Raw genomic sequence first — 117,145 nt, forward strand, 5'->3', positions numbered from 1 at the left:
GCGTCGTTAAGTTGCTAAAATGCAATTTAAGTTTTTAATGTAAAGAGAGAAAACTTGGGTGGTGGCCCTTTGCATGAAGATACTATCCTTTGTACTTATCTATTCTTCAATAGTAAATAAGTACCCCACTTTGGCCCTTTTTGTCTGGAAACTGCCACTGGTTTTGACCATACAAATTTTTTAGCACATTTTAAAATATCTTATACAGTTATTTCCACTTCAATAATTCTATACCAATCTTACTTTATGTTCAAATGTTTCAGATTTCAAGTTTGACGGCCAATTTGAGCAAAAAGATGGGTTCACTTGTTTAGAATCCGAACACAATTTTACCCTCTTTTTTCTTTAATTTAAAAAGGACTATTATTTTCTTAAAATTTTTTAAAGAAAAAGAAAAAGAAAAACACTTTGGCCCATGTTTTATCATATCATTATGTTTAGGCTTCTTTAGTTATTTTAATTAACCAAAACAGATGCAGTGTATATTGTCCATTCAATTTAATATATATATATATATATATATTGCTTATTTATGTTTGGTAGAGTTGTTGTACTCTACTATTCATTAAAGAGGCCATGCATTCTAAGTACGTGCATTGAATTGAAAATGGAAGTTGTTGTAGTACTTCTTGGAAGCACATTATTTAGTCATTGAATTCTCTTCCAAAAATGTACTGACATTGCCAAATACGATCTTATAGCTTCTATATTAATGATACTATACTACTCAATGTCATCTCACATGTGCATTTTGTTGAAATTTTGTGCTTCTTTTTCCAATTTAACTTCAATCATTTTTCAATGTTCTTTCTTTTTTTTTCCTATACAGTGTGATTAGATTCCATAGAAATATTATATTAGAATATTTATAAGAATAAAAATATTTTTTAAATTTTTTTTAACTCAGTTATATATTTAAAATTTAAATTTAAAATTTTAATTAAATTAGAGAAAACTATTATTTTCTATCGTCTATGTCTACTTAAATCAAGATAAGTGTTGTTTAATTACTTGATAAATGGCAAACTAACTACTACCTGACGAGGTGATTTGTCTTTACTTGCTAAGTGATAAGCTGACTGACATATTCTATGCCAAGTAATTAATGAACAAGATTTTTCTTGACACGTGGTATTTAAATCATCTTCTTTATCAGTTGATTAATTAAACTTATGATGACTGATTATTTATTAAAGTATAAGTACATACATATATATATTATGCCACATAGCCCCAATAGAGAAGTCCTGTGGTTGTTTGGTTAAACCCTGTGGCTCAGCTAACGACAAGCTGTTGCACAGTAAGAGTATGGGACAGGGACAAGGACAAGGAAGACTTTGGCAACACTAGCCGAAGGTCATTAGATTGAAAAACGGTGTCGTCTCTTCTTGTCCTACAATACAAGTCCAGATAGATAGAGGTGGCAGATGCATAACCCCTAGAGTTGCAAAAATTAGTAGGCCCATATTGCAGAAGCTATATATGTACTGATACTGTTTTTCTTGAAGTGACAAGATGGACGTTTTTTGTCTTTCTTTTATCTTCTGAGGCCTGAGATCAGACGAGAATTAAAATCTATAGCATAACCCAAGTACCTGATTTTACTTTTAGAAATTTTAAATTATTAATACCGTATATATTGAAGCCCACTAAATAAAAGCACCACCTCAATTCAATAAAGCAGAGAAAGAAAGATAGAGACATTGTTATAACTACTGGGTTTTTTGCAGAGTCTTCTGAGAAGTCCTATCCACTTGAGAAAATGAAGTTTCTTAGAGTTTTGTCTTTGGTGTAGGTCTTTCTGATCTTTTCTTTTCTTTTGTAAATGCCTCTTGGAATTAATAAGTGTTTATCAACTTTTAAACAAGATCTACAACTGTATTTACTATAACAATAAGTAAATAACGTATCATTTAAATCTTTTATGTAATATATAATTTATTACTAATAAGTATATATCGCTGCTATTTTTCTTAAGTTTTGAGGTGGCCTTGACTCTTGAATAAAGAAAAGGAAAAAAAAAAAAAAAAGAGTAGGAGAGGAGCGTAGGGTATAGTAAAGCAAAAGAAGAGGTCTTTCTCAAACACAGATCCCTATGGAATGCAGGAAGGATGCCCAGCAATGCTTGCTGGAACTCATTCTTTTTGTTTAGTTTAAAGGAACTAGCTTTGTTCTCTTTTGAAATCTTTTCAGAGAGAGAGAGAGAGAAAAAAGAAAATAAAGAGAGAAAGAAAGCACGTATAGATTCAGTTGCAGGAGTTTGGATTTTGTTTAAGATGAGTGGTTATATTTGATCCAATCCATTTCTGCAGCTAAAGAACAAAAGAAAGAAAGAACCAAAAGAAAAAAAAAAAAAAAAAGGGGAAAGAAGTTCCAAGAAATGGAGTAGTGAGTGAAGGCAAAAGAAAAAGAGAAATATATATGCATAGGGTTATGATTAGTTTATTTTTCTCCAATGATTGAGTTGCTTTGCCTCAAGAGAAACTTACCAAAAATCTCTTGTAAGTTAGAATAACATCAATACACAAAAAAGAAATGAAGTTTATCAACAATGATGACAACAACAACAATACAAACTGGTTAGGTTTCTCCCTCTCTCCTAATCACATGAAAATGGAGGTCAATAATCACCAGACACAATCTCCCTCTTCTTCTTCAGTTCCTACTGCAATACCAGCAAGTCTTTTCCACTCTCAGTCACACCTCAGTTACAGCAGTTACTGTGGTGCTGTTGAAGGTGAACATAGTGGGTTTTACTTTCCTTTGCCAGTTATGCCACTCAAGTCTGATGGGTCTCTTTGTATGATGGAAGCTCTTGCAAGGTCACAGCCCCAAGGTTAGCAGCTACACTTGCTTTCTTCACACAATATACTATACTCACTCTTTCTACATTCCTTTCTTTTGGGCTTAATTTTTTGAGTTATGGATAATCCTGTTCTCAAAGTTTTATTTTCTTTTAATGTGAAGCAACAACGGTAACAAATTCAACTCCGAAACTGGAGGACTTCTTTGGTGGTGCAACAATGGGGAACCATCACTATGAAACCAATGATAGAGAAGCTATGGCTCTTAGCTTAGACAGCATGTATTATCATCAGCAGCAGCAGCACCAAGACCATGATCAGGCCAACAACCAAAACTGCCTAAACCATCTTCATCAAAGCTCCAGGCAGCAGCAGCAGCAACAACAACAGCAGATTCAAGCCCAACACTACCCATATTACAGTACTAACTTTAGAAGCTATGAAATGTTAGTAGGAGAGCAAGAGCCCAAAGAATCCCATGTTTCAAGTTGTGATCTTCAACTTCCAACAATTAACGGAGATGATGGGATAAACGGAATTAGAAACTGGGTTTCAAGAAACTACACAAATAATCATGCAATGGAGCAACAGAAGATGATAAGTTGCATGGGTGATAATGGAGGTGAATCTAGTGCTATTAGTGCAATGACATATGGTGATTTGCAGTCTTTGAGCTTGTCAATGAGTCCCGGTTCTCAATCAAGCTGTATTACTGGTTCTCAGCAAATCGCATCCACTGTCACCGAATGTGCTGCAATGGAAACCAAGAAAAGAGGGCCTGATAAGGTGGATCAGAAACCAATTGTTCATAGGAAGTCCATTGATACATTTGGACAAAGAACATCGCAATATAGAGGAGTTACAAGGTTGGTAGCCTTTTTATTTCTGTTTCTTGTTGAACAAAGCTTCTTTTTTCTTCGTTTAGCATGAAGTTTTTCTTTTTCTTAAACAGGCACAGATGGACGGGGAGATATGAAGCCCATTTGTGGGACAATAGTTGTAAGAAAGAAGGTCAAAGCAGAAAAGGGAGACAAGGTTAGCAAACAAAACATATCCTTCTCCAATATTGCTTTTCTATATTACATCATTTTATTTGAAGTCCAATTCTTACTGTATGTATCACTGATTTTGTTCTTTTTTTCTTAATTTGTTTGACATGGTTTGGGATGTCATCACACAAATAATGGTTCTCAGTTTATCTGGGTAAGCAATTCTCCTGTACAATGATCGAGATTTTTATTCTAAGATATCATTTGAAATTTATTGTTTATCAAGTAAATCCAAAATTTGATTTTCAGGAGGTTATGATATGGAAGAAAAAGCTGCAAGAGCTTATGATCTAGCTGCACTCAAGTATTGGGGTCCCTCTACTCATATCAATTTCCCTGTAATGATTTTAACCCTTCCTTTTTTTCCTCCAATAGCACAGGGGGATTTTGCTTTTTAGTTTTTCTATTTGCAATATATCTTACTTTAAAAAAAATTGAATTTGGGTATTCTTGTTTTATTTGCCAGTTGGAAAATTATCAACAAGAACTTGAGGAAATGAAGAACATGACTAGACAAGAATATGTTGCTCATTTGAGAAGGTAAAAATCTTTTGCCTCTCTTTATTGTCCCAAGCTGCATGCTTCACCATTTCTTTCCCCTAAAGAATTTTTTTTTTTTTTTTTGACTTTGAGCTTTCTTCGTTGCAGAAAAAGCAGTGGATTCTCTAGGGGTGCTTCCATGTATAGAGGAGTAACAAGGTCTCGTAAAATCCTACTTTATAATTAGTACATGTATTTAAACCATTATACTTCCATCTTTTGTCAGGAAAATTTATGTGAAATCTATGTTTATGTTTCAATTGTCTTTTTCAGGCATCATCAGCATGGAAGGTGGCAAGCTAGGATCGGAAGGGTTGCCGGAAACAAGGACCTTTATCTAGGAACATTCAGTAAGTTCCTTAAGCAGACTCTGATTCTGCTTACTCAAAGTTGTATGCTTCACATTCTTCAGATGATGCTTATTAGGCATGTTTTTAACAAAAGTAATGAGAACAGTGCGCCTTTGGACTTTTAAAAAAGACAAATCTTTGGGGCGCACTTCGTTTTAACTCTTTTCGGCTACTTTGACACTCTATAGGCACACTCGTGATTAATTCTAAAAGCTTTAGTTAAAGCTATTAACACCTGATTTGCATGATTATGTTAACAAGATTATTATTATTATCGCTGGTTCTAAATTTGAATCATCTCAACCTCAGGCACCCAAGAGGAAGCAGCTGAAGCTTATGACATCGCAGCTATAAAATTTCGGGGTGCTAATGCTGTAACAAATTTTGACATAACAAGGTATGATGTCGAAAGAATCATGGCTAGCAACACACTTCTTGCTGGGGAATTAGCAAGGCGAAACAAGGACACAGGAGCTGGTAACGAGGCTACAGCAATTCACAATCCTTCAATTCATAACAGCACTCCCACACAGGAGAACGCTCAAAGCGAATCAGACTGGAAAATGGCCCTGTACCAATCCTCGCAGCAACTCGATCAAAAAGCATCGAATATTATAGATAATTACAAGACTCAAGCATTCGCATTGGCACCAGAGAATGTGATTGGAATTGATGCCATCAGGTCAGTGCATCAGCAGCAAGACGTGGAAAACTCCGCTAAGATGGGAAATCACTTGTCAAATGCATCTTCATTGGTGACAAGTTTAAGCAGCTCGAGAGAAGGCAGCCCGGATAGAGCTAGCTTGCCAATGCTGTTTGCAATGCCTCCATCAGCAACATCCAAGTTGTACAGTACTAGTCCAAGTAGTAATATGAATTCATGGATCCCAACAGCTCAACTGAGGCCTGCAGTCACCTTGCCTCACATGCCTGTTTTTGCTGCTTGGACAGATGCATAGGCTAGAGTTTTCTTTGTTAAGTTGGATAAGTATTTTGCATGGAGAGAAAATCAAAACATGGGATAGAAAAAGTAAGATTGGTTTTAATGTGGGGTTTTTAAGTGTTTTTTTTTTTTTTTCTTTTTTTCCTCCTTTATTAGTTAGAGGAGAAAATTGGGGTGGGCAAGGGGGGGTTAATGTTAATGGAGGTTGTAGTAGCCTAGTTGACACCTTTTCATGAAGAAGAACCTCAAATTTTCAAACTTTATCCATTTTAGCCTGGCTTCTTATATTATATTATATATGAAGAAAAGATCTTTCAAAAGAAATGGTGGAGGGAAAGCTATTAAAGACAATATGATTGGAGTCTAGGAAATGATTCATGACCCCTCTCCTTAACTCATAATTAGATTCAGCTTTATTTTTTTGGTTCTATCAAGTACACAAACACAGCTGAGATGGTCTCTTGTTTTTATATTATATCTTTTATATATATATAATTATTGCTTTGAGCCTTTGACCATAATCATATATCTGATCGCAGCCCATTATTGTTCTCCATCTACATAACATCATCATTACTTATTTCCTTTTCTTATCTAAGCTTTCTCAAAAGGCAACTTACATTCCATGCCAATAGTTCCTCCCAATAAGAGAAGCAAAAACCGAAAACGATTCTGTAAGACGGTTGCACCATGCGCTCGATCTCAATACAAAAAAGAGACAGAGAGAGAGAGAGGACAGATGGACTGTAATGATGGAAAATGGATTCCCATTACAGGATGTTAACTGGTTTAGGTTTCAATGGCCCATAATCATATACGTGGAATTTGTATTCTTCGTTTGCAATCTTTAAGGTCTGTCTTTCTTTCTAAGCCCACTAACTTCTGGGCATAAAAAGCTATTTAATGTCCTTTTATATGGGATTTTCCATGACTAGTCAAATGATTCACCTCTGAGTTCATAAAAATTTGCTATCATTTGTCCCCTTCTCCACATGTGTGGCCTCAACTTTGTTGTTAAAATCATCATTTGGTTCTACTTTTTTATGGAAAATTCTGTAAAAATTCAGACTCGATGTAGAATTTCTTTTTTTTTTTTAGTAATCTATTTTGTTTCTTAAATGGCTCATTTTTCTATTATGATCAATCTAAAAGATTACATTTATGTATTTCAGTGAATAGAATACTCGAATCAACTCATAAATTATTCTAAGTTGCCACACAAAAAAGATAACAGAAAATCCCCTCGTTCCTTGGCAGCTCCATGGGATTTTTTTATATATTTTTGAAGAAAGCAGCTCACTGGAATTTGTTTGTTCATAATTCATAGAGTCCAATCAAATCTCTATCCTGTTAAATGGAAGACAACGAAGAAAGTGTTTTTTTTTTTTTAAATTTAGTCCCTACACTGTAATAAATATTAGAATTACATGCATACAAAAATATTTTATATTTTAATATTAAATTTTTGTTACGTACTCTATTATTTAAAATTAATAAATATATATCTATTATTTATAATTTAATATATAAATAAAGACATATACTATATTTATATTTTTTATTTTAGAAAATAATAAAAAAAGTGCTAAAAGAAGAATAATACAGTTAAAATAATATTTCCCTACCAATATATAGGAATTTCTTGCCCGAGCTAGGAGTTACTTTTTCGTATTTATTGACTACTATTTATTTCACCATATCTCTCCTTTTCTCTTTCTTTTTTTCCTTAACTGGCGAGCATGGAAGCACTTAATTGCTTTAGATTTTCTAAAGAGAGAGGATTACATTCTTGGCGGGAAATTATTGGTCCAATATAGATCTTCATAACCTTTTATCATACCCTTTGCATTGAATATTTGTGAAACAAAAAATTGATTAGTTCTGAGTGGGCAATTAGCACGAGTTTTTTTTTCTTATTTTTTTAAAAAATTATTTATATTATGTATATACATTAATAAGAAAATGAAATATATATGTACATAAATATTTTATATTAGATGATTCGTACATGTTTAAATAATTTTGATTACCTTAGTAACATATTGTTAAGGAAAAGCTTTGTTTTCCATTTTTTCTGCTGTCTGGGAGTAAGCACACAGCCGCACTTTTTGGCCCGTGAGTTGCTCTACAGCTTGGATAAACATCAAGACTTATGTTTATCATGAAATGTGTTAGATAATTCGACAGTTGTACAAAAGATAAAACAAGCTAAAGTAGAATCTCAACACCCCATGAATATATATATATATATATATTAATTGAACGACCCATGAGTTGGGTTGGGCAAACACATTTTGACATTATTAAGAAGCTTTTTCCGGTATAACAATAGTATTTTTCCTGTTAATTAATGATCATTTTTAGACTTAATGGGTTACCTTTATTCTTTGTATGAGTGGAAGTTCCTTGTACGTAACTATCTTATTAGAAAAGAACTCACCAGGCAATGCAGATATCAGTAGATATGTTCCTGGGTCACAATCACCATTCTTGAGTCTTGAATGAAAAAATAAGAAAAGAAAACCGGGAAATTCTTTTTCCTTCAGAGTTGCCTAACTCGATTCGAACTAGCTAATTTTTCTATCCATTTTTATTGCGACAGTAACATATGTTTGAAGCAGATGAATATAAGTCTCTGAATTGTATTTTCTCTCAGTCGTAATTAAGTTGAGGTTACTGATCATCAGGAATAGAGGTGCATGAAAAAGCAATATAATCTTAAAAAGGGGAAGAGGCCAATCTTCTTGCTCACATGGTAGTCACAGTATTCTTCTCCTTTTTTCTCCATGCAAAAAAAAAGAAGACACAGTTAGGTCAAAAAGGAATAGCAACGACATTACTACTGGTAGTGATGGCTAAAGTTTAATTGTCCTTAATTAGATAAAGGCGTACGGGCTGTTCTTCAAAATATATTTAACGTCATTGTCAAAAGGAAAAATAAAAAAATAAAGCCTAAATGATGATGTCTCTCACACTCATTCCATAATGCTGTTTTCTGCGATAGTTGTAAATTCTAATCTCACCAAATGTGATTTCCATGTATAAGATCTCTTTGCCTAATAAACACCTTTTACCAATCACCAACAATAATTGTGCTCCTATATACCACTGTTCATGCCAATAATATAATATTATATAATATATATTATTTTAAGCAGATTGTAATTGGTTAAATTAGAGCATTCTCAATAATATTTTATATATATATATATATATATATTATTCTATTAAATTATAAATAATTAATTTTTCATTTTAACTTATTTTGAAATGTACGTATTCTAATAATACTATTTATTTTACTCTTTAATTAATAAAAAAATAAAATAAAAATGTGACTCTTTAAAAAAATTAAAAGAAAGAAAATATAGAAATAGAAATAGAAATAATAAAATAATCTTAAAAATATTTTTATTTTATTTTGGGAGTAAAAATGCGGCTCTTAATTCTTTATAAAAAAAATAACGAATTAAGAAATTTTAAAATTTTAATTTTGAATATATTTCTCACAATATGATTTAAGAAATAATCTTATCCAAATAATTAATTTGTCGGTGATGAAACACTTTTTTTTGTTTTATTTTGCTTTAAATGGTTGCTTGCTAACAATTGGAAATTAAGATGTTTTAAAAGAAGAATAACTTGTTATTGTCGTTGACATATATATTGATGTGATTTGGTTCGAACAAGTTCCTGTTTCTCCCAAAAAAACAAAACAGTGAAAAAGTATAAAGAATTGGCATGAAAGTGACTGCTTAAAGTGTTTTTAATTAACTTCGTTAACAATAATACAAACATGAATAGCCAATAGCAAACGAATCCAAGAAGAATGAGGAGGTAATTTGGTAACTCTACTCTTACTTATTCACATTTGCTTCTCCTGTTTTTCTATTTTAATTTATGTCTTATTTTTTATCACTTTTTTTAAATAAATGGTATTGGCTAGTAAAATCTATTTTTTACAAAATAAAATAAAAAATAATTTTTAAATTTTTAAATTTTAAAACGGCTCTGTCTACTTATCAATTATGATCACTCTCTATATAACCATAATAATATTAGACGATCAATACTAAATTAAAAAGAAAAATATATCTACTTCTTGATAACTGCGTTGCATTATAGTTGAATTTGTAAAATAAGAATCACAAGTAAACCTATTAATTAATTAATCTAATAAGGTTTTTGCAGAAATAAAGGTCAAACAAAACTTAGGTTACTTTCCATATTTGTCTGTGCCAGAATTTGATCATTGATTTTATGAACATAGCCATGTAACATTTATAAAATGCACCAACCAACCACACTAATTAATCATATCATTAGAAAAAATAATAATGAGCATGCCACGAATCAACAGCACTAAAGATTTGAGAAGTTAACAAATTAAAGTGAAAAATCCACTTACAAAAAAGAAAAAATGATGGCAGTGACTTCATTGCAGCAATTGATTTCACCATCCTTAGTGACAGTAATGATATGCATTATATAATACGAACCATATATTTTAAAATCCCAAGTCGACATGAACTTCTCAAAACCATAATTGTAAACCGATTTGATCTTTATAAGATTTTTGGTCACCTACCCTCTACTATAATTACCATCATCCCCTTTTGTTAGACTTAAGACAAATCTCAATCCCATTTGTCAAAGTCATCTCCAAAAGAAGCAATAAAAAAGTGGAAATGCATGCATTTCCTGTTTGACATTATTTATCGGCAGCTATTTGGGCCGCAAACTCTTGCGCAAAGCCCAACCATTCTTCTATCTCTAGTTTTTTGAAAAAATATCAAAAATATTCATATTTTTTATTCTTTTATAAAAAATATTTTTTCAAATTTGTTGTATACAAATATCAAAATACGGTTTTTTTAACTTTGATATAAAATACAGTTTTAATTTTTTTTCAGTTTTTCTATAGTTATATTTTGGTATTAATTAAAAAATCAGAAAATAACCAATGCCTTATTTTTAAATAAATTAAAAAAATAATATTTTCTTAGACAATAAATTTATATAGTAAAAACGATATTTTTGGTTAATTTTAAATTTTTTCTAAAAAATATTTAATTTTTTAAAAAAAATTTCAAAAAATTATAATAAGATTAATGAAAAAATAACATTTTTATTGTATAATTTAAAAAATATATATATTCTCCTTAGAATCATTTTTCAGCTTTCAATCTAATATTTTTAATCATTTTTCAGCTTTCAATCTAATATTTTTTTATTAGAAAACTCAATAATCAAGTTAGACTTAGATGATAATTGGGAAAAAAAGTTAGACTGATAGATTTTTGCTAGTCAATAATATAAATTTAGAAAACAAAATTGTCCAATCCAAATATATATCTCAATTTTTACACTAAACTAATAGATAATTAATATACTTAATGAATTTAAAAATAAAATATATACCAATAATTGACACATATATTTATTATATATATATATATATATATATATATTAGATAAAAAAATTAATTTTATATATTTTCTCTTTAGAGTTGACACATGATATTATCTTTCCTATTTAAAATCAAGATTTAAAATATTACTTTATACGTGTTATTTATGTATTCTTTATATGTATATATTTAATGAAGGCAAAAATGATCCAATAATTTAATAGCATTTGATAAAACAAGTAGTGCAAAATGAACGAGACCAATGGCTATTCATTGAACCTGTAGGCACCACCTCCCTGTGCTGAGACTACCAGAGAGAAAAAGCATTGCTCTTATTTTGGAAAAATAAAATAAAAGTAAAATTAGAGGGATCATCCCAAGAAAATAAAATAAAACACAAGAATTTAAAAAAGAAAATTGAAAAATCTAACTAGAAGAGCACGAACATACTAAGCATTAAACAGTAACTTTAGGTAAAGAACTGCCCCACCCAGATATCACTGCTATATGATCTGCCAAGTGAGAAATCCTTAGCAGGGGCTGGGGCAGCCCTCAACTCGTGGACTCCTTTGGAACAATTTAACGCCAAACAATATGCAATATGATTCTTCTCTCTGAATCCATCACAGAGTTGCACTTCCCAGTCAATAGACTTGCTGGCACCTACCTGAAACCAGTCTACCGCAGGTCTAGAGTCCATTTCCTTCCTGATTTCACAGACTCTAAGCAAGCTACAGAGATAAGCTATAGAATGCAGCTAGAGGCTCTGCATGGATAAACTTATCACTGCCCAGTGTTCCCCATAAATCTACCTTTTCAGCTTCTATTACCTTTTCTTACTGTTCCACCTCCACCTGCCATATCCTGTTTGTTCTTTATAACTTTACACTCCACTGGCCCCTCATAACATATATTTATTTTTACCATGTCCTTTCACGGCATCCTATATTACGGCTGTATGGTTTACTATACGGATATTAAAAAAACAATCATCTCATTGCTAGCAGAGAAGATTAGAGGTGCAACTTGGATTGGGTATGAACCATAAACACAAAAAGTCCACAGGTTCAGGACATCTTGGTCATCAAGAAAACCCCAAAGAAAAAAAAAATCAAATAAGCCATCAGCATTAATAAAGGAGATGTGTAGCAGCTCAAAAATCCCTGGGCAATCTTTGCCAAAATTTGGTTTCGAATTTCTATCCTCTCCTCTTTAAGGCTATTGCAGAATCATCCCTGACATTAGACCTGTAGGGGACCTTACTCTACTGGGTAGCCACTAGATTATTAATTTGGTCCTTCTAATACTTTGGGGAACAACTGGGCCATGAATATTGTGGTACATACAAACGTGTATGTAGATCTTGCAGCCGCGAGAATAAGCACCTGCAAATTAAAGTCACTGTACAGCTCATATTGAACATCCAAACAAATTGAATGTTTGGAAATTGGTCAAATATTTGAGGGTGATTATGGAGGTGTGTACATTTTGGACGGCTATATTCCTACGCATGAGAGCACCGTATCATTTTCCAACTTCTCTGTTAAATAAAAAGTTCTTGTTGGAAAAATTCAAATTTGGGTCTAATAGTCAGTTGGAAAAAGGGAACTTGACACAAGTTATCTCGGTTCTCAAGGCTCAATAATACCATATGTTGATGAATGATATTGGGTTCCTGTAAGACACACCTGATTCAGGACAGGACATGGGCCAGGTTAAGATTTATGAATAAACTACACACTAGATTTTTGGGTTTGCAATCAAATCAAGCATTAGGCCTGGAATTGATTATTCATTCCATAAGGTTTTCTCAAGCAAAGAGTTGGACCCTACAAACAACTACTTTCCCCCACTCCAGTTCTTTGACAATTTGGAACTCGCCTTTCTATTCCTTGTAAGTTGCAACATCCACAAGTAGATATCAGACCATCTTGTAAACAGCTGTATTTTGTACTACTATAACTAAATGTTATTCATAAAACATTATGTGGTTCATATTTAGCCTTTCAAACTTAATCTTGAATTGTTAAGCAACTTGGAAAGAAAAACAAAATACTCTTCTTTAACTTTTTTTATTTTATTTTTTTTTCTAAATAGAGTCGGATTTAAGTTTTATATCCATCAATATTTTATATATGTTTGATTATTTTTAAAATATTACATTCAATACATTTTCAGTGCCTCGTATATAACTTTTATAATAAGAGTTATGAAAGTGAGGTGATGCTTTCAATATATGGATAATAATTGATGCATACTTGCCTAAAGCGATCGCCTCATACGAGTTAGAGCTTACAATCAGTAGATCAACCACAATCCTAACTCAATTCACAGTAGAATTTTATTCCAACATAATTTCATAAAAAAATTTAATAATATTTAGTAAATAAAGGACTCTATCTTATTTATGATAATGTCTATCTTCTACGACGAAGAAAGTATATTGCAAACAAACAACTCCACCTCAACATCTATAGATATAGTAATGCGCAGAGTAGAAACTAATGTTATTCCAAGTCTCTTAAGACTTGTATCTTTTACTTTTACTAAAATACTAACTTATATTAACTTGTCTGTCGGATTGGTTTTTCAAGTATCATGCCTAGAGCCATAACGGTTGTTTGTATCAATAATAATAAGAAGAAGAACAAGAACCAAATCATCGAAGAGCCTAACATTGAAAGGAACAAAGGAAGGAAAAGAATGAGGCAATAAACCTTGAGGAAGGGGGGTGGGTGGGGCTGGTGATGTTGTAGAATGATGAGTACCACAAAAGACTCGAGAGGTTAGGGCCTTGTTGGACATATTTCATATAATTCATAAAAGGTATGATGTGTGTGTTTGGATGATTTATAAATCACAATCCAAAGGAAAACCAAAAAGATAGGGTTTGTCCAGCATAATCCCACCAGAGTCCAATTCACACCTGCTCATTGATTTTGATTTTTGAAAGCTTTCCATCAAAGCAAACGTGTGCTTGTCCCACCTGCCTGTCTAACAATACCATGGATAATCTTGTCTTAGGGGCCCTTTTATGATTAAAGTTGGGCTTTTTATTGGATGGTTAGAATGGAATACACAACATTATCTAATGATGAACCCTTTAAATTCTTCTTTTTTCTTTTATTAGCATTGAGTGATGCCAGGGGTGACTGTTTTCCTTTTTCTGGCAGATTTTCTTATCTTTTTTAATCACATATTATGACCCTCTTAGAGATTTGATTTGATATATTATTTCCCTCTTTGTTAAAGGTTTAAGCAAATATTTTCAGTACTTTAAAATTGTTCTCAAAATATATTATTATTTTCTCGTAGTTAATTATGTAATATATTATTGGGTCTTAAATTTTAAAATTGAGACGAAAATATTCTTTTATTATCAACAAAAAGTAGTTAAATGTATCAACATAACAAAATAAACTAATATAAGAATTTATTATGATATTTTAATTTCTATAAATTATTTGTAATTTATTAAGCTATTAAATATTTGGTAAATCTTATTTCATAATTATAATATTTAAATCATGAATAAAGTCACAAATATCGTTTTTATAGATCTTATATATGATATTTAGTATAAGCTTTTTAGTTAAAAAAGTCAAATAATCACATTTGTTAAGTTTTATGAATAGCATTTAATATAATTATTTTTAAATATAATAATTAAATTACCATAAATTTTACATTTATTCTGAATAAATAAAAAAAAAATTCATAAGTAATCCTTTTAAACTTTATAAACTTGATATATAATAAGTTGAATATGACGCAGTAAAATCATAGTAATTCATCTTAAAAAATCTCATAAAAAATTTTAAAAAGTAAATTAATGTTTTATATTATTTAAGTAGACTATTTTAATGAAATGGGCCATATAATATATATGGAACAAAATCTCAAGAGGGTCCAATAAAAAAGTAAAAAATAAAAATTGATTTATCCTTTCTGGCAGTGATGGTAGGAGGAGTGATCACAATTTATTACCACTTCATCGAAAATGGATTCTAATTGATAAGCCAGGCTTTTACATCACATGGGCGTGTGTGAGAGTTATGTATGAAAATTTGTTTACAGGTCCTGAGAGATGCAATATGAACCATTTACCATATCTTTTCAATAACGAATTTAGCATCTCCTTCAAATTAACTCAAACTTGGACAAGCCTTTCTCCTTCACCAAAATCGTAGCCCCTTTCCCTCTCAATGCATGAACTCCAAATAAGAAGGCAACACTCAGCGCAATTTTGAAGGACACTAATTGTTGCATATTTGTCGGAAAATATTACCGGCGAATTTGGTAGAGACATAACTACCTACTTTCTTTATCACTTACTAAAAAATAGTCAACTTCCGTCCGTCCGACTATTTTATCTAATTATAAAAATTATTTTTCAGGCTTTATCCTTTAAGTCTCTTATTATAAACAGAATCAAAGAATACAGCTCCAAAAAAATGTTATTTTTTCATGTTTTAATCAGTTATACATTTGTTTTAGGTGTAGGAATTTTTTTCAAAATAGAATTATAGTCATTTAGTAAATCATATTTTCTTAAGTTGTTTAAACTTTCTACTAGGATTGATATTATGGTTAAAAGGGTATACTTACATCTGTGACATTTTACACCTTTGTGGAATCAACCTTTTATTAATTATTATAATCAAATAATAGTCATATTTTACTCAATTTGAACGTTAAATTTCTGTTAAAACTTATTTATCTTTTTGATATTGATTCGTGTTGATTATTTATAGGCTACACACTACTCTTTGAGTTATCAAACTTGTTTTCTCAAAGACTTAACATTTAGCGTTTCATTCAGTGATTTTCCATAGCTTGGTTTAAGTGCTTATACAGTTTAATAATTAATCCTTTTAAATCTAATGATATAATCTCAAATGTCGAATTTGTATATATCTTTTATTATGTGAATAGAAATTTGAATTGGTGTCTTGTTAATTTAAATGTGGAGATGTAGCAATTCTGAAATTAAATTTGCATTCCTTATAATTTTGGAAAAGAAGAGACAGAAATCTGTGGTTTAGGATAAGTTATCCTTTTTTTTTTTTTAATATTATATGGAAGTCAAATATTCATTTGGCTATAAAATATATGAAATGAAATGAACTTATGATGGGGGTATTGTGATTGCCATTCCAAACACAACATGATTGAATGCACCAACAGTGAGACATATTAATTTGTCTCCTCTAGCTTTTAGTATGTTGTGCCAAATACATTCCTTGATGATTCAATTCTGCCATCACACTAACTATAAATTATTGGTGGCTATAATGGAAAAATAATTTATTATTTGTTTGGTACAAGAATGCTTAATCTTTTTAATTCCGTAATTGGATCGAAATTATGCACTAGAGATATTTTTTTTAAAATTATATACTAGATATTTAATTTTTTACACTCATTATAAAAAATATAATTCATTTAAAAAAAATTAAGTCCAATAGCTCTATTTCTAAAAATGCTTTTATAATTTAAATATTATAAGAATGTTTGAGAGTGAATCTCACCATCAATAATCAATAGAAGTGGAGCAATTTGATGATTTTGTCTTAATAATTTTTAGTAGATTCTTCTTTGCTTTAATGAGTATAGAAACATCCCATAACATATATGTGCTTTATTTGTCAAACACCAATATTCTATTTAATCATAATGCTGTTTTAAAATATTGAGAATGAAATAATATTAAATTATTGCTTCATCATTACATTATTGCCGTCACGCTAAAATCCAATATCATTTCAAAGAACAAGTTTTGACAATTTCATTTACTTCTTGGTTAATTTATTATTTTTCTATTCGTATTGAAATGACAATGATCCTAAAGTGAAGCACAAAAATATAAGTAAGGAGCACATATTTTATTAAAAGTAAAAATAATTATTCAGTTTGATTGTGTTAAGTAAATTGTAATTGATTTGATAAAATTAAAAAATCAAAATGAATAGTTAAATAACCAAAACTTATAAAAATATTAAATAAAAATTTCTAAAGTTTATTAATATACCAACAAAACTTATCGAAATAATAGTCCCTAAATGTGATTCTTGTTGCCGGTGCTCTTTGTACTTTATCCATATTTTTTAAATACTGTCTATTAATATTTTCTAATACAAAAGCTTTTAAAATTTAAGTTAATTGATAATGAGTTTGGGATTTTGGTAGAGTATACTCTACTATTATAAGTCTATTTTTTAATTATAAATTATAAATTAATATTATTTTAAATAATTTATTTATATTATATGAGTTAAAATTTTATAATTATTAAGTACCACTAATTAAATTTTAAAAATAAATAAATAATTTTAATAAATAAAAATAATATATTTAATTGATAGGTAATTAAGTATTGTATATAATTGACTGATTTAGTATTTAATTATATTAATAAAAATAATATTGATATTTATAGGTTTATATGATAGCGTACACCCTATAGTATATTAAAATGACTCATGAGTTTGTTAACATTTTATTTATCAAAATTATTAAAGTAAATTTCATGAAGTGTTTTTATCATTTTTATTCTTTAGATTTAATCTGAATAATTAATTCTTAACCAAATAAGAAGATAAATTTAATATGATCGATGAAAATTAACTATGTATTATTTTGTTTTTCTTTTTAACTTTTGAAGGATGTATCATTTTGTTATATAGTGTAACTATTAAAATGAAATAAAAAAAGTTACAATCCGGTGAGTTAATTATAAGTAAAATATGGGATAACTAAAATTATATGTATAACTTTACACTTTTGAATTTTTTAAATACTATTTTCTTTTAGTAAATAGCAATATGCGTTTACCATCGTTACTGACACGCAAAATTTTATTTTTATAGTAAATATTTTATAATATTTAAAAAAATTATTTATATAGTTCATTTAAAACTGTATTATAGTATTTGGTTTATTTTAGTATATTTTGTTACCATTAAATATATTTTTAAATTTTATTTTAATTATATTTTTATGTATTTTAAATTTTATGTGATATATTTTTATATATTACGGTATATTTTATGTCATTAAAAAATACACTAGTTATTATAAAAAGATGTAATATCATTCAATTCACGAATACCACACATAAAATATATAAAATATAAATAATAAATATATCTAATTTGGCTGATCTCACATTAATATAAATTAAAATCATATTATATTAATATTTTATAGATATATTTTTAGTATATCTTTCAAACGAAATTCTAAGAGATAAATTTATAATACCACAAATTAAAAAAAAATTGATATCTTTTAAATATACTTTTAATTATTTTTTCCGATAGATTTTTTAAAAAAATAAAATGATATAAAATAAAAACTGAATTCACAATTATACAAATTAAGAATAATATCGTTTCAGTATTTTATACATATATTTTTATTTTGATATCTTCTAAATATATTTTTAGTCATTTTTTATTTTGGCAAACTCTAAAATATATATATATATATATATATATATATATAAAGTTCACAGTAATATAAGATTTTAAAGAATTATTCGATATCTTATAGGTGTATTTTTATATATTTTTTTGACGAAATTCTGGAAAAAATTATAATTTTTTTTAAACAAAAACCATAAAAAGACAATTTTTGAAAACCAGATGCACCGTGAAATTTCACCTTTTCTTACTTGAACACTTTCACCTTATACAGGAGAGATGCTTAAGTGAGAAATTTAGGGCTAACTTGATTTTTACATGTTGCTTATATACCACATTCTGATATTGAATTCCAGGTACGGAATTAAATAGTGATTTTCAATACCTTTATATATATATAATTTATAGAATTTGAATTAAATTTATATACAATATTTTAATATATATATTTATATAAAATTGCATATACTAAACTTCTTTTATGTAAATTTCTTAAAAATACCTTTTTTATAAATTAATCTAAGTTTTATAACTTTCCAATAAAATACATAAAAAGTAAAGTGATTATGAATTATAATGATTTAGAATCTACCCATTCTTAAGTTCGCCATGTTACAGCCATGTTGATATCAAGTTTACCACATATATAAATTAATAATATTAAGGGTGTATAATGGAAATTGTTAATAATATAAGTCATATACTGCTTTTTATTAGAAAAATTAAAATATATTTAAAATTTAAAAAGTGCATATTAAAAAAAATTTCCTACTAAAATAATAATGGAATTGATAGATTGAGATTGATGGTATAAATTAGAGTCGGCTGGATTATTATTGATTTTTAAATATATAATAAAGATAGTGATAAAGATCTCAATCTAAAAGTTTGGAACCACATAACCCATTTCATAAACTAATAAGAATTTTGTGGTTTACCGACCAGTTAAGTACAAAAGCTATAAGATAATATAGTAATTGTTATTAGCTAAGTGTATCAAATTTGCCATTAGTAAAGGTCAGTGAGTATAAACATAAGTCACATCTATCTCTATCCCTTAAAATGTAATAATATATATTTGTCAAGTATATACCCACTCAAGCTTTGGTTTGAATAGACAAGAGTTTGGACCAAAGAAGCTATCAGCCAAAGAGATGATATTATGCTGTCTTGAGGGACCAAAATTGGGCTGCAAATTTAGGGTAGTTGAGAGGTGTGAGAAACCACAAAAGCAAATGCCTTCAAAAACTTTAGGGTTAGAGCCCTAATTTGTGGCATAAAAAGATAATAAAAAAATAATTTTATGGGCCCCCTTAGTCCCATTTAGTGGACCTTTAAGCTTGACTCAGTCTGGTATAGTAGTAGAAAGTACCCTTTCTAAGGGTTGAATACAGCCCCAACAGTGTGTTGGTTTGTTGGCACTCATGTCCTGTCTCTTGTTACTTCAGCCATGGAACCTAGCGACTGCTGTCGAGCTCTTTGAGACTGGACCACTAGGTGAAAATGAAGCCCAAACTCAAGTCTATTAAGCAATTCACCATACAATGGATATTTTGGTGGCACTTCCTCTAGCTTGGGTCTCTAATAGTAATCCCTATCTCCATCTTGTTCTGTCGTTGAACTTTTCTTTGGTGGTTTAACGATATTCTTATTTCAACCCAAAAGAAAATATATATTGTAAAACTATGTACTTGTGTTTAATTGAGAAAACTTATTTGCCCACTGGCATACACATATGAGATATTATTAAGAGAAGATTAATTATGTTCTATAATGAGTTTGATGAGAAATGACAGATAGTCATGAAGTCACATAAATACTTTTGCGTGACAACATTTCAACTTAACCCTTCAAAAGTGCTTATAGATATTGAAATTCTTTTGTTCAGGTACGCATTATTATTTATATATTAAAATAATTCACGCATACTAATTAGTTTTAAGTAATTGATAGAATAGCATATATAATTAATAATTTATTTAAAATAAGAGATAATAATATAAATAGCCACTAAATTTTGTACTTAATTTTATTTTGGTCATAGAATTTTAATTTATTTTATTTTAATAATTTTATTTTAGTTTTGGTTGCAATTTAGTCATATTGCCAATAAGAAATTAACATGTCATATTTTTTTTATTTAATTATATTTTTTATTGGTTGTCAAATTTTTTATTTGTGAACTGACTAAATTAAAATAAAATTAAAGTTGGATGATTAAAACAAAATAAATTAAAATTTTATGACTAAAATGAAATTAAATGTAAAATTCAATGATCATTTGTATCATTATCTCTTTAAAATAATTACTAATTAATTATTTATAATAGAAAAATACGCTCATAATGATAGAATATTATAGTAATACTCCGATAAAGCTCATAAATATTTTATATTTTAATATCAAAATATTGATATATATTTAATTATTTAAAATTAATTAATACTTATTAGTTTTTTATCAATATATATACATATATATATATATATATGTAATTCACTTATTTATTATTTATTATGATACATATAATTAGTGTATGTAAAAATTATTGGACGTACACAGCAAAGGACCTGCTATGGTTTTCTTTAACTTTGACTTTAATGCCCATGTCGAAAAGCAATCAAACTAATCAGGATAAACCCCACCATTACCATCAACTTTCTACTCTCTTTCACTTTCTAATTCCCTTCCTATTCATTGTTTGCCATTTTGAAAAATGTTATTTGTCTTTATTTCATTTACCCACTCTTCTTCATCATTATAAAATCTGTTTAGAAAGCATTTTAGAATTTTCAATAAATATATATATATTATATTATATTATTTGAACATCAATAAAATGACAATAACTAATGAAATGAGCATAGCCATCCTCTTTATACGCATAAAGATATGCAGTATGTATAAAAAATGAAAGTAATTAAATAAAAACATCTGAATAAATGTCATTTCATGAGATTTTTTTCAAAGGGTTTAGTCCATTGTATAAAATATGTATTAATACCTTATTTATAACACATAGAGTCATGTTTAAAGAGTCAATTCATAGGAAAAGAAAAATAAAATGAAATTGTCAAATATAATCTAATAGACATGATTACTAGAACTAACATATAATGACTCTCTTAAGCGCGTACGCCTTTTTCCCTGGTCCAAGCGACTTAGGCATGCCAAAAGCATATCTTTTTAAACATAATTAAAGGATTTAGGTTTGCTTTAATACAAGTACAAGATTTATATTAATGTGGAAGAAATTAAATAAAAAAAGAAAAAAGAAAAATTGATTTCATAGCATTATAGTGACAACCCAGAAAGAGGCTGTGACTGTGTTAAGGAATTCTTCTGCCATCAGACATGTGACACTGATAATCCAACAGTGCTTTCTGCCCTCCACAAAAGACTATGCCATTTCTTGGACCCACGCAACAGTGCTACTCAGCCTAATATTTTTATTTTTTTTAAAAGTATGATCAATATTGTAAAAGAACAATTATAATTGCCGCATGCATTTTACTAGAAAAAAAAAATGAGGACGAGCTTTCTTGTGCAATAAAGCTACATAACATTGTATGTAAATCATTGTTTCCCTTTAATTTATATTTTTTTATAATATTTAAATAATTTTTGATATGTGGTTTCGTTTTGCATGTACACGTGTATTGTATATAGATGTTATAATATCATTATTAAATATTATATTAAAATAAAAATTACAAATATTTAAAAAAATATAAAATTTGAGTGTAAGTGTTTATAAATATCAAAATTAAAATATTAAAATAACTCAATAGATAATATTTAAGTTTTTTTGACAAAATTATTATTTAGATTTTAAATATATATCGTAACTTATATATAAAGATCGAGATATATTTTTTTTAATTCAATTGAGAGCTAACAAGTAATGGACTATATAATAGAATAGTTATTTCTTTCCATTAGCCATATGAATATGTGAGAAAGTAATCGAACTCGAAATTTGTTAACCATTACATTCGACTTTACAGTTTTCTATATTTGAATCATGTGATTATTTATTTTATATGTTTTTTTATTTTTTTTTATTTTCTTTTTTATTAGATGAAGACTGTCACATATATATCAATGAAGAGTTATACGAGTTAACAAAATTAACATAAATTAAAGTATGAGAGTAATATATATGTCAACATAAGTGGTCTTCTCAAAAGAGGAAAAGAAAAAAAGTCAAATGTTATTTCCTTGCGCCGAACTTGAATAAATTTGGGTTGTCTTTTTAATCAATTAAATAGAACTTTCGTTAAAATCAGCCAAAAGAAGGGAATAGGTTCTGTATAAAATTTGTGTGGGTTGTTCACAGTTTGGTAATGGAATTAGACAAACAACAAACTTAGCACAAGAAGTTCCGCATCGGCGCAGTATCAACTAATAACCAATTTAGCATAAGATTTTACTCTAAATCTTTTGAATATATGAACCAATAAAGATCAAAAGCATAACTAAAGGATATGATTGTATACTTTGCCTGTCAAAATTTGGCGTCTGCTTTTTTACTGAATCACAATGTTTCATCTCTAATTATTAAGTTTGAAGTATATGGTGTATTTTTATATAGTATTACGTGTTTCCCATTTAAAGGTACGTTATCTTTTAGTATCATACTCTTTCTACTAATGATGTTAAAGTTTTATTATCTTATATTTATATAATATCAAATTTCAATACTCTAATGACTTTCCAATTAATAAAATTAGTATTAATTTTTCAAAAAAAAAAAGTTTTAAAATTAATTTTATAATACTTTGAAGAGTATTACATTAATCGTTTTGCTAATAAATAACTTAAAAAATGACTTACTATTAAAATTAGCTTTTTTTAATATTATGATATAAAATTTATAACGATATTAGTTAAGAGGATGCTGAAATTAAAAAGAAATAAAATTACATACGCTAAAATAAAAAAGAAAGTTAAAAACACTTGCATACCCTAAAATAAAAGAATGCATAATTTTATCCTTTTTTTTATATATATATATCCATAATTTGAGACATTAGTACATTATCAATATATTATTGATATTCGGTAGGAGTTGACAGAAGAATTTACTCAACCCTAAATCGATTATAAAATAAAAATAAAACAAGAAAAATTGATTAATCAAATTGGTGGATTAGTTTTTACTTCAAAAAACTTTTGTTCTTTTAGTTTATTTGAGTTTTAGTATTGAGATTCCACTAATTAATCAAATTTAATTATTTTAAAATTTTTAAGAATATATTGGGGATGTTGTTAGTATTAAAAAAACAAATTTGAAAATTTAATAAATTAATTTTTTTTCTTTTGAGAAGTGTTTTTTTAAAATTTATTTTAAAAATACATTAATTCATCTATTTTTCACAAAAATAATTTTAAAGTTATAAGCTGAATGATTTTTTCTTTATTAAAAAAAAAGATTTTGTTTTTTAGTTAACAAAAGAAAGTGATAATGAGCTGAATGATTTTTTCTAGCTGGCAATGGATGATTTTCTTTTTAACGGTTGGAATTTTTGTTTTCAAAAGTCTTGACCCAAAATCTATCGGCTGATATTTTTCTAGTCACAAACTCACAATTTGGTTAATCAGAATTATATCTTCTCCTAATTCCCAATTTCTACTTCTATCCCTAAACAAATCGAATAAATGCAAGAAATAAAAAGTAGAGATTTTAGCTTTAATCTTATTATTAATGATCACAATTAGACAACACAGTAGAAATAAATAAATAAAAATTATATATTTAAACACTTAAGTTTTGACTATTTAATAATTTTAATATTTTATTTTTAATTTAATTGAATAAAATACTTAAATTATATTTTTTTTATTTTATCTAATAAACACCTAAAAACTATATCTTAAAATAACACCAAAACACATAATGCATACTACATGTGGACTTGTTTAATGAAATTATATATCAATAAGTATTTAAAAATACAAGTTTATACATCTATCAAATTATATTAATATATATTAGAAAGATTGATAGACTGTGATCTATGAATAGATGAAAGTTGTGAAGAAATTGAATATCTAATGTTGTGCAATAAAAAGGCCTCAAATTGTAAGTAATATAATGAAGAAGACGATGAAAATGATGGATAATATAAATATATATAAATAAATGTTATGGAGAAGGAAAGGAGGGCAAGAGGTGAGCGAGGGCAGTGCAAAAGAAGTGAGAGCATTAATAACGGAGTAGATTAAATTTTAGTTTTAGTTTCATTCCTCGTCACGGATATACTGGACACATCTTTAATATTATATTTTTTTTAATATTATAAAAACCTCTGCTTTTTCTTTCCCTTCCCTTTCCTTTTCCTTGAACGGATCAATCAAAATCCTTAACTCGACAACACCAGTCTCCCTGCTTCCTTGTAATTCCAATGTATGTATATAAATTAAATTACTTTTATGCCCCTCTCCCGTACATCCATCCTTCATATTCTGTCTTGTCCCTATCCTGCGCCTCATACGTGCAGGTCACTACCCCACAAGGCCACAACACAACTAAGTCCCTCCCCTTCTCTCTCTTACTTTCATTTTCACCAAACTCCTTCCTTTCTCTCTATCTTGTCATTTCTCGAACCCAAAACCATTTTTAACAATTTTAATTCGAAACCCACCTTAATATATATATATACTCACACACACAAAATAGAAAGCTCAATTCAAGAATCAAGAGCAAGAATTCTTTTCTTTGTATTTGTATATTATGTGTTTGACTTCTTTTTCTTGATTGGAAGTTGTTTTGCTTTCTTTTCTTTTTTGGTGGGATTAATGAAACAAGATTAGTACAGTATCATCCACTCTCTCTCTCTTTTTCTTTGAACCCAAACTTGAGAATTAAAGATATCAGAACCAAGGATTGAAATCTTCTTTCTTTTTTGTTTTGTTTTGTTTTATTTTTGCTTTCTCGTTTCTTGATAAATGGGTGCTTGGCCTCTGCTTGCTTTAATCTTGCTAAGCTTCTTTACTACTCTTTCAACATCAGATCCAAATGATGAAGCATGTTTAACCCATTTAAGTCAATCTTTAAAAGACCCAACTAATTCTCTTCAAAACTGGACTAAACCGAATCTTGCAAACCCATGTTCTGGTTTCAACTCTTATCTTTCCGGTGCTACTTGTAACAATGGTCGAATCTACAAGCTTTCTCTCACAAATCTTTCTCTTCAAGGCTCTATTTCTCCTTATATATCAAACTGTACCAATCTTCAAACTTTAGACCTCTCTTCTAATTCTCTTACCGGTCCTATTCCTGCAGATTTACAGTACTTGGTCAATCTTGCTGTGCTTAATCTTTCTTCTAATAGATTAGAAGGAGAGATCCCTGCACAGGTTGCATACTGTGCTTATTTAAATGTGATTGATTTTCATGATAACTTTCTTTCTGGTCAAATACCACAACAGTTGGGTCTTTTGGTAAGGCTATCAGCTTTTGATGTCAGCAATAACAAGTTATCAGGGCCAATACCTGCTTCATTGGGGAATAGGAGTGGGAATTTGCCAAGATTTAATGCAACTTCTTTTGGAGGAAATAAAGATCTTTATGGATACCCTTTGCCTCCTATGAAGAGTAAAGGTTTATCTGTTTTGGCCATTGTCGGGATTGGTTTGGGAAGTGGGTTTGCCAGTTTGGTACTCAGTTTTACTGGTGTTTGTATTTGGTTGAAGATTACTGAACAGAAGATGGCTCTTGAAGAAGGCAAAATTAGTCAACTTATGCCTGATTATTGAAGCTTTTAATTCATTATGAAGATGGCAGAAAACAGAAGAAAAAAAAACGAAGAAGGTAATTCAAGGTATGTTTAGGTATAATTGAAGATTGATCTTTTTGGGTTTTGTCATTGAGGTGTGGGCTAATGCTATTTTTCTCATATGGGGTTCTTTCAGGCTTTCAGCTAGCAGTTGTATTTTACTGATTTTTGGAGGCTTTTCTTTGTTTTTTTGTTTTTGTTCTTCGCTTCACTTTTTCTTCTTTTTAACCCTTTTTTTTTTTCCTCTTTAAATTTTTTATCATATATCTATAGCATTTCCCCTAAAAAATCAACAGTGTATAAATCAATTCAAACAAGAAATAGTGCAGCTTCTTTCACTTGTCAATCTTAATGGTGTATTGTAACAATCAAGTTAGTGCAATCTCTCTCTTGTATTTTTTTTCCCCTTCTCTAATGTACTGTGGAATTTTGTCTGCATTGAGCTAAAAGATAAAAAAATGAAAAAGAAATCCAATGGTGGGGAACTTTTTATGAGTCCTGAAACTGGGATGCATTTATTAAAAATGCGCTTTTACCAACTTTGGAGAAGAGCTTGTAATGGATATTGGTGCAGTGTGAATGTGGTGGGAGACCAGCCACCATCACATGGACTGCAGATTGTCTGGTTTTATCAAAGCTTTTCTATTTGATTAATTTTTGATGGGCTCTTCCTGCTTTGCTTGGGGTTCATAACTCGGCTTATTCGGCTTATTTGGTTCATGGGTCTAATTGGTACTACTTGGACTCTTCTTCCCTTTTCACCTTCGTTAATTGCCCATGTATAAATAAATAACTATCTATACAAGCACAAAATTTGAACTTCAATCACCCAAGTCACACTTTTTTATTGAAAGAAAAAAAAAAAACTTTAGTTAGGCAAGTCATACTTTTGTTTTTTCTTCATTTATATAAATAAATAAATAAGACTCAAACTTATATTTCGTTTAAAAAATATGCTCATACTGTCATTAAATACACCCAGTAATTATTATTTTTCTCCACTATGTTTCTTATGATTAGTTTATGTGGGTATGTAAGATTAGTTCACATGGTTGAAGTGGCATATATTATTGTAGTATGTGGGTTTGTCACTTGGTTACATTTTCAATGTTCTTAAAGAATTTTACCTTGTACTTGTTTTTCCCACTGGGGCCTATACACCCCCTACACTTTTTAGCCTTGTATTTCTTTTGTTCTTTAGGCTAACTTTGTTTAATTGTGTTTTCATTTTTTCTTTAATGTTGCTTAAACATTTTAGTAATATTAAAATATCACTAAGTTTGTTCCTATTTGAAGCTTTGCATGTGATATTGTGCTTCTTTCATTATCTCAATTTGACTTTTTTCTTTTCAATCTTCACAAATTTGTTAATAATTTAACTCAATTCATATTCTTTACCATCTTACAAATTTATGCAGATATAAGGCAATTGATACTTTTGTTCAAAGTTTCAATATTATTTAAGAATTCTCAATTTTGCTTAAAACCCAAAGATTTTGACTCCAATAATGCAAGATAAATCCTTATGCATATTCTAGCTTTGGTGAGAAGCATCAACTCATGATTTTAAATTCAATTACTTTTTGCCAAGTGCTACACATTGTTTATGTCCCAAGAACTTTTGTTAGTCATGCCAACAAATGGACCCCAATGTTAAGGGTAATGAGTTCAAATCAGGTACAGAAGCTAAGAAATGAGAAATAAATTTTGAAAATGAAAAACAAAAGAAAAGGAGAAAGAAGAGGCAAAAGGAATTTAAAATGCTATTCCAAAGCTGTGGGAGAAATGTTAAGCATGCTTACATGTAGTGATGAAGGTTTGTCTTCAAAGGTAGAGCTAAGCATGCCAAGTTTAACAATGGGTTGGACCCACAAATATAAACTTGGTGTCTATTCAAAAATAATTTCTAAATATCAAACGGCTGTGATTTCTTGAGATAAACTTTCAATCTTACACCGAAAGTAGTAGATGGTCAAATGTGCTTTCATTCCTTACAATTATGGATCCTCTATGAATGGTAGTCATTTCATCATGGGTTGGGCCCCCTTCTCATTTCCTTGCCCCCACTCTCCAGTTTTCAATTATTATTTTGTTGGCTCAAAATATCCCTACAATATTTGTCTATGTTCCCTCAATTTCTTCGACCTATGTAACAAAAATATCGAAAATGTAATAGTTGTTTATAATCGGCAAATTCTTAATTAAAATGGGTCAGCAGACTTTTTCTATTTTTTTCTCTGATTTATCTATAAAATTTATTTGTAATTTTTATTTATTCATAAAATTTATTTGTATTCTTTATAAATGTAAGACTTAAATATTTTTTTAAATAAAAATCAATTCAAAATTATACATAATCAAATTCGTGTATTAGTTTTTAGCTAAACTAAATTCTAATAAAATAGATTAAATTTTTAAATAAATTAATATATTTTATAACGCTAAAATATCTTTTTTAATTTTATATTTTTTTTTAAATAAAATAATTTTCTTAATAAATTCCAAGTAAATATATTGTTAATGTTAAATATGCAAGCAAGAGCTAAGCCAATAGAAATAAAATAAATAATTGAATACTAGGTATTCAATTAAATATAGCGTAAATAGTATTTTAAGTACTGCAATAATGGGAGATTTGCTAGAACCATTATTGACAAACGATATATTAATTTAGGACAATTAATAGTTATTTAAGATTTTTAAACCTTAACCCTTGAAAACAGAAAAGGTTTTTAAACTGTATTGGTGTCTCATTCTTCGTAATAATATTTTAATATAATTCTTTGCCTTTCTTTTTGACCTTGAACAATTTAGATTTATGAATTTAAATCAAACAACTCGCTTTTCAATATGTAATAGTAGAGAAAATACATCTAAAAAATAATTTTCAAATACATAAATCAGATGTAAAGAGAATACGTAGTCAATTTTACTACGATAACTAAAGTGGACTAATGGATTTTATATAAAGTAAATATGAATATCTTTAATTATTTTCATATAAAAATTTCTCTAATACATTTAGCTTAACCAGCAGGAGCATTTACTCTTATCTAGAGTCTAATATGATTTGAATAGTTCAAATTTGATCCGGATTTAACTCGTTTTTTAACTCGCTTAAACTTATTAACAAAATATAATGATCTAAATTTAATCTAATTTTTTAATTCGTTATTTGAATCCAACTTAAAGAAATAGGTATTCAATTCTATATATTTATAAAATTTTATATTCGTTAGAAGTAATATATATATTATTTATAATTATAAAATATGATATGCATATTTTAAGAATTAACTTTATTCATATGGTAATAAAGATAAAATTAAACAAAAATTTTATAAATTAAAATAAAAATTTTGTATTTAATTAGAAAATATTCTTATACATCACATTCACATATAAATTTATAGATTTTATCTTATGAATTAAAATTTGAAAAAAATAGATAGCAAACAAAATCTTCTTTTATAATTTTTTTTAATAGAACAAAATACTATTATTTAGTTCTTTGAAAATATTCTTTTTATCATTTTGGGTCTATTACTTTTTGTGGTTTTCTTTTTATTAGTTTCATTTTTAAGAAAAATTATTTTATTTTATTATTCTTTTTATAAAATAAAAATAAATAAAATATTAAAAATATTAATATTTTAAATAGTTTGAATTTGACTTGAGCTCGAATTGTTTTTCAAATTGTTCGAATTTAAAATATATCGAACTTTAGATATTCTGATCACTAATACAATTCAAACTAGAACAATGATGTTTTCAGATTGGCGCGGCTTGTTTTTATGTCTCTATCAAGTTTGAGCTATTTCCTGTACAGCAGGTGTGTTTTCATTTTTATGACAGTCCCCCCTGTTGTGTAGTCTCTCAGTGAATCAACTAACATAACTAGAACGTGTCTAGTTTAATTAGCCACTGACTGAATGAACTCTTGCTTCGGCTCTTGATTTTTTTGGAGAAAAGGAAAAAAACAAAGAGGAAGTTGTCAATGAATGGATTATTAGTGCTCATGATCCACTAATGGATTAGGCCAGTCCATTTGAGACATGGGCCTAACAAAATTGAGATCTTATAGCTAATGGATCAGGTATTACCGATCTCATAGCTCAATTCAACGGTTTGGGTGAAACCCGACCCAATTATTGGCCATCTTCACTGAATCACTAGTGTACTGTATACACACTCTTCTTCTTTCTGTTAAACCTCTAAAACCTTAATTCCTTCTCAAAACCCTAAATCTAACACAAAATCCATCTCTCTTTCTAAATAAGGAAAATTTATGGCTAATACTGAAGAGAAACCACATGAATCAACACAGGATGATGAAATCAAAGAGGAACTAGAGGAAATAAAAGAAGAAGAAGAAGAAGAAGAAGAAGAAGAATTGAGCTTTGAAGAGCTAGGGTTAGACCCTCGCTTAATTCGAGCCCTAAACAAGAAGGAAATTAGCATTAGAAAGCCAACTCCAATTCAGCGTGTCGCTATTCCTTTAATTTTGGTCAGCCTCTATTTCTCTTTACTTTTTATCAATTTTTTTTGCATTCAATTAGAAAGATTTGTTAATTGTTTTAAAGCTGAGATCTTGAATGGTTTTTATAGGAAGGGAAAGATGTTGTTGCAAGAGCAAAAACAGGTTCAGGAAAGACTTTAGCTTACTTGCTTCCTTTGCTTCAAAAGCTATTCTCTGATTCTGGTTCGAAGAAGAAGCTTGCTCCTTCTGCATTCATTCTTGTTCCAAGCGGAGAGCTGTGTCAGCAGGTCAAAATGCGGTTTATCTTTTTATATGCTCTTTTGGTTCTTATTTGATTAATTGATGTTTTTCTTATAATTATATGGTGTTGTGTTCTTATAGGTTTATAAGGAAGTTTCGGCTCTCATTGATTGGTGTAAAGTTCAATTGAAAGCTGTACAGTTGACAAGCAAAATGTCCGGTTCTGATTTGGTTGGTTGTTCTGCCTTTTTTCTTATTGAATAAGTGATGCTGCATATGATTAAATTGAATATGTTCACTATTACCTGATTATTGTGAGGAATTGCTTGTAGCGGACTGCAATTGCTGGACCTCCTGATATTCTTATTTCGAGTCCTGCTTCTTTAGCTAAATGCTTGTCAGTTGGTTTACTTCAGTCAGCTTCTATAAATGATTCACTTGAAATTCTTGTTCTTGATGAGGTAAGAACCTTTTGCTTGCTTATTATAATTTGTGGTTGACAGCTAGAATTTGGAATCAATATCAGGATATTTTTTTTAACTTAAAGGAACAGCATCCACCTTAACTTGGTTTTATTTGGTAGTCTAAACGACTGTGGTATGTATGACATACTGAATGGCGGTAATGGTTAGTCAAATATAATATTTCCTATGCTACAAACAACCAGGATAGATTTGGGGAATTTTTAGTATCAGCATAATTAAGGCTCTTACTGTTTGATAATTTCTATCCAACGTTGCAATTTTGGAATCATCTGTTTGTCATCTATTGTCTGTGCTTGGGATCATTAATATGTATTCATTTACAGGCAGATCTTCTGTTGTCTTTTGGATATGAAGATGATTTAAGAGCTCTTACAGCTCTTATTCCTAGACGTTGTCAATGTCTTCTTATGTCTGCAACATCAAGGTACATTGTTTAAGGGGCTGAGTATTTCTCTTTGATGTTTTTGTGTTGGTTTAAATATACAGTACCATTTGATTTAACCTTATCCACTGTGTTTTCATGTCTGTGTGTGTTGCATCACAATAATGGGTTGTTATTTGATCTCAAAATTCTTTCCACTAATGCTCCACATAATTAAAATGTCTGTTGTGCAAAAATAAAACCATTCATGGGGGATTTCACTCAAAACCAGTTTTAATTAATAGCATTAAAATATTTCATGCATACTAATTGACCTTTTATTTTGACTTCTGATCTTTGGCAGCGATGATGTTGATAAACTAAAGAAGCTCATGCTGCACAATCCATACATTTTGACTTTGCCAGAAGTAGAAGGTAATAAGGATGAAGCTATCCCCAAAAATGTTCAGCAATTTTGGGTAAGGATTCCCATGGCCTTATTAGGCAATGATTAGATTATGTTCCTGGCTTCTACATAGTTTTATTCTAGTCATGTTTATTTATTTTTGTCCCTCTTTCTTTATCTTGTTTGTCAAAGAAAGGAAAAGTACAACATCCCAATTCCTATATTCTCCTACTCTCCTTTTTCTTTCTCCTCATCTTTTTTTCCTTTCTTAGCATGGTATAGACCTCAATGCATAGCAATTTTTTGTTGAAGAATTGCTGCTTAAGCCTTCCATTTTTCACAACCTTTTGCAACCAAATTTTATTTCTCTCTTTAATACAGAATCAGTTTAAAATGAAAAATAGGTCCCAAATGTAACAATCTATAAGATTTTACATAACGCTAGATTCATATCTATTTGAAATTTATCCTGCATCATTGTATTGCTATTTTGTGTATATTGAGGTCTGTTAATTTTTCTGCAGTCAAGGGTGTTTTGCTTTTTTGTTATGATCTATCTGGATATTTTAATGTTCATTATTTCCCTTTCTTATTGTGTTTCAGATTTCATGCAGTGGTCGTGACAAGTTAGTCCACATTCTCGCTCTTTTGAAGCTGGATCTGGTTCAGAAGAAAGTCCTAATATTTACTAATTCCATTGACATGAGTTTTAGGCTGAGACTGTTTCTGGAAAAGGTATTTTAAATTTGATTACTCTGATAAAGCATCAATGGAATTGTTCCAGAGTATTCTTAGCTTTTATTGTGGCTCACATTCTGAGCTTAGAAGTTGTTCTCTATCAAGATGTTGGAAATAGCCTAGACAAATGATTGAATCTACAATATGAGTTTTTTGAGCATTGTGTAGTTAAAGTGCTATGGTACTACTCGTACTGGACATACTAATCCGTGCCAGAAACGTGTATTATGATGTTAGAAGTTACTAAATGAGTGAATCTTTGAAGATCCTATTAGCTGTGGTTGGTTTTTTCATTGATATTAACATCAAATGGAAGAATTGTTGCTTGATCTGGAAACTGATGCTCACACTGTATTTCTTCTCCTTTCATATCAATTGTATCTCTCTACATATTGGTGTGCGTGTATGATAGAGTTCTTCTTGTTAATTTAGCAATTTGTTGTCACTGCCATTATCCTTTAATTTGACCACTATTATTCAAGTTGATTGATCTGTTAATGCTCACAGGATTAAGTAGTTGAGCTCTCTTTCTTTTTTTTTTTTTCTTTCCTTTGCTTTCCTTCTCATTCTATATCCTTTATCTTTTGACAGTTTGGGATAAAGTCCGCCATCTTAAATGCTGAGTTGCCACAGAATTCTCGCCTTCATATACTTGAGGTACATTTACTTCCCAGGACCATTGAGGACTGCTGGCTTTTAAGTTTTTCCATGTGGATGAGTTTTGTGGCTACATGTTCTGTAAATATTTGAGTAGGAGCTTAACTTGTATCATTTGTTTTCTTCAGGAATTCAATGCTGGACTTTTTGACTATTTAATAGCAACTGACGATAGTGAAACAAAAGAGAAGGAACAAGAACAAGCTGATAGGAACCTTGCCCAGTCAAGAAAGTCTAAAAAGTCTAAGCAAAAGTTGGACTCTGAATTTGGAGTAGTGAGGGGCATTGACTTTAAAAATGTTCACACAGTAAGTTAATGATGGTGAATTTTTTTGGGGTCTATTCATTGCTGCAATTCTGCTGGATGCTATGTTGTAAGTCGAGGGGACATTGATGATTCTACTTTCTAGGTTTTAATGCACATAAGAAAGTTGTTTGTCTAAACTTACAATTTAATTCTATAGATATTGCATGCACTGGAGATTTGCCTTAAAATAGCTTGAAAGAAAGTAATCCTTCTGATTTGCTGGGCAGATTAACAATGTCCTGGGTATATTATCATCTTATTTCTTGAGTGATTTCAAATTTTCAAGTTTATGCAGGTTTCTGATATCCCTTCATCACTGGGACATATTTATGTTTGTTTTTCTGCACAGTAAATTGATATTTGAATTGCGGTTTTGCATTTAATTAGTATGTGTCTCAGTCCTTTCCTTGTCATTTGCCGTTATATTTATTCTTCCACCCCCATTTTGGCAGGTTGTAAATTATGATATGCCTTTGAATGCGGCGGGATATGTGCATCGAATTGGACGTACTGGAAGGGGATACAACAGTGGTTCTTCTGTCTCTTTAGTGAGTTTGTGTGCCCAAATTAACATTTATCGCATGGGTCAAAATACAAGCAGAATCAACTTTTGATGTGTCCATCATTGTGATATATGTACTAGTTGTATATTTATATTAACTTATTTTATTTAGGTCATGCATCCCACTTTTATCATGTATTTCATCAAAACCTTTGGGGAGTTTGTGCCGAGCTCTAAGGACAGCCACTATGAACATTGAGTCTGAGGAAAACTTCTGTTTTCTTGTAGTGTTTTGTAATGCATTTGACAGATTGAAATTTGAATTGCTAATCTTTGCTATTCAGATTTTAATTCGTTTTGGACGCATATGCTCTCAACTTGCATGTCTAGGTGTTTGGTTGATGGAACCATGGAAGGATGATATTTCAAATTTTCTTCTTGTTACATGGCTTTGGAAATTTTTCCCATTCTAATAGTTGATATCTTGGTAGGTTTCTCCAGATGAGATGGAAATTCTTGAAGATGTAAAATCCTTTTTAGGGGATGATGAGAACAAGGATTCAAACATTATTGCTCCTTTTCCTTTACTTACTAAGAATGCGGTGGAGTCTTTACGATATAGAGCAGAGGTAATGTTTAGAATCCCCGACTTATTCGGACAATTTCTTACTAGTTTTCTCCTTTATCAAGAACACATCAATAGCTTTGTTCCTATCGTTTATCATCATTATACTATTAATTATTTATTGATGGTGCATATAAAATTTGGTTCAAGGTACACTTTATCCTATAGTTGTTTACTTGAACTTTTCTCCTCATTTTGTTTATTTAATTCTTTTCTTAATTTGTTGTGTTCTATCTGTCCAACTCTCTTTCAATTTCCTTGTCCTAGTTCAGGATGAAATTTTGATGTGCGGAAACAAATTGAGGGGCGTTATTTGGAGGAGAAATTGTTTAGTCCGGAAATGTCACTGACAGGTTGATTTTGCAGGATGTTGCAAAAAGTGTCACTAAAATTGCTGTCAAGGAAGCACGAGCTCAGGATCTGAGGAATGAAATACTAAATTCTGAGAAGTATGTATATGACGGCTTTACTTTTATCCTCCTTTGGGGTTATTCTTGAAGATGATATCATTACATTTATTTTTTAATTAATAACTGATATTTGCTTTGTTGCCATGTGCCTAATTGTTTTGAAGAAATATTGGTTGCAGTTGAATTCAGGCGTGACTAGTGTGTGTTCTTTTTTCTAATTGGTTTTTCTGGTTCTCTGCTTGTTCTTATTTAGGTTGAAGGCTCATTTTGAGGCTAATCCACGGGACCTAGGTGACGTGATTCATTAGTGTGATTCTTTTTTGATTTCGGATGTAGTCCAAGTATTGGGCTCTGAATTTCCATTGTTAACAGATCTATTGAAGCATGACAAAGTCCTGAGCAAGAACCCCCCTGCTCCTCACCTACGTGATGTGCCCGACTATCTAATGGATGCAACGACTAAAGAGGCAAGCAAAATGGTGAAGCTTGCTAGAGCTGCAATGGGAAAGAATAACCCATCCCGCCGTCAGGGATCCAAGAAAAAATTTAGGAAAAGTAAAGATCCTCTTAAGGCTCTCTCTTTTCAGGTACTTAAGAAAAATACTGAAATCTCTAATTCTCGAAATTTTATCGACTCCAAAAGCCATAAGAGGACGCCCTCGGTAGCGGGCAGAGTTTTGCTAACTAAATAATATGCTTTCATTTAGTCTCAGGCACCGAAGAAATCTGACAAAGGCGGAATGAAGAGGGAGAGAAAAGACGGCGACAGTACTCATAAACACAAAAAGGGAAGAACTGTTTGAGTTTATCATTCGGCCAATTGGCCCTCAAAATTTTGTATCAATTACGTGTTACTATATATAAAAAGATTTCCATTATCTTTTAAATGCCTTAAATTCAAAAGAAAAAGAAAAGAAATAGAAAAAAGTTGGGTCATGTAGATCCTTTGAAGCCAAACTGTCTACTGTCCTGCATACATAGAATTGTGTGTACGCCACTTTAGAATCCTTTGCTTATAGTTTTTATTTTTCTTAAAAATGCATTTCTCGTCACCAAGTTAATATGTACGGTTATATGGATTTTGGAAATATAAAAGCTTGAAATCGTCTTTTTTTTTTTTTTAAAGTTTTATATTAAAATGGTGGTTGCCTCTCTTTGTCAAACCCCTCCGAGATTTAATGGGAAACACACAGTGAAAGGCCTACAAACTTCACAGGTAGAAGTTGGCAGAGAAAAATCTAATCATGGCAGGCGGGCGATGCAATCTACCGTAGTACGGTCCAAGCTGGCACATTTACTTTTATTAATATTTTTTATATATATTAAATTTTTTATTTTAAAAGATTATATTATATAATAATATTTTAATTTATTTTTATTATTTAAATATAAATAAAGAGTCCATTTAATTTTCTATATAGAAAGTCAAATTTTATTATTCATTTTATATTTAATAAATATATTATAAATTTTTATTCGATTGATTTAATTGATATTTGTAATCTTTATTTTTCAAAAAAAATTAAATTATTAGGATCTATTTATTTGTAGAAATTTTTTCTATTTTTAATTTTATAAAAAATTTACAAAATTTGTAAAATATGTTTGCTTTATTATTTTTATTTGAAAACGACTAACTTTCTATATAAATAAAACATAGAAAATATGTTAAACATGTTTTTAAAAAAATTTCAAAGTTTATTTTTTTGAAACTATTTTTTATTTTTATTTAGAAAAAAATACGAGTAAACATAAAGTTCTATTTCTATTTTCATTTGAAAAATTTTCTAGAAAACTGACATAGTTTTTTATAAGTAAATAGGTTTTTAATGTTTATGAAAATAAAAATAAAATATAGAAAAGTATTAGACTTTTTATATGTGAATATTTTTAAGATATTTTCTATTATAAAAATTATACTCTTTAAACTGGAAATGTTATTACTCATAATAATGAATGAATAATATTAAAGCATCCCGAATGGTGCTCTTTATTTTAAAAAGCATATTTTATTTAATAAAGAGTATTTTTTTTTAGTTTAATATTTTTTATTTTTATTCTATTTTAATTAATAAATATTAATGTTTTAATTTTTCTAAGAATAGAAAAAAAATTACTTAGACGGCATGTTGACTCTTAAGAAAGAAGGAAAACCGTCGAAAACAGTCTAACAATACAAACAGAAAAAATTTTTAAAAATAGATATCAATTAATAAAATATAAAATTATATACTATATTAATTACAATGAGAATAGAAAGTGAATTTGGCTCGCCAAATATAGAGAGCGAAAATTTATTATGAATAAATTTTTATAATAATAAAGAAATTTAGTTTTCATGAACAGTGGTTTTGGGCATGTTTAGGAGCCTATCATCCTGGCAGCGTTGGGCCTGAGATAAGATATTCAGTAGGCCAATAGAAATAGTAGGAGCTATTGATAAATAATACAGATTGATGATTATGTCAATTTTCTGGCAGGAACCTAACTTTTTAGTGCCTCAATCTTATTAGGAATCTGAACAGGGCAGGGCACCTAGTGTTAGAAGTCCTTTTCTAATGGCTTCTTCTTCTTTTCTTTTCCTGATGGCTTAAGGATGTATGCCATGTCTGATAAGCTTTTCACGTTTAATGTTCTTTTTAATTTGAAAATTGGAACTGCATGTTTTTTTTTTTTCAGAAATATTATATATAATAATAACAATTGGACTAACAATAAAATACTAAATACAATAAAATGACTGACAAAAAATTTGCAAAATATGAAAATTCACATTTTGATATTTTAATACATATAACTCTAATTCGTGACGTCATATTCCTTTTCTGTTTCAGCTTCACGTTGTTAACAAAATTGCCACACAAATATTCATGTGGTCCAATGTGCCATTTAATGGACGTATTTAAAAATAGACAAATCTTTTTTCATGAATTGCAATGTCTACTTTAGCTTAAAGCTGAGAAACACTATATATTGCAGGGTTACCTAAATTCTTCATATGAGGAGAATTTCAATATATAATATGCATTTTGATAAAACATATAGTTTGGATGTAAAAAGAATAGGCAAAAATTCGTAAAATTTCATCATTAAAATCTACCAAAATGATGGATTGTAAAAGCTCATTAGGAGCATATATATTGCCAAATCCCTCATTTTAATAAATAAGTGGTTTTATCCAATTTTTTTTCTTTATTTTTAAAATTGTCCTTAGATTCTATAGATTTAATCTTATAATAAGTTACAAATTTAAATTTCATGGATTTCAACAAAATTCTCTAAAAGATTTAGGATTCTTAATCTAAAATTCATGAAATTTAAAACTTCAATCAATCTAAATATGATTTGGATGTAATTGTTAGCTGTATATATGTCAACCTTTAGTGCTCGAAACAAAATTTTATGGATGGAATAGTGATATCAAATTGCATTGGCAAGCAAAATTAGGGTTATAAACTAACAGAACTAAATTAAGATTTAATAAACTACTATTGTGTGAAAATTTGAATTGAGCTTGAATATAATAATATAGAAATTGACTGATATTTCAAATTTAACTTAGATTTTAAAATTTTATTATTTTATTTAGTAATATAATTTTAATTGGTTTTAATTAATATTAAATGATTAGTTTTATACAAAAATATATTTACATATTAGTTTATATAAAAGATTACAATTTAGCCCACGAATAATTATACGAGTTAACCAATGAGCTAAGCTAAGTTAATAATTCGAAAATGGACGTTGGAATTGCTTAAAAGTTATGAGTGTTTAATAATGACTAGTTGAAGTAAGTTTTGATGAAATGGAAAGTCCGAAAAGTTGATGAGAATCTTAATTGATTCAAGCGCCAGGGATTATGTTATGTATCGATTCTGCTTTCCTTCTAACAAATACACAACAATTACGTATCCAATTCTTCTAATCTTTTCATACTCAGAAATGTGAACAAACAAAATTGTGAAAAACCAAGGAAATATCCCCCAGATCAGAGAAAAAACAAAACAAAAAAAAGAAAAAGAAAAAGAAATAAATGAGTCCAATCTCAATCCAGCTGCCACCAAGACCACAACTTTACCGGTCATTAATTTCGTCTCTTTCTCTCTCTACCTATAAACAGCCACCTTCTCCTCCTTCATTCTCTCTGACAATCGCAAACTCACCACCACAACCACAGCCACAAGCCACCGTCTCATCAAAAACAAGAACTATTACTAGACTAAGCAACAGCAGCAATAGGGTTAATCTTTTGCAAGCCGAGCAACAACCCCAAGAACCATCTTCCGATCTTTCTTATTCTTCTTCTCCACCGCATTGTGTTAGTGGTGGCTATAATATAAAGCTTATGGAAGTTGGGACTGATAACTACGCTGTTATTATTATTCTTGGGACTTTCTTTGCCTCTCTTTTTGCTTTTGTTTTTCTTTCCATCTTACGTTATAACTTCAAGAACAAGAACAAGGCAAAGATCCATGACGAAACCACATTAAAGACCCAGAATGATAATGTAAGGTTGCCTGATAACGGCTCCGGTAATGACGTCATAATTGTTGGTGCTGGGGTTGCCGGTGCTGCCCTCGCTTATACTCTTGGAAAGGTACAATATATTTATACTTTTTGTCCTTTTCATTCTTTTTACAATTCCTTTGCTGGCAAGTGAAAATATAAAATCAAACTCATTAGTATTAACATTCAAGATAGGTTTTATTTATTATCATTATTAGTGAATTCTTTCACTAGTTTTTTTATTCAAATTTTCTTTTTAAGTTAATTTTTTTGGTTGCGGTTTTTGTGGGATTTTGGAATACTTTATTAGCTTTTTAGCTTGCTTGTTTCCTTTTTTTTTTTTAAAGTGCTAAGAAAGTTCATGCATTTGGAATGGCTTTGTGTTGTCCTGTCGTAATGTTATATCTAATCTCTTAAGAAGGTGAAATGAGATTGTGGATTGTTTAATGACGCAATTTCCACAAAAAGCATGTGTGGGTAGGGCCAAATAATGTGAAATTTGTGGTTTCTTGAGCAAAATTCTGGCTCTATGTTGGCAGATTTATAATTGTTTACTTTAAAAGTTTATAGCTTTTCGGCAAATGTGTTGGTAGATTTAGAAACTCATACCAAATCCATATGCTATGTTCATGTAGTTGAGTAAATTTCAAGCTATCAGATTGACACAGGATATTAAAAAATTAATACTGTACTTGTTTATAATGATCATTAGCATACTGGAAATTGGATGGTTGGCTTGTTAATAAATTTCATAAATCATTTGGACAGATGCAGAAGAGATTATATTATGGCATGTCTGATTTTGACTGTGTTTTGGCTTTTTTATTGATTAAAATGTGAAGCACCACTGAACCAGTCTTTATATATTCAAAAAGAGTTCACCCTGGACTTGGAAATATGCTTTAACTAAAAGGTTGGGCTTTCACTTTCTCATACTAATTGCAGGATGGAAGGAGAGTTCATGTGATAGAAAGGGACTTAACAGAGCCTGACAGAATAGTCGGTGAGCTGCTCCAACCAGGCGGATATCTGAAATTAATTGAATTGGGTCTTGAAGGTATGTAGTGAATTAATTAATAAAAATATTTAAATATTATCCCCATATATATTTTGTTGTAAAATTGTTACATGTGGTGGCCATTTTGATTGCAGATTGTGTGCTGGAAATTGATGCCCAGAGAGTGCTTGGTTATGCTCTCTTCAAGGATGGTAAAAATACTAGATTATCGTATCCCTTGGAAAAATTCCATGCTGATGTTGCAGGGAGGAGCTTCCATAATGGGCGTTTTATTCAGAGGATGAGAGAAAAAGCTGCTAGCCTTCCCAAGTATTTATTCTTTTGCTTTCCTTTATTCTTTTGCTTTCCTTACTGCTAAATTCATTTGCGCAATGTTGATGACTGGGTACCATTTAATGGAGAAACTAATTTCAGAATTGTCCTGATGCATATTCCGTCCATTGTGTTTTCCATTTTCCTCCAGTGTAAAATTAGAGCAAGGAACAGTGACATCCCTACTTGAAGAAAATGGGACTATTAAGGGGGTTCAATACAAAACTAAGGATGGCCAAGAAATCAGAGCTTATGCACCTCTTACAATTGTTTGTGATGGATGCTTCTCAAACTTGCGTCGTTCTCTATGTAATCCTAAGGTGAAGTATCTTATGTCATTATCAAAAATGAGTGCGGTCTTTCTTTGGTTCGAGTACCATATGAGTGAAAAACGAGCAGGAAAATTTGACAATAAGTATGACACCAGTATTTTCGTATATGATTTAACTGCTGGACAGGTAGATGTGCCCTCTTGTTTTGTGGGTTTAGTCCTTGAGAATTGTCAGCTCCCTTTTGCAAATCATGGACATGTTGTTCTGGCAGATCCTTCGCCGATTCTGTTTTATCCAATTAGCAGCACTGAGGTTCGCTGTTTGGTTGATGTGCCGGGACAAAAAGTACCTTCAATTGCTAATGGTGAAATGGCCAAGTATTTGAAGAACGTGGTGGCACCGCAGGTATCTCTCTTTGCCTCTCTCTCTGTGTGACAAGTTGTATGTGCCTATGTCTGCATATGATTTTAAATAAGCAGAACATGATTAAATAGCTATGCTGTTGTTACATTCTTTCTTCCTGAATATGCCCGTTTGCTGGAACACAATATCCTTTACCTGTTTCTCATTTTACTTGGGCTGGATATAACTCTGAATGTTTGTCTATTTCAGATTCCTCCCGTGCTTCATGATGCCTTCATATCCGCAATAGATAAAGGTAATATCAGGACGATGCCAAATAGAAGCATGCCAGCTGATCCCCATCCTACTCCTGGAGCCCTTCTAATGGGTGACGCTTTCAATATGCGCCATCCATTGACTGGTGGCGGGATGACTGTGGCACTGTCAGATATCGTTGTGCTCCGGGATCTTCTTAAGCCACTACGTGACCTTAATGATGCAACTTCCCTGACCAAATATCTTGAATCCTTTTATACATTGCGCAAGGTAAGCATAATTTGGATACTCCATTTAATTGAAGTGTTTGCATACAATTATTTAAAGTTTTCTGAGTTATATGTTCACGTATGCATATCCATGTAAGCTTACATGTGGTACCTATTGCAATGAAATAGCAACATCTTAAATTATACACTCCCTTTGATTTTTACAAGATCCAAGTACAAGCATGGAAACAAAATGGATGAAGTAATGTTACTCTTTAAGCCATTTACAACTCATTGAATGTAATGATTGTTTCTGGCAGCCTGTTGCATCTACGATAAATACTCTGGCAGGTGCATTGTACAAGGTATTCTCTGCTTCTCCTGATCAGGCAAGGAAGGAAATGCGCCAAGCATGCTTCGACTATCTAAGCCTTGGGGGCATATTTTCATCAGGACCTGTGGCTTTACTCTCTGGTCTCAACCCACGTCCACTAAGCTTAGTAATGCATTTCTTTGCTGTTGCAATATATGGTGTTGGTCGCCTGCTTCTTCCATTTCCTTCACCTAAAGCCGTATGGATTGGGGCTAGACTGATATCAGTGCGTATTTCCTATCTTTTGAATTTATTGATCTTCTCCAGTGGAGACGATCTTTTTGTCTTCCCACTTTTTTTTTTGTTGTAAATAAATTTGCTGTTGCATTGTTTGCGAAAAGGTGTAATCGAGCACTTTTCTCTCTTTAGTAATCGACTTCCTTCTTTTGCAGAGTGCATCCGGTATTATTTTCCCCATTATCAAAGCGGAGGGAGTGAGGCAAATGTTCTTTCCTGCTACTATTCCTGCAATATACAGACCTCCTCCTGTTAAAGATACAGCAGATGATGAACAAAAGTCAAGGTAGCTTGAGTTGTCATAGTCAAGATCAAACCTGCTTACATTTGCAAGTTCCGAGGATGTCAAATGTACACACTGTATCTATTGAGAAAATGTGGGACTGATGTTAATTTCTGGTCAGTAGATACAGTTGTTTAATTGTATACATTATTATTCTCTTAGAACTGAAGATTGTAAGTAGACCTTTGGACTTTCTTGATCTATGATTATGAAATTTTTTGTAGTCCGGTAAATATCATCTGAAACGAAACCCCGAATATGCCGAAGGAGCTACTAATCATGTCGGGTGAACCTTGACAATTGCTGACAGGCATGCTCAGAGTCTGCAAAAAAGCTAGGCCAGTTACTAAACAATGGGCGTCTTAAAAATTTCTGGATTGGCCCAAATTAATATGATTTTCATATACTTGTTACAATATTCTTCTATCCGCATGATTGATGAAAATTACTGGAAACAAGTAGCACATATGACAGTCCTTCCCTTTCATATAGAAAAATTGAACCCGCTTCAACTGTCATTAGTGACTAAATCCTACTCAATAATTTGATCTCAGCTCCAAGACGCTAACTCTTCATGCAAATTGCCAAATTCAGTTCCTAGGTCAAGACTCGATAGATGTTGCGTTCAACAAAAGGAGGTGATAAGCACACTGTTGCCTTCTAAGCCCGTTCACCTAACGTGGAATCAAAGACTTTGACTGTTGACTGTTTACTGTTGACAGTGAAGGAGATAATGATTCCATAAAAGATGGAAATGATTGTGCTAATGACATGTCAGCAGAAAAGTAGGGGGGCAGCTGGCCAGTGATGACTGATGATACCATTCATGTTGATGTTACAGGATGACTTAAGTAGGAGGTTGGGAAGGTTTATCACAGGGTTAATATCCTACAACATGTTTCACAATTTATATCCACATGTTAAATTATTTTTATCCATTTTTTAATTTATTTTTCTTGGAACAAGAAGATTCATTGACATCATACGTATCCTGTCAGGCATCTCCAGTATTTCATTATCTAACATAGTTTTTAATAGCTTTTTGTTTTAAGCAGTAAAATATACCACTATAAAACAATTATGTTAATGCCTACTCAACCTTAATATGTGCTGAGCTTAGCACTTTATGATAATCATTTCTTGGATTAGTTATATAGAAATGATGGTGATGCAATATTAAACATATATATATATATATATATATATATTAACAGAAGCCAGTGTCATTGAAGATGAGTTCAGCCTTGATATTTTCCCACTAAAGCAGATAGGAATTGAAGAATGACAAGGTGATTTGCTCTAAAACAGATGATCATACTAAATGGAATATGATTGGAATGCAATAATAACTTAATTTAAAAAAAAAAAAAAAGAATTGTTAGAACATGCAATGATAATTAAATGTTAAAGGTCAAACACTTGTCTAGAATATGAACATTTCTTTTGTTTACTAAGGTTGGACTATTATGCAATCTGCTTTTTATATTCCCTCATTATATACTCTATAGCTCTGCTACGCCTGCAATGTATCTTTCATGAAAAATTAACATCACCGCATCAAATATGTATTGTTAACTTACAAGTTCATAGGAACCTCTGGCATTCCAGTTGATTGAGGAATGATAGTTTCCCGCTTCCACAAAGTCCGGCCTAGGTGTAAATTTGTACCAATATGTGATCTTGCCAATTCCGAAATATTTCTAGAGTGGATGTTCTCCTCATAAGCTCCTTTCCTTATACCAATCAAGCAATTTCTCAGCATAGCATTTCTTGCTTTTCAACAGATCACACACATTAACAGCTTGTAACTAGTTATTTCCAGAGCTAGATAACTGCTGCAATGGCTCTAACAGTCATTCATAAAATAAACTAGCCCAGAGCGAATCACTTGGCATACCAGTAGTCATCACGCCCTAATTTTATCATTTCAGGGAAGAGATAGTAAAATCACTGCCATCCAGCCTACATTTCAACCTGGAGGCATTTGGTTTTATGAGCTGATCCAACTGTACCCAGGTTGCTTCACCGTCCTAGTGCTATCAATCAATTTCCTCGTATTAGCTGCTTCTTCCCATTGACCAGCAGCTGCATACATATTCGATAAATGCACATAAACTGATGGATTATCCTGTTCCGTTTCAAGGAGAAACTCACTGATTAATTTTCCTAGCTTTAAATTACCATGCGCTGCGCAAGCACTCAATAGTGACCAGTAGATGTTGGGATGAGCTTCAAAATGTTCACTGTTCATTAATCTTTCAACTTCATCAAAATACCCAGCACGACCTAAAAGGTCAACAATACAAGAGAAGTGATCAACTCCAGGAACAACACCATATTTATCAACCATAGAATTAAAAATCCGAATGCCATCATCAATTAGACCTGCATGGCTGCAAGCGGAAAGAACTATTTTAAAGGTGGCATCATCTGGTTGGACCTCAGACGAGTGTTGCATTGCCTCAAACTGGTATATAGCTTCATTTCCTTTCCCATGCTGTGCGTAAGCAGATATCAAGGCATTCCATGAGACTGTATCTTTTTTGGCCAATGCAGTAAATACCCTTGAAGACCAGTCTATAAGTCCACATTTAGCATAAAAAGTTATAAGGCCATTGCCTAAAGAAACTTCTGAACTGAACCCAGATCTCATAATATAACCATGAACCTGTTTCCCTTGTCCTAAAGCTGGAATGCTAGCACAAATACTTAGAATAATGTTGAGGGTATACTCATTTGACTTGAATTCTGACATCTGCAGCTCAGAGAATTTCTCTAAGCCTAGCAATGGGAGCCCATTTAACAGAAAACCAGAAATAATAGAATTCCAGGAGATCAAATCCCTAAAAGACATATCAGAGAATATTTGATAGGACTGCTCCATATTCCCATGCTTGGAATATGCAGAAGCCAATGCATTAGAAACCTGTATATTTGAAATGAGACTGTTTCTAAATACAAGGGCATGGATCATCTCCACTGTTTCTAGGAGCTCTGAGCTGGCCAACAAGCTTCCAAAAGTAAACTCATCTGGTTCAGTACCTGTTCTCCTCATTTCCAAGTAGGCTAAAATTGCTAATCTACCAAAATTTCCTTGAGTATAGCTGGATATCATAGTATTCCATGAGACAGGATCTTTCCTTTCCAGCCTCTCAAAAACCTTGCGAGCTGCATGCAAATCTTTACAACTAGAATACATAGTTATTGTTGCATTGCTTAAAGAAGTACTAGCTTCAAAACCCATCTTTATAGCTTGGGCATGGAATTGATACCCAATTTCTGCATGTAAACACGAGCTCATTAAACTCACAAAAGTCAACTCATTAGGCCTAAGACAACTCCCTAGCATCTTTCTGCATATTATCAAAGCCTCTTCAATTCTCCCAACACTAACCAAACCATCAATCATCACATTGTAAGTAATCTGATCACGCACTGAATCTTCAGCTTCTTCAAACACCAAGTAACCATCCAAAACATTTTCACAGTTAAAATACATGGTAATTAAAGCATTAATAACAGAAGGTTCAACCAACGATCCAGATTTAATCACTAACGAATGCACCTGCATCCCAAAATTCACCATCACCAATTTACACCCACTTAAAACACTCGCTAAACTATAATTATCATGTCTAACTCCCGATCTACACATATCTCTAAAATAATTTAGCCCAATCTCTTCATTCCCACTCTCCATACACCCTGTAATCATCGCATTCCAAACCACGACATCCCTCTGTGGCATTACATCAAACAACACGCATGCGTAATCAACGTGACCCAATTTAGCACAAGCAGATACTAACGTTGCATAAGAATATACATCTGGGTTTTCAGTTTCACCGAAAACCCACTTCACCGAGTCAATTTCTTTCGCTTTGGCATATAATGAGAGGAGGGTGTTTGCAACATGAGTGTAGGTTTTGAGGCTTGATTTAATGGCGTAGGCGTGGAGCTTGTTGCCAAAAGTGGTATCGCATAGATTTGCACAGGCAGTGAGTGTTGTAGAGAGAGTGTAATGGTCTGGTTTGAGGTAGTAGTAAAGTGAGCGGATTTTGTCGAACAGATGGAGTGCATCTTTGTACTGGGTTGAGTGAGTTAGTTTTGCTAGTTGTCGATTAAGTTTGAGGAGTTGTTGCTGTTGTTCATGTAGGTTTTTGGCGGTTGCTTCGGTTAAGGTAGTTACAGGCCTTGCACAAAATGGGAACTTTCTCATAAGTCGGCGCTGTTTGTTAAAAGCAGGCCGGAAACAGACCTGATCATATCTCTGTCCGGACTTGCTTCTTCCACAAGGCCTGGTCCTAAAAAGGTTCTTCCTTCTTTCTTTTTTTCTATTAATTCACTTTATATAACTTTTTAATTTAATATTTTACTACTTATTTAATAAATTAAATTATTTTTATATTTTTTCTCTTAATAATTTTAAATAAAATAAATTTATTTATTAATAATCAACTTTAAAAATATTTTACTATATTTTTAATAATTTCAAATAAAAAATTACTTTATAAAGAAATTACAAAAATAAAATTATTGTTATTCATAATATTAAATATTTCTAAACTAAAACTAAAATACTAATTTTAAATTATAATATATTTTATATAAAAATATTTATCATTTATTAGTAGATAAATTTATTTTATCTTTAATTATTAAAAATATAAAATTAGTGCAAAATTCACATTTTATCTCAAAATCGGATAATTTATATCAAATCTCAACTCTACAAATCAAATTATTTATTTAGTTAATTCAATTGAGAGATAGAAAAAAATATAATTTGATTTCTAGACTTTATATTAAATATTAAACTAAAAAATTAAATAAAGAATTAAATACTTTTAATTTATAGTTCAGAATAAAATAATTCAAATTTGAACTATTTTATAAATAAGTCCATAATTTTTATTTAAAAATTAAATAAATCTAAATTTTTTAAAATTATAAGCATATTTATCATATTTTTCTTTAAATAATTTAATAAGATAAAATAAAATCTACCATTTTATTATAACTTTCTCTTTTTTAAATAAAAATATTTTAATTATCTGCTATTTATATATATATATAATATTATTATTATTTTATTTTATTTTTATATAATAAATATAATAAATTTTAAAATATCAAATAATAAATTAATCTAATTTAACTTGTTTTCTTTCCTAATTAGTCATATTAAATATATTCTTAATATGAATAAATTATTAAAAAGTGACCGTTTTAATAGAACAGAGAAAATAATCTTCAACCATTTTTTAAATTTTTTACTAACATATTTTTCTACTTCGTTGAAAAGATTAAAATTAATAATCGTTGTCTCTAATTCAATACTAATATTGATTTTGCCAAATCACAATTGGTGCTGTTATCATTAATTTCAATTGTTTAATTAGAATTTAACATAAATTTTCATTAAAATTTAGATCTATTTTAATTTTAGTATAAATATTATTAGTCTAATTACTTAAAATAATTAGAATTATACTCATTTAATTTAAAGTATAAGTTTGAAATTATTTTTAATATTATATAAAATATTTTCTTTATTAAAATAAAATAATTTTATATATTTTAACTTATTTGAATTTTGATGTCTAATAAAATATAATCAAATAATTTCTTTACCTTATTAAAATAAAATTCTCTAGATAAATATCTGAATTTCATTAGCTTTTATTTATCCTTTTTTATTTTAACATATTTATAAATTTATCATAGTTAATTGTTTATTATTTCAATAAAATATGAAAATCTCAAAATTCAGTTATCTAAATGTAATTTGCTTTTCACTATTTTTATTTCTTTTAAGGGTCCGTTTCCCTCTCCTTTCTACCACTGCTCTAATATTTCCTGCCTCTTTCTCCGCCGTCGCTTGCGACAACCCCCTCTTCACGTCGCCAGAATAATTTTTCTTCTTCTTCCTCTTTGTCTTCGTCTTCTTCTTCTTTTTCGCAGACTATTTGAATCTCTTATATACCCGTTGGATACATAGGGACAGCTTTGGCTTGTGAGCTTTAAAGGATCATTCACTGCTAACTCACTTCTTGATTTATACCTTCTTGTTTCTCAAAATTCGCATCAAGGTTACTTCTTTCTTTTCTTGAAAAACGCAAAGCTTGCTTCTTTTTCTTAAGTTTCTTATGGATTTTATTTGATTCGTTGAAAAGTTTTAACTTTTAATTTTCTTAACAGCTCTATGTAAGAGGAATGATATAATTGTTGTGGGTTTGATTTGAGAGCAGTTGCAGTGGCACGCCTAAGCAGTAGAGAAATGCAAAGACTTTCTTCAAAAACAATCTCTCTTCTTAACAAACATTGCTGCCGTTTTAATCTCATTCATGTACAACTCTACCAAAAAGGTCAAGAACCCATTGACAGAAACCCTCTGTCTAACAATCTAAGAAATGGGTTTGGTGTTGTTTGTCTCAAAACTCAAGAAAATAATACTTCAGACAGAGACAACAGCAGCAGCAAGGTTGATGAGTTTGCTAAAGATGTTGAAAAAGTATATAGAATCCTCAGAAACTTCCATTCTAGAGTTCCAAAGTTAGAGCTTGCCTTGCAAGAATCTGGTGTTACAATGCGAGCAGGATTAACTGAACGTGTATTAAATCGTTGCGGTGATGCTGGGAATTTGGGGTATAGGTTCTTTGTGTGGGCATCAAAGCAGCCTGGTTATAGGCATAGTTATGAGAATTATAAGGCCATGGTTAAGATTTTTAGTAAAATGAGACAATTTGGTGCTGTTTGGGCTTTATTAGAGGAAATGAGGAAAGATAACAGTGTGTTGATAACAAGTGAATTGTTTATTGTTTTGATTAGGAGGTTTGCTTCCGCTAGATTAGTTGAGAAGGCAATTGAAGTATTAGATGAGATGCCAAAGTATGGATGTGAACCTGATGAGTATGTGTTTGGTTGTTTATTGGATGCATTGTGTAAGAATGGCAGTGTTAAACAAGCTGCTTCTCTTTTTGAGGATATGAGAGTGAGGTTTAGTCCGAGCTTGAAGCATTTTACTTCTTTGTTGTATGGTTGGTGTAGAGAAGGGAAACTAATTGAGGCTAAACATGTGTTGGTACAAATGCGAGAAGCAGGATTTGAGCCGGATATTGTTGTGTTTAACAATCTGTTAAGTGCCTATTCGATGGCTGGAAAAATGACTGATGCTTTTGATTTGTTGAAGGAGATGGTGAGGAAGGGGTGTGAGCCTAATGCGAACTCGTATACTATTATGATCCAGGCATTTTGTTCACAGGAGAAAATGGATGAAGCAATGAGGGTTTTTGTTGAGATGGAAAGGACTGGTTGTGAGGCAGATGTTGTGACATATACTGCATTGATAAGTGGCTTTTGTAAGTGGGGTAAGATTAATAGAGGATATCAGATTTTAGATGCTATGAAACAGAAAGGGCATATGCCTAATCAATTGACTTACTTGCGCATATTGCTGGCCCATGAAAAGAAGGAGGAGTTAGAAGAGTGTTTAGAATTGATAGAGAGTATGCGGATGGTTGGTTGTGTTCCTGATCTTAGTATTTACAATGTAGTAATTAGGCTGGCTTGCAAGCTGGGGGAGGTGAAACAGGGTGTTCAAATTTGGAATGAAATGGAAGCAAGCGACTTTAGTCCAGAGCTTGATACTTTTGTTATTATGATTCATGGGTTTCTTGGGCAGGGATGTTTAGTTGAGGCTTGCGAGTATTTCAAGGAAATGATTGGGAGAGGCCTTTTAACTACTCCTCAATATGGTATCCTGAAGGAGTTATTAAATGCTCTGCTGAGAGGCGAGAAGCTTGGAATGGCTAAAGATGTTTGGAGTTGCATTGTGACAAAAGGATGTGAGCTCAATGCAGACGCCTGGACAATTTGGATTCATTCACTGTTCTCAAATGGGCATGTGAAAGAGGCTTGTTCTTACTGTTTGGACATGATGGAAGCAGATATAATGCCAAAGCCAGAAACTTTCGCAAAGCTAATGCGTGGTTTAAGAAAATTGTTCAACAGAGAGTTTGCAGCAGAGATCACAGAGAAGGTGAGAAAGATGGCTGCAGATAGACAGACCACTTTCAAAATGTATAAACGAAGAGGGGAGAGGGATTTGAAAGAAAAGGCTAAGGCAAGAAAGGATGGGAGAAAGAGGAGGGCTCGTAGACGCCAGTGGGGTGGGGTCCGTAATAGAGCCAGCATTTAGTTTCAGTAATGGGTTGTAGATGAGCTAGACTCTTCGGGTGAGATTGGATTCTAGCCACTGTTTGCGCTTGAGCTTTTTTTTTTTTGGCTCATTGAAGATGGACATGCTTCATTTATCAAGTATTCTTCTTTACTTATCTTACACCTTGGTTTGTGATCTTTTTTTCTAAAAAATTCTCTTTAGGCTTTCAAATAATATGGTGCTTTCTCAATCTCCTAGATTTGTTATATTCTCAAATGGATACTAACAAACTAATAGTAGAGTAGCATGGTTATGCATGCATTTTAGATTAAAGACTTCCATTTCTCGGTTGATTGACCCTCTTCTCATTTTTCATTTACATTCTAGACAGCAACATAGTTAAGCAGCAGGGAGGAGCTCTGGTATCCTCTTAGAAGAAATAAGATGTTGGCGAGCATCCCATACAAGACCAGGTCACCGGGGTTTAAGTGTCAAGTGGATATTTTATATGGCTAAGGTATTGAGTTTCTGCTTCTGAACTCTGAATTGTTGCTGTTATCCCACGCAAATGAAATTTGTAAGTTGAATTCGATTAAGGTATTCCTTGGATACTGTCTCTGATAAAAATTCTAAATTTTTTATTTATGCCTTCTGCTGCTACTTGCTCTAATGGCATTACTGGAGTTGCTGCCCCTGCCTTCGTTTGTGCTGTATTACTGTAAGTACAAGACATAGCATTTAAACAGATGTATGTGCAAAAAGCAAAGAGCAACTTGGTATAAAAGTAAAGATAAAAGTGAAATAAACACTACTTCAACTTGGTTTCTAACAAGGGTGAGCAACCGAACCGCCCCAAATAAACTGACAATTCGGTTTCAGTTTTAATGTTTTTGAATAAAAGGTTGAACGAAATATTTAATTAACCATTAGTTTGGTTAACCAAAAGTTTAATGTTTTGACCATAATCGGTCAATTGAGTAAAAAAAGAATAGAAAAACAAAAATGGGTTTGATTCACTGGTATTTTAGTTAATTGTATTAACAATTATCAAATTCCTAACTTTAGTCTTGGAGCTAGAATTCGAACAATTTCGCATCCATAATCTTAACATTGATTAATTGTCAAATAAAACTAATCACAACAAGTAATCAATAAAAGACCTAATCGAATGATTTAGGGTTTCGGCTTTTTACAATTCCTCCTGTCTGTAACAAATTAAAAAAAATAAAATCAGCCAATTGTTCATCGAGTTTGAGTGGTAGAGAAAAAAAAAGGAAATAAAATCAATCACAAACACACGACCAATAAAAAGCCTAACCTAACTGAATTATTTAGACTAAGTTTTGGTTTCCTATAATTCTTCCTCTCTGTCTCCTTTCCCTAAGCAACTAGTCGTTGGTCGACTTCGAGTGGTAGAGGAAATACAGAAATACAGAAATCTTAAAATTAAAAAAAAAATGAACAAAACCTGTTAAACGCATCAACTAAAGTGGAAAAAATTACCAATATATATATATATATATATATATATATATATATATATATATATATATTAAGTTCTGTTTATCTTTCTCGAGCTATTAATGAATAAGAAGGAGCTTGGACCACTTTACTATTAGTTTCTTGTATTGGGCAGTTTGATTTTTCTTTTTTCCACTCAGTTAATGACAAAATGAGGTCTATTCAATAAAAGGACGTAATTGTTGACATAATCAAACGTAATTACGTTTAGGTTCTATTTTCAAATAAGAGGGACGTGAATGTAAGTAGGGTCAAAGCTCCATAGGGAAAAAGTAATTTGTTCTTACAATAATAATTTAGCTTGTATCATATCTATCTCAACGTAGTCGAGTTGTGCTCCATCTGCTCATGTATTCCTCCTGTTTACATTCTTAAGCGATGAATTGGAATTTGGGATTTACCCAGCCCATTATGATATTTGAATTAAAGGTGAATTTGCCTTCTAAACTTAGCTTCAATAGTTAAATATATTTAATTTAATTTTTTTTTTCCAGCAAATAGCCTTTTGAATGTTAAGAGTTAAATATATCTAATTTAAATTTTTTTAGCAAATAACTTTCTAAATTTATATTCAAATATCACATACATTTAATTTATATTTTTTAAAAGTAGAATAAAACTAGATTTAAAATTTTTATTGAATCATAAAAATTAAAAATGATATTTATTTTATTAATTTACCGATATAATATCTAATGACGCGTTATACAAGAGTGTGTTTAGCAAAGTTTAAAATTCGGAGGATCGTCAATATAATAAATATTATTTTAAATTTTGATAATTCAATTAAAATCTAAAAATATAATGTTGTTTCACTTTTTAGAAAAATTTAAATTAGATTATTTTACCTTTGGATATAAATTCGGATGACTATTTATTACAAATTATAAATTAGATGTATTTGACTATTGGATATAAATTCAGTGGATTATTTATTGAAAAGGTTTAAATTGAGTGTATTTAACCTTTGCACATAAGTTCAAGAGGTAAATTTACTCTTTGTCCAATGATATCTTGATTAAATAATAATATTATTAATAATTATTTAAATTTGTATATTAAATTGATGATAGCTAAGAATTTTGTCAATATTGAAAAGTTAAGACCAGAGTAAATTTTGTCAAGGAATAATAATATTATTAATAATTATTTAATTAGTCATTATAACACTAATTTTCCAAAAAAATAAAATTAGTGAGAATCTGTAGACCTCAATGACAAAACGTAAAGGATTAGTCCAAAGAAGGACAAGCATGTTTAGTTTTTAAAATTTAATCATTCGTTTGTCATTTTTTTACTAGCTCGTATATTAAAAATATTATTATTCCTTTATTAACTTACAAGTACCCATTAAAGACAATGAAACTGACGGTCGAATTATTTATAAAAAAATGATGGATGAGTTAATTTAATAATAAAAAGAAACTTGAAAACGAGTTACTACATCAACTCGTGAGCACATCGTATTTTATCTAAAAAAAGTATTTCAACAACGTCTACTCACTTGTATTAAAAATGCAAGCAAGGCAATCAATTTGTTATCTACCGTTATTTGACTTCAAAATATTGAATTCAGCTTTTGTTATTTTTTTCTTACAGATGATGACACTTCATTATTAATTTTAAAAATTTAATTATTTAATTATTATTTCTTAAATAGTTCATATATTAAAATATATAATTATCTCTTTTGATTATCATTTTTAACTAGCTCATATACTAAAAAATATAGCTATTTCTTTATCAATTATGAGTACCCATTCAAGTTGATGAGACCGATGGATGAGTTAATTTAATAATAAGAAGATATAATTTTAAATTTTATTTTATGAGCTTATTTATTAAATAATCTTTATTAATAATATTATTTATCTAAAAGTTTAGTACAATAATATCTTACTGATAAGAAATGGAAATATACTTTTTAAAACAATTTACTTCTTGAGATTTAGCCTAATACATAATTTAGTATCTATATCTTTTTATTATATTAAAATTCTCTTAAGTTATAATAAAACTAACTACTATTTCTTTATGTGATAGTCGAATGACTAAATTGATAATTTGATATTATAATTTGACTTTTAAATTTATTATCAAGTATCAAACTTGTCTAAAATTAATTTTATTATCGAATTATGATAAAATTTTATTTTTAGCACAAGTTAATTTTAGTGTCTAATTAAAATAATAAAATTCACTTGTTTATATCTTTTATTTTTTAGTAAAATTTAATTCTAAACAAATTTAAACGTATTAAAAATATTTATTTTTTTAATTTTATTAAATTACTATGTAGTTTAATTTTAAATTTTTAAATATCATAAATATTTATAAGTTATTTTTTTACTAGACACTAAAATTAAATTATATTAAAAATAAAAAATTTACTCGTATTGATCTAATTTGAATAGTTGATAATTATTTTTTATTTTTTAACATATAAAATTAACATGATCACTTTAGTAATAATGAATTTGTCAATTTAGTGTCTAAATTATTTCACTAGATCAATTGATGATTGTTTAATTTAATTTTTACTGTTTATATAGTTTAACTATAATATATAATAAAAAAGAACAATAGAATGATATTTTTTAATTAAAAATATTTATTTTATATTAATAACTAAAATTAAAATATATAGTAATTTAATAATATTATTATAATTATAAGTAGTTTTAAGATATTTAAATGGCTTGAATTAGATTATATTAAAATTAAAAAATTAGAGTAAGAAAAAAATATTAAATTTATTATTTTAATTAGACACTAAAATTAATTTATGGTAAAAATAAGATTTTACTCTGATTTAATAATGAAATTAATTTTAAACGAGTTTGATATTTGATAATAAGTTTAAAGATCAAATTGTAATATTTAAACTACCAATTTAGTCATTCGACTAATATAGAAGGGATAATGGTTAGTTTTATTAAAATTTAAAAATATTTTAATATATTAAAAAAAATACAAAAACTGACTCATCTGTTAAGCCAAATCACAGTGAATAAATAATATTTAACCCAATAATTTAATGGGAAGGATCCGGTTGAGTCATAAAATAAAAAGCCTCTCCTAATTTAGACAATCAAAATAATGAACCGACTCGCAATTTCCCGAAAAGTTCAAGGGTCAAAATGAACATTTGTCGAAAGTAGTATATTGCCTCCCCAGGGTTCGTTCCAAAAAAGCAAAACCAAGGGTACAGCAGTAAATTAAATCCTAGAAGCAAATCAGTCTCTTTTTGTAAAGCCCTTTCCTTCCTTCGGCTCCTTTTCTTTTTCCCTCTTCTTCGCAGACGACATTCTAACCAAACCCTAAAAAGATAACAGATAGTCTCACGGAGCCCAAGTCTAACAGATCATTCCAATCACCAACAATCAAATCAAGGTTAGATCTGTCATCGCTAGTATCTTTCTTTACCTCGTTTCTTGTTTTATCATTGTTTAATTTAATTTAGATTTTAGGGTTTCTCTTCCTTCTTTCCTTAGTGTGCTATCGTTCGATATGTTTTTCAATTCTTTTAAGACCTCAATTTTCAATATATGTGGATAGATAAGCTTAAATTCTATTTTTAGATTTTCTTTCTTATCTCTGTGTTTTAATTCTATATCACTGTTTTCCCGACTTGATATTTTTTTTGCTGGCCTTACTTCTAATTTTCTCTTCATAAATTGGATAAATGTCTATTTTTTTCGTTATTGATTATATAGTCAATGATTAACTCTTTGGTATTTGTGGTTTGGTTTTGTTTTTGGATTTTTCTTTTGCAGGTTCATAACTACTTGATCCACTTTGTTGAGAATCACTTTATAATGGCAGCTCTGAGGGAGATTTTGCCTCCAGTTAAGTCAACTACTACAACTTATTATGATCATTCAAATGACCCATGGTTTAAGCAAAGATTTACCTCATCGGAGGCAGAGCAAGCTACTGTAATTAGCCATAAACCTGTACCTCCTTACTTGGATCGTAAAGGTTTTGTTCCTCGAAAGGTGGAGGATTTTGGCGATGGGGGTGCATTCCCAGAGATTCATATTGCACAATATCCTCTTGGCATGGGTAGGGATAAGTCTGCAAAACCTGCGTCAAAAATCTTGCCTTTGACTGTTGATGCACATGGGAATGTTGCATATGATGCAATTGTGAAGCAAAATGAGAATTCAAAAAAGATTGTTTATTCACAACATAAAGATTTGATCCCGAAGCTTTTGAAGAATGACGAGGAGAGTGATGAGGATGAGGATTTGCAGAAAGAAATTGAAGAGACAACACAGGAAACAAAAGCAGCACTTGAAAAGATTGTTAATGTGAGATTGAGTGCAGCACAACCAAAGAACGTGCCGACACAGTCTTCTGATTCGAAATATATAAAGTACAAGCCGTCGCAGCAATCGGCAGCTTTTAATTCAGGGGCAAAAGAAAGAATAATCAGAATGGTTGAGATGCCAGTGGACCCACTGGAGCCGCCTAAGTTCAAGCATAAGAGGGTTCCCAAGGCTTCTGGATCCCCACCCGTACCAATCATGCACTCCCCTCCTAGGCCCGTGACGGTAAAAGATCAGCAGGATTGGAAAATTCCTCCGTGTATCTCAAACTGGAAGAATCCTAAAGGCTATACTATACCTCTTGATAAGCGTCTAGCAGCTGATGGAAGAGGTTTGCAGGATGTTCAAATTAATGATAATTTTGCAAAGCTGTCAGAGGCACTTTATGTTGCTGAGCAGAAGGCTAGAGAAGCTGTTGCGATGAGATCTAAGGTTCAAAAGGAGATGATGATGAAGGAGAAAGAAAGGAAAGAGCAAGAACTGCGAGCACTGGCTCAGAAAGCACGCTCTGAACGAACTGGCGCAGCACCTCCAGTATCTGCTCCAATCCCATCTAATAAGACTGCAATGAATGATGTTGATATGATAGGGGATCATGATCGTGGGAGAGATAGGGGGAAGGATGCTCCCAAAGAGACAAGAGAGGAAAGAGAAGAGAGGCTGCAGCGTGAGAAAATTCGCGAGGAGCGACGTCGGGAAAGGGAGAGGGAAAGAAGGTTGGAGGCAAAAGATGCTGCCATGGGTAAGAAAAGCAAGATCACAAGAGATAGAGATCGTGACATCAGTGAGAAGGTTGCTCTTGGTATGGCTTCTACTGGTGCTGCCAGAGGAGGAGAGGTTATGTATGACCAGAGATTGTTTAACCAGGAGAAAGGGATGGATTCTGGTTTTGCCACAGATGACCAATATAACGTGTATGACAAGGGCCTATTTACAGCCCAGCCTACACTTTCAACACTCTACAGGCCTAAGAAAGATGTCGATTCTGATATGTATGGAGGTGCTGATGAGCAGTTAGATAAGATTATGAAGACGGACAGGTTTAAACCTGATAAGGCTTTTGCTGGTACATCTGAGAAGGCCGGTCCACGGGACAGGCCAGTTGAGTTTGAAAAGGATGCAGAAGAAGCTGATCCATTTGGTTTGGATCAGTTCTTGACTGAAGTGAAGAAGGGTAAGAAAGCCATGGACAAGGTAGGCAGTGGTGGAACAATGAGAGCTAGTGGTGGGTCTTCAACACGAGATGGATATGATGGAGGCTCTGGTAGAACTCGCATCGGCTTTGAGAGGGGCCGCTAGGTATCCTGCTATCAGGTTGTATTTGCCATGGCCTGTTTTTGTTTGTCACTTGCTTTTACTATGCGTTTTGCCATATTATCTGTTAACCGAAGAGGCATGTTTGTTAATCTTATTATTGGGTTGAAAAGCATTTTCCTTGGGTTAAAGAGCACTTTCTTAAGGCAATAGCTTGTGTTCTATGTGGTGATTTTCTTAAATTATTGATTATACTAGGAAAACTTAGGTTGGTGAAGCTGAACTCAGTGCAAATTCTTAGAATGAACAGCTCCTATGATCCTTACATTTTTGCCAGTTCTGTGCTTACCCCAATGTGGATATTCTCAAATTACTGCACCAAGGAAAGATGTTGATCCAACCAATAATATAAGGATTTATGCCCGAGTATATTGATGTCTATCCCTACTTCTGATAAAGTTAAATCAATCTTGCTGGAGATTGTTGTAGCTCTTAATGTTTTTTACACTGTCCTTACAGTTGCTAACAATGACAAAAACAAGTAGATTACTGTTTGCTATTTTCATCTTGTATCTGAATCTAGCTTCTGCTGGTTTCAGCTTCTAAATATTTTGGCTTGGCTCTTGACTACGGTTTAAATTTTCTTTTGGAATGAATGATGCCCATCACGGTAATCCGTCTCATCAAAGATCTCCTCCTGTATATGCAGAATAAGAGGGGCATAAGTCGTTGCATTGTTAATTAAAACCATTTTTATGAAAAAGGAAAGTCAAATCAAAAGATTCATGTACTTGTAACAGCTCCTCTATGACATCTTCTAGTGTTATAATTCCAATAGCCTCCCCTTCTTCACTGAGCCCGACTAGTGGGTTCTCATCGATGCGCAGGACCTCTGAATGTACTCCATTTGCCCATCTCTTACTCTTAGACGCTCCTCTTTGCAGATTTACCTCTATAGGAAAACTCTTCAGCTTCTTCACTGATCTATTGCTCTTAATACTTTTCATCTGTGTATGACTTTCTCCATCAATGTCCACCTTCACATCTCTCACTAAATCAAATTGTATGTTAAGGAATGGAGATCAGTTCCTGAAGGAAATCGCTACTGAAACTAGACAAGAACAGCTGAGTTACTGCTACCTGGAGCTGTTCCTTTGCCATGCAATTGCTCTGCCTCACCGTTCTGCCTTATGACAGCAGCCATGTGGCTATGACCTTTCTGGAACTCATTTAGTATGTCATAAAGAGGCATTGTCTCTGAAACCCTGCCATATAAGTAGATGCACAACTTGATTAGCTATAATAGCTTAATTAATTTGTTCAATCTACTCTCTTTGTGATGCTTATTTGATGATTCATAAGAACTCGGCAGGAACTAATGACAAATCAGGCAAGAGGGTGGTCTCATATACTGCTAATTGTTGCTATGAAGCAGTCCCTAATTCTATGCAAAATTGAAAGGAAAAGAATGCATTGACTGAAGCTTAGCGATTAACTTTTTAGCATGTCTATGATAATTCCCTTTGTTCTGTGAGATTAGAGGAGTTGGGGGAATATACATTTGTCAAATAAACAATTTGCAGACCAATGGTCATTCAAGGAAAAAGATGTACTCTACAACAAAATTGAGTTTACCTTGGGATTTTGCGAATAGTGACATTCTTTACAGGAATTTCATCATCTGGATGAATAGTTAGCAAGTTCTTCACCTGTAACTAGGAAGAAATACTAATATGAAATAGAGCGCATAGAATTACTCTTCATGTGAAAATTTGCTAACAAGCCATTACCAATACAAGTCCGATTACGTTTCTAGGATTCTCATGATAAACAGGCACTCTGCTATGCCCCGACTCTAAAATGAACCTCATCAGAGCACTGCACGTTAGCATTCTGCAGTTATGAGACGTGTTCTATTCACAGGAAAGATCAAATGCTTGTTAATAAATGATTTAGTGTCTGTTTTCCTTGATGAAATTCCAGCGTACCTGTCAAGTTTAGCGTTTATATCAATAGAAAAAGTTTCAGATATGGGTGTCATTGCATCTTTTGCAGTTTTCTCAGTGAGCTCAAGTGCTCCTGCAATGATCATCGTCTCATCACGTGTCAATTCTCCACCTTTTCCAGCCTGCATATTATTCAAAACGTTCTAGTACTTGGGAAAAGAATCTAACAAGCAACAGTTATGGAAATAACTTCCATGTACCTCATTTCCATGCAAATCTACAAGCGTCTTCAGCTCAGCTCTGCGGAAAAGAGGTTCATGTTCATCTCCCAACAAATAGTCTAGTAGCTGGTAAAGTTTTAATCAAACTCAGGATCCTTGATCAACTAATCTTTTATGGACTTGTCATGGATACTGGAAATATTACCTTGCTTATCGGATATGCAATAGGGAAGCAAATGCAAACCAGAACTCGGACAATTGGAGCTACTGTTGCACCAATTGCCAAACCATACCGAGAACAAACAGCCTGGGGTAAAATCTGTACATGAAATTGCAAATTTCATGAAGTGCACACTACAATTAAAGGAAGCCAATTGTCATCTAGACTACCCGTAGCCGTGTTACTATGTTCTTTGAAAATTGGCATTCGAAACTAACCTCGCCAAACAAAAGTATCAAGGTCACAGAAATAAGAATAGCACCCCAAGCTGTAATTAAACCATCCAAAAATATGGGCAGTGTCTGCATAAACAACTGATTATGAAGTCGAATATTTTTTCATACTTGGGAAATCTTAGTGTTGAGCACTTCTGTTAGCAATTACCTCCATGGCTGCTGCATTACAGATCAATAACGTGCAGAGTAGCAGATGCTGCCTTTTCACTACTGGCAATATCTTTGCTGTTACAGAAAATCACAAGCTTATTTCACTACTGGCAATATTTTCTTGCTCAATTCAAAAGGAAACATATGGGTGATGACCTGAGAGACTTATAGGTGCTCTTAGTACCATTACATTTAAATGATGCTGACTCAGTATCAGGCACTTCTCATCCAAACACAAGCAACACAAGAACAAACATAGCAAGAAAAGGAACAACTAGACGGTACTGTAAAACAAATTAATATGTACGAACTTCTGAAATGAACAATTACTTGCGTGTTTTCGATCACTAGGCGTTCCGGACTTGGCAAGGACCTCAAGATCAACAAGGCTCATGGACATGAGTCCTAAGGTGAGTCCAGACATCAAACCAGCAAACAACACTAGAAAAACAACAACAGCAATATGGATAAAGAACCCAGTTCCACAGCATACATATTCTATTGCCATTCAGTATCACTCTTCTTTCTTTCTTTCTCTACCTGTTCTTGATATGCATACAGGCAAAGGAAGAAGTTCACAACTACGGTTCCCAATTTATATCAAGCTCAAGTATTTGGTGGGTCATGACACAGCAATGCATAGATTGCACTTGATGGACAAGACAACAATAAAGATTAGATTCTGATGAATGCAGCATCTAGGTTGAAACTTCTCGAAAATGACTTTTATCCTTTATGTATTTTAATAATTACTTCTATGTTAAAAAAGGAAGAAAGAAAGACTTAGACAACAGACTTGAAAAGTGCAACAAATTATTTAGTGCGCCTTGATGCACATGACAGTAGCATATCCGTCTCTCACATCAAAGTTGAAGGTTGAAATGAAATATTTGGTGCGCTTAAAAATAAAAATACCCATTTGCATGAATGTTAAGTTGGAAATGAAAATCATATATGAATGAAAATAAGGACAGAAGAAGTGGGAGATTATTCGACATGGTACCTGTCATTTAGTGGATTGGGTGCAAATGAGAGTGACTTTGCACAGCATTTTTACTGAACCTGATCTATGGTTAGAGATGTATAGGCAATTCCCAATTAGATGGTTCAGATTTAGATCATGTATACACTATGCAACAATTTCTATGTGAACCCTGCAAGAGATTGATGAATGGTTTCCCTGTGTGAAAAAAGCTAAACGGCTCAAGGCATATATTCTTGTCTTGTTTTTGTTCCCATAAAAGCAAAGACAAGTAAGCAAATTCTCCTTGAGTACAACATTTTCCTGTCAGCTGTCATGTGCTTGTTAGGTCATCTGGGGGCCTCCCACCGGAACGTTCTCTTGCAGTAACTATTTAAATTATCATTTAAGCTAGGATTACATATATTTTGCACGTACTCAACTCTAGAATTATAGACAATAAACACCCTAGAAATCAATTATAGCTAAGTTACCATTTAAGCTGTGAATCTTAAATCTTGATCTTAATGCGAACGGCTACTTTACTACTTTAATCCGATGGTTTGATGCAAGTGAATTTAATCAAATCTGACGTCCACTTTTAAGTTGTTCTCAACTCATTTAACAACATATTGAGATTCAATTTTTACTTAATGCAAAAGAAGGAATACTTTTGTTTATGCGATTCTGATGTGAAGTTAATCAAAGGCATGTTTCCTTAACTTTCTCTGGGCATCACTTTTGTGATATAGTTACACTCGCGCTGCTTGGAGAAAGGTCAAAAAAGAGGTTCGCATATATGATGAATCGGAGAGAGATTGATCTTTTAGCAGTTCTGCAATTTGCTAATGTATCTTGTTTGTGACGGCAAGAATATATACGAGATAATTGGCATAATGTACCCTAGTTGCATGCCTAACCAAAAAAGTAATATATTATTAGTAGGATCCAATTAAGTCTAGCTAGAAAGTGCATCATTTGGATTTGGATGTTGGAGGAACACTTTTTTATTTGCTGAAGGTGAAGCTTCAACATAAATTTATGGAATTTCAACTATTTTAAATATAAAATTGAAATTATAATGCAGTTTTTTAGTCCTTTATTCTACTATCTATTAGAGATGACAATTTGCCTTCTATTTGTAGGTACATCTATAACTATAGACCTTTTTTAAATTTCAGGTCCGTCTTGATCGGACTTAATGTTTTCAAGTCTAGATCCGAGTACAGCCCAATCTATCATAAAAAGATATACTATTCTTTTTATAATTTTCAGAAAAAATCAGATTTGGTGGGCGAGCTCAAAAAAAATAATATTTCCAAGCTCGTCCAAAAAATAAACGGGCTTTTACGGGTTCAAACTTGGACAGGTTTAATATAAAAAAGTAGTGTTCGAATTTGAGGATTTTAGGATGGATTTGAGCGGGTCGAGCAAATACCCAAGTCCACGAACAGATGTACCTGCTATTAGTGACAGGGTCAGGACCGATTTATACCACTTCGCTCCTTCTCCGCTCTAAACTATACTCGAAATTTATAGAAATATATATATATATATATATATATATATATATATATATATATATATATATATGTTTTATTTATAAAATAAAAGTAAATAAATATAACTTATTAAAAAATCTATTAAATATTATCTAGATTTATACTTTATTAGTATCAAGCCTTGGATAGAGAGTTTCGAGTTCCTTAACTGATTACACCAGCTTTCATCCAGAAGGAAAAAGAAATTACAAGGCTCAAAAGGCAGATTGATCAAATTGAACATGACCTTAGAAAAGATCAGTCTTCTACAATCCCTTCCTTTACGTCAGGAGCCTCTACATCTTCTGCAATTGCTCCCTCATACTATTCTGCATTTCCTTCCCTCCCACAGCCAGAACAAGAAGGAACTCTTTACCAACCCTTTGGTACTTTCTCACACCTCTACCCAAAAGGCTCCACAACCCAACAAAAGAAAGTATCACATCCTCCAGTCTCTAAAAAAAATAAATTGCCAGACCAATCACTAATCAGCCCTTATGATTCTGATTCTTCTTCAAATACATCTGAAATGGCTAATATAACAGAAATTCTCATGAACACCTCTACTACTGAACCCAATCCAGAAGTAGTAGAGCCTGAAGATGGCACAAAGGATGCACATTCATATTTTGTTCCTACTGAAGCTTCACATTCAAGGTCAAAACCTACAATTGGAACGGGACCTTGGTTCACCTTTGATGATTTGCCTCCATCAAAATGGAGAGATAAACTTTCTGAATTTTTGGCATGGATTGATCTTCAAATAACTTTTGATGGTGCCACACTTAAATAGGTTCTTGCTGAATTTGTAACGAGATTCACAGGCATTTTAAGGGATTGGTTCCAGTCACAGCCTGAATATACTAGACTCCAATTTATGACTTTGTCAACTCCATCAGCTGTGGTCATAGTCCTCCATAATCAGTTCATTGGAAGTTATGATCTCATTATACGACAACAAAAACATGAATACTTTGATCGAAAATATTGTTCGTTGAAGATCAAGGATTTGGAAAGACATTATTCTGCAAGGTCCAAATTATATTATGTCATTGGAGGACACGACGGCGATGATACGTTGAAATATACTTTCATCACCTCATTACCAGATGAGATATAACTAGAAGTCAACAACATGATCGCCGCAATAAAGAAGCCAGTTACCTTCATTACTCTTGGAGAAATCTGGCAGTTTACTCTCTCATCTATCAATAGATTATGTGACCAACAAGAATTATTCAGAAGATTGTCTCAACGAGATTTGATTGTTCAAAATGCCTGTAACAAAAGCCACCTCAAGATTAAATGTAAGTCCTCCAATTGTGCCTGCTCCAATCACAAGAAGAAAATCAAACACCATTTTTAAAAATACCCTCGTAACAGAAGTAAAGAATTCAGAGGGAAAATGCCACATACAAAGAAGTTCAGGTACTTCCGAAAAAAGAGGAATCAAGGCAACAAATCAGACAGATGCTACATCTGCCGAAAGAAAGGGCATTATGCTAAGGATTGCCCTCAAAATCTGAAAAAGGCAGCAAAGATGGTCTAGCAAGTTAGCATGTCTATGTTTCTACCAGGTTCATTTGAAGAAGATATAGAGTCTCTCTTATCAGAACAAGACGATCTCACCCCAGAAAGTCTCTTTGGAATAGAAGAAGAACATTCAGACTCTACTAATTCTTCAGAAGAATCCTCTTCAGATTATGATGATAATGAAATTTCAATTTTGATGATCAGTCTTACCTCAAAAGAAGAGAAGGATATTCTGACAAATGTGATGCAGTACCCTTTTTCTCCATCTCCAGTTCCTGAGTTATCTTAACTTGCTACTAAGATTCCTCCAGTTCCTTATGTCCTTATACAAGTCTTACCTTCAAGGTACACAAAACCTGTTCCAGTCATAGCTTTCTTTGACACTGGAGCTTAGAGAAGTATGATGAATCCTGAAGTCCTTCCATCTGAATACTAGAAATCTCATATTCAGTTTTTCAGAGCAGCAAATGGCCAAACTTTCAAGACTACCTTGATCACAAAATAAAAAATCGGGATACAGTTCTTTCCTGATTATGTGGTATGGATGCACATTATTGGATCAGATCTCCCAAATAAAGACCTCTTAATAGGTTTTGATGTTTATCATCAAGCTCAAAGGCTTCAAATTCTTCCCAATGGAATAAAGTTCAAGAGGTAATTTCGTCCATACACAGATACATCTAATCTGTTCACTATATCAGACACAAAACCACCATTCCTGTAATACAAGGAAAAATTCATTCCTTTTTGTCCAGAATCCCATTCACATTTTCAACACCCTTTATCCTTGTGGAAAAATCCCCAGTTCTATATTAGCCTTCCTTTTAAGCTCAACGAAGATATCAACCCAACAAAAGCCACCCATCTAGGAATGTCTCCTACAGATCTAGTTCTTGCCAGATCGGAATGCCTGACTCTGCTACAACAAGGCCTCATCGAGCCCACAACCTCACAATGGGCCTGTCAAGCCTTTTATGTGGAAAAAAGATCTGAAAAACTAAGAGGGAAAAATAGACTTGTTATTAATTACAAGCCTCTGAAATATTTTTTGCAAGACAATAAATTTCCTCTTCCTCGCATTTCGAACCTAAAAGTCCACATTCAAAAGGCCCAATTCTATTCAAAATTTGATCTCAAATCTGAATTTTGGCAATTGGGTATCCATCCTTCAAAAAGATACAAAACACCTTTGGTATCCCAAACGCCCAATATCAATGGACAGTTATGCCTTTTGGGCTCAAAACAGCCCCTTCTCAGTTCCAAAAAATAATGATATAAATCTTTGGGCATATCCTCTACTCCTCCCTTATCTACATTGATGATATTCTCTTATTCTCAGAAACAGCTGAGGAACATCATCAACTCCTGAAATAATTCCTTGCTATCATCCAAAAGTACGGAATCATGCTATCAGAGAAAAAAAGTATTATTGGCCAGCAAGAGATAGAGTTCCTTAGAATGCATTTCAAGGATGGCCAATATACGTATGATCCACACTTGATGAAAGAGCTTGATTATTTCCCAGATGAGAATCTCTCTGTAAAGCAAATTTAGCAATTTCTTGGGATACTCAACTATGTTAGGGAAGCCATACCACATCTATCTAGTTACACGTGTCATTTTTCCAAAATGCTAAAAAAGAACCCTCCCCTTTGGGGAACAGAACAGACAACAGCTGTCAAGAGACTGAAAGAATTGGCTCACAATACTCCACCTCTTACCATTCCGTCTACAGGACATCTTATCCTACATAATGACGCATCAGATCATGTATGAGGGGCAATTCTTCTTGAATATCTCAATAACAAGGAACAATTGTATGGATATGCATCAGGACAATTTTCTCCATCAGAAAGGCATTACCATTCAACATATAAAGAGATTCTGGCAGTCAAACATGAGATAAAAAATTTTGAGTTTTTCCTGATTGGTCAACACTTCTTGGTTTGAATGGATAACTCTGCATTTCTAAAGATCCTTAAGTCTAATCAAAAGACCTTACCAGGACCTCAATTATTAAGATTAAAATCATGGTTTAGTAGGTATAATTTTGAAGTTCAGCATATAAAAGGAACAAGAAACCTCATCCTAGATTTCTTATCCAGATTGTCAAAGCCACAACCAAAACCCCAACCTATTGTCCTCCTTATCTCAACAGTTAATCTTTCAATAATCTTCATGGCCTCTTCATCTTCAAAAAACCCTCTGCAACCTCCCTCACCACCAGACCTTCCTACAAATCTCACAAGCAAATAGGTCAACAATTTTGCCAAAAATTTGATGTTTCATTATTTGGCAATCATCCAACAGACTTTCTCACTACCCATCCAACCCAATTTCTTTTATCCAGATTACCCTTGGTGCTTAATCTATCACCTTTCTCCTATCCATCCACAAATTGAAAGTGAATTATGGTTTCTATGGTGTCTTTCCACAGTTTGTTATCATGCTATAGAAGTGCCAGTCATGGACCTCCTATACTTCTTCAATATTGATACAAATGCAGGAACATATCCATGGAAATATCTCACTTGGTTCAAAACTCCATACCAATGGAAAAATGATCTCCTCAAAATCATTCATGAAAATAAATTGTTTACAGATAATGATTTCAAGGCTTCAGGATATCATGCCATCTATATTCTTCACAGGCCTTACTTTAAGCTCTTAGAAGACACCTATGCCACCAAAAATATCTGTTATTATTGGAAAACAATTGAAATACCCTTGCATCTTGCTCCTCCACTAATAACAAGGGAATTAAAGCCCACTATACAATTGAGAAATGATTTAGGGAGGACCAATGTTTCTACACCACTTGTCTGCACTTACAATGGACCTAATAATCAATGGACTGAACACTCCATTATTGAACGATATACTTTACCTATATTGCCGACTCTACTAGATGATCCAAGTCTGACCATTGAACAAAAAGATGCCAATATGCAAGATTCTCAGCCCATGGATGATGATAATGGTCCGTGATGACTCATCCTTTTGCTGGCAATAAAGACCATCTCTCTTCTCCATAATTCAAAATGTAAAGGTATAAAAAGATAAGATTCCAATCTTATCTTTTTCGTCCTATTATGAGTATTATTTTCCGCATGTGATATCTCTATGTAAGTGTATTATTTTCCGTCTTTTTAGGGATGAGATAGGATTTATCTTTATGTAAGGGAGAAATCTCATATTTTCTTCTAAGGAAGACAAGTGTAAAAGATAAGATTCCCACCTTATCTTTTCTGTCTTATTGTTTTACGGCTCCTCTATATAAATAGAAGTCTTGAGTATTGTAAGGCAAGTTTTTCTTTCATCTATCAAGAAATAAAATTCTTCTTATGGCTTTCTAAACTCTTCATCTCTTCCTCTTGATCCATTGGTTATGAGCTATTTGCTTGCATGATCTGTTCTTCTATAATTCAAAAGGACTAACTCGGCTATAAAAATCCAAAAGAGCACAAAGACCTCTCATGGCAAAGGTGTCTCTATACGGTCTTAGCTTGAGGATTTATCTCGCCTTGAGTTTATAGTATGAGAATCATTAGAATGAACAGCTCTCGGCTTCAATTGGTATCAGAGCCTTGGTGACAGGGAAGAGAATCTAGCTATCATGACTTCAGAAATCACTACTCATACCTCCACTCTACAACTCTCTCCTTCTTGCAGAAAAACTGTATCCAATAAGATAGACCATCTTGTGGAAATTTCTCATATTCTTGAAAATGTCCAAATAGAAAATACTCATGTACCCATTAACAATCCATATAACATTTTCAAGAAACAGAACTTTGTCCGAAAAACCTTCAACCAAATCATCCATAAACAACCCTTATCCGTTAAAGAGTATATTCAATCTTCCTCTCTTTCACAATGTTCCCTTACTTCTACCACTCAAGAGCAGTATGTTACTCTAGAGATTCCCACTTCCTTTATAGAACAATGGAAGAAACAGGGATATACACATCTCCATCTTGGAGCTGTCAGGCTCGTCCTCTCTTATTATTGCAGGATGGGTTTACCAGTTACGGCCCGTATGTCACTTTTGGACACCAGGTATCTCACATACGAGCATGCAATAATCGGGACTATTGTCACAACACTTAACACTGGAAGTGTTGTTCTGAATTTCTTTCCAAATTTTAATTTATCTCTTAATGATCCTTATTTGTCAAATGCACTCAAAGTCCAAGTCCAAATCACTAGAGCAAACCAAGTGACTGATGCTCTTTCTGCCACCCTGCACCACCAGATTGTCTACAGACTTCAGGACCATGCCTTTAATATGCAAATCCCAGACTTCCAAGCCACCTCTGATGCTTTGTTTATCATGGCTGACTCTGGCCAAGTCCCTACAATAGTCCAAGCCCTAAGGCAGCTGGAAAGAGAAGATCTGCAGAAGTTAATCCCAACTGAATGGGTGACGAATTATGAGAAACTCCAGGCATCCCAAGCTAAGCCTATTTAGGCTACTGATCCTTTTTTTGTCACATAAAAGGATGGTACTGTGAAAATAATTTTCACAAAAATGGAAGAATCTTCTTCTGCTCCCTCTATTTTCTAGGCTTGATAATTCAACCTGTGTCCGGACCTAGAGAAAAGATCCTTATTCATTCTTTTCAATCCTCTGGATATCATATCTACACTGCTAGGATTAAGGGACACTTCATCTGGGATGTTGACCCAGGAATGTGTAAATCATGATGCATCTGCAAAGATGACCTCAATTTTGTTGAACCATATTTTCAACATTCTAAAAAAACTCCAAGAGTCATGTCTCCAGAAACTCCGTGTTCAGTCACGGAACCAAGGCAAGATGACTGAGATCCAGACGGTCCTTGGATTGGCATCCACAAAAAATAGAAAGAAAAGCAGGACAAACCTCCTCTTCATATGTATAAGGAAGCCTTAGAACTTCTTGCAAAAGAAGGAAAGACTGTTCTTGACATTACCTTTGATGAGATTAAGGTACTTTTGGCTTAAAAGGGAATTGTTTTTGGGCAGAAGCCTTCTACTACTTGCAGACAGGAGATTTACCCTGATTTGCCAGCAGTCCAACCACCTCAGACAATCCAAAGTTGTTTCATGTTCCAGCCTGAAGATTTCCCTCCTCTAGGAAAGTCAGAAAATAAAAGATCGAAGATCTTCCCCTCAAGGGTTACTCCATCAGGATCCATAAAGCCTCTCACTCACCAGAAGAAGTACTAAGTTGGCAGACTTCTAATTCCATAGTTCAGAATTCTTATTTAAAGAAGATTAATGGAAAATTAGACCAGTCTTTCTATTTGGCTCACAAGTTGGATCAGAAGTTGGATACCTTCTCTCAAGAAGTACTCCAACTATATTCCTCTCTAACCGCCAAATATCAAGTCTTGGATAGAGAGCTTCGAGTTCCCCAACTGATTACACCAGTTTTCATCCAGAAGAAAAAAGAAATTACAAGGCTCAAAAGGCAGATTGATCAAATTGAACATGACCTTAGAAAAGATCAGTTTTCTACAATCCCTTTCTTTACGTCAGCAGCCTCTACATCTTCTGCAATTACTCCCTCATACTATTCTGCATTTCCTTTCCTCCCACAGCCAGAACAATAAGGAACTCTTTACCAATCCTTTGGTACTTTCTCACACCTCTACCCAAAAGGCTCCACAACCCAACAAAAGAAAGTATCACATCCTCCAGTCTTTAAAGAAAATAATACTCCTAATAGTTTTCAAAATATTAATTAAATATATTTAAAATTAATAAAAATATATTTTCAATATAAATAAAATAAATGTAATAAATATTATTCGAACTCAATCTAACCTCATTTTAAAAAAATATTTTCTATTCCATACCTGTCCTATCCTTTGCGGGGCAGGGATAGGGAAGGCAAAGCCGCCCTAGCCCGCCACATTCCCATCCTTACTACTTGTAAGTGCACAAATCATAAGATGGATCTAAGTCCATATAGCTTATTGACTTAGGGATCCATTCGTTGCGGTTTAATTGAAACAAAAATTTACATCAGTGTTTGACCCGTGCATTAATTCATTCGTTGCCGTTTAAAAAAAATTATGTTAATTAATTTTATATTAAATATTCATTAACTTATATTCATTAAACATGTGTTGAATTTTTATTGTTTAGTTCATTATTTATTAACTTAATTTTGTTGAAAAGGTATGTGTATGTTGTTACAATCTAAATATTTATAGTATTAATTTTAGCTTGATTCTTTTTTGTTTATCAACTATATAAGGACAATTTATGTTATGTTTATATTATATATGTTTATTTGAATGAATTAGTAGTATGATTTTCATTAATGATAAATATTTATTGACAAACTAATGAATATTATGCATATAAATGATGAATGTTTATATCAATCATAAAAAAATTTCAACATGCATCGCAAAAATAATAAAAGCTTTTATAAACAATTAATATTTTTATTTGAGAATATTGATGAACATTATATATACACACAATGAACATTGCAGTACCAGATAATAAATATTAATATCAACATTAATGAATAATACATCAAAGAAAATGAACATGAACAATAATCATAATGAATATTAAGTTCGCAAATAATGAATATTTTAGTACAAAAAAATTAATTATTATAAAATATTACATCTAATGGACGTTATATATATATATATATAGAAAATAAATATTTTAATACATGTAAATACACAAAAAATATTAATATGTATATGGTCTAATAAAAATATCTTGACATGTGTTACTATATTTTGACATATATGATTTTAATTTTAACACGTGTACTTATTATTGACATGTAGAATTCAAGTTTGTATATAATTATTAATATAATATTATTTTTTTATAAATTTATTTTATTATAATTTAAGATTTAAAAAATAAATAAAAATAGAAATAAAAAGTCCTGCATTATACACTTTAAAAGTAGAAATGCACCACACATTTTAAAAAGAAAATGCACCACAATATACATATTTATAATATAACTTTAGCTTAATATTTTGTTTGTTTACCAACTATGTAAGAACGATTTATATTATGTCTATATTATATATATACATTTGAATGAATTAGTGGGTATAATTTTCATCAATGACGAATATTCATTGACAAACTAATGAATATTATACCTATAAATGATGAATGTTTATACCAATTATAATATTTGTATCACAAAAATAATAAAAACTTTTATATATAATCAATATTTTTATTTAAAAATATTAATAAATATTATATATATAAACAATGAATATTATAGTACTAGATAATAAACATTAATATTAACACCGATAAATAATATATTAAATGAAATAAACATGAACATTAACCATAATAAATATTAAGTTTATAGATAATGAATATTTAAATACAAAGAAAATTAATTATTATAGAACATACATCTAATCTACATTATATATATAAAAAATGAATATTTTAGTATAAGTAAATGAATAAAAAAATATTAATATGTATCTAGACTAATAAAAACTTTTGACATATGTTACTATATTCTAATACATACGATTTTTAATTTAACACGTATAATTATTATTGACATGTAGAATTTAAGTTTATGTATAATTTTATAATTTTTCTATTAATTTATTTATAATTTTTATATTTTTATTAATAAAATCTTAAATTATAAAGAAACTAATAAATACATTAAAAATATTTAATTTATTATTATTTTAAATATTTTAATTAATTATAAAATATTAAAAATCTATTTAATTATATATATAAATTTAATTTATATTATTATTTATAATTAAAATAATTATGATGGTCGTATAATGACGGTTAAACGAGTAGCTTTTACAAATATATAAAAAATATATATTCAAAATTTTATTTTTAAACTTATTTTATTACAATTTTAAAAAGATAAAAATTATTATGTATTAAAAATAAATATATATATAAAAAAATCTTTAAAATAATGACAGTTTAGTAATTATGACAGTCCTATATATATATATATATAACTAATTTTTATAGATATATAAAAATTTATTTTAAATATATAATTTTTAATAGAAATTTATTTTATTATAGTTTAAAAATTTTAAAAAGGGTATATTTCTTCACTGAAAATATGAGATTTCTATCTCACATGGCCAATATTTTTCTTTACCTTTAAGAAAAATGTGTGTTTTGCAAAGTCTACCCTATGTTATAAGTTATAACAATTGGTGTAAGTGTAATCTCTCCTTCTGTCACCCTAATAAGCGTACGAACTGGATCCATTTCAAAACTAAAAACACAAACTCAAAATTTACTCAGACATAAAAGTTTAAAAAATGTTAGCTCTTTCATCACTTCGATCTCGCCTAAGCTCAAACTCCCTAGCCCTATCTCAAACCCTAACAATCATATACCCACACCAAAGCATTACCCATTCCCAGTTTTCTTCAAAGCAGCACCAACAAAACTCCAATGAAATCGACACCCACGGCGTCGTTTCCATCATCAATAGAGACCCAACCAGTCCACCTCGCCTCTTCGTGGTCCAACCCCGGCTCCGACCCGATTCTTTTCTTCAAGCCAAACTCAACGAAGCTCTCTGCCTCGCTAATTCCCTCGAAGAACAGCGCGATGGCTATTTTGATACTGATTTCTTCGATAAAGCTTTGCCTCCTCATGTTATCGTTCAAAATCCAATTCTACGATCATCTAGAGCTCGCGCAGGTTAATTCCTTTTACTTTTTAGTTTTTCTTTCTTTAACTCAACATCTCCTTCATTTTGCTAATTACCCTTTTCTTTTTAACTATTTTTTCAGATACATTTTTTGGGCCTGGAACTGTGAATACAATTAAGTGTCATCTAAATGCTTCTGAGTCCAAGGCAAGAAACAACTTAACACTCGAGTCCCTAATCTTTCAAAATCAGCAAATTCTAGCCCTTATAAAATGTAAGGTGTTTTATTATGTAGACTTATAAGCAAAACTGTTTAAATTCAGGAATTAAAGCAGTAGTATAATCGAATTGTTAAAATTTTTAAATTTTAAATTCTTATGAAGAAAAACAAACCTCAGGGACTCTAACTGCTATTTGTGAAATAGTAGGGACTCGGAGTGTATTAGGACCTAAAGTCTCTTTGGATATGAATTCTTTAGAAACCATTAATTTTATTAAAATCAATAGATTATGAAAACCTAGATTGCTATATGTTTTTAACTCTATGAATTTGTTCATCCACTCTTGTTTATCATGCATGTCAATTTAATGGATTTTAACAGTAATTATGGAATAAAAAAAAGTTGGAACGATTAACTCATTCATTAAATTGAGGATTTCACAAAAATCCACCTCTTTCTGAGTTTTTATAATCCTTTATTTGGAGGATATTGAATGGATGCTGGATTTTATAAGATACATGGTCTGTGAAATCCCTCAACATTGCCCAAACATCAGGAGTATACTAATAATATTTTAATTTGCAGCTTTTTGTAGGATATGCATGTCTAGTTTTAACCATTTACTATGTTTATATCTAATAGGGTGAAGTGGATGCTGTGTTTGTGAATTCTGTTTTGACTGGAGTTCAACAACGAAATTTGGAGGCATGTTTTTGAATTCCCACTTTATTCTGTTTTGAATACCAAAAGTATATTATTATACAACATGCAGTAATTTTTTTCATACGCTTTTACTTTATTGTTGCAGCGTGCATGGGGCAGACCTGTTTTGGACCGTGTTGGCCTTATAATAGAAATTTTTAATGCACATGCCCATACAAAGGAGGCAAAGTTACAGGTATCTGTGTTTAGCTTAGTTTTGTTATGGGATTGTACCAATGGATCCTTTTGGCGGAATTTTGTTTTGTCTTTATTTATGCTTCAATTTATGTTTTGCAGTCTGAATTGGCTGCTCTTATGTATAAGAAGAGTAGGCTTGTTCGTGCTCGTGGTCTTGATGGGCGATATACTTTTGGAACAGCTGGAGAAGCTGAAGTTGTTAGTGCTCGAGGGTGAGTATGCTACACTATTTTCTTGTCAAATAATGACTAAGAAGAAACTTCAAATGGACACTTCTGATTTGAGCTTATGAGTATTTTGCAAGTGTATCATTAGTTTAATTATTCAGGTTTGATAAGTGACCTTTTGGTAATTTTGTTACAGTTCCTTAGGCTCAAAATTGAGATATGGTTATTTACATCTGAGAAGGCATACTATCATTCAGCAACCTCTCATACAATACTTGAGCTTTTAAACACTGTTTAAATTCTGTTTCGTGCAGTGGTTGCTTTGCACCATCTTGCTATATTTTTGTTTTCTTTTTTGCTTTCCCATTTAACTTATTTGCCAACCATGGAAACTGCTATTTGATAGGATATTTGATCTTAATGGACTTACCTGACCTAAATCAGTTATGTGCCACTCTAGCCTATGTTGCATTTGTACTAAACATTTGAGAGACATAAATTATCTAGCATTACATTTTGTCAGAGATATTACTTTTTGCCCTTCTATTTATACTGGTTTAAAAGTTTTTGAGATCGCTGATGATAGCTTCATACATCTGTTGCTTTGCCTCTTGACATTGGGATCCTGATGATTTTAAGAGATTCACTTGGCTGTTCTTTTAAGACAGCTTTTCTTTATTGTGATGCTTAGTTTAGCATATCTAGATGCTGTATGATTTCATCAAATCCCACAGGTATAGTCTAAGAGAACATCAATTATCTCTTTGTACAATTTGGTTGCATGTGCTTAGACATGTTTGTTTGTATTGATCAGTCATCTATTGTTACAGCTTCTTTTATTTGTGAATGCAAAATGCTTGCAGGAGGGGAAGTGGAGGACGTGGATTTATTAGTGGTGCTGGAGAAACTGAACTCCAACTGCAACGGCGAAGGTTTGCTCCTTGATCTATATTTCCAATTGATTTAGTGGACTATTGACTAATATCTCATTGTTATGCAATTGATCAGTATGGTCTTGTTGATGTTGGTTAAGCTTAGGAGTTTAAGACTTATGTTAAACGAAGTGTTGATCTACTAAAGTGAACGAATAGAGAAAATTTCAAAATCCAGATTATATCAGCTTGACTCTTCCAGTATCAAATATACTAAAGCATATTGAATACTGATGCCTGTGCCTTTGTGTGAACTAAGCTACACAAGGGCGTCTGTTGGGAACAAAAATTTTCATCGGAAAAACTTCTGGCACCAAAAATAAAAAGAAAGCTGTAGTGAAATATAACTCTTGAGTTCTACATTATGATTAATATTTTTCCCACAAGAATATGTTCTATGCATCTTTTTATAGTCGCTCGTTTGAAATACGTATAAATCTGATAAACTTCCAATGCTTATAGGCTGTAACATCTTGGATAGGTCTCTTTACTCTCGCTCTTTTGTCTGCTTAGTAGATTGAAACCTGACCTTTCCAGTCCATTAGTTATCTGCTATAGCTGTATTGCTCATGCAATGAATTAAAAGGCTTTAAACTCCTTGATTCTAAGCATTATTTAGAAAACAGCTTGTTCAACATTTCTCTGTCCTGTGTCCTTCGATGCATGGTATGATGCTCCTTCATCCAGGACCTTTAAACTCCAGATTTTCGATCCCATTGAATTCCGTGCGTGCTGCTTGCTTGCTTGCAATGCCATAGGCTAGACTCATTTGCTTGATTTTTGGATTTCATAATTTGAAAGATCGCCTCTCAAGTGTGCCTTCATGATAGGTTGTAGACTAGATACTCTTTATGATGATGTCTCTATATTATACAATTTAGTTTTTTCTTGTGCATTTATAATAGCAATTGAGACTCTCATTTCAGAATATTAGAAAGGCGCAACTATTTGTTATCCCAAATCAGAGAGGTTCGTCGTACCCGAGCTGTGCAACGTGCTGCTCGCAAGAGAGATGATGGATTACATAATAAAGGTTTAGCTACTGTTGCAGTTGTTGGATACACAAACGCTGTAGGTGATCAGAATCTTATCAAAATGACTCAAATGCTATACAGAAATCAATAATGCATTCTTAGCCACAATTTTCTAATTATTTTAATTTGCAGGGAAAGTCTACAATGGTCAGCACGCTCTCAAATAGTGATCTTTATAGTGATTCCCGGTACTTCTTTTATCTTAAGCAACTGATTTAGATTTGGACTTTCCATTAAGAGCAGGCTTTGATGTTAGTAAACCTTAAGTACATCTTCTTTCCCTAACACTATAATAGGGAGAGGAGAAAATAAGTGAGGAAGAAGATAATAGAGGAGAATAAGGATTCAAAATAACTTTTCCTCTGTTTGGGAAGATGAAGGAGAGAAAATAAACCCTTGTTTCCTCTATTACTAATATCTCCGAAATGGAGAGAAATGATAGTGAATAGAAGGGAAAGTATAAAATTACTATGTATCATCATACATCTTTAGTTTTAAATTTGTCTTGTAAAAACTCGTAAAATTATAGATGTAACACACATTACCTTCCTAAAATTTGTCTTTCTTTCATCCAAACAAGAAAAGAAGAAATAAATGAAGAAAAATTTTCAAATTTTATCTCCTTGTCTTCTTTTCATATTGTTCTGTTTCCAAACTAGGGGTAAGTGCTCACTTATTGTTGTGCTTTGTGCAGATTATTCGCCACACTGGATCCAAGATTGAAAAGTGTTGTTCTTCCTTCAGGGTAAGATAATGAATATTATTTGTTTACTTTTTCTGTCATGTTCTGGGACTTGAAGAAGTGAAGTCTCAATTCATACATCATTTGGAAATAGCTCTCTTGCTCTGCTGATCTGTTTAACAATAATATTCAGGAGGAAAGTGCTTTTTAGTGATACTGTCGGATTTATATCAGACTTGCCCGTGCAGGTACCAAGCATATGCAGTTCTTTCTTCAATTTTTTAATCATGTTGATTGCTTCTTTACCCATCTATTACTTGTGTAGCTAGTTGAAGCATTTCGCGCAACCTTGGAAGAAGTGGTGGAAGCAGACCTCCTTGTGGTAAGTTGACTCCCTGCTCTTTTGTACCCAATCTTATGTCATTGTTACATAGGCCCCTTTTCGTCAGTCCTTTCTTCTGAAAGTTGGTATCAAATAATAAATATCCAATAATTAGAGGCATTTGTCCTGAACAAATGGCTTAAAATTGATGATACTTATTGCTTTATTTTCCTTTTATTTTAAGTCTTATTTGAAGCACGGATGTTGGTTGCAGCATGTCATAGACTCCACTGCCCCCAATCTCGAGGAACATCATACTACAGTGTTGCAAGTTCTGCAGCAAATAGGAGTGTCAAAGGAGAAGCTACAGAGTATGATTGAAGTCTGGAATAAGGTGCTAGAGTGACTCTTTCCCTCCTCTCCTCATCTCAAAAATTAACTCAATGGAACATGAAAACCCAAACAGAAATCTAAAGGACTTAATGTGCAATATTTTCTTATTTTATTTTATTCAGATTGATTATGAAGAGGAAGAAATGGATGTTGATCATTCCGCAGACGATGTGGATGGTAGCAGCTGGTCTGGTGATGAAGATGGCGACATTGCATCTGAAATATCTTCAAGAATAGAAGACAACAAGGGCAATAATTGTTTAGAAGCACAGAATGGTGAAGGGGATATTGAAGAGACCTTAGATAGTGTGGAAGGTGAATACTCTGATGGCTGGCTATTGTCAGGAGATGAACAGGAGTTGGTCGGTGACAATTGGTTGAAGACTCTGGATGACCAACAGTGTAAGGCCTCAGATAACCCAGGAGTGGGAAAGGATATACTATCTCAAGCTGAGCATGGTCCCCATGTAAAAACATCTGCTATAACTGGAGTAGGCTTGCAAGAATTGCTGGTGCTCGTTGATGAAAGGCTAAAAACCCAGGATGAGATGTTAAAGGCTCAGAATGTAGTGGGGAGGGATTTGTTTTATAGAAAATGGAGGCCTTCACGTGCTGATGATACTGAAGCAGCAGTTGGACAATAATATATTGGAAGCTAGATGAAAGGTCTCGGGCCATGGATGTCAATGTGTTAGGCTACTTTAGAATTTTCTTCCACTGCTTAGATATACATCCCCATAAAGGTGGAGCTTTCTGTCTCCTTGTAGGGACTTAGGATTGGTGAAGATGAAGATGTCAAAAACATGGGAACAAGGACACAGCTTGCCGCGCTGGAAATGATCATCAGAGTCAACTACTCTGAATGAGCAACAGGAGCACTTAATAATTTCTTTAGCAGGTGTTTATGGTGCAACAACTGGTATCACTAGGAAAAATAATATCTGAACACGATGGAATGCAAAAACAACAAACAGTGAGGTACATTTTGTGCTTCTTTTGCCTTCTTCGGAAGGTATTAAACTAGTTGACATAATCACATGGATGGTTGGGGTGCTTCTTATTTTGTTTCTGTAAGAGTAAAGCCTTAGGGGAGAGGTAAGCTTGGAGAGGAAGCAGGGTTTTGAATTTAGAACTTTTGTACGAATGTACCGTGTTGTTATATGTTCGCAGAAGACTAAGATGATAGTCTACGAAGATAATAAATGTCATGGGCAAAAGGAGGGAAGAGGAATAATCTGTAAGAAGTCGATTTTACTATGCCCACGTCTCCAAGTTTGTTGTCCTATAATAAGTTGTTTTATAATACAATCAATTTATACATTCACCTGCACAAATTAGTTTTATGTTTTTACTGGAAAAACTCAAATTTGAAGTTGCTATTTGTCATCTCGAGTAAAATTCTCTGAAAAAGACTAGTCTCAAGTAACATTTATTCTTTATTGTTTGGTTAGAAAATTGTCTCTTAATATATCTGAAAGATATTCTTTTCTTTTTTTAATATGTAAAAAAATTTAAAATATGACGTCTTATATATATAATATATATTTTTTATATAAAATACAATTAAGCTATAAAATTTCTTTTAATTACTATTCTATGTTCAGGGGAAGGTGCCAGAGATAATATTTTGTTAGTTTTTATTTATCTTTAAAGAAAATTCAAGGGTTTTACAAAATTCGGAAAAATAATTTCTTATAATAAAATATCTTTTAAAGCTCCATTTAATTTTTATTTTCATTAACTTTTGTTGGACGAATATTTTGCATGCATTAGATACTGGACAAAGTAGATTGCGATAATAGAAAAAAAAAAAAAAAAAAGGAAAAATGCAGATTTAGTCCACATTGAGTTATTACCGTTATTATATTTTCGTTCACATTAGATCACGCGTGTATCACACGCACTACGATAATATAAATAAATTTTAAATTTTGTGTATTAAATTATTTTTTAAAATATTTACCTTCTAGATTTTTAATTTTTTGACACTAGATCTTTATACTTTAAATTTTAGCAATATTAGCCCATCAAATTTATTATTTAAAATTTATAACATAAATAGTTATTATAATCTAATTTAATTTATTATTTTAATTAAGAACATATATAGAATTAGTCAAACCATAAGTCAACTAATAGAATATGCAAATATTAACAACAATTAAAATGTTTATAAGAAATAAATACATTTGTCACACACACACATATATATTATATAGAACTTAAAAATCCATTTAAATGGGACTGTTAAGACAATCTTTACAAGAACTGAGGAATCTTCCTCGGCACCATCAATTTTCCAAGCATCAATGATACAACCAGTATCACGGCCTAGGAGAAGGTCCCTATTCACTCCTTTCAAGCATCCAGTCGGAGGACACTTTATGCGGGATGTAGCCCCAGAAATGTGCAAGCCAGAATGCTTATGTCATGATGACATGGATTATGATGAACCCTAACTAAACGGCTTGTTTTAATAATAATAACAATAGAAAAGCCGAAGAACTAAACGACATCGTGTAGGGAATCCACCGACGACCAAAAACATAGCTATCATCGTGTTGTAACGCGCCTTATTTTTATAATGATTTATAATGGGAATGTGGGACAGCAAGTATAAGCTAGTAGCAGCAGTAGAAAGAAAAATTGCTTTATTTATCCGCTGGTATTACTAATAGTAGAGGCCCCCCCTTGCTCATTAACACAGATCTAAGATCTAGCTACAAGTTAAAATCATCCTCCTCTCCTCATTCATTTCTCCACCTAAGGTAACCTGCATTTCCTGATTTATCTGTTGTCTGTTTCAATTTTTATTTTTAATTTGTTTTTTTAACTCAAATTTTCCGATACTCTCTTTCCATATTGTGAGCTCGATTGAATTTACACCACATATATGTAATTGCAGGTGGTTAACACAGTAATTTATAAGTATTAGAAGTTTAATAGTTGATTGATAATGTCAAGGAGGCAAGTTAGCTCCACTCGTAGATTTGTGGACACAGGAAATTTTCCTTTTTCAGGAGCACTTCAAGCTAAATCTCGTTCTTCTCCTTTCTTATCTGTTGCCCTTATCCTTCTGGTAATCCTTTTTATTCTTTACTTTCCTTTTTCTCTTTCTGTTTTTGCTGGTTTGTTGAATTATGGTTACTCAATGGCTTCTTCTTGGTATGAGTTTTGCAGGGAGCAATCCTTCTTATCGCCTATGCTTATGGTGGTCATGGTTCGTTATTTTACTTTCTATTTCCTACTGATTTGCCCACTTGCAAATGTTTGTTTATTGATTAAATTTGTGTATGATATGTTTTCACTAAATCTGTGTTAATCTCTTAAATATAGGTATTTTTGCTAGCAATAAAGAAGCTATCAGTAAAATTGAAGGTAAAATTCTTTATCTCTCTCTCTCTCTCTCTCTCTCTATATATATATATATATATATATATATATATATATATATATAGAATTGAATTCACTTAACATGTATTGCCTAATTCTGACTTTGTATTACTATCTATAACATATCTAAATAACATCAGTAAATCCACCGACTTACTAAAGATGATGAAAGAAAATTTCAGTGAACTACTGAACATGTATATAAGAATTTGACGATGGTGAAAGAGGATCTTTGTCAAACTATCGTATTGTAATGACATCTTCAATCGTCAAAAATTACCGAAATTGTATTTTTGTTTACTTGATATGTGTGTTTTGGCTGCCATTAGCAGTTCATATATAATATATCATCACATGTTAGGAATTCTTGGAATTAGACTGATTAAAGCCTATTTTCATTTTCACCAACATACCATACCCATTACAACTGGTTCTGGTTTGAAGAAAAAAACTGGTGATCAGTAGTGGGTACTTGCAATCTTGTAGACCAACTGTTTTCATTGCTGTTATTAGCCATAAACTTAGCATATATAAAATTCAAGATAGAAAATTAGAGGTCTGTCAGTGAAACTGCTTTAGAGATTTTGATCAGTTTAAAGTTTTTTATTCAAAATCTCCTGCTTTCATTTGCTAATCATAGCTAAATTTGTGGCCACTACTGGGGTTTAAATAGCTACATATAAAAAGAGCATATTGCTTTATGCCTTTTTATCAACCTTGGCATTGATAATTATTGGATTTCATTTTGTTTTAGGTGACTTTTCATGTACCCTAGAAGTCCAGAGAACCATTCCCCTTTTAAAGAAAGCATATGGTGACAGTATGCGCAAGGTTTTGCATGTGGGCCCTGATACTTGTTCAGTCGTCTCTCAATTGTTGAAAGAAGAAGAAACTGAAGCATGGGGTGTTGAACCATATGATACAGAGGATGCAGATGCAAACTGCAAGAATTCTATCCGTAAAGGCATTGTTCGTGTCGCTGATATTAAGTTCCCTCTGCCTTACAGGACGAAGTCATTCTCTCTTGTTATTGTGTCAGATGCACTTGATTACCTATCCCCAAAATACCTGAACAGGACACTTCCAGAGTTGGCAAGGGTGGCTGCTGATGGTCTTGTTATTTATGCAGGTAATTCCTCAACACCTCTGAACTGTCTGGTAAATTGTATGAAATTTTAATGAAGCAAAAACACATAAACTATGTATTATATCTGTCAATTCACCAACAAAGCGGGCTTTCAAGTTCAAATGCATGTTTGCAACAATCACCATCCTCCCAGTGGTAAAAGTTGGCCGGGGGAATAAGCAAGGGTTTGAAGTTTATGTTTGTGATCGTTCTTCATAATATAAGAATAGTGATCTTGACCACCCTTAGGCAGATATTGTACCATGTGTTATGTAGGAATCCTGAACGTTCACAGTGATATGCTAATATCTTCCATGGTTTGCTTAGTCGAGCAAAATAAATCATTTACTTCTATCCAAATATTTCAATGACCTTATTCATGTGATGACATGATTTAATGTTATTAGCAATTCGTTATTACTTACCTGTAAATTTTTCACTACTGTTTCATATTTAGGTTACCCTGGACAACAGAGAGCTAAAGTTGCAGAATTGTCTAAATTTGGACGACCGGTGAGTAACTATTACTGCTTCTGTAATTTCATCTGTTGCTGTTAGTTTGGTTGAGTTTTACTTAGATAACTTCTGATCCAGATTTTAAATTGGTCTAAGAAGTCTTCTAATTCTGTTTGAGTGAATTTTTCTTTTTAAAGATTTATGCTATCTTTTTCTTACAGGAATATTATTAGTATACTAGAATGTAGTTTTAATGTTAATGTAATTATCTGTAATCGAAATTTGAAATTAATTAGCCTTCGATTCTTGAGTCGGTCTTCTCAAATCCTCGACACCAAAACCCCAATGTTAATGAACTCATCAGAATACTGCAACTGAAATATTCGAGTGGGACATAGGTGCAGTAAATAATAAATCTGACTAGTGTGGTTGCTCTGTTGGGCTTGAGCTGCATAATTAATTTTATACATCCAGTGCCACTGATGAAAATAAGAAAGCTGAAATGATTTGTTAACTAAACAGAAGGATCAAGCATCAAAGATTAAGTAAATACTGTAATCCAAAAGAACAGATAGATAATTAGGAATATTGGCTGAAGTACCTAGCAGCTTAAATTCGACTTTAATAGGTTTTGGGTGTGGACTAATTGTTGACTTATTATTGTCACTGAGATTGAAAGTCCATTTTCATGGTTGATACATTGTACTAGGTTTACTTGACCATGGTATCTGAATCTCAACAATGACTTTGATATTGATGCACAGGCCAAAATGAGGAGCTCGTCCTGGTGGGTTCGGTTTTTTGTCCAGACAAGCATAGAAGAAAATGAAACTGCTATGAAGAAGTTTGAGCAGGCTATATCCAAGAAGTCATACAAGCCAACCTGCCAAGTGTTCCACTTGAAGCCATACCATTAGCCATTAGTGCGAGAATATTTATGAGATGAAGATATTTATAGTTTTTGTTTGTTATGCAATTAAGCCAACATATATATTGTTGTAGCTGTCATATTGGCATATTTTTTTTGGTGTCCTTAGAATACACGGGCCATTCATTATAATTTAATTGATGGAAACCTTAAAACGGTTTGGTTCTTTCATGTCTCGAACTGCAACTTCATTTCCGTCATATATTAGTTAGCCAGCAAATCTACATCACAGGTGGGTCTCGCGGGCTCTTTGCGCGCGTGTGCCTGCCGATTTAGACTGAGGATGTCTAGGACTCTGATCAGATCAAACGAGTGGCTAAAGTCTGATATCTTCCTACTGAACCAGGATCAAACTCTTCTTTTGAGTATGACTGGGCCCTGCATTGACCTATGAACCTCCAAACCTAAGGAATAGAGTTCAGCGTCGGGAAGCCTACTCCTCGGGCTGTTCGGTACTTTATATGCTTGCCGCGGATAAAGCCTACTGGCAATGAATGGCTGCCCGCTGACGAATGATTGATCGAGTTGCCATACCATTGATTTTCTTTCTTTCTTTATTTATTTTATTTATATCTAATATTAAAAAAGTGTTAGCAGGAGAAGCTAAAATCTGATATTTTATAAATTTAGCAGCACTAATGGCAATGTGGATATGCTAATTATTTTTCTTCAGTTGCCACACTGGACAAAATCAGATTGTTAATTGCTTTACCAGTTCAAAGAAAATGGAGGATCATACCTGATGTTAAATCAGCTCTAGCAAAGTGAATATACAGCCGAGGGAATATGAAGACTGGGACAAAGGACACATACCCCGCACATATCTTTTATTTTAAAAAATAAAATTTTAGTTTTATAATTATTTTAAATTCTCATATTTTTTTATTTTCCAAAAAAAAAATAGATATCTTTAATTATTTTATAAAAATAATAGTTTATTCTTCTACATAAATTTGGAGCAATTTGTTATTTGTGAGTACTAATGTACAATGGATGTATGATGTTGTACAAACCCATAAAAACTGATATTATTTTAGTTTTTAATATTTTTCTAATATAATTAAATACTAAATTTACTAATAATACATAGTATTTAATTATTGATCAATTAAATGTATTATTTTTATTTATTAAAAATTTCTATCTACTTCTAAAATTTAATTCGTGACATTTGACAACTATAAAAAAATTTTAATTTTTATAAATAATTTAAAATTATATATACATTTACCGACAATTTAAATTGATAGAATAACCTATAAAGCTAATAAATTAATTAAAATAGTATTAAATAATTATCTATAATAAGGTGACATATGGTACTCCCGCCGAATCCATTACTTGTAGAGTCCCTGAACACAAAACAAGAATATATTTACAGGTTGTTACTGCACAGAAGTCATCAAATATCTTTTGATTGATAGAGAGAAATTACGTGAAAATTTGAGGGAAATGTATTTGATTGGAGTATACCAGTGTTATACTTTCACACCATCTTGGACAAAATTGTGACGCAAAATTGTCTGATAGATTGTTGAAGAGGGAAACAATTTGAGGGAAACTTTTACGCTAGTCTGTGAACACACTCTTGACTCCATTTCCTGAATGCTCGACATCAATGCCTCCATTACTTTCAGAATGTTTTGCACATGTGCTAACTTGGTGTCTTTGCTGGACTTCATAACAAGCAATTCATGCCCAATATTTATATTGGCCTCAGCTTCACCTTCACCTTCACCTTCACCTTCACATAATGAACGTTTGATTTGCAAGAACTTTGAGACAACAGACTATCAAAAAGGTTATGATTTTGCCTTCACTTTGATAAATTATGTATAATTATGGGCTTCTGAATAAGTCATAGTTGTGAGTCAGCCGGTTACTTCTATCATGCTTAGCATTACTACCAACTGTTAGCTATTATCACCAATAATCGCCACAAGAGCATTGCCCTTCCTTGAAGCAATGAAATCTATGAGTATCCCTGATAGTAATGATTCTACGGGCAATAGCAGAGATAAATTTGATTGCATTATGGCAATCCCCGCAAATTCTGAGGTTTTTCATCACGAGTATTGGCTCCCCATCTTTTGTTGAAAGCAGTCCAAATGCCACGGCTAGTTTCTCGCTGTGATGGCTTATCTTGAACTCTTTCTCTCCTTCCCTTATTTCATCATCCTTAACCAAAGCCCATCTCAAATTAGGCACGTAGCCAGCTTGCTTCATCTTCATTGACATCTCCTCCAAGTACCCATTTATTTCTTTTATCATTGGATGATATCTATCTTCAGCCACAAACACATGTATCCTCTTGTTTAACTCAATCCAACTACATCCTGGTTTCTTTTTCACACCCCTAGCTCGCATAAGCTTTCTCACTCTAGTTACCTCTTCCCATTTTCCGGCACTGGAATACATATTTGCAAGCATGATATAAGGTGTGGCGTTTGTAGGTTCCAGCTGCAAAAACTGATTTGCTGCCTTCTCTGCTAGCTCCATGTTTCCATGTGTCCTGCAGGCACCAAGTAATGCAGCCCAACCAACAGAATCTGGGCTAAATGGCATCATCTCTATTAGCTCCTCAGCTTCCTGCAGCTTGCCAGCTCGACCTAGAACATCAATCATACATGAATAGTGTTCTGATTCTGGTTCAATACCAAACTTTTCTTTCATCATATCAAAATACCTCCTTCCTTCCTCAACCTTTCCAGTGTGCGCACAAGCAGAAAGGACAGAAATAAAGGTTATTCTTGTTGGGGCAATACCAATCTCAAGCATTTGTTCAAAAAGGCAAAGTGATTCTGTTTTAATTCCATGTTGTGCATAGCCTGCAATGATCGAATTGAATGACACCGTATTATGTTCCGGCATTCTATCAAATAAACGTCTAGCATCTTGAAGATTTCCACACTTTGAATACATAGCAACAAGTGCATTATTTACGGATATTTGATTTGAAGGGATCTCAGATTTCACTGTCATCGCATGAATCTGTTTTCCCTGCGATGGAGATGACAAATTAGAGCATGCCCTAATAACACACACAAAGCTACAATCATCAGGCCGAAAACCAGCACGCTGCATCCGTCTGAAACAATCAAGAGTCTCTTCAGACAGTTCCTCATCTAGAGAATACGCAGAAATCATAGTGTTCCAGAGAACCAAATCTGGTTCACGGATCTCTACAAATATTTTCCTACAGTCTAACATACCACCCCCACACTTTGCATACAAATCAACCAAACCACTACCTACATGACAATTCCGGTAAAAACCAGTTTTAATCAAATTAGCATGGAACTGAAGCCCCCCAAACAAATCCTCCAAGCATGTAAATGCAGTCAAAACACTTGCTAGAGTATACATGTCAACGTCAATGCCTCTGTGAGTCATTTCTTGAAACAATTTCAGTGCTTTAAAACCTTCTCTCTGCCGCCCATATGCCACAATCATAGTGTTCCAAGAAACTTGATCTCTATTCTCAATTTCTATCCCATAAAACACTCTTTCAGCCTCCTCCAAGAACCCATTTTTACCATAATAAGTAACAAAAGAATTCTTCACAGAAACATAAGAATCAAGCCCGTAATTAACAGCTAAACAATGTAACTGCCTAATCAAATTCACATCATTACAACAAGCAGTAATCACTCCCGAGAGAGTATACCCATCCATGTCAATACCCGTCTCCCTCATTTCCCTAAACAAGTATAGAGCATTTAAACTATCCCCACAATCTGCATAAGCAGTAATGAGGGTGTTATAGGAGATAGCATCCGGTTGAGGAATTTGATCAAACAAACCACGTGCAATGTGAGTGAGAGATTTTTTAGCATAAGCATCGAGAAGAACATTGAAAGAGAAGACATTTGGTTCATGGTTTTGGTTAAAGGCATGATGAGCAAGAGTGAGGCGGTTGCACTTGGAGTAAAGGATGATGAAATGATTGGAGAGGTAAGTTGAAGGAGGGAGTAGTGATTTGAGGTAAAGTGTGTAGAGCGATTTGCCTATTAGGAGGTCTTTGTTGGCTATGCACTCCTTTAAAAGGTGCCGAAAAGTTTGAAGCGTCCATGAGATTTGGTGCATTTATGTCATCAAAAGCTAAGTGCATGTGTTAATCCTACACATGCAGCTTGATAAATTCCAGTGTCATACACAGAATTTGTGCATATTTTAGCGTTTACGTGGGGATGATGATTTAGTTTTGGAGACTAGTACGAGGTTTATCTTTCTCTGGTTAGAAAAATCGAGAAAGCTAAGAGCCCCTCAAGGGTTATCCACGCCAAGATTAATAGTTGGAACCGTCAAAGGGAGACAGAACAAGGATCAGTCTGAATAGTTTGGTTCGGTCCCTTTTCAGATTAGAAATGAGCTGGCTCTGAATGGGTTCTATATACACACACTCGAGTAGTAACAAAGAACAGTTTAATCATTTCGTGATTGTAGTGCAATCCAAGAGTGCTCTCTACCAATTTTCAAATCAATAGAACAATGATATCTTCTTCTTTGAAGAAAATGATTTTTTCTTGTGCAATGAAGGAAACAGAAATAATGCAGCAGAATTGATTGTGGTGATTTGTGATATATCCTTTTGCAAGTCATCTTAAAAAGAGGTGTGAGCTTAGCTTACCCAACAAATCATTTGGACCTCAACCATCTAAGGGATGCATTCTTTTTTCTTTTTTCTCGATAACTTGGGCCGAAGGACTCATCCTGTAAAGTTCAACACCTGGAAGTCATGAAATCTTTTGATTGATTAGGATATCCAAGTGAATTGAGGCCCAACTAAGAAAGAACTTTTTGGGTAAGAGGATAATCTTCAGTTGTGATTAGTCATATTATTGGCAATGCCCTGTCATGGCCGATGGCTTCGGCCTGTAGTGAGAAGAAAGAAACGAGGAGGCAAATTGGGGTGTAAAACGAAACGAGTAAACTACTCTTATTTAGTTTTTTAAAGGAAATTTTTTATTATTTTAAGTTTACTTTATTATTTTTTTATTATTTCATGATTAATAAAACTAGCCGTGTATTCATGAGTTTATAAAACTAAGTAGATAAATAAAATTTAATAATTTTTAATATTTAATATTAATCTATAATATTTTAAAAATAATAGCAAACTAACTGTATATTTAAGTGTTTTTTTTTATTTTCTAGATTTTAAATTTTTATTAGTACAATAATATAAAATTATTTATTAACTAATTTAATATTATTTACATCTCAAAAATTAATATATATATAAATATATATATATATATATATATATTTTTTTTTCATTTATATAATAAAAATTAAAATATTAAAATATATTATATTCTAAACAGTTTAAACTTAATTCAAATTCAGCTATTTTTCAATTAGTTCGAAACCGTTCAAAATATTTTAAATTATATCCATAACTAATATAACTAGTCGCCTACCTGTGAGTTGCATGACCGTTATTATTATTTTGATTATAAAATCAAATTATTAGATACAATTTAATCAATTGTTTAATATTTAATACTTATTTATAATAATTTTAAAAAAAATAGCAAACTAACTATTTTTAAATGTTTTTAATTTTTTTAAAATTTTATTTATATTATTGCATTAATAGAATATTTATTTATTAATATTATATTTATATTAATACTATCAATAAATTATTTTAAAGATATACATTTATTAAAACTCTAATATTATATAAATTAATACTATCAATATAATTGATATTACTATTTTTTAAAATAAAAAATTATTATATAATTAAAAATTAATTTATTAGTAAATATAACATTTAAAAATATTATTTTTTATAATTAAAATTATTATCTAATTAGAAAACTAATTTGTTAATTAATATAATATTAAAATATAATTAATATTGTCAGTTAATATAATATTAAAGTATAAGTAATATGTTATTTTTTAAAATATTAATTTAATTAGAAAACTAATGTATTAGTAATATGTTATTTCTTAAAATTATAATGAGTGTTTAATTACAAATATAACTTATTAATCAATAAATTAATAAAAATTTATAAAACTATACATAAACTTAAATTTTATATGTCAAAAATAATACTGTACTTCAAAATAAAAATTTATACGTCAAAAATTAAGTATACAAAATAAAAAAAGTTTTAAATCTTAAAAATTAATATATATATGAAGTTTATCCAGCGAGCCTAAAACAACGGTGAGTTGAGATCAACAAGGCTCGTTTTCACTGCTGGAGGCAAAGATCTCACGGTTTCACGTCAAAACCTATGCTGGGTTGGTAACGAGATTGAGCTTCTCAAGAAAACACAAGAGACAAAGATATTTATTTAGTACATTGGAGTTTATGAGAGGAAACAAAACATTAATTTTCAAGTAAGGCTACCACAAAATTTGTAACCAGGGAGCGGATCAAATGAAATGACAGAGAGCTGAAACTGCAACAGTGAAGAAACATGCCAACTGTGGCATTACAAGAGAACAAATGTTAAAGGTGTCAGCTTGTTGGGCAAACACATGCAATGGGTCCAAGTTCTTAATTGGGTCATAAGGAAAATATCCATAATCCATAGGGCATGTCTGGCCCATTTTACATTTTTAGTGTCTTCGACAATTGCTCAATTTTACAGAGAGTCTGCAGATCAGTCTTAAATTTTAATAGGCTCAAACTAGCTGTCAAGTCATGATCAGTATAAGTTTTAAGATGGCAACGATTCAAATAGGGTCGGAGTTTGATATATCTATATTCATTCCATCTAGCCTTAGGTAGGGATCAATTTGATTCAAATTCAGATCTCTTTGAATAAACATCATATGTATTTTAAATAAATGTGTACATTTATAAATTAAAAAAAGTATAGATTAATAATGATTTTACTTAAAAATTAATTTTGCACTATATGCAAATATATATAATATGTATATTTAAATTAAGTTCGAATTGGGTTATCTACGTTGTAGAATTAGGGTCGGAACGGATAGGATAGAATCGGCCATCCCTACTCAGTGTACATGTCCAGTAAATAGGCCAATGGACGTTCGCACACCCACTTGAAGGTGTTGGGTCTTGATACACAACCTTAACCCCACCACACTGGATACAGTATTTGTCTACTGTCCAATGTCTTGATGAACATTAATGAGGATTTCAATTTCCATTTAATGATTGTTTCACATGTCAATATATAGCTGCATTGACCATGCAATTAGTAGTTTTTAGTTGGGAGGAGAGTTCAAGTTGAAATATTGATGGATTAAATTTAGTTAAATCTGACATTATGATACCTAAAATTATACGATTAATGTTATGTAATTTATTTCAATTATTGTCTTTCTGAATATGGTATATAATTTAACTTTAATATTTTGAAGTTATTTTTTTATTTATCAAATAATTTTATAAAAATATTATATACCACATATAAAAATTGATCCAATAAAGGGTGGTATCACAAATATTTATGAAATAATTGATGAATAAAAGTTCATATTAAGTAGACAGTTCTATATGTGATAGTCTTGATGTTTATAGAAAAGAGTCGATTTGGTGGAGTTATTTCTGGGAGAATATGTACTAATTAACAAATGGAAATGAGCTCCTCAAGAATTTTGAAAGGCAACCCTCATGTATGCTTAAGCAATTACTACTGAATTGTAGGCCACTTTGAATAGCTAGCAATCACTTTCAATCTAGGCTGGACAAAGTCAGCCATGTAATATGGCAAGCTGCATGGCTTGGTTGGACTGTTCTATTAGGGAAAGCATTGGTCCATATATTTGGGAAAGAAATTTAGCAATTGACATATTAATTAAACATATTATTTTGTCTTATGGCTAGCTGCATAACAAGAAATGACATTTATCTAATAAGAGTTTTCATTATAGAAGTTGCATTTTCCTAATAATAATTCTCTTTATAACATTTTTTTGATAATCAAACTTATTTTATTAAGATAATTGGGGGAAAAAACCACCAAAGTATAATAAATTTTAAGTTATGAAAAAAATCTCATTCAAAACTAATACAACATAGCAAGCAAGAGATTAAACAAATCTCAGATCCCTGTAATTCTCTTTATAACTTAACTACTTTAATAACTAAATTTTATATTTAGTTTCAATTTCAATTTATATCAATTATTAAACTTTAATTAGGTTTAAATTTTGTCACCTCGTTATAATTTTTTTTCTAATTATTTTTTTTTTCACGACGACGTGTTAATCTCTTAATAGTAGAAGTACAAAGAATAACTAGAGACTCTTATATTTCTACCATCTATTATAATAAAATATTAATCACTTCGGGCCAATTAATTTAGTTCTTATATATTCTCTGTTTTGGTATATCTGATCAGAAAAAATAAAAATAAAAATCTCGTTCATTTTTCTTTTTAATCTAAGAGATAGATTGATGTGTGTGTGAGACTACACTCCATGCTTGAATGTTATCTCAAATTGACCACTTGGATAATAGAATAAGACAAATTGTACCTAGCTCGAAAGGAACTTGCAAAGACTAAGACTGTCCTTCAATCTTAAGTGGAAACTCAACTTCATCAATTAATTTGTAGTGTGACTTTGAGCAACTAGCTAGATCGATGCATTTTCTTCCATAATTACTTCGTTAATTAATGTTCCAATTCTCACAATCTTTAGCACGTTGCTTTCTATTTTTTTTTTCTTTCTTTTTTTCCCCATAATATACTGACGTTGATCACTCAAGCATAAACCTTGGAGCTGTGTAAATTTGTTGCCTCTTACATATTGCACTTGCCAATCTATATATATAGAAATTTTAATCCCATATATTGAAAAAGAAAAAAGAAGAAGGAAAAGATGATCATCTGCTTCAGCCTTTTTGACCCAAAGATTAGCTTAGCCGTATGTCAAATTCCCATTTTTAAAATTATGTTTAGAAGAACAAATTCTACACGATAGTACCTCATATTACACCTGTGTTTAAATTACCATACCTAGGAAATTCACGAACAAATAGTAATTATTACTAATAAAATGATATTGCATCAGATAATTAATTTTGGAAAGAAAAAGGGTAACAAAATACTACACAAAATCTCTTCTTCTTCTTCTTCTTCTTCTTTTTTTTCTTAAGAAAAAAGAAAAGGAAAAAACAACACAAAAGGGCATGCATGGCTATAATATTATTCATGCATTGACATGCTCTATGAATTCAGAAAATAGGTATATTTGGTCGGAATGGGGACTAATATATCTTAGGTCTTCTACAAGGATATGTGAAAAGATTTTTTAAGAAACTGAGATTGGATTAAAATTATGCTTCCAACATCTCTTTCAATGTTTTTCTTTATTATAATATTGCGAGTTCACATCCTACTGTTATTGTTATTATTATTATTATTATTATTATTATTTTTCATAATGGTGTGTATCTTCTTCTTCTCCTTCTTACAAGACCTATTTTGGAAAACGACTACTCGGCCATTGAACCATTAAAAGAAAATGAAGTTGGGTATATCCAATATCTAAATATTAGCCTCTTTTCCCCCTTTTTTTTAAAAAGAAAAATTGTATGCAGAAATTAGAGATAAATAGATAACTAGTTATGGAAGGGCGGTTCTACATTACCTAAGTAATTTTCAACTTGGGTGCCAAAATTAATTCCAAATCTAAAACCGTTTGCTTCATTTAATAACAACATATATAAATTAGAGAAATTCCTAATTCTTGGACGTCTATATATGTATACAACACATGCATAAATAAATCAAACATTACAAGTTCCATCACGATTTATATTAGTGAACGATGCTTCTTCTTTTTTCTCTTTTAAATAATTTTATTATAAATTAAACTCTACTAGGGCTCAAACTCGATAAGACATTCTTAATACACCTATCTAAAACTCAATAGTATTATGTATAATTCTTCTTTTATTATTATTACTATTATTAATGACATAGCGGAAGATCACTTGAAGATATTTTGTTCATTATTATCATTTTATCTATCAAATACTACAAACCTTTTTCAACTTAAGTTTGGAGTCTCCGTGTCTAAAACTTGTTTATTGTTCTTCTAAGACTTAGTTGTGCACTAAGCTTTGTTTTCACGTGAACTTACTTTGTCAATAAGGACAAGGCGAAAACAACCAGTAAAATTAGATGTTATATCCAAACTGAAACCCTGTACACCCAACTTAATCTGCTCATCTTATATATAGTCCACTAATCTGTTAGAAGAGGAAAGGGCAAAATCTTACACATGAAACCAAGAAAGACAAAGTCCTTGCTATCAGTGAACCAGAGAACATTAAGAACTGCTCTACAAGAGATGAACCATAATAAATTACACAACCAGATCATTGATTTTAGAGAGGAATGATTGTACATTTCTTTCATTAGGAGGCCAAACGTATACAATAACAATTTTAGTCGATTATATTCTATAATGGATTTAACTATGCCAATATTAATAAATAAGAATAATTCGACATATAATTACTCAAATCTCCTTGCTTTTCAAGGAATACAAAGAGACCAATTGAACTAGACCTGATTGACTAACAACAATACTGTGAGTGCAAAATTAGTTAAGCAAGCATATATAGGTTTGGTTGACCAATAGTTAAAAGTGGGAGAAACGGAAAAGAAACGTCAAGCATCAATTTTCACAAAGAGATGGATAGGGTAGAGACTAGAGAGAAAGAGAGACAAAGAAAGCATTCATTCATGGAGGAGTTAAGGGAAGGGAAGAGGGGCCTACGATATTGAAGAGAAAGGAAGCAAAATGTTAATGGACCATGACAATGTCTCCTAGGAAGTGTTTGAGGAATGGACTAACGTGAGCTATCATGTTAGTTGTCACCAAAATAACTCTCGAATAAGGGTCTCTAAAATGGTCCCTTCAGCCCTACACCTTCTACCCCTCTAAATATGTATGTGTTCTTAAGTGGTGGGGGCAACTAAACGAGGGTTTCACATGCCCTAATAGCCCTTCTTCTACTACAAACCACATGGTCCGTTCAATTATTTTTCACAAATTTCTTTTTCTTGCTAAGCCCTAATTTGATTAAAACTACTAATTGAACTCTTAAAGAAAAAGGTGCAACTCATTTCAGTTTTGGAGCAAGGATGTTGCTGTTTCATTTGTATAAAACAAACCTCGTAAGGGATCTTAAAATAAGACCGGGTCTTAAAATAAGGCCAAGAATTTGTAAGGTTATTGCATTAGTTATTGGTATCATATAGACAAACCAATAATTTACTTGCCTAACAAACAGGTTCTTGAATCTTGATATTCTGGATCAACCCAAAATACAAAACAGTGGTTTATGTAGGTTCATTGTCTATACAAATACAAATTAGGGTTTTGTATATTTATTTATATACCCTAGCAAATTAATTTAAGATTTCCCATCATGTCTATACGTTGTCGTCCCATAAGTGTGCTTGTGTCTGTCAAAGCTAAATGTTTCAGCTATTGCATCAATCAGCTCAGCCTCAGCCTATCCAAATGGTAAGTGTATTGAAGGACCCTATTTTATTTTTATATATGACTCTTCAGCATTTAGTTCTGGGTTAGTAGTGCACTTGCATGAAATTATGGCTTTAATAAGCAACCCAGATTCTCGAGAAACTGCTGTCTTCTTCTATTTATTAGTCAATTTTAGTCACTTTCCAAAGTTTTGACATTTTATCCCCCTACCTACATGAATATATATTATAAATTATATCAATCAATGGATGAATTTATTTATGTCGTCTTGACTTTTAAACCAAACTAATGGCTCCAGCCATCATATGATTTTCCCTTCTTTTTCTCTGTCAAAGAAAAAAACTATACTTAAATTTTACGACTTGAATTTAACCTTTTTAATATGTTAAATTTATTTGACTTTTTTTAAAATATTTTATTTCTTAATTCTCAAATATTTGAATCCTTCTATATAATGCATTTACCTGCATGATCGTCCTAAAGGTGATCAATTTTTATATTCCCGAGATGCACTTTCAAAGGAAAAAAAAGGAAGAAAGATTGAATGTCTGACTGGGACAGGAAGATGTAGAAGAATGGAAGAATTTTCCAGAGGGAGAGATGCATATAGTTTACTTTCATGTATTAAAAATTAATGGTCCCATTTAATTAATTAATTTAGCAACCCTATATTCCAGTCATAGCCTCAAATTAGTTTAGTTTAGGGTTACTTCCCAGTAGTTTCATTTCAGGTGATTGACTAACCCACTTACCCTTAAACCTGAAAACTCCATAAAAGATCAAGAAAAGGTACATCTTCATGAGCTGTCCTCACTTTCTTTTTTTCATTGAATCAAAAAATGCATCCTATAAAGTTAAAGAAAAGATTTCATTCCCTAAAAGAGCAGAAAGTTTCTCTCAAAATCTGGAAGCGGATTGCTTCCCCATCTCGCCTACTTTGGTAAATCTTTTTTTCTTTTTTTATCTGCCATCAAAGTGATTTTAAACCTGATGTATTTTGATTTAAATGTTTATTTAGAAATGTAAATTTAAACTTAAATTTTAATTGAAGCTCATTTTTCATAATCATGATGTTAATTTTATTAATTCGAAGATAAATACTCGACTGTAAGCACACAAAAACTTTACATTAAAATATATTAATAATTAAAAGAAAAACCGAACAACAATTACAATTACAATTGTAAAATTTGAGCCGAGAGAAAAACAAAGAATATTAACATAATATTGCTACTTTAAAACAACCAAAAATAGAGATTATACTTTCTGCTTCTTTTACTGTGGGACACTAACAAATCAGGCAGCCAAAAACTAAGGGCGGAAAGACTGGTAGAAGCAATAATTGTTAGCTTTGATATTTCACGAACCTTTTAGTTATTCTTTTTTCTTAAATCTTAAATTCTTTTGTTGCAGAACAAAAAAAAAGTATAGACGATACCAACCCATCTCCACCGTCCATCCGTATTACACAAGCTATTGACATTACATTTGTTCTTCTATGAATTGTGCCAGAAAGTGTTTTTTTTTTTTTTTTATTCATTGCCAGAAAGCTTTTGGGAACATAGCATATACCTGATTGAGGATTTTTTATATATATTTGAACAGTACAATTAGAAAGGCAAGCAACAAAACAACGTACCACTCTTCTTGAAAGCTAACCACAGCAGACCCCATTCATTTCACTCTATTAACGATTTTGTTTTTCTGAATTTGGTGTGATTTGATCTTAGTATTAGGTTAAAATACAAATTTTTATTCAAAAATTATTTAATTACTTTTAATAAAATAAATCATATCTTTAATGGGTAGTCTACTCATACACTGCACTGGTATTATAATTATTTTAATTATAAATATTTTTAATTTATAATTTTTTAAATTAAACTATTTATTTAAAATATTTATATGTTCTACTATATATATATAATAACAATTCAATGAAAGCTATAATTAATAATACTTCATATAAAATTATAAGAATTATTATTTTATTAATTAATATATTAATTATATTTATATAAATTAATGTCAAAAAATCTAATTAATATTTTTATGGACTAGGAATCATTATTTAATTAAAAAAATAACTTATTAGTTACTATTTCTTTAAACTCAGAATCAATATATAACTAGAAAAATAATGAATTAGTTAATGTATTAATATAATAATTTTAAATAAAAATACAGAAAAAAATCATAAATTCATATAATATCCATATATTAAAAATAAATCTAAATATCAAAATTTTTATTTTGCATGTCAAAAATTTTCCGATACATATAAATAGACACACGCATTGTATTATGGCAATGCACAATATGTTTTACCCGTTATTAACTAATTTGTTCCCACTACCATATCTTTTAAGCCTCGACTTCAAATGAAAAAAAAAAAAAAAGTGTCTGTTCCCAATTTTAATATACATTAGCAGGAAAATATATAATATGTATATAATTAGAAGGAAAGAAGAAGAATGAAATAAGGTTCTCGGTTGCTCTGTGTATATATAAATTACTTTTGCTATAGGAAGACATAAATAGAACAAAAGGGCACCAAAAAGAAAAATGCAAACATGGGAAAGAATTAAGTAGAAACAAAGGGCTAATAGATGAAGGTTAAAGAGGGAGAATGTGGCCGACATGGGTTTGATACTGGGTCGAAGAGGCAGCAAGCATATGGACCCTTCTGTGGCATCCCCCTTCTATAGTTCAAGATTTTACAATTTTGAGTTTATGTAATGTGGGTCATTCCTAAAGCCATTTTCTATAAGATTTGTTGTCGGAGCAGCATTTAGACCTACTATTACTCCAATCTCTTTCTTTACTTACTACTATATAATATTTTATTTTATGTCTACAGAATTAAATCTACAATCAGAACGCGATTATATTGTTTCTAATATGGCTGAAGAAACCCCACGCGAGTCTCATAGTTGGTGGAGTACACCTTTCAATCAAACATAACATATCAAGAAAAAAAAGTGTGTGCTGAAGATATAAAACCTAAGTAACAAAAAATGGGCATTGAAATGTGTAATGTTTTTGTAAGGACGGTGGAGAAAGCGCGTCTGTGTATCATTTGTCTCTTGTAATATAACTTATAATTATTAGGTTAAAAGAAATGTTGTCTGTATGGTCAAATTTGTCTTTGTCTTTTTTCTTTTTTCTTTTCCTTCTGAAGGGGGCTCTCACTTATTAAGCCACTATTATATATACCTTACATTTGCCAGGGACATATCCACTTCACACTAACAACTTAATCTCTCATTCTCTCTTCTTCAAAACATTTCAATTCTCTCTTCTAATCCTCTTCAATCCATCTTTAATCTCTCTCAAAACATTCTTTCTAGCTAAAGCTATTTGTTATATATTGCTATTATTAATTTCGCAAAAACACATTCAAGCTCAAAAATGAGACTCTTGTCCAGGAAAGCCACATGCAATACTCATGGCCAAGATTCTTCATATTTTTTAGGATGGCAGGAATATGAGAAGAACCCTTATGATGAGATCAAGAATCCAACAGGGATCATTCAAATGGGTCTTGCAGAGAATCAGGTAAAAATTTGTAATTCTTTCATTAACTTTCTTGAATAATTCTTTTTTCTTTTCTTTCATTATTTTCTTGTCAATATGCTTACGTTCCTTTTTCTGTTGTTTGCAGCTCTCATTTGATATTCTTGAATCATGGCTAGCCAATAACCCAGACGCAGCTAATTTCAAGAAAGACGGACAATCCATTTTCAGAGAGCTTGCACTCTTTCAAGATTATCATGGCCTACCTGATTTCAAGAAAGTAAGTTTTCAACATCCTCATTTCATGTTAATCCCCTTATCTACGCATATATAGTGCATATATCTAACTACTGCTCAAAAAATTGTGCAGGCAATGGTAGAATTCATGTCAGAAATAAGAGGAAACAGAGTAACTTTTGATCAGAACAAGTTGGTATTAACAGCTGGTGCAACTTCCGCTAATGAGACTCTAATCTTTTGTCTAGCCGAACCCGGAGAAGCATTTCTTCTTCCAACTCCATACTATCCTGGGTAAGTATATGTCTTGATATATACTTTTCCTGTTACTGAAATACTAAGTTGCTTATCACTTATGCATGAAATGCACCTTTCTCATCTTTTACTTTTATCATAATTCCTTTCAGATTTGATAGAGATCTCAAGTGGAGAACTGGGGTCGAAATCGTACCAATTCATTGCACAAGTTCAAATGGCTTCCAAGTCACTGCATCGGCTCTTGAAGAAGCATATCTAGAAGCACAAAACCGCAACTTGAAAGTTAAAGGTGTCTTGGTTACAAACCCTTCAAATCCATTAGGCACTGCGATGACCCGCACTGAATTGAATCTTCTTGTCAACTTCATTTCTGATAAAAGCATTCATCTTATATGCGATGAAATTTACTCTGGTACGGTGTTTAGCTCTCCAGGATTTGTAAGTATCATGGAAGTTTTGAAGGATAGGAAATGCGAAAATACCGAAATTTCGAATAGAGTTCACATTGTGTATAGTCTCTCCAAGGATCTTGGTCTCCCTGGATTTCGAGTAGGTGCAATTTATTCAAACGATGATCTGGTTGTCTCTGCTGCAACTAAAATGTCTAGCTTCGGTTTGGTTTCAGCACAAACACAACACCTCCTCTCTGCTCTTCTTTCTGACAAAAAGTTCACCAAGCACTATATTTCAGAGAATCAGAAAAGACTCAAACAGCGACAAAAAATGCTCATCAAGGGACTCGAAAAAGCCGGTATCAGCTGTCTTAAAAGCAATGCTGGCTTGTTTTGCTGGGTTAACATGAAGCATTTGTTAAAGTCCAACACATTCGAAGCAGAAATGGAACTGTGGAAGACAATTGTTTATGATGTCAAGCTAAACATCTCTCCTGGTTCTTCCTGCCATTGCACTGAACCAGGTTGGTTTCGTATCTGTTTCGCTAACATGTCCGAAGACACCCTAAACCTAGCTATGAACAGATTGAAATCATTCGTCGACTCCATCAACAACACCCAGAACCAAAGCAGCCACCAAATGTTGAAAAATTCAAGAAGAAGGTCTCTCACTAAGTGGGTTTTTCGGCTATCATTCGACAACGGCCGTGAGCGCGAGCCGGAAGAACGATAGTCTGGTTTTTGTCAATTCATCATCTCATGTGTGAATTCGTACACAGCCCCCCGCCCACGTATAATTTTTTTTCCTCCAAATTAATTATTTTGGTGGATAATTAAAAATGTTATTATTTTTGTAATTTTAGAGAAAAAAGCGCACTCAGTTCCATTTTATGGATAATGGATCTTGCAGTGGCTCTAGCCTCTACATGTTAATTACTTTTCATCCCCTCCTGTAAAACTCTGTGATCCCTTCTCTAGCGAGAAAAAATATTCCCGAATTCGATCGGTGATAGTGTAATTAATTATGAGTTGACATAATGAGAAAAGAGAAAATAATAATTATTATTTCTTTCTTTATAACATTATGGTGTAATTGACATGTGATAACAATATTGCCTCACAACTATAAGGCATATATACACATTATACAGATTAAGTGGATGAATATACCGGCCGTGAGAGTGAGAGGATCCGCCGACGTCGACATCCTCTGCCATCAAATGGTGACGCATGCATTATTAATTTGGGTCTCCACCGACTTTAATCTTAATCATTATTATAGCACTAGTGTTTGTATTATACGTTTTTTAAGCCGTATGAAGAGGGGACTGACTGACATACAATATCTACACTTAATTAAGCAAATGGATAGTCTACGTGGGTAATGCTGCGAGTTCAAAAGTCTATAACAAAAGAGCTGGGGGTCAAAACTCAAAGCTCTCCAGAAGATATAAGAATAATTCTTTCTTTTCTTAAAAAGAAAATAAAAATTGTGCTTTGCATTTAGGGTTTTCAAAAGTAAGACACATACCACTTTTTAGTGTTATGCTGGCACAAAATGATAAAAAGCACAAACAAAAAGAGGAAATAACCTGGTTGTTGGAGAATTTGGAGATTTCTTCCAGTTTGAATCTCTGAAGCCACAATGCACCAATATTGATAATTATTATAAAGAATGTCTTTTGTATAATTCGCAATTTATTGGACATTTAACAAATTTCAGAAAAGTAGAAAAATATACCTTTTCTTTACCAGTTCTTTTTTTATTGAACCATTACTGTTTTTGTTTACATAGATCCTTGAATTCATACGTATTAAAAGATAAACAACACTCAATTATTATTCATTTAATTTTGGTAGTAACAAAGCAGAGATTAAAAGAGTGCCATACTTAGAGGGAAAAAAGACGTAGATAGTGAAGTCAAATAATTATCTAGCTTCGTTGTTATTGTTGTTCAAAGTAGTCACCACCGACGCAAGATATAGATTAGAGAGGAGGAAGAGTTACTCACAAGCAATCCAAAAAGTCCATTACACTATTACTACAACTATATATATATATTCTCTCTTTTCTTTTAAAAAAATGTTTTTTTTTTGGCCCTTTCTTTTGGATGAGATAATGTATGTCTAAACTTTCTAAAAGGATTAATTAGTGCTAAAAAAGTTTGTATTCAGACGTTTACGCGCTTCTGCAGCCAATTTTAAAACCGAACATAAAACTTGTCCAAGAAAAACATATGGCTGGGAAACAAAGCACGCCCAACAAATAATACCCATTAATTTACAGGAAAATAACAAAACAAGAGAACAACAGCAAAAAAAAAAAAAAAAAAATGAATAAAAAAGAAGGTCTTCAATAATTGGGTAGAAGGGTCTAATTATGTGAGCATCTTATATAATTCCCAATTATGTTATTAAAAAATAATTATAGAATTTGATGTTGTTAATTTTAGTATGCTTGATCCATGCAAGTCAGTCATCAACATAATATTAAAGAGGCAATCAAAGTAAAGATAATGTGAGCACATCATTCGTATAAATAGCAGTTCTGGACAGTCAATTATTGAATTTCTTCATTTCTTTTTCCATTTTGAAGATTTCGTTTAGTTTAAGTTAAACAACTAAATCTAAAAATCAATAGCTTCTTATATCATGAGATATAGTGTGTTTGTTTTTGTGTGTGTGCATTGACTAGCATTTGCTCATTCAATTATAAGATGATATCATCTTAAAGATCTTAAAGATATTTATACTTCTGTTATTAGTTATACAACCTACTCATATGATTACAATGTTAAACAAGTTTAATTGATGAGTCTATTTAGATTAGTTGGAACTTTATAATTATACGTTAGGAATCTCTTGATTGGTAAGTGGGTGGCTTTACACTATATTAATAACAATTTGGAACAATATATATGTGTATGAACGCAAATCATGATGTACAAACCCATAAAAATTTAAATAAATAAATAATAAGTAGAACCCTTAGGATTCTCATATTTATGTTTGATACTGTATGACTGAAATGAAACTTGATGGCAGAAAAGCGTTCTGATATCTTCATTATATTACTATAATTATTGTAAACCCAAAATCTATCACTAAGATATGGAAACACTTGAATATATAGCTATTTAATTAATTGACTAATTATATTAGGTTCTCATTTCCTTTATTTCTGTAGGAATTATGGCAACTGATTAACTATCTACGTTGAAATTAAGATCCTAAATTAATTAGCTAAAGATATTCTAACATGAACATCATGTGCTCATGTACGTTTAAGAATAACATACTACCAACCACATACTTATTATATAGATACAAACTGATTAATTTTATAATAAATTGAAAAAGATATGAGTTTTTAATTATTCATGAATCCAGCATTACGTCACTATTCACATGTCCCCTACGGAGACAGGACACAAGGGAAGCTTTAATGACCAAGCACAAACTTCTTAAATTAACACAAGAATCTTCTTAGTCAAAAATATAGGAGTCTAAGTATGTTCAGCTGATTGATGGTGATTACAGAATTCCTTAAGTTAATCATCCCACAAATTGTTAATTAGGTTTTGACCAGTGCTTAAAGCTGAAACTTTCAGACCAGAAAGTTGTGGATTCAATTTCCACAGTTTAGTGTATGTCTATCACAATTAATAGGAAAATTATATATATATATATATATATATATATATATATATATATATATATATATATATATATATATATATATTTTTATATTTATAAATGCATTATATTTTAATATTGGATGATTGATGCATATTTTTATTTAAAATTAATTAATATGTATCAATTATCTATAATTTTGTGTATAGATAGAAACATACACTAAATCTATATTATATTTAAGATTTTAAAAATTAACTCTACCTTATATATATATATATATATATATATATATTTATTATTATATATATATATTTATTATCTAATTTTATATTTAAAATTGACTATAATATATATTTTAGGGTAATTATCTCATTTGATATCAAAAATTTTGCACTATGATTCTATTTTGTTCCAATTTTTTGAATTTTTTTATAACAAACCTTCTGTTTTAGTTTCAAATTAAATTATCTAAAATGATCCTCACTAATTTTAAATGACGTTTCAGTTAGAATAGAAATATATTATTAGAATTTAGTACATTAAATGTCACATCCTTTAGATAATGTATTTAATTATGACTTGAATCACCATTTTAAGATATGTATATACAGTCTAATCTAGCATATTGATTCGAATGATAATTAACTAAATTGTTTAGTTATATGGCATTCAATGTGTCAAAAGTATTTTTCTATCATAGTGGGTAAATTAAATTGGTGATCATCGAATTTTATCCTTAATAATAAAAAAGTAACAAATTTTTAATTTGTGGTTACTAAACTTTAATTTTAATAATACTTGTAAATTTTTTCAGCACACTTAGAAGAAAAGTTAAATAGGTAAACTTCAAATTTTACATTTTGTAATAAAAAGATACCAAATCTTTAATTTTTCATAAAGGTACCACAATGTATCTTTTAATATTAAGACATTGGTATTCTTTTATTATAAAATATAAAATTTGATGACTATTTATGTGATTTATCATCACACTTATTAGAAAAATTTATTGATTTTATTAAAATTAAAATTTAATAATTATTTAGTTACAAATCAAAAATTTTATATCTTTTTATTAGATAGTATAAAATTTGATGACCGCCAAGTTTGATGACATATTATAGAAAGTTGACTGAAATCTCGTTAGGTAACACAATCTAAATCTAAAATAAGCAATTTGGTAAAGAAAAGGTAGTGCCAAATTAAAACATAGAGTAAGATTTTTGTACTGAATGGGTTGGCTACCCACATTCTTAATTATTTTATATGGATTCAAATGAATCGGGATGGCAGATATTTTAAGCTAAACAGAATGAAGTTTAGATCATAGAACAAAATTAGTAATTATGATGAGAATGAATAATATATTCTTTCTCCTTTCACCAGAGTCAATTAAACTAATTTTTATTAATTTCTTTTACAGTTTAAAATAAAATAATATTGATTCGACTTCCTTCGTCAGTTTAGAAGTAATAATTTTGCATAATGGGCTTTCGGCTAAGATCAAAGTTCCTTTTGATTTCATGTAGGCACTCATTTTGATAATTTCATGAACAAAATTATTGCACTTTGTCTGCCCATTGTCATAATCCAAAAATTGACTAAGAAGCAAAGTTAATAAACAATAGTAAAGAATATCTAGTAAATAAGTGACGTTAACTAAATCTTTACAAATTAAAAAGAAATGTAATGATTAAGAAATATTTAAATTATTGAAAGCCACCTAAAATATATATTTCCCAATAATTATATATTCTCTGCTACTCGTTTATGGTCCAAAAAGCTCTTCCATGTGCTGTGTGGGATAGGCAGAAAAATATATACATATAGAGCCACCCTATTTGATACTTTCAAGAAAATACATGCAAAATAATTATTACATACGCAATTTTATATTACATTAGAATTGCTCATGAAATATAATGAACACATAAATTAATTTCAGATTTTGAATATTCTTTCAGTTATATATAAGAATTGTTTTTGTTTTTGCTTTGTCCATGATACGCGGCGAATACCTGTTAAAACTACCCATGATACTTCCATGTGATTAGGGGTTTGGTGCTCTTTATTAATGATGGAGATACAATAGATTTAATTTTTATAATAAAAATTTGTCCATTTCAAAAGAAATAAGAATAACAAAATTGTGGAAAGAAATGAGAATTTTGGTCGATATCCATGTTCTAACTTGTTGACTATCTATATATAGTACGCATGTGCCCTAAATATTTTTTTGGCTTTTCTCACTTACATTATATCATCAGCCGTTAATTCTTGCATTGTAAACAATATTGATGATCTCTCAAAGGAACTATGAGACCACTTATTATAAAGACCAATTATCAACAAAAAAATAATAAAAGTAATTCTAAACACTCTAAATCAATATTTTTTGAAAGAATAATATTCATAAAGTAAAGTAACCAAATAATAAATGCAAATGCAAATGCTTATGATTTAAAACTATATGCTAAATATAGTATTTAGTCTAGCCATTTACTTAGTAATCTTCTTGTTTTACTTTAAGCTTAGATCTAATGAATGAGATGATGATGTGCCTTTTTCTTTAGTCACTCAAACTAATAATGCAACTAAAGTTTTTTATACCTACGTAGATTGAAGCAAAGTTAGTGTCTCTAATACATTCAACCTAAATATGTTCATAACAATTACTATTACTAAATTAATATGATGGTTAACCAACAATAATAACTGAAACTAATAAGGACGTGAAGGTAAGGAAATCAATAACAAGATACAAAAGTGAAAAGGATAAAACTAAACACTTATGAAACTAGCCTAACATATTTAACCCAATGATCATGGTATTAAATAGAAAAACATAAAACATTAAAGTAAAAATTCCTTTTAGATCCATAATTTCTTCAAGTAGGAAGATGATTGGTCATCACTCTCCACTTCTTGAAAAGCTTCTTAAATCTTAAAAGAAAGTAATGAAAACTAAACTAAAGTGTTTATGGAAGAACTGTAGAGAAAATAATGATGGACAAATATAGAAAGCATATAGAAGAGAGTTCTCCTCTTCTTCTAGAATTAGGTTTGCAGAGATATATATATAGAAAAAAGTTCTCCTCTAAATAAGTCTCTTTAGAGATGTATGCACAATATAAGTCTATCTAATAGATAAAACTTTAAATATCTTTATCTCCAACAAATACTATCTCATAAATAACTCTTAATAAAAATTCTAATAATTATACAAAATAGCTAAAATGTATCTTGGGCCTTGTAATTTTTTGGTCAGCCTTGTAAATAGTAGTCCATACATCTTATTCTTGGGCCTTGGCACGGATATATCCAATTAAGCTTTTTTTTTTTAGTATTTAGCTCCATATTTTTCTCTCTTTATTAATATTATCTGAAAATAGATAATTAAGCTTGAATGAGGTAAAAATACATATTTTCACCATATTATATATAGAAATCATATTATTAAAGCTCTAAAATACCTTAAATATCTATATATAATTTGTATCTATCAATTATTCTCATATTTTTTGAAATTTAGATTGAAATAGATCATGGTTTCATTCGAAATTGCATTTTCACATTCATTTTATTACATTTAAATTTCTTCTGTTAAAAGGTACATTTAAATTGCAGTTTGTATCTATAAACATTTTGAATATGTGACATACATTAGGTGTACCAAGAGATTGATTAAATGATTTTACAATAAAAATTGCTATATTTCTAAAGTGCGATTGAACAAATAATTTAAATAAATTCAACATTCAAGACATATATATAACATACTTTTCAAATTATAATATTATATACTAATCCATTTGTCTATATTGCTACAGAATTAAATATTTTTTAGCTAATCGATACACTATTAGGACCCGCAGTAGACTCTAGATACTTATCTAAAATAAAAGTAAGATTTAAAAGAAATTCAAACTAAGCTAGACTGAGTTTGGAAAATAACTAAACATGAATAAAAATGCATATGAGTTTCTAAAAGTTTCTATGAAAATTTGGGAGCATTTTTCTTAATATTAGACTAATTCTCCTTATAAAATGGATCCAAAGCCTATAGAAAATACTTCTATAATTATCTCAACTCAAATTGAGCCACCATACTAAGCAATATGCTCAACAATAATCAGACTACAATACTAGTCCAGATCACAGTAAATTAATAATATTTAATTTATTGCACATCCTAAAAAATTTTATGAAAAATTTGGGAGCATTTTTCTTAAAATTGGACTAATTCTCCTTATAAAATGGATCCAAAACCTATAGAAAACACTTTTTAATTATTTCAACTTAAATTGAGCCACCATACTAAGCAATGTGCAAAACATGTCCGTTATAAAAGGAAATCCCTCACTTCCTAAAGGTGAATATCTAAAATTATTGTCATTTTATTTCTATCTTTCCATACATAACCAAAAAATGGAAAAGAATAATCAAACTACAATACTAGTCCGGATCACAGTAAATAAACTAAAATTTAGACTAAGATTTACAGTTAATTCTAAATTTAATTATCTGTATCAAGTCGGAGAAAACTGATACTACCAAAAGTCTTGAAATTGTGTCAAGAAAACTCTAGCAGTCTACACGTAAATCAGAGCATTTTCATGCATGCTGGCTGGAAAGTTTCAACTTCACCGAAAAAAAAAATGAAAGACACCAACACGAATCTCTCGATGAGGGAAGGCTGACCGTATAAAAATCTTCGCCTAACTCTACTGTAAATCAAGGCAGGAAAATTATGGATCGGGCAAGGTGTGTACATCACTCAAACAATGACAATGATGATTGGAATTTTTTAGGTAAGGCTTATTTAGGCGAGGAGTTGACTGGTGGCGGCTGGCGTGACCTAGTTATCTCCGATTTGGCTTGAATGAGGAAAGAAAGTCGTTCAATGTTCTTTTTCTTCTCCAAACTCAAGATTTCAACGATTGTGAGCTGAAAACAGTCAGTAACAAGACTAGGGGTCTGACTTCGTTAAACTTGTTGTTTAATAATGACTAGCGGTGAGAAAAAAGGTGGGCGAAATTGACAAGTGAGAGGGAAGGAGAGACTAAAAGTGATATAGAGAGATGTTAAGGGGCCAAAAAAGACTAAAACAAAACCGCTATTTTGATACCCAAAATTTATTCTTTATTTTAAAACCTTATTTTATCCATAAATGACTATTTTAACTAATTCATATAATTAAAAGTTTAAGGGTGTTAACTAAAATCTTAAGTTCTAAAAATACTAAAAAAAGTTGCTTGAACTATCATCATATAATAAATTTGGTCTAATAATATTTAATATAGCAATTTATTATAGACAAATCAATTTTAAATTATATATTTTCCTCAAAATAAAATAAAGTAATATATATTTTCACGCATATATGTATTCATAAATGTGTTATCATGAAATCAAAAGAAAAATATAAATCGGTAATTAAATAATTTTAAGTAATATATATAATATAAAATAATAATAATAATATAGAAATATGAGATGTATAAAATAAAAATGACAATAAAATTAACTTATTTGGACAGATGCTATTTAAGATCAATTATATAAAAAGAAGAAAAAACCTACCTCTCGAAAATAAGGATATATTTCTTTAATAGCTGATAGTTGATAGTTCGTAACTGATAAATTGAACCATTTGATAAAAAAAATTTAGTTATTATTTTTAGCATGCTAAATGACTATTGAGTGTATAATTACATTTAAAATATATAGCTTTTGTAATATTATTGTTAATATATAAATGCAGTGTCTTTATTTTGTTCATAATAATATTATTTTTAATTATATAAATGCAGTGAAAAAATACAAATGAATAAAAATAGTTTATAACAACTAAAAATGCTATAACTAATTTTGTTTTAACTCAAACGTATATACTATTAAGGATTTAAAATAATTATAATAGATTATATTATGCAGTTTCTTTATTGTTTTATATATATATAGAATATCATTGTCTTCAATCGTATTCAAATAAATTACTTCGAATTTTGGAATCCTTAAATTTAATCTATCATCATATGCAGTAAGTAATCCAATAATCTTAATCCTTGTCCTTAATATGATTCCACAATAGCCTCAGGTAATACAATTCACATTCTATTGATTTCCCCATATTCACATAGACGACCATTTTTTTTATAACCGTCTATATATTATTTGATCATTTTATATATACATTTTAAGAAAAAGAAAATAATGTATCTTTCTATTTTTACTTGAAATATTGTAGAAATGGAAAAGAATTAACTCATGTCATATATTTATTTGTTTTTCCTAATTGATACCTTCTCTGACTCAAGTTAACAACCTTATAGAATTAGGTATTATAGATATATACAAATAAAACTCAGATGATAATATAGAAAACAATAATATATTCTTTGTATAATCTGCTTTCTTTTTAAAAAAAAGTTAATAATTGGCTGGTGGAGTATTAAATGATGATAGCAATTCCATTATATGACCAAAGTTATGGCAAAAACACTAAACTACAGAAGACACACACCAGTTAAAAAGTTTTAGTTAAATTTATAAGTGGCTTTCTTAATAGAAAAAAACAAAAAAAAAAAAAAAAGAAAAGGAAAAGTTAAATTAATAATTGATGATTAGGGTAGGCCTAATCAACTTGATTATTCTTAATTAATTATACATATGGAAGATCTTTTAGTTATAACTCCATTTATTTTCGAATTTAATTAAATGTCAACGCGGTATTAATTTGTTAAATGAGTTTCTTTTGTAACAAATCTGAGATTCTGGAGTTTCAGGTTGTAGTTAAATATTTAATTTTGTCTTAACAATAACGAAATGCTCAACTAATTCTGGTATAGCAAACCTGTTATTTAAGAACAAATTCTACAGGACTAAAATAAGACATGGAATGGAATAGATTAAGATTATTATATATGTGCAATCAGCACCTTTTAGCATGATAACAACAGGTGTGATAGTTCAGTAAAAGCAAAGTTAAAGGATTTGGAAAGAAAGAAAAAAACCAGCTAATAAATTGGCTTTTCATGAAGCAAACCCCTGTAAAGAAAGATAAATTAAGACATGATATGAGTTGATTGGGAAAGGTTTGTGTTCATAATCACTTAGACACCAACATCACAATTAGACATTAACCACCGCCAAATGTCTGCATTTCTTATAATATTGGGACAATGACAAGAAAAGCTAGCCACAATGTTTAAATCCCATCCAAAACAAATCAACATATATCACAGTAAACTAAAACAATATTCTTAACAATTAATGACAAGAAAGTCAAGTAGTTTCATGTCTTTTTCTTTTTCTTAAATTTCTTTTTGTCATTTAGAGATGAGCAACGTTTGAATGAAGGAAGAAAATATAGAAAGGTTTTTCTAAAAAAATCCAATAGTTTATAATAATTTTTTTTAATATAATAGAATAGAGTAATTCAGAGCATATCGGGCATAACTCGCATAATTTTTTTTATTTACTATAGAAGTGATAAATTTGTATAAATATCGATGGTTGGTGGACAAAAAAATTCTAACTCGAAACGTTTCTAATTTTTAAAATAATATATCAGCCAAATCACTTTGACATGAAAAATCACCTAATTATATAAACTTTAATCAAGGAATAGGAAATGAGTAAATCATGTGAGATGAACTTTCATGTTAGGGTAATTTTGCATTATAATTAAGTCGCTAATTTTGGGAGAGATTTTCAGTTGACATGACAAATTTGATTACTAGGGTATGGGAGTCATGTGGGTTTCACATGAGCAAGATCAGCCTAGCACATGCTAGGGAACATAGAACACCTGCCCAAAAAAATTTCTTGACTACGAGTGTGAAAAGAGCAATAGTAGGAGTAGGGCTTAGAGGTTTTGTGTATTTGATAAAAAAAAAAATGTGCTCCTCGAATCCCATATTCAAATGGAGCAACCTGGTATGCCCACCCTCGGGTGATGCCTGTATTGATGGAGACAAAGGGGGGCCATGTGAACATGGCTTATTGCCTCCTTACAGTAATTGCTTCCTTACCCACTTCCCATACCAAGAAAATGTTAGTATCCTTAATTGGGTCCCAATTTCGGAGCGGAGGGTCCAGATATAGATTGGTGTTGTCTTGGAATTTCTTCTTGAATGATTGAGTAATATATAAGATGTTTTCTTCTTCTTATTTTTTTGTCTTCATCTAGAATTGTAGCTATTTTGATGATGATGATGCAAAAAATAAAGAAAATATAGACGGTTTCTGGTTTTCCATATATAAATTGTATATGTTTGGTAAGATTTCCTCCTGTTGATCCATATCCATTCAAGACAAGCGATTACATATGTATTTAGAATTGTTAACTCACAACCAAAATAACATCTATAATTTTTAGTATTATCTTGTGCTATATGTGTAATTTTGGCTGAAGTATTGCTTGCTACCTCAAGTTATCCTTTTGTTTTATACCTGAAGTATTGTGGTATCACCAACTGGGAGAGCTTTCCTGAAATAAAAAAGAAAAGAATTGCAGAGCTAACAACTTTTTTCAAAAAAATAATGTTTCATAACTAACAAAGTGTAAAAACCTAAGTACAAAAGTTTCCATATTACAATAAGTTATCCTATAGATAAATGCATACCTTAGTGTAACGAATATAAAATTTATTTTAAAATATATTTGAATTATTAATTATATATATAATAAATGCTATGAATATAATTATTTGCTTTTTTTAAGAGTGAAATTATTGTTTAATTAGAAAAAAGTATTAGTTAACATACTAATTATATAATAAACATAAGAATCATATAAAGACAATATACATACTAGTCAAAAATAAATACAAATATAAAACAAATATATATATATATAAGAAATAAATACACATGATAAAGAAAAATAAATCTTGATTTATTAATTATAAATAACTAATATACTTTTTAAGACTTAAGGTTATTATATAATTAGAGAACTAGTTTATTAATTAATATAATATTTTAAACATATGCAACTACTACTTTTTAAGATTAGAATTATTTTTTAATTAAAAAATTAATTTATTAATTAATAAATTAATACAAAAATATAAAATTACATATCAGCTTAAATCTCATGTGCTAAAAATAAATACACGTGTCAAAAAGAATTCTTATGTGTTGAAATAATAATACATATAAAAAAATTTAAATGGCACAAGATTCATATAGTATAAATTCCCTCCTTCAAAAAAGAGTGAGAAAAAAAAAACTTGTAATTATTATTTAAAGGTATTTATATATAGTTTGATTTAATCGGTCTCTGAGATAAATTTTTAACTAAATCAATTTGATCGATTTACAAATAATTCAAACTATATTCAATACAAGCAATTCTAAGATTTATCCATACCATATCAACTTAATTTCAGTTTAGATAGTCCATTTAGTCAGTTTACATTGTTTATCAAATTTAATAGAATATTTATTTCTTTAAAAATTAAAATTATATGTAATCATATGTATATAAATAAATTTATATCTTATAAAAGTATAATTACATGTAAGAATATATAATTTTTTATTTATAAAAGTTATTTTATTTATTTTATAAAACTTATTATAATAAACTAAAAACTCATAGAAAAGTATAAGTATAAAATGAAATTAGCATATCATCGTAGTAGAATTCATTTTATATAATGAGTTTCAAACTTTATAGTAACTCATGAGTAATATTTTTTTATACTAATTCTATGTACTAAAAAATAATAAAAGAATTTGTTTTTATTCAATATTCAGTTCAGTTTGGTTTTTATGGTTTTTTATATTCTTAATCCAGCACTAAAATTCTTGGACCTATTTGATATAAAAACCAAAATCAATCTACAATACATTGAAATTAAATTTTTTTTATTTAAATTCGATTCGACTTGGTCGGTTTAATTGAATTTCATGCAACCCTATTTATACAAATATATCATAGTGAATTTCATTTAAAAACTTAAAAGTTGATAGTCTCGGAATTATATCAATTCTTTACAGTATAATATATTTGTATTGTCTTATATTAACTGTTAATTATTAGAATTATTGATAAAATTTGAAATAAAAAGTTTACCAGCTTAAAAAATCTATATATAATATAGATTTTTGAAATTTATTTCTTTTTTTATAAAATTTTAGTCGTTCAATTCAATTAAAATTTGTATTCTCTTATTGACAGTAATGAGCTACACGGCCCAGACCTCTCCACAACCTATTATCATCTCTAAAAATACCACTACTAACATTACTTTATAGTAACCATCTTCGTTATGAATGCCTTTTCTACATTCATGTTGAAGATGATTATGAATTATATTTATGAACTGGAATGATAAAGGTTGAACTTAAGTGGATGATAACAGCAATATCAGTTTACCATTTGTAATAACTTATAGCATATTTAAAGCCTTTGCAAAAGATTCAATTTGTTATTAATATGATGGAGGTAGAGTTTTCGTTCTATATATAATTTAATCTTTTTTAAAATTATAAAACTCTTTTTGAGAATAGATGATGATATATTTATGTTTTTTACATCATAAAATGAAATATATATATATATATATATATAAATGAATATGATTTGCTCGTATTATGTACTAATAGATTTCTTTTACATATAATAAAAGTTTATAATATCTGATTATTAGGTGATGTAATATTAGTAAATTCAGAATTCTTTAAATTATATCTAAAAGAAAACTTTGAGAAAAGTCTATAAAATTAAAGGAACTAGTCTGCTTGGGCAAAATAACAAAAAACAACACAGAACAACATTTACAAAAGTTCCGCATAGCTTTAGAGTGCAACTTTTTCGCTTTTAAAGGAAATGAATGGAACTTTTCCTAACTTTCCTCAGTCGTAGTTGAAAAGATGAACGTATGTGCCATGATCATGTACACGAAACCTTGACCTTCATATCACACGTAGTTATATATATATGCTACATTGCCTTGAGCTCTATATATATATATATATATTCATCATCACTTGTAGCACTTTTTATAGCATGCAAAAAAGCAAAAGAGATTATTGTCGGCTTTTTCTTTCTGTTCTTTTTTTTTTTTTCTAAAAGAGATATGTTTTCTTCCAATCCAAAGTCAAGACAAGAATATGGCTAAGTTGTTTTTGACAAGTAATTGCAAGTTGTCCGAATGAGATTTGAAAAAAGGGGTGCGCCTTAAAAAGATTAGCGTGTTTGAAATTTTTGTTTCAATGTCAGGTTCTCCGTAGACAATAATGCATATGTTTTTCCAAAAGAGTTGTTTTCTTGTTCCAGGCAGAAAGCTGTATTCTTGATCAGCAATTAGCTAGCAAAAAGGGTTCTCTTCCAATTCAAAGAGCAGTCAGCTAATAATGAAGTCATTTAGAGCAACTGCTGAGTGAGACACGTCTAGTTCGCAGGAATTTTAAAACTTCACCAAATATTTATCTTATAGGGTTGTTTTATATATAAAAAGAAAAAAAGGTCAAGGAAAGAAAGAAATAAGTTCCTTATAGCTATCTGAAAGATTTACAGTATAGGTTTCTGCGGATTTAGGCATCTGCAATCGAGGACAAAATGTCCTGACGTGATAGTGAACCCAAGAAAAAAAAAAGAAGTCTTGCTATTTAGTAGATTGCTTTTCTCCAATTACTCCAGTAAATAGTCCAAGAAACTTAGGTAAAAAAAACTTTTATTCCTACTAAATTGGTGGGACGGACACCGATAAGCAATTGCAAGTTGCTTTGTTAAAACAAAGCTAATGCTGGCCGTGCAACTAGGTTACTCTACTTACTGTCTCAGCTTCATAGATTATATAGTGGATGGTGAAGGAAGAAAGAAAGTTGTAACTAAGACATGTTAAGTAGAAAATAGAAAATAGGAAAGAAAAAAAAAATAATTTATTCCCGAAACTTCCATTATCAGAATAATCTGGATGCCAAAAATATATGTATTACTCGTTGAAAGGATAAATCTCCTGGTAAAAGTAATGAAACATTTAAATTAAATGAAGCAAGCTTGTATCAATCTTTATATTATCTTCGGATGAAAAATATTTAATTCACATCCGAGTCTGTCCAAGTTGGAATAATTTTTGATTGTCTGAAATGAGTCATGTGAACTTAATTTTGAGGAAAAAGGGACGGACTGAGCTAGTGCCTTCGACTTCATCAGAATACCTGGATGCAGATAATCAGTACTGCTGCAGATTACTAGGACTACTGTGAAAATAAGCTAATTGAGCTAAGAGATTAAATTGACTAGCTACTTGTATATTAATGTCCTTTACAAATGACTATCTACACTGTTCATATGTATAGCTGTTCTATCTTGTCAATTAAAAGGATTGAAACAATCTCAAGGCAGTTTTCTTTTCCATGTTGGGGTTAGTCAATCGTTTCCTATCAAGAACTGCTAGTCTGAAGACTTGACCCTCTATTTCATTCTCCGGCTAAATTTGAGCATCAATAGGTAAGCTTTCTCAGCTGATCGAGAGTATACTGGGGCTCTTAATCTATTTCATGTTACTGTCATTTCTTAATGTGGTTTACCTTGGGCTAATTACGGGCCTAAGCAGATGGACCTTAATTGATCTGGGTAACAATTGACTAACCATCAGAACATGTTTTTTTTCTTTATATATATATATATATATATATATGTTGTTCGAAAGGAAGCATCAGAACATGTTCTTCACAATGAAGCAACGACAAGTAGACATATACATATTCAACAGTTCAGTTCATAATTTTCAGAATAAAAATATATCGTGAGCCGGCTAGTTGCAAAATGATTTATTTTGGGATCTTCCAAGAAATTTCAGTGCAGAAATAGTTGTGAATGGATGCCAAAAACACTTTCCATGGGATTCTGCTGTTTCTTTACCTCCCTTTCGAAACCTGCAATCCTTTCCCCGACAATAAAGCTTTCTTTACTGCTCCCAAAGTGGAGAGTATATCCCTAATATCCCGGAAACGTTTCTGCAGTGCACATCCCTCAGCTTTGTAGTACCATTAGGTAA

At 31.1% G+C, this 117,145-nt stretch overlaps 12 protein-coding genes across 20 annotated transcripts; 9 read left to right on the top strand and 3 right to left on the bottom strand.

Annotated features, from left to right (window-relative positions):
* Positions 1-1,942: 1,942 nt before the first annotated feature.
* Positions 1,943-6,116, top strand: LOC8276078 (AP2-like ethylene-responsive transcription factor AIL1). The gene is made up of 9 exons (XM_015728006.3): positions 1,943-2,836; positions 2,968-3,670; positions 3,757-3,839; positions 3,999-4,007; positions 4,103-4,191; positions 4,320-4,393; positions 4,502-4,552; positions 4,667-4,743; positions 5,053-6,116. The coding sequence occupies exons 1-9, from the start codon at positions 2,536-2,538 to the stop codon at positions 5,700-5,702; spliced, it is 2,037 nt and encodes a 678-aa protein (XP_015583492.2). The 5' UTR covers positions 1,943-2,535; the 3' UTR covers positions 5,703-6,116.
* Positions 6,117-25,003: 18,887 nt separating this feature from the next.
* Positions 25,004-26,795, top strand: LOC8267676 (receptor-like protein 44). Its single transcript, XM_002530566.4, has one exon. The coding sequence runs from the start codon at positions 25,474-25,476 to the stop codon at positions 26,281-26,283; it is 810 nt and encodes a 269-aa protein (XP_002530612.1). The 5' UTR covers positions 25,004-25,473; the 3' UTR covers positions 26,284-26,795.
* A 3,601-nt stretch (positions 26,796-30,396) lies between these two features.
* Positions 30,397-36,401, top strand: LOC8267675 (DEAD-box ATP-dependent RNA helicase 16). Its single transcript, XM_015726244.3, has 15 exons — positions 30,397-30,810; positions 30,912-31,070; positions 31,165-31,254; positions 31,356-31,484; positions 31,832-31,932; positions 32,234-32,348; positions 32,879-33,010; positions 33,605-33,670; positions 33,799-33,978; positions 34,430-34,525; positions 34,971-35,108; positions 35,471-35,553; positions 35,768-35,805; positions 35,887-36,101; positions 36,222-36,401. Exons 1-15 carry the CDS (start codon positions 30,592-30,594, stop codon positions 36,315-36,317), a joined length of 1,857 nt encoding a protein of 618 aa, XP_015581730.2. The 5' UTR covers positions 30,397-30,591; the 3' UTR covers positions 36,318-36,401.
* A 2,905-nt stretch (positions 36,402-39,306) lies between these two features.
* Positions 39,307-43,568, top strand: LOC8267674 (squalene monooxygenase SE1). Of its 2 annotated transcripts, none has more exons than XM_002530564.4 (8): positions 39,307-40,114; positions 40,969-41,080; positions 41,176-41,350; positions 41,505-41,673; positions 41,812-42,030; positions 42,238-42,513; positions 42,773-43,051; positions 43,218-43,568. In XM_002530564.4, the coding sequence occupies exons 1-8, from the start codon at positions 39,551-39,553 to the stop codon at positions 43,350-43,352; spliced, it is 1,929 nt and encodes a 642-aa protein (XP_002530610.2). In that variant the 5' UTR covers positions 39,307-39,550; the 3' UTR covers positions 43,353-43,568. The 2 variants fall into 2 exon arrangements, with proteins under 2 accessions (XP_002530610.2, XP_015581745.2); XM_015726259.3 differs by lacking the exon at positions 39,307-40,114 and adding an exon at positions 40,194-40,813.
* Positions 42,626-47,664, bottom strand: LOC8267673 (pentatricopeptide repeat-containing protein At3g49740). 4 transcript variants are annotated; one of them, XM_048376384.1, is made up of 3 exons: positions 44,926-47,664; positions 43,388-43,668; positions 42,626-43,290 (listed from the first exon to the last, which is right to left on the bottom strand). In XM_048376384.1, the coding sequence occupies exon 1, from the start codon at positions 47,562-47,564 to the stop codon at positions 45,336-45,338; it is 2,229 nt and encodes a 742-aa protein (XP_048232341.1). In that variant the 5' UTR covers positions 47,565-47,664; the 3' UTR covers positions 42,626-43,290; positions 43,388-43,668; positions 44,926-45,335. The 4 variants fall into 4 exon arrangements, with proteins under 4 accessions (XP_048232341.1, XP_048232342.1, XP_048232343.1 ...); XM_048376385.1 differs by having other exon boundaries at positions 43,380-43,668; XM_048376386.1 differs by lacking the exon at positions 43,388-43,668.
* Positions 47,665-49,150: 1,486 nt separating this feature from the next.
* On the top strand, positions 49,151-52,147 carry LOC8267672 (pentatricopeptide repeat-containing protein At3g49730). Of its 3 annotated transcripts, none has more exons than XM_048376347.1 (3): positions 49,151-49,437; positions 49,547-51,582; positions 51,894-52,147. In XM_048376347.1, exon 2 carries the CDS (start codon positions 49,626-49,628, stop codon positions 51,543-51,545), a length of 1,920 nt encoding a protein of 639 aa, XP_048232304.1. In that variant the 5' UTR covers positions 49,151-49,437; positions 49,547-49,625; the 3' UTR covers positions 51,546-51,582; positions 51,894-52,147. The 3 variants fall into 3 exon arrangements, 2 of the variants coding, with proteins under 2 accessions (XP_048232304.1, XP_048232305.1); XM_048376348.1 differs by having other exon boundaries at positions 51,898-52,147; XR_007216553.1 differs by having other exon boundaries at positions 49,152-49,437; positions 49,547-51,664.
* Positions 52,148-56,204: 4,057 nt separating this feature from the next.
* Positions 56,205-59,051, top strand: LOC8267671 (SNW/SKI-interacting protein). The gene is made up of 2 exons (XM_002530561.4): positions 56,205-56,420; positions 56,804-59,051. The coding sequence occupies exon 2, from the start codon at positions 56,846-56,848 to the stop codon at positions 58,655-58,657; it is 1,812 nt and encodes a 603-aa protein (XP_002530607.3). The 5' UTR covers positions 56,205-56,420; positions 56,804-56,845; the 3' UTR covers positions 58,658-59,051.
* LOC8267669 (DUF21 domain-containing protein At2g14520) lies at positions 59,004-62,533 on the bottom strand. 2 transcript variants are annotated; one of them, XM_048376350.1, is made up of 11 exons: positions 62,389-62,533; positions 61,384-61,460; positions 61,218-61,301; positions 60,985-61,098; positions 60,819-60,905; positions 60,601-60,740; positions 60,403-60,490; positions 60,248-60,321; positions 59,753-59,877; positions 59,404-59,663; positions 59,004-59,309 (listed from the first exon to the last, which is right to left on the bottom strand). In XM_048376350.1, the coding sequence occupies exons 1-11, from the start codon at positions 62,393-62,395 to the stop codon at positions 59,247-59,249; spliced, it is 1,119 nt and encodes a 372-aa protein (XP_048232307.1). In that variant the 5' UTR covers positions 62,396-62,533; the 3' UTR covers positions 59,004-59,246. The 2 variants fall into 2 exon arrangements, with proteins under 2 accessions (XP_048232307.1, XP_002530605.2); XM_002530559.4 differs by lacking the exon at positions 62,389-62,533 and adding an exon at positions 61,716-61,974.
* An 11,071-nt stretch (positions 62,534-73,604) lies between these two features.
* Positions 73,605-80,104, top strand: LOC8267668 (GTP-binding protein At3g49725, chloroplastic). Its single transcript, XM_048376349.1, has 13 exons — positions 73,605-74,117; positions 74,210-74,274; positions 74,931-74,993; positions 75,097-75,186; positions 75,288-75,400; positions 76,219-76,287; positions 77,214-77,358; positions 77,454-77,509; positions 78,016-78,066; positions 78,197-78,251; positions 78,329-78,385; positions 78,600-78,719; positions 78,841-80,104. The coding sequence occupies exons 1-13, from the start codon at positions 73,730-73,732 to the stop codon at positions 79,360-79,362; spliced, it is 1,794 nt and encodes a 597-aa protein (XP_048232306.1). The 5' UTR covers positions 73,605-73,729; the 3' UTR covers positions 79,363-80,104.
* Positions 80,105-81,325: 1,221 nt separating this feature from the next.
* On the top strand, positions 81,326-84,787 carry LOC8267667 (probable pectin methylesterase CGR2). 2 transcript variants are annotated; one of them, XM_048376351.1, is made up of 7 exons: positions 81,326-81,486; positions 81,624-81,797; positions 81,899-81,938; positions 82,055-82,096; positions 82,866-83,240; positions 83,695-83,750; positions 84,458-84,787. In XM_048376351.1, the coding sequence occupies exons 2-7, from the start codon at positions 81,675-81,677 to the stop codon at positions 84,608-84,610; spliced, it is 789 nt and encodes a 262-aa protein (XP_048232308.1). In that variant the 5' UTR covers positions 81,326-81,486; positions 81,624-81,674; the 3' UTR covers positions 84,611-84,787. The 2 variants fall into 2 exon arrangements, with proteins under 2 accessions (XP_048232308.1, XP_048232309.1); XM_048376352.1 differs by having other exon boundaries at positions 81,340-81,487; positions 81,635-81,797.
* A 1,106-nt stretch (positions 84,788-85,893) lies between these two features.
* On the bottom strand, positions 85,894-89,184 carry LOC8267666 (pentatricopeptide repeat-containing protein At3g49710). Its single transcript, XM_015726247.3, has 2 exons — positions 86,095-89,184; positions 85,894-85,973 (listed from the first exon to the last, which is right to left on the bottom strand). Exon 1 carries the CDS (start codon positions 88,705-88,707, stop codon positions 86,545-86,547), a length of 2,163 nt encoding a protein of 720 aa, XP_015581733.2. The 5' UTR covers positions 88,708-89,184; the 3' UTR covers positions 85,894-85,973; positions 86,095-86,544.
* A 9,831-nt stretch (positions 89,185-99,015) lies between these two features.
* On the top strand, positions 99,016-101,528 carry LOC8267665 (1-aminocyclopropane-1-carboxylate synthase 9). The gene is made up of 4 exons (XM_015726249.3): positions 99,016-99,642; positions 99,749-99,880; positions 99,971-100,131; positions 100,245-101,528. Exons 1-4 carry the CDS (start codon positions 99,496-99,498, stop codon positions 101,218-101,220), a joined length of 1,416 nt encoding a protein of 471 aa, XP_015581735.2. The 5' UTR covers positions 99,016-99,495; the 3' UTR covers positions 101,221-101,528.
* The last annotated feature ends 15,617 nt before the right edge of the window (positions 101,529-117,145 follow it).

Source organism: Ricinus communis, chromosome 7 (genome assembly GCF_019578655.1).
Source record: "Ricinus communis isolate WT05 ecotype wild-type chromosome 7, ASM1957865v1, whole genome shotgun sequence".
Lineage (NCBI taxonomy): Eukaryota > Viridiplantae > Streptophyta > Magnoliopsida > Malpighiales > Euphorbiaceae > Ricinus > Ricinus communis.

Excerpts from the sequence above, each read along its gene's own strand:
- LOC8276078 (XM_015728006.3), top strand. The coding sequence starts at position 2,536 with ATGAAGTTTATCAACAATGATGACAACAACAACAATACAAACTGGTTA. Across the intron at positions 4,394-4,501 it reads TATGTTGCTCATTTGAGAAG|AAAAAGCAGTGGATTCTCTA; the intron begins GTAAAAATCTTT and ends TCTTCGTTGCAG. Across the intron at positions 4,553-4,666 it reads ATGTATAGAGGAGTAACAAG|GCATCATCAGCATGGAAGGT; the intron begins GTCTCGTAAAAT and ends TGTCTTTTTCAG.
- LOC8267676 (XM_002530566.4), top strand. The coding sequence starts at position 25,474 with ATGGGTGCTTGGCCTCTGCTTGCTTTAATCTTGCTAAGCTTCTTTACT.
- LOC8267675 (XM_015726244.3), top strand. The coding sequence starts at position 30,592 with ATGGCTAATACTGAAGAGAAACCACATGAATCAACACAGGATGATGAA. Across the intron at positions 30,811-30,911 it reads TCGCTATTCCTTTAATTTTG|GAAGGGAAAGATGTTGTTGC; the intron begins GTCAGCCTCTAT and ends TGGTTTTTATAG. Across the intron at positions 32,349-32,878 it reads AAAATGTTCAGCAATTTTGG|ATTTCATGCAGTGGTCGTGA; the intron begins GTAAGGATTCCC and ends ATTGTGTTTCAG.
- LOC8267674 (XM_002530564.4), top strand. The coding sequence starts at position 39,551 with ATGAGTCCAATCTCAATCCAGCTGCCACCAAGACCACAACTTTACCGG. Across the intron at positions 41,674-41,811 it reads GTTCTCTATGTAATCCTAAG|GTAGATGTGCCCTCTTGTTT; the intron begins GTGAAGTATCTT and ends ACTGCTGGACAG. Across the intron at positions 43,052-43,217 it reads TTGGGGCTAGACTGATATCA|AGTGCATCCGGTATTATTTT; the intron begins GTGCGTATTTCC and ends CTTCTTTTGCAG.
- LOC8267673 (XM_048376386.1), bottom strand. The coding sequence starts at position 47,564 with ATGAGAAAGTTCCCATTTTGTGCAAGGCCTGTAACTACCTTAACCGAA.
- LOC8267672 (XM_048376347.1), top strand. The coding sequence starts at position 49,626 with ATGCAAAGACTTTCTTCAAAAACAATCTCTCTTCTTAACAAACATTGC.
- LOC8267671 (XM_002530561.4), top strand. The coding sequence starts at position 56,846 with ATGGCAGCTCTGAGGGAGATTTTGCCTCCAGTTAAGTCAACTACTACA.
- LOC8267669 (XM_002530559.4), bottom strand. The coding sequence starts at position 61,893 with ATGGCAATAGAATATGTATGCTGTGGAACTGGGTTCTTTATCCATATT. Across the intron at positions 61,302-61,383 it reads GTAATGCAGCAGCCATGGAG|ACACTGCCCATATTTTTGGA; the intron begins GTAATTGCTAAC and ends TTGTTTATGCAG. Across the intron at positions 60,491-60,600 it reads ATAAACGCTAAACTTGACAG|TGCTCTGATGAGGTTCATTT; the intron begins GTACGCTGGAAT and ends GCTAACGTGCAG.
- LOC8267668 (XM_048376349.1), top strand. The coding sequence starts at position 73,730 with ATGTTAGCTCTTTCATCACTTCGATCTCGCCTAAGCTCAAACTCCCTA. Across the intron at positions 74,118-74,209 it reads ATCATCTAGAGCTCGCGCAG|ATACATTTTTTGGGCCTGGA; the intron begins GTTAATTCCTTT and ends CTATTTTTTCAG. Across the intron at positions 75,187-75,287 it reads CAAAGGAGGCAAAGTTACAG|TCTGAATTGGCTGCTCTTAT; the intron begins GTATCTGTGTTT and ends TATGTTTTGCAG.
- LOC8267667 (XM_048376351.1), top strand. The coding sequence starts at position 81,675 with ATGTCAAGGAGGCAAGTTAGCTCCACTCGTAGATTTGTGGACACAGGA. Across the intron at positions 81,798-81,898 it reads CTGTTGCCCTTATCCTTCTG|GGAGCAATCCTTCTTATCGC; the intron begins GTAATCCTTTTT and ends TGAGTTTTGCAG. Across the intron at positions 81,939-82,054 it reads CTATGCTTATGGTGGTCATG|GTATTTTTGCTAGCAATAAA; the intron begins GTTCGTTATTTT and ends TCTTAAATATAG.
- LOC8267666 (XM_015726247.3), bottom strand. The coding sequence starts at position 88,707 with ATGCACCAAATCTCATGGACGCTTCAAACTTTTCGGCACCTTTTAAAG.
- LOC8267665 (XM_015726249.3), top strand. The coding sequence starts at position 99,496 with ATGAGACTCTTGTCCAGGAAAGCCACATGCAATACTCATGGCCAAGAT. Across the intron at positions 99,881-99,970 it reads GCCTACCTGATTTCAAGAAA|GCAATGGTAGAATTCATGTC; the intron begins GTAAGTTTTCAA and ends AAAATTGTGCAG. Across the intron at positions 100,132-100,244 it reads CCAACTCCATACTATCCTGG|ATTTGATAGAGATCTCAAGT; the intron begins GTAAGTATATGT and ends AATTCCTTTCAG.